Source organism: Myotis nattereri, assembly GCF_964212035.1.
Source record: "Myotis nattereri genome assembly, chromosome: 18".
NCBI lineage: Eukaryota > Metazoa > Chordata > Mammalia > Chiroptera > Vespertilionidae > Myotis > Myotis nattereri.
The window spans coordinates 847,281-969,176 of record NC_138093.1 but is presented as its reverse complement, the minus strand read 5'-3'; the positions used below and the strand labels follow the sequence as shown (position 1 = coordinate 969,176).

General features: G+C 58.7%; 4 protein-coding genes across 9 annotated transcripts in view; 2 read left to right on the top strand and 2 right to left on the bottom strand.

Moving 5' to 3' along the window:
* Positions 1-2,407: 2,407 nt before the first annotated feature.
* GMNN (geminin DNA replication inhibitor) lies at positions 2,408-11,083 on the top strand. 3 transcript variants are annotated; one of them, XM_081111948.1, is made up of 7 exons: positions 2,408-2,603; positions 4,151-4,208; positions 6,253-6,330; positions 7,408-7,555; positions 8,873-8,955; positions 9,707-9,817; positions 10,677-11,083. In XM_081111948.1, exons 2-7 carry the CDS (start codon positions 4,158-4,160, stop codon positions 10,785-10,787), a joined length of 582 nt encoding a protein of 193 aa, XP_080968074.1. In that variant the 5' UTR covers positions 2,408-2,603; positions 4,151-4,157; the 3' UTR covers positions 10,788-11,083. The 3 variants fall into 3 exon arrangements, with proteins under 3 accessions (XP_080968074.1, XP_080968076.1, XP_080968075.1); XM_081111950.1 differs by having other exon boundaries at positions 2,450-2,603; positions 6,258-6,330; XM_081111949.1 differs by lacking the exon at positions 2,408-2,603 and adding an exon at positions 2,617-3,530.
* Positions 11,084-12,430: 1,347 nt separating this feature from the next.
* On the bottom strand, positions 12,431-14,752 carry ARMH2 (armadillo like helical domain containing 2). Its single transcript, XM_081111947.1, has 2 exons — positions 14,225-14,752; positions 12,431-12,926 (listed from the first exon to the last, which is right to left on the bottom strand). Exons 1-2 carry the CDS (start codon positions 14,487-14,489, stop codon positions 12,502-12,504), a joined length of 690 nt encoding a protein of 229 aa, XP_080968073.1. The 5' UTR covers positions 14,490-14,752; the 3' UTR covers positions 12,431-12,501.
* A 1,431-nt stretch (positions 14,753-16,183) lies between these two features.
* On the bottom strand, positions 16,184-70,993 carry RIPOR2 (RHO family interacting cell polarization regulator 2). 4 transcript variants are annotated; one of them, XM_081111942.1, is made up of 23 exons: positions 70,765-70,993; positions 46,112-46,238; positions 44,053-44,208; positions 43,075-43,153; positions 42,442-42,465; positions 41,378-41,431; positions 37,845-37,994; positions 35,964-36,027; positions 33,552-33,595; positions 32,490-32,615; positions 32,116-32,264; positions 31,367-31,496; positions 30,595-30,744; positions 28,533-29,195; positions 26,195-26,373; positions 24,560-24,728; positions 23,760-23,895; positions 21,795-21,956; positions 20,877-21,035; positions 20,193-20,395; positions 19,316-19,399; positions 18,379-18,469; positions 16,184-16,731 (listed from the first exon to the last, which is right to left on the bottom strand). In XM_081111942.1, exons 1-23 carry the CDS (start codon positions 70,832-70,834, stop codon positions 16,631-16,633), a joined length of 3,270 nt encoding a protein of 1,089 aa, XP_080968068.1. In that variant the 5' UTR covers positions 70,835-70,993; the 3' UTR covers positions 16,184-16,630. The 4 variants fall into 4 exon arrangements, with proteins under 4 accessions (XP_080968068.1, XP_080968069.1, XP_080968071.1 ...); XM_081111943.1 differs by lacking the exon at positions 30,595-30,744; XM_081111945.1 differs by lacking the exons at positions 16,184-16,731; positions 18,379-18,469; positions 19,316-19,399; ... (5 more) ...; positions 26,195-26,373; positions 30,595-30,744 and adding an exon at positions 26,529-27,893.
* A 33,347-nt stretch (positions 70,994-104,340) lies between these two features.
* CARMIL1 (capping protein regulator and myosin 1 linker 1) overlaps positions 104,341-121,896 on the top strand; it is an 80,241-nt gene continuing 62,685 nt past the window's right edge. The window contains exons 1-2 of the mRNA XM_081111946.1: positions 104,341-104,639; positions 108,060-108,157. Coding sequence (XP_080968072.1) covers positions 104,600-104,639; positions 108,060-108,157 — 138 coding nt within the window. The 5' untranslated portion in view covers positions 104,341-104,599. The remainder of the gene's footprint in view (positions 104,640-108,059; positions 108,158-121,896) is intronic.

Below are 121,896 nucleotides of genomic sequence, written 5' to 3'. Positions count from 1 at the left end.
AATGTCAACTATGGATAAGAAAAAAGAAAAAGAAAGAATGTCAACTTTGTAGAATGAAGGTCAGCAAAAGATGGAGAGAGAGAGGCTCACAATGGCTCTTATAGTTTTAGGGGCTGTGAAAACAAACCCTATACAACCGAGAAAGCCTGACCTATTTACTCTCTGTCCCTCGACAGGAAGGCTCCCAGCGCTTGGTTTACAGAGCTGTTAACAGTGTGCCTCCCTCCCTCGCGGAAGTCACAACAGAGAAATGTCTGTGCGCGTGGCACAGGGGACCCGCAGCCCTCCGTCTGCACTGTCCCGACCGGGATCCCTCCTGGCTCTTCTGCTCAAGGGCATTCCTTCCCCCCAGCCCTGCTCTTGGCAAGCCCGGGCCTTCCGCCCAAGGCAGTCGCAAGCACAACACTTTCCAGGAAAATGCTTGTGGCTGTGCCATTTGCCAGACATCAGGCTGCTGCCCGAGGCCAGAGGCGAAAAGAACCAGGGAAAGGGGGCGGGGACGGGACCTCCTCCCAGGTGGGCCTCCTTACCGTGTCAGCACCTGCCCCGGCAGATGCTCTGTTCTGAGGACAGGTGCTGAGGCGAACCCAGGGAAGAAGAGCCCTCAAAACCTCAGGCCAGCCCTAGCCGGTTGGCTCAGTGGATAGAGCATCAGCCTGCAGACAGAAGGGTCCCAGGTTCGATTCCGATCAAGAGTACGCACCTCGGTTGCAGGCCCTGGTCTGGGCTCCTGCAGGAGGCAACCAATCGATGTGTTTCTCTCAAATCCATGTTTCTCTCTGTCTTTCCCTCTCTCTAAAAATCAATGGGAAAATACCTTCGGGTGTGGATGAAACAAAACACAACACACCTCAGGCGACTCGTCCACTCCTGCTCAATAGCCATGACGGGCTGGTGCCCCCACCTGGTTGGCGCAGGTACAGTCTGCATTCGGGTTCCACACATACCAGCTGACCATGTAGCAGAAGAGCTGGAGGGACCTGACCTAAACTGGTGAAAGGGTTGTCGCCGGCTCTGGGCCTTCACGATTTCCCCTAAACTAGGCATCATCTCCTTCCGGATGTTGAAATAAAAAAAGTCCAACACACCGACATGCATGAAGTCCCCACACCATTCCAAACGGACCACACGATGAGCAGGGACGGATGACGTCTGACCAAGTGGGCTCCATGACACCCCTGGAAAGTCGCCAGTGCTCCCCCAGCTCTGCGGGTTTTTAACTACAGTAACAGTTCCATTCTACCCTCCGCGTGCTCACCATTTTCACATTTTCTCTCCCAGCTTTTCAGTTCTGGAAACAAACATCATTATGAACTGTGCTTTATACGTTACCCAGCGCAGTGTACTTGAATGTAACTTTTAATATATATTTTTTAAATGATTTCAGAGAGGAAGGTTGGGAGAAAGAGAACCATCAATGATGAGAATCCTTGACCGGCTGCCTCCTGCGCGCCCCCTGCTGGGGATCCAGCCCGCAGCCGGGCCCGCGCCCTCCGGGTTCCTAGGTGGTGGCTCCCGAGCCGCCCGCAGGCCTCGCGGAACTTTGTGGACTGTGGACCTGCAGGCTCCCAGCCGGCCGGCCGTTCGGGGGCCTTTGAACCACGCGCTGACCGAAGACACGGGCAGTGAGTCAGCGGCCGCGGGTGTTTTAAAGCCGAGGGACACGTGCCTGTCCTTGTCACCATTCTCACTCCGAAAACCAAGTCTCCTGGTTTCCAGCCCGGGGGCCGAGTCCTTTACGCATTTAGACTTCATGTGCCACCGTCCCCTCAAACAGTCCGCGCCACCCGACTGTGCTTGGCACATTTCCAGCCGCCAGAGGTCCGGGGAGGGGGAGGGGGGAGGCGGCCGCGGGCGCCAGGGTCAGGGCGGGGCCGCGCGGAGGGAGCCCTTCCCTCGCTCTGAGGACCAGAGGCGTTGAGAGGCGGGACGCAGCTTCGGCGGCACCTGCAGCAGGCGGGCCCGGGCACCGCGCCCACAAAGACCACGATGTGAGGACTTGGGGGAGCAATAAGGAAAGCTGGCCGCGCGCGGGGCTGAGGTCTCGTCGCCCCGAGTTGCAGGGCAGCGGGAACCCACGTGGGACCCGAGCGCCTCCTGAACCCTAAGGGTCAAAATGCAAAAATCCCGAATGTGAAGGCTCTGCCCACATCAGGGAGCCGCGGGGCCAGGGCCGCACAGACCACGAGGAGGCGTGCGCTGCACGTGCAGCTCGCCATCCTCCGGTGCTGGCGGCAGTGGAAGCGGTTCTCCCCGCTGCGAGCGGGGTCGGAGGTCAGGACGCGGGACTACGCCGCGACCGTCGCGCAGGCGCAGGCGCAGGCAGGGGCGGGGCCAAAGGCGGGCGGCGATTGGCTGGGTTCGGGAAGCCACACCCCCTCGGGTAGGTCACGTGGCCGTCGGGGCGGAGTTGGCGAGCTTTTGGAGCAGCGCGCGTCAGCTGCGGGGCGGAGGTGGGGCCGGCGCGGCGAGGCGGGTTCTGGGCGGGGCGGCGCGGCCAGGACCGAACAGTTCCCTCCAACGAGTGAGCGGAGGTGGCAGGAGGTTTACGCGGGGGCTGCCGCCCGCCGGCATCGGTCCTCCCGTGACTCCGCAGGGTCGCGGTGAGTGAGTTTTGGAACGGGGGCGGGGCGGGGCAGTCGGTGAGCCGCCGGGCCGCCCCATTGGCTGGGCCGATTTTGGCGCGTTCCCTGTCCGCGCTCCCTATTGGCTGCCTGGCGCGCGCGGTTGGAGCGCTGCGCCCCCTGCTGGTCGGGGTGGGAAGGCGGGGTGGCCGGCGAGGCGCCTGATTCTGCCGGGCGCCTGGCTGGTGGGGAAGTGGGACGTCCGCCCCCCGGACCAGGGACTGGCGGTGTCCGGGCGAGGGGCGTGGGGGCCGCACCCCGGGCTCGAGGGGAAGGTCGCTGAATCCTGGCCCCTCGTTACGCCGCGGCACTGGCGCTGGTGACACCGGTTCCCCGGAGTGTCAGCCTGTCATTTGGAGCCAGGCCCGGGCTGGTGTCTTCCGTTGAAAAGAACTGGAGCGCGAGTGCGGGGCGCCGGGTGCAGACCGCGGTGCAGACCGCGCGCAGGTGCAGGGCTGACCTTCCCGGAGCGGTGGCTGTCAGCATTTGTAATGCGACGCGGACGAAAGCACATGGTACATCGCAGCCGTCCAGCTCCATCGCATTCCCGAAGCCGGACCGGCTCCCCACGGGCCATGCACTCGCGCGTTTTCGCGTATTTTCGTATTTTCAGTTCCGTTCCGATCACTTTTTTCCCTAAACGACGTTGGTGACTCCCTGGATGACTGCGGGGTCCCAGGGCGATGGATCGTACAGTCACAGTGGCGCCCCGGACGGAGTAGAGGCATGGCCGCAACTCGGCAGATGGTCCCCAGACACGTGCCTGGGGCCAAACATGGGTGTCAGTCCGGCCCAGTGGGCGCGTAGCCTCTGCACTTACCCGCGTCTCAGCTCCTGATGGTGCGGAAACATGTCCCACAATGTGAGGGCGTCGTCCCAGCGGATCGGATGTTAAGCCCCTCCCAGGTCACTGCCGAGTTTATCACAGCCCGTCCGCCTGGGAAAGGGCGAGGTTGGGGTGCTGTTCTCCAGCACTGAGGCGGGCACATCCCGGGATCTGCTGCGCCTTCCCTGTGGCCTTTCGCAGATCTTTCCCCCGCCCCTCAGCCAGGACACCCCCCACCCCTCAGCCAGGACACCCCCCGTCCCTCCGCCAGGACACCCCCCGCCCCTCAGCCAGGACACCCCCCTGTCCCTCAGCCAGGACACCCCCCCGTCCCTCAGCCAGGACACCCCCCCGTCCCTCAGCCAGGACACCCCCCATCCCACAGCCAGGACACCCCCCGTCCCTCAGCCAGGACACCCCCCGCCCCCCGTCCCTCAGCCAGGACACCCCCCTGCCCCAGCCAGGACACCGGCATGTTTTGTACATTTGTTTAGACTGTGCATTTATATTTTTCCTTTTTCTTTAATATTTTTCCTTTTGCAACAAGCTTTTTCTAACCAGAATTATTGGGTGTGTTTATATAAAGTACAGATGTCAAGGGTCACTGGCAGGGCTAAGACCCTCCCCCAGCCCCAGGGGAGGCGCAGGCCCCGCCCCGGCAGCCTCCCTCTGCTGTTGGTGACGGCTTGTCCTTCCCCAGGTGCACAATGAACCCCAATATGAAGCAGAAGCAGGAAGGCACCCATGGGCGCGTGCAGGTAAGTGACGGGATCGCTTTCGTCTGGGTGGGTGGAGAGCAAGTGCGTGGAAGTGTTTTGACATAATTCAGCCAAGTTTAACCCGGCTGTTGTTTCCATAAATCTTAAATTACTGAGTTTTTGGCCAGAGGAAAAGTAACAGTAGAGAACCATTAAAGAATTAATTATGGTTGAATATTAAATTTTCTGATCTTCCCGTTTAGTTAAGTCTTTAGTTTCTTTCAACAGTGCATTGTCATTTTCCGAGTATTGAGTTTTACACGCCTTTCGTTGTTTTTTCCCTAAATATTTTATTTTTAATGTTGTAGATGGAGTTGTTTCCTTAGGTAAATTTTCATGTACTCATTGTTCCCATAGAGAAATACTATTGATTTTTTGTGCCTTGATCTTGAATCCCACAACCTTGCTGAACTGGTTTAGTTCTTATAGTTTTCACTAGATTCCTTAGGATTTTTTGTAAACAGGATGCTTATTATTGCTGTTTCTACTATAGATTCCTTGGTAATTATATGCAAAATTTTGTATGTGTGCTCTTGTGGGTGTGTGTGTTTTTAGAGATTTACAGACCCCTGGCTGGTGTTGCTCAGTGGATAGAACATCGGCCTGTGGACTGAAGGGTCCTGGGTTGGATTCCAGTCAAGGCCACATGCTCAGGTTGTGGGCTGGATCCCCAGTAGGGAGCGTGCAGGAGGCAGCCGATCAATGATTCTCTGCCATCGTTGATGTTTCTGTCTCTCCCTCTCCCTTCCTCTCTGAAATCAATAAAAAAGATTTTTTTAAAGAGGTTCATAGAATCTCAAGTTGTTCTCTAAAAAGACTAAGACCCATAATATATAAGAACCTTTTTGGCTGTAATGAGCCTATCATTCCAATGCATAATCTGTATAAAGGAAACGATAAGATGCTATAGAGCTTACATTATAAAAGTTAAGTCTTGGGAATTACCTTTTTGTGTGACAGTAAATTGTGGCTTCTTTGGTCATTGTTAGTAGCAAGCACTTAAATAAACCCTCCTGTTATGCAGGTTCCGGAGTTGTGTTTGCTTCTCCTAGTATTTGAGACTGGACTAATCTAAATTATATCTGAAATGTTGGGGGGGTGTTTGTTCTCACCGTCGCTGGCATTGGTTCTTGAGTTCAATGGGGAGATAATCATCGGCAGGGAAACCTGACCGTGGGAAAGGTGAGCTCGCGCCTGGAGTGCGCCTGCGGGCGCCCGTTCTCACGCTGCTCCGGTGTCCTCTGCTGACCTTGTTTGAGTACCACCATTGTTTGCTGTCCCGTGGTGGCAGAATAACTAATGATTTTTTGCAAAAGTAGAGAGAGCTCTGGGATCAGGAAATGTACGGGAAGGTATGTACATATTACCAGGAAGGCCATATTTTCCCCAAACAACTGCTGGGCCTTTGCAGTAATTACAGTGCCCAGGCGCTGTCTCCTGATGGGCGGGCTCCAGGCAGACTGCTCCCGCAGGCAGGCAGGGGTCCTGTGCATGCCTGTGGCTGTGTGTGAGGATGTCCCTACACGCTGTTCCTTTGGTGAGCACGTGGGGATGTTCGGGACAGTCCTGATGCCAAGGAAGCCTGAGACAAATCCTATCGATTAGGGAGAGAAGTATTTTGCAGTGTGAACAATTACTCTTTTCCCCCCAATTTACCTGTTTTCTGGGTTTCTACCATAAATGTGTTAAGTTTGGGTGATACGATGCATTCTTAGAATTTCTTCAAACTTTATTATAACTTTAGGGAAATAAGTTTACTAGTTGGTTAAGCCGATGTCTTGTTCATACCTAGCATTGCAAAATTACCTAGCAGACCAAATTCAGGGTGGGGCCAACGTAGGTTTACAGCTGTTCATATAGAAAATAATACAATACTCAGTCATGATAACACAAGAACAAACTGGGGTTCGCGTACTCACAGCTGTGACCCTGTTTCTGCCCATCCCACGTGTGTTCCTGTGTTCCTTTTTGGTTAGTGTAGGAGGCTAAGGCAGTCACAGTCCCTGCAGCGCTCAGGACCCATAACGAATTCTCTTGACTCTAGAGCAGTCCTGTCCCGAGGAGGACCCTGAAGATGATCCAGCCGTCCACAGCCGGCCCCCTCGTGGGCAGAGAGAACGAGGTATGTGTTCCGGGGCCAGAACCTGTGCATGAAAACCATTTGCAAGGTTTCCTTGGTTAGAAATACCTAAGTCATTGAAATTGGGCAGGAGTTTAAGAATAACAATTGTGTACTCCCCACAGAAGTGGCTTTTGTTTTAAATGATCAATTGAGGAAGTTTGACGTTGGTATGAATAGGATGCTGGTATAATACTGGTAGAACTGAGATGATAGAACACGTCATCAGCTACAGGGGCAATGCCGCCTATTTTGAGAATAAAATGGTGGACCCTTCATTTACTTCTGTATGTAAATGATGAAATCATTGTTGAAAGTGTCTAGACTTTTGCAGGTAGAAAATACTACCTTTCTATGGAACTGAATTATTTAAACAATAAAAATAATTTCAGTTTAGCCTTAGATCCAGCTCTAATTCCAAACAGTTGCTGCAAATAAAATTCCCAAAACAGACCTTTACATTTTGGGGGAGTTTTAAACTGTATGATTTTTTAAAGAAGACCCAAAGATGCCAGAAAGACACAAACAGATGCGGCTCCATTTTTAACACATAAATAAGACCACTGAGCTTTCAAAAAATTTCTTAGCAAATTTCATATTCTTCAAAACTGTCTACATGTTTATGTTGTGGTTCCATGTCACCTTTGCCCTAATTTCTTCTTTCGCCAGTGGCTCTTCCTCCTCCCTGCTTTTCCCTCTTGTCTCCGGACCAGCGGCTCTCAGCCTTCTGGCCCTTTAAACACAGCTCCTCATGTGGTGGTGACCCCCAACCATAAAGTTATTTTCGTTGCTACTTCATCACTGTAATGTTGCTACTGTTATGAATCGTCATGTAAATATCTGATCTGCAGGATGGTCTTAGGTGACCCCTGTGAAAGGGCTGTTCGACCGCCAAAGGGGTCGCGACCCACAGGCGGAGAACCGCTGCTCTGGACTCGAGCGGTGCATGGCTTACCCTGTGATTCTTCCTTCTAAACACACACCTTCAGAAGCCGGGCCTGCGCTGGTTCCCAGGTGCACCCAGCTTTCTTGCTTCTTAGAGAAAAACAAATGAGATTGACGTGTGGATTTCCACGGCAGCTGGTTAAAGGCTCGTTCAAACCGAAACATCGCAGTGACCAGTCGGCATGTAAGACTTCCGGCTCTGGAGTCACTGCGGCCCCGGAGCACGGTGAGAGCAAGGAGCTCGGAGGAGTTACCCCGGAGGCACTAGACCTCATGGCTGCAGGTAGGAGGCAAGTGTGAGATGAGATAGCCTTTATCGCAGACACTGTCCTTGGCGTACAGGTCACTGTTACCTTCTCCTGTTAGGGACGCTGCCCGCGGCCTCTGGCTGGCCACATACTAGTTCACTGTGATGCGCGACACCCTAACGTTCCTTACGGTTACAAATGCCGGCACCAAACGTGGGCAAGTCTTACTGTTTTGTAAGATCCAGATATGGATGGAATATTAAAGGGAAGGGTAGTGGTTCACATGTCAGCTGGACATGGGATTGCCAAGACAGAAGTAGTCTTTTCGGGGAAAAAGTGTCTAGAGTCTGAGTTTGAAGAAAGGAGTGTGAATGTGCCGGGAGGGAGCCCGCAGGAGCCTGGCAGGAGTCAAGGGAGTGAGGACGGGAGCTGCCAGGCGGGAATAAATGCAAGTTTGTGTGTGTGTGTGTGTTTTAATATATTTTATTGATTTTTTCACAGAGAGGAAGGGAGAGGGATAGAGTTAGTAGAAACACTGATGAGAGAGAAACATCAATCAGCTGCCTCCTGCACACCCCTCATTGGGGATGTGCCCACAACCAAGGTACATGCCCTTGACCGGAATTGAACCTGGGACCTTTGAGTCCGCAGGCCGACGCTCTATCCACTGAGCCAAACCGGTCAGGGCTAAATGCAAGTTTTTAATGGAATGGCAGGCGTCACTGTAAGAGGAAGCTGGCAATCGTTTTTAAGCATCATGGAAGGTCATTGATGTTGTTATTGATGAAAAATTGGAGACTTAGAGAAGTTAATTGGCTTACTCAAGGTAATGGAGTCCGTTGGGCTCATTCTGAGTTGCCGGAGGACAGCAAGGAAAGGGATCGTAGGCTGTAGGGTTTTATCAGACAAATCGGGAAAGGGCGGCTGCAGAGAAGGACAGCAGCCCTCTCTCCAGTCCTGTTGTGGGTGAACTGTAGGGTTTGTGACACTCATGTCTGACTTGGCTGAGATTTGGCGGCAAAAACACTGCAGTCACATACAGAACCGACTGTGCCACATTGTAATGTCACCACAGAGATGACACATGCCAGTAGACGTCACCTGAGCACACAGCTCTCTACAGACCCTCAGTGGGATGTGTGAGAATCCCTAAAATGTCGGGGAAATAAAATAGAACAAAGTTGACTGGGTTTTCTAACTTCAGATTTAGGAAAGGGGTATTGCCAAGTGATATGGAGGTACTGAGTAAGACTGCAAATTGCTTTTTAAATAGAAAGGAGGATGCTGGGGATGTCACCGCAGCCAGAACAGGAGTGGCTTTCCGAGTTTCATGTAAAACATTGGTTTTTTAGAAAACCCGTCCTCTCAGTACTGGAAGGAAGTGGCGGAGCAGCGGCGGAAGGCTCTCTATGAAGCGCTGAAGGAGAACGAGAAGGTGAGCGCTGAGTAGAACTGGTGCCGTTGTGCATTTTAATATTCCCCTCACTGCTTAGCGCACTTGGCTGGAGCAGTGTAAACGGGCTTTCATTTGGGCCTAAGGAAAGTTTAATGAGGCGGCTGTTAGGATTATTTTACCCAAAGAAGCCTAAGTGGTGGGCGCCAGCGATGGCCCCTCTGCTGGGACTGTGCAGGTGTGTCAGTCACACCTGGGGGGGCTGTGCAGGTGTGTCATTCACACCTGGGGGGGCTGTGCAGGTGTGTCAGTCACACCTGGGGGGACTGTGCAGGTGTGTCAGTCACACCTGGGGGGGCTGTGCAGGTGTGTCATTCACACCTGGGGGGACTGTGCAGGTATGTCATTCACACCTGGGGGCACTGTGCAGGTGTGCCAGTCACACCTGGGGGGACTGTGCAGGTGTGTCATTCACACCTGGGGGGCTGTGCAGGTGTGTCATTCACACCTGGGGGGGACTGTGCAGGTGTGTCATTCACACCTGGGGGGACTGTGCAGGTGTGTCATTCACACCTGGGGGGACTGTGCAGGTGTGTCATTCACACCTGGGGGGGCTGTGCAGGTGTGTCAGTCACACCTGGGGGGACTGTGCAGGTCTGTCATTCACACCTGCAAGGACTGTGCAGGTGTGTCAGTCACACCTGGGAGGCCTGCGGGGTGTGCCAGTCACACCTGGGAGGCCTGCGGGGTGCGCGGCGGGAGGCGAGGAACCCTGAGCTGACCCACGCCACAGCTCCACAGAGAGATCGAGCAGAAGACGAGTGAGATCGCCCGCCTGCAGAGGGAGAACCAGGAGCTGGCGGAGGTGGCGGGGCACGTGCAGCACATGGCGGAGGTCCTGGAGGTGAGTGTCCCGCCGAGCCGAGCGCGAGGACCTGTGGGCTCTGGACTCGGACTCCGGGGTCCTAGCTCCCCACCCGGGATGTGAGGGTTGTGAGTAAGCAGCGAATTGGTGCTGTGGGGTCTTCGCTGTCCTCAGCGATAAAGCGGGGTCACTGGCCCTGCTCTGTAGGTTGTTATAAGAACGACTTACAATAGATGGACGCTGAGCGGTGTCTCCGCTGAGAAAGTAGGGAAAAGGCTTCTCTTTCACAGCCGACGCGTCTTAGACAGTTTACATTTAACGTTCGTGCCAGCGTGACCCTCCTGTGTTCGTAAAGCTGCTCCTTGTGCGCCGGGAAGGGTGGGGCTCATCTGACTTTAAAATTGGGAAGGAACGTGTTTGTAAGGATTGGCCTCGTGCCTGTTCCATTGCCAGGCTTAGCCGAAAACCCAAGCTTTACAACTTAATGTTGTTTACAAAAAGGCATCTTGCTGATGGGATGGAAGATTTCCAAGTGAAACCCTTTTTTGTACTGAATTGCTCGCATGTTCGGGCCCTGACAGACTTTAACGTTTGAGTTTCATGGCGATGCTGTCATGGCCGCCTTGGCTGCGGAGTGTGGTCCTCAGCGGGCTCCCCGCCTTAGAGGAGGGCTCGTCCATTGAAGAGTCAGTGCCTTCCAAGGGAGCGGGTCAGTCAGCCACGTGACGTGGCTGTGGGGTGATCCAGCGCGGGGGAGACTGACAGGCCCGGGTGTGAGTGGGTTCAGCGGAGACAGTCTGCAGCGACCTCGTTACCACACCAAGGGTCACATACCGCAGCCAGATCAGGGGCTTGGGTTTTAAAGTTTTTATAACAAACACGGCTCATTCTTTAAAAGCGGCTGAAAGGAGACGCTCTGGAGAGCTTCGAATCGCCGGACAGCGAGGGATCTGACTCTGAGGAGGAGGCGGGCGAGGATCCGGAGGCGGAGGCCGCGGCGTGGGCGTGAGTGCCAGGGCCGCCGCGTCTTCCTCCCCCGTGTGAGCTGTGCGCAGAGACTCAGAACAGACGTGCCCGTTACCGCCACGATGGTTCTTGGTGGCAGAGCAAATAGCTGTGATGCAGACGTCCTGTTTGAGCCCTGGGACCCTATCGTGTTAAAATACAAATACTGTATGTTTTAATCTATGGTGTTTTATGTAAATAACATTTTCTCAGATGTCAGACACAACTTGTGTACGTGATAAATAAACTTCGTTTCCGAGTGAGCATGTGTGTTTCTTGGAAAAACGAAGTCTAAGGAGTAAAATTTGTCTATTTCTCTGGTTTTATATCATTTTCTCTCTACCCCTCTGTTGTCTGGGAGGAAACGAGGAGAAAGTGAATTTGCCCCCCTTTAGAGGAAATGGCTGAGGTTTGACTCCCCAGCTGGTTGCCCCCCAGCTCAGGGTCGGACTGGATTTCCAGGCCCCTCGACCCCCGCTCCTCCTGGGGGTTTTGGTAAAGGCCCTGAGGAGGTGGTGTCAGGAGCTCCTCGTGTGTCTGTCCCGCCCATGGCGATGGTGACCAGGTGCACGCCCAGTGACGAGATGCAGGAATAGCTGAGGGTTCTGAAGCTATGCACGTTACATTAGATCCAGCACAGAGCACACGTACAGGCTTGGTCAGTGTGGCTCGGATTGAGCGTCAGCCTAGGAACCAGGAGGTCACAGTTGGATTCCGGGTCAGGGCACGTGCCCGGGTTGCAGGCTCGATCCCCAGTGTGGGGCGTGCAGGAGGCAGCTGATCAATGTTTCTCATGAATGTTTCCATCTCTATCTCCCTTCCTCTCTCTCTAAAAAATCAATAAAAACATAGGTGTTTTTTAAAAAGCATACACTATGGAAGGCATAAGAAGTCAGAGCCAGGTGAAATGAATGAGGAGCTTCCCATGAGTCTGTTCTGCAGGAAGACAAGGACACGGGGCACGGTGTGCGGGGTACACGGCCGTGGGACAACGTGTTCTGAGGCGCACGGCGTCTGTAAGGGGCAACGGAGCCATGTCGCTCATCGAAGGGTCACTCAGGCAAGGTCTTTGTCGCCTGGAAACTGGGTTGATCGAGAGAATTTGGAAGACTTTCCTTCAGATGATGAATCTAGTTTTCAGTTAGCTACCAAATGTCGCAACAGCGCCGTCTGATGTGCCAGAAGCTCATGTTCTGGCAGCCAGAGAACCACCTCAGCCCAGGGCACGGCGGCTGGAGGCCGGCACCGAAACAGAAGGGGTGGGGTGCCTGTGTCCAGCACCGTAGTGAGTTTGGCTTTGCTGGGCGCCTTGGCTTAGTATCTAACACCCCATGAATCCCACCAATGCCCCTGGCATCTTCCCAAAATTCCCATTTTATTACCTTCATCTGCAGGAGGTCATTTTAAAATATATTCTTACTGATTTCAGAGAGAGAGAAACATCAATGATGAGAGATTCATGGACCGGCTGCCTCCTGCACGCCCCGTACTGGGGATCGAGCCCGCAACCCGGGCCTGTGCCCTGACCAGGAATCGAACCCCAGGTCCCTTCAGTCCACAGGCTGGCGCTCTATCCACTGAGCCACACCTGCTAGGGCTCAATGGCAGTTTCCAACCACCTAAAAAAAGACACCAGGAGGGACGTGTGGGCTTTGATCGTTTATTTCTGTTCCAGGGCCCTCCGGCGGTACCGACGGCCGGGCCTGGAGGGAGAGGCGTCAGTGCCTGTGGAAACCGATGAGGAAGTAGAGCACCTCGGCGAAGTTCTCGGGCCAGCCCGCCCAGTCCTTCTGCGCCAGCGCCTGCAGTTGGTACTTGAACTTGTAGTGCTCCCTCAGCTCCTCCACGTAGGACACGTTGTTGCAGGTCATGACGGACAGGGTGTAGCACGCCCAGAACTTCACCAGGAGGCTGTTGTTGACGCCCGTCTTGCTGGACTCAGGGACCGTCTCAAAAATCGCCATGAGAATGGGGACGAGCTGCAGGAACTTGGCCCTCTTCTGGGTGATGGGGTTCAAGTAGCACCAGCAGGCCACGCTCTGGAGCAGCAGGATCCTCGCGTGGGGGGCTGCCTGGGCGTTCTGCAGCAAGTTCGCCACTTCTTTCATGTGCTCGGCCGCAAACTTCCCGGCCATGGGTCCTCCTGGAAGACAAGCACCTGGGTTCCAGGAGCACCCGGCGGGCCTGGTGGCCAGGGACGGGCGGGGCGGCTCAGCTGTGCCTATTCTTGTTGCCACCTACGGACGCTCGGGCCGGGGAACGTGTGTGTTCGAGAACTTGGGCTCTGGGAGGTCCCTGCCTGCCGAGGTCCCCGTCCTCAGGCACCCAGGAGGCCTGGGTTCTCGGGCATCTCCCTTGTGGTCTCCTTCCTGCTTCTCCGTCTTCAGTACTTGAAAAACCACCAGAGCGTTTGCCCCAGCTGGTTTGGCTCAGCAGAAAGAGCGTAGGCCTGGGGGCTGAAGGGTCCCGGGTTCGATTCCAGTCAAGGGCATGTACCTAGGTTGCAGGCTCGATCCCCAGCCCTGGTTGGAGCATGTGCGAAGGCAACCCATCGATGTTTCTGTGTCTCCTCTCTCCCTTCCACTCTCTCTAAAAGCCAATGGAGAAATGTCCTCAGATGAGGATTAAAAAAGAAAAAACACAAGAGCAGTAGAGCAGCAACGAGAACCCCAGAAGGCTGAGCTGCAAAGCCGGGGCTGGTGGTCGGAGAGGTTTCTCGCCCGCCGCTCTGCCCTTCCCTCCCGTTCCAACCCCCTCCCAGCCCAGCTCTTGCAGGCCTGGGTCCAGCGAGGCCATCCTGGCTCTGCCCCCTGACCCCACCTGGTCCCGCACCACCTGGTCCTCCTCCTGACCCCCAGCTCTTCCTCGTTCCAATCTCAAATGCCGAGAAGGGAGGAGCCTGTTAGAGGTGAGGCGTGAGGAGCAGCCTCATCACTGGCCGGATTCCAGCCTGGACTTCCCACCTGACTTGCATTTCTCTTACATCCTAAGAATGTTCTCGTCAATGTTCGTTTTAGCTGAGCCCGGCCGGCGTGGCTCAGTGGTTGAGCGGTGACCTATGAACCAGAAGGTCACAGTTCCATTCCCAGTCAGGGCACAGGCCTGGGTTGCAGGCTTGATCCCCAGAGTGGGGTGTGCAGGAGGCAGCCGATCAATGATTCTCTCTCATCATTGATGTTTCTCTCTCTCTCTCTTCCCTTCTGAAATCAATAAAAATACATTTTAAAAAAAGAATCCTTTGTACCAAATAAATAAATAAAAAAACCCAGATCCTTAAGGAGAAAAATAAACAGTAATGTCTTTGGTGGTACAAAGACAGAAAACTGATAACTTAGGCAAAGGAAGTGTTGCTGGGGTTTTAAGACGAGCCCTGTGAAGACCCTAACTTAGTGTAACCAGCAAACGGGGTGTGAAACGGACGTCAGCCCTGGAGGATCGTACCTGTGAAGGCCAGCAGTCCGATCCTGTAGGCGGCCTGAGCCCTCTCCTCGATGGCCAGGGATTTGTTCTTCAATGTCTGGCCAAGTGCCATGATTTTTTCTTTATGAAAAATAGTCTGGCTTTGGGGTATATATTCTCTCTCCTCCTCAACGAAGAAGCCCATAATATAGACATTCCAGAACCTCCGGAGGCACCGGCCCAGCCGCACAACATACTGATAAACCCGAGACTCGTACTGCTCAGAAGGAACATGGGCCGTGGCCATTGTGTGGACAGGCCAGGGGCTCCCGGTCCACTGCGCGCCACTGGCCACAATAGCTCAGAACTCTGGAACGCATCACCTAGCAACGGAGTCTCCTGGACCACACGGGCTGGGGAGCAGAGGGTGCTGCCTGGGGTTTGGGCTGAGAACACAAATGAAGGATGATGCTTCTTACCCTCCAGGAGCTCAGAGTCTTTTTTCTCCAAGTAGCTTCATAAAATGCCCGAGGAGTGCTGGCCGGCGTGGCTCCGTGGCTGCATGTTGGCCTGTGAACCACGAGTTCACAGTTGGATTCCTGGCTGGGGCACATGCCCAGGTTGCAGGCTTGATCCCCAGCGGGGGGCGTGCAGGAGGCAGCCAATCCATGATTCTCTCTCATCATTGATGTTTCTCTCTCACTCCCATTCCCTTCCTCTCTGAAATCAATAAACATATATTTAAAAGAAAATATCCAAGAAGCAAATATTTCTATCCCTCATTATGGATGAAGGAATGTCAAGATCAGAACAAATTCCAATGGGGAATGAGGTGTCGTGTGTATGTACCGACTCGCGAGGGCGTGTGAAAAAATACAGTGGACTCTGGGCCTGAGACCAGAGATTCAAAAATAGTTTTTATTTGAACGTCCAGGATGGGAACAGTGACGGATACAAATGCCACAAAACAACGCACCCCCTCAACCAAAACAAAATGCAGACGTGAATACAAAAGACCTGGAGTCCGTTGCTCATGCAATATTCAAAATTCTTTTAAAAAACACACACCACAACCAACAAAACACTTGGTCACATTTGGGATTTGAGTTTTCTATAAAAAAAAAAAAATCATCTCCACCATTTCACAGGGACTGCAGCTTATGCAGGCTATCCTAACTATAGACTGTACAAGGAACTTTTCAAAGGAAGGACATAGGCATATATATAATATTTATAAATATACAAATAGATATATATATACACACACACTGTAACTTCACAGTCCCGAGGACTCTTTGCCGGGAAACCCGGCAGACACAGTTTAAGTTGAACTAAGAGCTGCTGTGAAGGTCTGCTGACGTGTAGATATTTAAAATGACACCTCACTGGCATTTTATACACACACATCTGGAGTACAGTTCAAGCTACACTCACACCTATTAGATAACTTGGCATATCCCGCCCCGTATACGCCTAGGAGGAAGCCCCGTTGTGTACCAGGAGCTCCTGAGCGGGCGTGGACTTTAAGGACTGGGTTTGCTCCCCTGGTGGGAGCGGTGAGGGCTGCTGCTGTTCTATTTGGCCAAGGGGTCCCAGCAGGGGGCAGTCACCCCCCCGGGGGCAGCCTTCATCCTGACCTCCTGGGGTTGTCACGGAAACAAGGACCCCTTTTCAATGTCCCTCCAACTTGCGCGCGCTCGCGCCTCAGGGAGCGCCCAGCTTTTCTGAAGCCATGGCTTTGGGTTTGGATTGGTCTTAGCAGCCAAGTACCTCTATAGAAAAAGATCATAAAAAAATGGCTCTTGTTTGTTGAAAAATAAAAGCAGACGCAATGCGTGCCTTTATGTTTAAGGAGTAGGGGGGTGATCTCCCAAGGTCGTCTGCTCCTGGTCACCTCCCCATCTCCTCACCACCGTGGAAACACGCTTTCGGAACTCTCAGGAGGAGGAAGAGGGACAGGAGGCACAGTGACACGTGACGTGTAAAAACATTACGCTCTTACAGTGTGGCGTTCTACCGTCCCGCAGGCAAACTTTTATTGGGAGCAATTCTTTTTTGTGCTTTTCATTGAAGGTAAAATTAGGTGGCTGGTGGGGGTGGGGGGTGGGGACCCTCAACCCGAGAACACGACGGACGGAGAGAACTGCAAGCTGTACGACATTTACCCGAGTCTCACAGGACGGCCTCAAGCTCATAGAACTTCTGGAAAAGTACAGAGATGGCTGTTTTGAAATCCCATACGTGTCAGAGACGGGGGCTCTGTTGACTCAGCGCTGCCCGTGGTCGGCGATGTGACTGACCTACGCTGCACACAGCCCTCCCGCAGCGGGCACAGCTTGCGCTGGGCGCTGGACCGGGTCGAGTTCTGTCTACACCGCGGGAGGTTTCCGGCTACATCGCGGCGCCTCCGGGACCCCAGGGCCGTCTGTGACGACAGCTGTTGGGTCATTAAAAGGCCGTGGCCACCTCGGTCCCGTGACGGCCTCCGACGTGGGCGCAGTCCCGGGGGAACTTGTCCAGCTGCTCGTAGGCCAGCCGCCCATCTTCGCCTGGATGGGAACGCGAGAAACGGGTACCAGCGTCAGCTCAACGCTCCGCTGTCACCGTCAGGGAAGGAAAAGTCACCTCTCTTGTTAATGATGCCGTTTCTCTCTTTGGAGTCGAGGCCAGAGCCGGGCAGCGGGCAGGTGGGAGGCGAGAGGTCTGGGGCACGTGGTGTCCGTGAGTTCACTAAGCAGGTTTATCCCTGCCACGCCCGGGGACCTGCTGCGGCGGGGCGCGGCCTCCACCCGCGGGTCCTGGCCCCTGGAGCGTGCAACGTCCGCAAGGCTTTTAACTTTACACGTCTGTGCCGGCGCCTACACGGCCGTTCATAGAGTCACATTCAGGCTTCCAAACGCCAGCCAGAAGTGACCATGGAAACGTGGTGACGAGCCTACCGCCCGCCACGGGCTCAGGCTGTCAGCAGGAGCGCCCTGAACGGCCAACGCGTGTCAATTACTTGACTATTTTGTTCCATTTTTCCTCATTTAAAAACTTTACCAGCAAGTGGGAGAGTGAGGGCGAGAAGCTTCCGTCCATTTAACACAGAGACTGAGGACAGAGTCAGCTGTGCTCGACCTGGGCCCGGCCGGCGAGCTCCGTGGCTGAGCGTCGACCTCTGAACCAGGAGGTCAGGGTTCGATTCCCGGTCAGGGCACAGGCCTGGGTTACGGGCTCAGTCCCCAGTGAGGGGCGTGCAGGAGGCAGCAGCCCAGACCCCAGCTCCTGCCATGACGGTGTGACTTCCAGGTTCTTAATCCGAAATCCTGCCCAGACTGAGGAGGCATCCCGGAGGCTCCCAGCCCTCACCCTCCACATCCAGGGGGTCAGGACAGGAGCCGGAGAGACGTGGAGACGAGGAGTCCTCATGCTGGGTGTGTGTGTGTGTGTGTGTGTGTGCGCGCGTACATTATGTGTGTGAGAGTATATGTGTGTGTGTTGTGAGAGTGTGTGTGTGTGAATATTGTGAACGTGTGTGTGAGCATGTGTGAGCATGTGTGTGAGCCTATGTGTGAGCGTGTGTGTGAGCGCGTGTGTGAGCGTGTGTGTGAGCGCGTGTGTGAGCATGTGTGTGAGCGTGTGAGCGTGTGTGTGAGCGTGTGTGAGTGTGTGTGTGAGCGCGTGTGTGAGCATGTGTGTGAGCGTGTGTGAGCGCATGTGTGAGCATGTGTGTGTGAGCATGTGTGAGAGCGTGTGTGAGAGCGTGTGTGAGCGTGTGTGTGAGCATGTGTGTGAGCGTGTGTGTGAGCGCGTGTGTGAGCATGTGTGTGAGCGTGTGTGAGCGTGTGTGTGAGCATGTGTGTGTGAGCGTGTGTGTGTGAGCGTGTGTGAGTGAGCCTGTGTGAGCGTGTGTGAGCGTGTGTGAGCGTGTGTGTGAGCGTGTGAGCGTGTGTGAGCGTGTGAGCGTGTGTGAGCGTGTGTGAGCCTGTGTGTGAGCGTGTGTGTGAGCCTATGTGTGAGCATGTGTGAGCCTGTGTGTGAGCGTGTGTGTGTGAGCGTGTGTGTGAGCGTGTGTGTGTGAGCGTGTGTGTGAGCGTGTGTGTGAGCGTGTGCGTGAGCAGGCAGCCATGGGGGGACTCGCTACATGGTGCACAGGGACCCTCCCCGACAGCTCTGCGTAAGATTCAGAAGCACGCAGCCCCGTGCACACTCACCCAGAGACAGGAGGGTTTCGGAGGCCACGTTTCTGATCTCCTCCGCGTCCGACTGGCACAGGGTCACCAGCATCTTGATGCTCTCCGTGGCCTGCGGGGCAGGGCCATGCACAGCGTGAGCTGACATCTGTCCGGGGCCGGGCTGTCCTACCCGGGTCCCCCCAGCTGCATGTGGGGAGCTGGGTCCCGGCTCCTGGGCGCCACCCCACGGACGGGGTGAACTCTGGATGGAGCCAGGTCCCCAGCGGCAGGAGCCCTGAGGACTTCCCTGTATTTTATTGTGGTTTATTGTTTATATTATTAATAGACATTTGACTTGTCTTACGAGCACTGGGACCGCAGTGGAGGGCGGCTGGGCTGCCCTCTCGTCCTCCCCTCAGACTGACCAGTCTCGCTGTTTGTGACCACATCTTGGCGACTGGAAGGTGAGCCCGTTGGCGCTGGGGAGTCAGTGCTTTTCATCCCGTGTGGCTCCCAGGAGGCCGCCCCCACCCCGACCGGTGAAGGCCGAGCTGCCCCGGGAAAGCCGTCACGGGGCCGGGCTGGACCCACGGGCACCCTGAGGTGCAGTGCTGCGCACAGCGGACGGGGCCCTGCTGGTGTTTTGGACACAACGCACATTAGTGCGTCATCACAGCCTCTCTCTTTGGGGATCAGAGACACTTTTCCAGGACTGAGCCGGAAGGAACAGAGCAGGAGGGTCTGAAACATCACATTTTGTTATGTTGCAAGAAGAGAAAAAAGGACTCCAAGCAACAAACAGGGCAGAGGAGACCAGCAATGCCGCTAACCGGGCCTGCACACGCACACGCACACACGCACATGCACACGCGCACACACACACACGCACACACGGCTCAGTCCTGCACCACAGACACACACACATACACACAGCAGGAAGCTGTCCCTGCTCAGGGCTCAGTCCCGCGGGCCTCACCTGCAGGCTCTGAAGAGCCAGGCACGCCGCCTTCTGCAGCTGCAGGTCGCGGGCAGTCAGGGCCTCACAGTAGTAGAGCAGGGCCTGGCGGGAGGAGGGCAGTGAACACCTGGTTTTAGGGGTTCCTATCCATTACTGCCTGACACGGACTACAGCTAAACCATTCACTCTGCATTGCCTTCCAAGCCAGAAGCCCATAAAAACTCACGTTGCTAAAAAAGCCGTCTTTTTACATTTCCTATCCACTATGTGGATCCTGTATGCCGGGCCAGGCCAGCAGCTCTGGGAGGATGAAGCTGGAAGATGCACGGCCATGAGCCCAGCTTTCGGGGGACGTGGGGCCCCCCAGAGGCACTCAGGCTAGTTAGAAGGAACCGTGCTATTTCACAGGAAACCTACAGGGCGCTCACCAGAGGGTATGCTTATGCTCTGAGAGAGGAAGGGAGGGAGAGGGAGGAAGGGAGAGAGAGAGAGAAGCATCGATTGGTTGCCTCCTATACACACCCCAACTGGGAGTCAAACCCGAAACCTTTGGGTGTACAGGATAATGCTCCAACCAACTGAGCCACCATCCAAGATACAAATTCTTGCCTGACCTGGAGCTCAGTGGTTGAGCGCCGACCTATGAACCACGAGGTCAAAGTTCAATTCCTGGTCAGGGCACATGCCTGGGTTGTGGGGTGTACAGGAGAATGTATCCATGATTCTCTCTCATCATTGATGTTTCTCTCTCTCTCCCTCTCCCTTCCTCTCTGAAATCAGTAACAAATACTTTTAAAGACGATACACATTCGTCCTATAGAAGGAAACGGCACAACAGTCACAGCAGGTGACAGGAGGAAGCAGCGAGGGGCTCGGCCAGGGCCCCAGAGCCTACCTTCTCCCTGAAAGGCTGGTTCCCGGCGGCCGCCTCCAGGTACAGCCTCACGGCCTGGCTGACGCCGCGGTCGGCCCCGGTTAAGAGCAGAGCCAGGGTCCGGAGCACCTCCTGCTGGGCCGGGAGGCTGCTGGGGGCGAGGCCGCTGACCGCCTGGCGCAGCTTCTCGTCCCGCAGCGACTGCAGGCTCCGCACCATGGAGACTGGGGAGGAAACGCAGAGGAGGGCGCTCAGCGAGCAGGCGCCACCCAGCAGCAGAGCCACGTCTGGGCAGACCAGTGCGTGACAGAGGGGCTCCCGCTCTGCGAGGACAAGGCCCATCAGTGCTGTGACTCTGTCAAGGCCAATGAGGCGCTTGGGAGGAGAACGGCGTGGTCTCCAGCCCATAATAGCCACGAAATTAACTGTCGGATGAACTAAACCGGCAAATGAAAAAGTACACAGTAGTCTGGCCGGTGTGGCTCAGGGGTGAGTGTCGACCTAGGAACCAGGAGGTCACGGTTGGATTCCCGGTCAGGGCACAGGCCTGGGTTGCGGGCTCCATCCCGTGTGGCAGCCGATCCATGACTCTCATCATTGCAGTTTCTGTCTCTCTCTCCCTCTCCCTCCCTCTCTGAAAGCAATAATATAAAAAAGAAAGCCACTCCGTGTCCCTCCACCACCCATGCCCCGCGAGCCGCCCACCTTGCCCCGCCAGCTGGCGCACGTGGCCCTCCAGGCCGCCCACCCCGGGGCCGGAGAAGTAGCCGTGAAACTGGAAGACGGTGACCACCTCGGAGGCCAGGCTGGGGGGCAGCAGGGGCTCTGGCCGGTCCAGGATCTGGGCCACCAGCGTCCGAAACACTGTTGGGGAAGAGAAGACACAAGGCAGCCGTTAGGAGACGCATTCATTCATTCATTCATTCATTCATTCATTCACTCACTCGTTTTCTCACTGTGGAGCAGGACAGAGCGAAGCCCGCCAGTGGACTAACCCCAGGCACAGCGGGCGACCGGTGCCGTCTACACACCTGCCCAAGGGCCGTTTAGATCCAAGTGCTGGTCACAGCTGTGCCCCGTGAGGTCACCGTGAGCCCCTTCCCCGCCTACAAGTCAGCACAGCCTGCGCCCCAACTTTAAGCAGCTGACTCCTTTCACTCATCAAAAGAGCTGACATTCATGCAAAACGGAGCCTGCACCCGTAACTCATTCTTCTCAAAATCGCCTCCCAGCCCCCGAGGGTGCAGATAGATGACAGCGTCTGGGCTCTGATTCAGGGGCATTTGAGCTGCTGCGAACTCCATGTGCACGTCCCTCCTTTGTGAGCGTGTATTTCTCTTGACCTCTTCTGGAGCGGGGTGCTGGCTCCCAGGGGAGGGGTTTACTGAGTGTGGGTAGAACTGCCCACTTCCCAAGGGGTCGCCACACCCGCCGACATCGGGGCTGGGAGGTGCCACCCAGCGACATGGGAAGGCAGGGCTTCCCCAGGTCCCTGCGCTGCTCTGAGTCAGCACGTGCTCCGTCTGGTTTCTTAGGTCTCACTGAGGGGAGGCCTGGCATCCAGGGTGGCGGCGGGCGGAGAAGTGGGGACCCTGGGACAGACCGCCCCCCCACGGCGCCCACCTGGGTCTGCCAGGCCCGGGTAGTCTGCGTTGACGGCGCCAGCGAAGCTGGCCTCCAGCTGCTGGACCACCCGGTCGGCCGAGCTGTGGTACACGCCCGCTGGGCCGCAGCACTCGGTCCAGAAGGACAGCAGGGACGGCTGCTGGTGGAACTCGGGGATGGCTGGAAGGAAGGAAGGACGCCGTGAGGAGGAAGGAAGGACGCCGTGAGGAGGAAGGAAGGACGCCGTGAGGCCGGGCGAGGGACCCGGCGGGGAGGAGGAGGGGGGGCGGGGCAGGCTTGGCCACCACCCCCTTTTTAAAAAATTATTATTTTTTAAATTTATTGATTTCAGAGAGGAAGGGAGAGGGAGAGAGCGATGGAAACATCAGTGATGAGAGAGAACCATGGATCGGCTGCCTCCTGCACGCCGTCTACTGAGGATCGAGCCCGCACCCCGGGCCTGTGCCCTGACTGGAATCGAACCGTGACCTCCTGGTTCCTAGGTCCACGCTCACCACGGAGCCACGCCGGCCGGGCCCCCACCGGCCTGTTATTACTATTTCCTAAGGACGGCTCGTCGGCTGATGGCCACAGGACGCAGCCGTCCTGCTGAGGGCCCCTGCAGCCGGCAGGAAGCAGAGCCCTTTGCTTTCGGGGAGAGAAACCCAGTCCTCTCACCTCCCTCCCCTTCCCACCCCCCTCCCCCACTCTCTCTAAAAACCAATGGAAAAAATACATTCCGTGTGTGTGTGTGTGTGTGTGTGTGTGTGTGTGTGTGTGTACGTGAGGCCACGCACCTTCTAAGGCATCTTTCCTGGGTCAAGTTCCCCACCTAGAACTCTCTGACCCAGGGACCCTCACGAAGGCCTTGGGTTCTCCCTAAGGTTTGGCTCCCGGTAGGTTTGGGGGCATCTTGCATGTGACCCTGGGCCACAGCGGGGCTGTCTTAGCCAATTCAGTGTGAGGACAATCCGCATCTCACATCCCCACGGGGAGCCACGCCAGAGGTGACATGGTGCTGTCTGTACACCCGTGCCTGCACACCCGCGTCTGTCTGCACACCCGTGCCTGCACACCCGCGTCTGTCTGCACACCCGCGTCTGCCTGCACACCCGCGTCTGTCTGCACACCCGTGCCTGCACACCCGCGTCTGTCTGCACACCCGCGTCTGTCTGCACACCCGTGCCTGCACACCCGCGTCTGTCTGCACACCCCTGCCTGCACACCCGCGTCTGTCTGCACACCCCTGCCTGCACACCCGCGTCTGTCTGCATACCCGTGCCTGCACACCCGCGTCTGTCTGCACACCCGTGCCTGCACACCCGCGTCTGTCTGCACACCCGCGTCTGTCTGCACACCCGTGCCTGCACACCCGCGTCTGTCTGCACACCCCTGCCTGCACACCCACGTCTGTCTGCACACCTGTGCCTGCACACCCGCGTCTGTCTGCACACCCGCGTCTGTCTGCATACCCGCGTCTGTCTGCATACCCGTGTCTGCACACCCGCGTCTGTCTGCACACCCGCGTCTGTCTGCACACCCGCGTCTGTCTGCATACCCGTGCCTGCACACCCACGTCTGTCTGCACACCCGTGTCTGTCTGCACACCCGTGTCTGCACACCCGCGTCTGTCTGCACACCCGTGTCTGCACACCCGCGTCTGTCTGTACACCCGTGTCTGCACACCCGCGTCTGTCTGTACACCCGTGTCTGCACACCTGTGTCTGTCTGCACACCCATGTCTGCACACCCGTGTCTGTACACCCGTGTCTGCACCCTAGTGCCTGCCTATGAAGGAGGCCCCAGCAGAAGCCGGGTGCACTTCGACTCCGAAGCTGAAGGGGGCGCTAGTGAGACCCCAGAGCTGTGGGGCAGCCCCTGCTCTGAATGCTCTGCTGCTGCCTGTCCAGACACAGAGGAGGAGGGGTGGAGAGGGGGGAGGGGCCGAGGGGGGTCAGCGTGGACTCCCAGGCAGGGCCTCACCTTCCAGGACGGAACCGATGTTCCCTATGTGCTCGTCACTGAGGGCGGCGAGCTTCTCCATCACGCGGATTTGCTTGGAAAGCTTCTCCAGGAGGTTTCTCGCCACGAAGGGGGTTTTGCTGGAGAAGACAATTTGCTGAGGAGGAAACAAGAGCATTGTCTCAGGCGTGGGGCCCAGCGCCCCTCCAGACCGCGCTTCCTGCGCCCGCTGGGGACGTGGCCGACTCCGTGGCGCCCTGCCCCGGGCGATGATGCTCCGGGTTCAGTGCTGAAACCAGACAGGCTCCGTGGCTTTTCGCGTGCCCCCCGCCTACACACATTCTGGAACTCTCTCAGGGGGGGCGGTGAGGCCACTGGAAATCAGTGAGCCCTCTCCACGGGGAGGGCGCGTTCAGGCTGCCGTGGGTGTGTACGCCCCAAAAGACGCATTTTATAAGCGTGGTGGTTTTTCTCAGCCTGGATCTATTTCCTTGTTTTCAAGCTGAAATTAGCAGCATGGTGTCTAATAGTCGTAATTATAACCAAGCTATCTCGCCCGGCCGCGTGGCTCCGTGGCTGAGCATCGGCCTCTGAACCGGGAGGTCAGGGTTTGATTCCCCATCAGGGCACAGGCCCGGGTGGCGGGCTCCATTCCCAGTGTGGGGACTGTCTCTCATCGTTGATGTCTCTCTCTCTCTCTCTCCCTCTCCTTTCCTCTCTGAAATTAATAAAAATATATATATTTTTTAAAAAAGCAGCAGCAGCACTCCCTCTCTGGTCCACGAACCGCCCGGGCCTAACCGCGACGCCGTCGGCCGTACCTGCACGAGCTGGGTGCACTGCTGGAGGTGCCTGACGATGGCGATGTCCAGGCTCTCGCTCCCCGTGGTCAGCGGGAGGGGGCTGCCGGCCACGCTGGTGCCCACACCCGTGTCTTCCGTCAGCGCCTCGCTGAGGTGCGCCCTGGCCTCTGGGTGAACTGACCTGTAGCTGTTGAAGGAGGAAGGTAGCGACAGGGGAGCCATTTCTTTCCGTGTGGCAACCACAGGTCAACTCGACGTGGCTCCCCTCAGGTCCCCAAGAGCCCCTCCCACGGCCTGGAAAACCCGAGCTGCCTTTCTTCTTCTTCTTTTTTCAATCCTCACCCGGGGATATGTTTCCATTGAATTTTTAGGGAAAGTGGAAGAAAGAGGGAAAGACAGAGAGAGACACTGATGTGAGAGACACACATCGACTGGTTGCCTGCTGCACGGCCCCAACGAGGGCCCGGGAGGAGCCTGCAACCGAGGTTTGTGCCCTTGACCAGAATCGAACCCGGGACCCTTGGGTTCGCAGGTCGATGCTCTATCCACTGAGAAAACCGGCCAGGGCTCGAGCTACCTTGCAACACATCTCAAGTCAGCCTGTCACCAATGTGCCTGATGTAAAAGGTCGGGCAGAAAAACTGCTTCCCGGCTCTCTGCACAGAGAACCGTTCGCCCGCAGCCTCACCGAGTCTCAGAAACCTGCCCAGGCGACACTCGCGATGGGGGACCCGCCCAGGGTCCTGGATTAAACCGTGTTTGTACTTGCCATTTCCCAGGAGTCCTGCTCAGAACGAACCTGCCCAGCCAGTTTCCTGACCTCATCAGTCCCTACCTGAAGCAAAGGAGGCAGCAACTCTGCCAACAAGAGACCAGACCTCCACTCGGGACAAAAGCTAAGGGGCATTGGTCCCGCGGGAGGTACAGCCTCCTTCTGCCTCCCAGGCTTTGTTTATGCCCCATGGCCCGGCCGGCGGGGCTCAGTGGTTGAGCGTCGACCTATGAACCAGGAGGTCACGGTTCAATTCCAGGTCAGGGCACAGGCCCAGGTTGCAGGCTCGATCCCCAGTGTGGGGCGTGCAGGAGGCAGCCGATCCATGATTCTCTCTCATCATTGTTGTTTCCATCTCTATCTCCCTTTCCCTTCCTCTCTAAAAATCAATAAAAATATATTTAAACGCAAAACAAAAAGCCCAAGGCAGAGCTGCCCACAGTGACATGGTGATGGGCACTCCCATGGAAAAATAAGTCTGTCGCGTCTGTTTTATTCCAGAATGAACCTGGGTGCCGGGGGGGGGGGGTGGGGGGGGGCACAAGGACCAACAGAGACGACAACCAGCGTCCCAGGTTTGCACACCTGGGCAGCGACAGCCCAGCTCCCGGCTTCCCGGCTCAGGCTCTCCATCCCCCTGGTGTAAAAAGATGGGGCACCAGAGCTCACAGCTGTTGGGGTGCTGCTCTGGGCACTTTACCTCGAGGACAAAATACTCGGTTGGGCCCTGGGTGCCCGGCTGACGCCTGGCTGTGATGCTGCACCGAGGAGCTTACTCCAGAGAGACCCCCCCGGGGCTGCAGGGGGCGGAAGCGGGAGGGACGAAGGGACCGCCGGGCACAGCGCAGTGAGGTGGGAGCGTCCACGCCGGCGAGGCTCACCCATTCTTCTCCGTCTCCGTGTCCGAAAACACCGAGTCGGCACCGCCCACAGGGCCACCCTCGTCCACGTCCTCGTCCTCGTCGAAGTCGGAGGTGTTCAGGAAGTCGAAGCTCTCCAGGGCGCTCTCCACCGTCAGGCTCAGGCTGGAGGGCGTGCTGCGGCTTCCGGGCGGCTTACACTGCAAGGCAGGGGCACCGGCACATCAGCGTCCCCCACGACCCCGACGGGGGGACACGGTCAAGGTCCCTGCGGGGCGGACACAGCCAGCGTCCCCAAGGGGATGGGACCCAGCGCCCGCTCTGACCAATAGAACAGGTGACACTGTCTTTGTTTCAAGCTTTTGTTTTATTGTATTTTATTGGTATTAAAAACAAACGCATTTCACATATTCATATTAGAAAAAGAACAACCGTGAATCAAATGGCGCAGTCTCTGGGACTTGTTCCAAACTAATGCAGAGGGAAGCAAGCAGCTCGAAGACGAGACGAGGACATTGGCCAGGAGAGGAGCACGAGGAAGCTGGAGGGGGGTGGGGGGGGACCCATTATCTATTTGCTCTACTACTGTTGGAAATTTTTATAATAAAAAGTTCAAAAACATCCCAGTGTGGCTCAGTAGTTGAGCGCTGACCTATGAGCCAGGAGGTCATGGTTCAATTCCTGGTTAGGACACATGCCCAGGGTTGCGGGCTCGATCCCCATTGTGGGGCACGCAGGAGGCAGCCAATCAATGATTCTCTCTCATCATTGATGTTACTCTCTCTCTCTGAAATCAGTAAAAATATATTTTAACACATTAAGTGCCAAGCCTGTTTTGTCTTCCTTTCCGTTTAGCCCGCGATATCTGATTTCACCAATATGCTGGCGGCCGGAGACTGACGAGGTCCAAATGGAAAGTGTAGTGTCAGTCACCAGTGACTGACATGGTGCTTAACGTGTTAAAAGAAAGTTAAAAAACATCTATTACAACCTAAAATCTTGGGAATCAGAGTTGCCACGTCCCTCTGCCTGGAGCTCAACCCCAAGTAAAACATGACCCAGTGGAGGGAGAAGTAGGTTCAGTGAGGCACAGGAGCAGCCTCTAACTCCACAAGGCCTTGTCTTCCCAAGATGGGAGCTGCCAGCGAGGCCTCTGCTCTGAAGGATGAAGAGGACGGCCCCCAGAAACAGAGGGGGGCGTCCTGGGTAGGTGGCCTTAAAAGCTCATCTCCATTCACAGCACATCATTTTCCTTTGCATCGAGGAGACATGAATGGTGGGCACCATGAGAGGCCGCGCTGCTTCCTCCCACCTCTGCCTTGGAAGGACCTTGCTCCGTCACCTCCCTGACCTGGCCCGTGGCCCGGAGTCACGGGTGGCAGACCTGTGGCCCAGAGAATCCTATGGCACTGGACAGACTCGCAGACATCACATACAGAATAACGCCCATTGCTACAGGCATGGAGGTGGAGAGAGGTACTTCCCAATAGTCAAGGGTTCGCTGGGGTGGGTGGAACGGGGCAAGTCCTGCAAGGTGGCAGAACTAAGGTCCTCGTGCCGACTTCGGGACACAGGCGGGAAGGGCCTGGTGGGGGCTGTCTCTACGCCCAGGAGGCCACCCAGCACAGGTGCTCATGCATCAGAGCTGCTCAGTCGCCCTCGGGATCTCCGTCCGAGGGGCGGCATCACTTAGTCTCTCATCCTGAAGGTGCTATGCATCCTGGGAACGTGAAGGGGAAAGAGAGAGAGCCACGTCCCGCCGCTGCCGGAACGCCGGCCAGCGGGCGCAAAGCCCTCGCCCCAGCCCTCACCTCTGAGGCACAACCTCCTGGTTCTCCTTTCCTACGCCTGGCATCCACAGAGCGTGATCGTGTACAATACGGGTGTGTGTATTTATTTATTTTATTATTTTTTAATTACTTTTTAAAATCCTCACCTGAGGATATTTTTCCATTGATTTTTAGAGAGAGTGGAAGAGAGAGGGAAAGGCAGAGAGAAATGTCGATGTGAGAGAAGCACATCGATTGGTTGCCTCCTGCATAAGCCCTGACCAGGGCCTGGGCCATGGAGCCTGCAATCAAAGTACGTGCCCTTGACCAGAATCGAACCCAGGACCCTTCAGTCTGCAGGTCTATCCTCTGAGCCACACTGGCTAGGGCAGCATCACTGATGGTTCTATCTCTCTCTCCCTCTTCCTTCCTCTCTGAAATCAATAAAAATATATTTTAAAAAATAAAGAGCCATTGTGTACAGCTCTGTGATGGGACAGGATGGAAGATGAAGACACGCTGCTGTAGACAGAATGCCACTCAGCCCCCTCTCTCGCCCCCCGACCCGGGGTCCCCGCTCAGGCACTTACTTTGAGGACATTGTCCAAGTGCATGACCTCCTGGCTCAGCTGCTGGAACTCCTGGTACTGCTCTTTGTGGGGCTCCAGCGCGAGGAACAGCCCGTGGAACGCGTCCTCCAGGCTCCCGTCCAGGAAGGACTGGCCGCCGTCCACCTCGCCACTGACCACCGGCTCCTCGAACAGCAGCCTCTCCGTGGCGGCCGGCGCCTCGGCCGAGGTCAGCCTCTGCACCAGCTGCTTCGTGACGTTGCCCTCGAAGGCGTCCAGCTCCACCGGCTTCAGCTCTGAGGCCTCGTCCGACTCCCGCAGCAGCGCCTCCGCCACGGCCCTCTCCAGGAACAGGCGCCCGGCCGGGGGCCCTGGGGGCGCCCGGCAGGCCTCGGTTCTCGGGAGCCCCTCCACGTCCTCCTCTGGGGTCGGCGTGGGCCCCAGGCCGCCTCCCGAGGAGCCTCTGGAGGACACGGAGCCCGAGTCCTCGGCGCTCTGGCCCCGGTGCAGCTCGGCGGGGGTGATGGTGATTTCGGGGTGTGCCGGGCACGAGTTGGCGAGGGAGCCAGCCGGGCTGGCGGGGAGGGCGCAGTCCCCGTTGGGCAGGTCGTCGAAGCTGAGCGACAGCGGCCTCTTCTCTTCGGCAGCCTTGTCACTCTCGAAGGTGTCGTCCGGGAGGTTCGACTGCGGGAGAGAGGCATCTCGTTAGCATTTAAATTTCTCTTTGTGTTATTTTTAAATACAGGTGAGGTGTCTGGTGTGGCTGATTTCCAAATAAGCTGTAACCCAATTAAAATAAAAAGCCAGCCCAGCTGGTGTGGCTCAGCAGTTGAGCGTCAACCTGTGAACCAGGAGGTGATGGTTAGATTCCAGGTCGAGGCACAGGCCCGGGTTGTGGGCTCGATCCCGTGTGGGGCATGCAGGAGGCAGCCGGTCCAGGATTCGCTCTCATCAGTGATGTTTCTCTCTCTCTCTCTCCCTCTCCCTTCCTCTCTGAAATCCATAAAGTTACTTTTTAAAAAATAAAATAAGTAAAAACCCAGATCTCTCATCATAGTAGCATTTTGTTTGTTGGTTTTGTGTGTGTGCGTGTCCAGCTACAGCAAACAGGCCTTTAAAAACCTCCCTTTCCGGGTGGAAGTTCACGTTTTCCCGGGGAAAGGCTGGGTTCCCTCATCCCGGGACCTCACAGCTCCGCAGCCACACGTAGTGGTAACAGCACCAACTTAAAGCACGGGTGTGCCCCCGGCCTGGGAGTGAGACTGCACATTAACTGCTGTACGGAGAGGGACGCACGGGGAGATCCGGGACACGTGCGCGGGAGAACAGCCGGACTCCGATGAGCACAAACTAAACGCCTTTGTAACAAAAACAAACAAAACAAACAAACAAAAACCCTTTTTTAGGCATCTAGCTTGAAAGACATGCTATTTCATTGAAAAGATGCGATACTTTGTTCGGCTTTTATTTTATTTTTTAAATATATTTCTATTGATTTCAGAGAGGAAGGGAGAGGGAGACAGAAACACCAATGATGAGAGAATCACTGATCGGCCGCCTCCTGCACGCCCCCCACTGGGGATCGAGCCCGCAACCCCGGGCCTGTGCCCCGACCCGGAATCGAACCATGACCCCCTGGTTCATAGGTCGACGCTCACCCACTGAGCCCCGCGGGCCGGGCTCTGTTCTGCTTTAATTAAGTTGGTACAAACACTACAGTGAACGAAGAACCTTTTTAAAGGAAACAGCGCTAGTCACGTGGGTTTAAGCCCGAGTTCCTCCCCAGCCCAGCCTTTCCCCGGTGAACACGGAGCATAAGGACTCGGGTACTTGGCACCAAGTCTCCCCGGGCCTCCGTGTCACTGTGTCACTTTAAAGAGGGGAAGCTCGTTACCGTTACCGTGGGTGTCCTCACAGCAGCGGAGACAAACCACAGCACAGAAGCAGGGTCGTTAGACGAGAAAGACACAGGGCTCTCCCACCAACTGCATGCAGGACGAGTCCCCGCCAGGGAGCCGGACAGGACAAGCAGGACACAAGCAGAGCACGCAGCCCCCGCCCGCGGCCGCTGGGCCGCACTCACGTAGGACTCGAGCACGGCCTTGGGCCTCAGCCTGAGGGAGGGCAGGTCGCACACAGAGCGGCTACGGTGCAGCTTGGCCAGGAGCGTGTCCTGCAAGGCACTCAGGGCGGACAGCCGCCGGGGCTTGTCCGGGGAGGGCTGCAGCCAGCGCTTCCGGAGCGAGAGACGGGGACAGGGAGAGCAGGGACAGGTTAGGGTGAGCGTCTCGGCAAGCGTTTCAGGTTAGAACACACGCGGCTGCAAAATGCTGATCGTGCCCCAGCCGGTGTGGCTCAGTGGACAGAGCGTCGGCCTGCGGACCGAAGGGTCCCGGGTTCGATTCCCATCAAGGGCATGTACCTCGGTTGCAGGCTCCTCCCGGCCCCGGCCTTGGTCGGGGCGCTTGCAGGAGGCAACCAATCAAAGTGTCTGTCTGTCTCTCCCTCTCTCTCCCACTCTCCCTAAAAATCAATGGAAAAGTATCCTCGGGCGAGAACAGAACAACAAAAAAATGCTGCTGTTAGAGAAGGTTCTGGAGGAATCCGTGTTATTACCAAAGCAGCAGGGAGCGCGGGGGGGGGGGGGGGGGCAGGAAGGCAGCGGGCCCCGCCTGTGCGCGCAGCAGAGGCGGCTGGGGTGTCGCTGGGGGAGTAGGGGGTGAGTAGGGGTGAGCTAGGAACGACGAGAGGCCCCAATGCTGGGTCAGACCCTATCGCAGGGTGTCAGCGTTCGGGACACGAGGCCAGCACGGCCTCGGGCTCACGTCTCTAGCCCAGAATCACACTGAACTTACGAAGAAGGCGTGGTCTTTGAAGGTGGGCGTCTCGGGGGTGCCCTGGCTGTAAATGGACATCCTCCGCTGCAGGGCGGCCGCCTTGCTCCCGGTGCCGGCTGACGGGGTCACATCCTCCACGTCGAAGGGGCTGGAAAACAGCAGGTCCCGGAGGTGAGCTGTCAGGCACCTGCGTGACCGACGGCAGGCTCCGGAAGCACCTGGTTTCACTCAAGGACATTCTAACCAGCGGGAGGGGTGGGGCGGGGCCCAGTGGTTTGTCAGAAAATCAGCCAAGATGAGAGGAAGCTGAGTGTAAGAACCACTCGAGGGACCAGCAGTCATCATCACGCACACATACCACCTGCCTGTACATGTACCACCTGCCTGCACACCTCCAATCTACCCGCACACATATCACCAGCCTGCACACATACCACCGGCCTGCACACCTCCAATCTACCCGCACACATACCACCAGCCTGCACACATACCACCTGCCTGCACACCTCCAATCTACCTGCACACATACCACCTGCCTGCACACATACCACCAGCCTGCACACATACCACCAGCCTGCACACATACCACCTGCCTGCACACATACCACCGGCCTGCACACATACCACCGGCCTGCACACCTAGATATGCCTCTTTTTGGGCCCCGACCCAGTGTCTGGAGGGGCCCACGCGTGGCTTCCGGAAGGAGCCCCTGTGGCAAGCACAGCCCGTCCACCTGTGTCTGAGGAAGCCGAAAAGGGCCACTTACTACCACGCGATTTCCAGGTTCAGCTTGATGGTGCCAAGGTCGTTGATGTCAACGGCCAGCACCTGAGGCCGGGCTGCAAACAGCTCTTTGGTCTCGCAGGTCACGCTGCCCACCAGGAGGTGGGTGGCCAGCCCTTTGACCTCTGTGACCTAGGAAGAGAGCGAAAGGGAAGGCGTTGGAGGACAGCGGAGCAGACAGGCAGGACACTGCGGTCATTTCTTTCTGAACCACAGCTGACGTCGGAGCTGATGTTGCCATGGACTGGGCAGCAGGAGGAGCCTGGGGACTCAGCCGAGGCCCACCCAGCCGGGCCCACCCAGCCTGGCCCACCCAGCCTGGCCCCAGGAGACCACAGCCGGCCGGGAACACTGTACCTTGATGGAGATGAGTCCAGCGATCAGGGGCAGGAACACCGTTTCCTCTCCGTCCCAGCTCTGCCTGCCGTTGACTTCAATTTTGCCTTTCAGCTTCCACCGCTGTCGGCCGTACTTCATGAAAATCTGGGGAGACACCAATGGGCACGCGTCCTCACCTGCCTCCAGCCCTGAACACCACCCTCCTTCCCCACCGTCCTCCCTCCCAAACTGCCGGGCTCCGAGCGTGGAGCCGACGCTGAGTGGGGAGACCTCGGGAGGGGGGTTCTTGTCTGGAAGGCCCAGGGTGGGAGCTCTTTCTTTAGTAAAGATCGTCGCCCCTACCCGTCTACTCACAAGTCCTGCTTCTTTCCTAGGCCAGTCCTACTTCCATAGGACAGCCACGGACTGACTCCCAGTCCCAGCCCCGTACAGAGACAATGGGCATCTGCTCAAATCTACTCAGCGGTCAGAGCAAGAAATAAGATGTCCCTTGCCCAGACGGCGTGGCTCAGTGGTTGAGCATCGACCGAACCAGGAGGTCAGGGTTCGATTCCCGGTCAGGACACATGCCCGGTTGCAGGCTCGATCCCCAGTGTGGGGCGTGCAGGAGGCAGCTGATCAATGATTCTCTCTCTTCCTTTCCCTTCCTCTCTGAAATCAATAAAAACATTTAAAATAAGCTGCAGAACGGCCACTCTCCAGAGCGTCTCAACCATGAGGTCCTGCTTTGGCTCAACAAACTCCCATAAACTTTTCTGTGTGCACGTTCCTGTGTCGACAGGGTCTTAGGAGAAGGGAGGGGCGAAGGATCACGGTGTCCGCACGTCCCTCCCGAGAGCTCAGCAAAACAATAACAACGACGGTGACGGTAACAGTAATAACACAGCCATCGAGGCACCTGCTAAACTCTGAGTCCAGATAGAAGTTACACAAGGGCTTGTGTTCCTCTCCAAACGTTCCTGTTGGCTTCATCCCCCCCAATAACAAGTGTAAACATGAAACAGGGCATTTAAGGAGCGGAGCAGTGAAGACCGAGCCCTCTCCCTCAGGCCTCCATCACCGGCCACACACGGCACTTACTTCGTACTGGTCCCCGGGGCAGAGGCGCGCGAAGCCGGCCAGACCTGCAAAGGGCAAGCAGTCGGGACGTGAGGTGCAGAACGCATTTCCCGCTTCACGACCCCGCACACCGGCCCCTCGACACGCTCACGCGGAGGGTCGGACTTTTGGGAACTCGTGTAGTAATACTTGGGGCCTCTGTGGGGGGAGCCACTGGGGTGGCGTTTCTGTATGACTCTAAATGTTTTGGTACGGTGTCCTGGGCGGTAGCTCAGTGGTTAGAGCGCTGGCCCATGCACCGAAGGGGTCATGGGTTTGATTCCCGGTCAAGGACACACCCCTGGGTTGTAGGCTCCATCCCCAGTAGGGGGCGTGCAGGAGGCAGCCGAGCCATGGTTCTCTCTCATCATTGATGTTTCTTTCTTTCTTTCTTTTTTTTAAATATATTTTTATTGATTTCAGAGAGGAGGGGAGAGGGAGAGAGAGAGTTAGAAACATCAATGGTGAGAATCATTGATTGGCTGCTTCCTGCACACTCCCTACTGGGGATTGAGCCTGCAACCCGGGCATGTGTCCTTGACCGGGATCGAACCTGGGACCCTTCAGTCCGCAGGCCGATGCTCTATCCACTGAGCCAAATCAGCCAGGGCTCATCCTTGATGTTTCTATCTCTCCCTCTCCCTTCCTCTCTAAAATAAAGATAAATAAATAAATAAATAATCAAAAATCATGAGACTGGGCGCACCAATAGGCATCACCAAGGTTAAGGGAGGCCTAACAAAGCACCCGCCGTGGCCATGACCGGCCAATAGGTGGCAGCAGCCGCCAGCGTGCTAGGGCTGCCACCCTGACGTCTAGGGAGAACCAGGCGTCAAGAACACACTCCTGGTCCTTTCTGAGCCCCGCCCTGTGGGGTGGGCGCCGTCCTGGGCTGTGCACCTGCCAGACGGGTCTCCCGATCTCACTCAGAGGCGACACTGAGGAGCCTGCCTCCTCCCAGGCCGGGAGGGCACCCTTCCCACCCCCAGGCCTCCGGCGATCTGACGCCAGGCGGCTGGCCAGCGGTCACTACTGCACCAAGCAGACGGCACTGGCTCAGCCACCGTCTCCTCCAGGAGGTTGTGGGGACTCAAGGCCAAGGGCCCGCCACCCAGATGCACGCAGCCTCGTGCGCGGCCAACAGCAGTAAGCTGGTTTTTGGGGTTATTTTTCCATAGGTTTTTAGAGAGAGTGGACGGGAGAGAGGGAGAGACAGAGAGAAACATCAATGTGAGAGAAACACATCGACTGGCTGCCTCCTGCACGAACCCCGACCGGGCTGGGGACCTGCAACTGAGGTCCACGCCCCTGACCAGAATCGAACCCGGGACCCTGCAGTCCGCAGGCCAATGCTCTATCCACTGAGCCGAACTGGCTCTTCACCCATCGTCTCATCTGCTGTCCCCTCTTCCCCCTCCACAAGCCATCTGTGTTGGGGGGCAGGGGAAGTGTGCTGGGTGTGGCGGCGGAATGGCGGCCAGGCCTGCGTGTTGTGAAATAGCCCCGGTTGGCGTCGGTGGGTGTGGGGCAGCTCTTTTTCCCAGAATGAACAACAGATAAGCAGGTCGCTCATGGCAACGCTGGGGGTTTCCTGGCAGCGGGAGGGCTGCCTTATCGAGGGGGGGCCGTTTCCGTGGGGCGTCCCCAGGAAGCCTGGCCAGCTGCGCTTTGGGGTTTTGTGTGAGATGAGGGAAGTGAACCTCGATGAATCTACAATGAAAAAGGCGGAGCGGCCCCAGGCCTGAGGGACCCCCCGAAAGAAGCTAAGGAGAGAGACAGCGGGACAGGGACGGGGGTGCGGGTGTGGGGGCCACAGAGGGGTCTCCGTCCCCGACAGGCAGCCCACGGCGGCCGGGACGCTGCTGACAGGGTGGCCAGGTCCCCAGGGGAGGGAGGTCTGGCCCAGCACCCCCAGACCAGCAGCCCTGCAGCTGCAGACCGGGTGGGCGGGCCCCTTGGCTGCCACCCGCTCCCAGGTCCCCTCCTGGGAGCAACCGGGTGTCGTGCCCACTCGCTGCCTCAGGACGGCCCTGACGCCACAGGCTGTGGCCGGGTGTCCTGGGAACCAAGGCCCTGGGACTGTTTCTTTGTTGTTGTTGTTAATCCTCACCCGGGGATATTTTCCCATTGATGTTTAGGGAGAGAGGGAGGGAGAGGGAGAGACAGAGAGAAACACATCGATGGGTTGCCTCCTGCATGGCCCCGACCAGGGCCCAGGCCGGGGAGGAGCCTGCAGCCCAGGTACCTGCCCTTGACCAGAATTGAACCCGGGACCCTTTGGTCCACAGGCAGACGCTCTGTCCGCTGAGCCACACCGGCCAGGGCTAGGATTCGGTTTCAGTGAACAGGCGGGAGGGCTGAGCGGGGATACAGGAACGGCGTGGCCTCGAGTACCTTTCATCCGGATGCAGAACTCGCCCAGCAGGCTCTCCAGCTCCACCTCGATGGTGCACATGTTCTGTGAGGGGACAGGGGCGGGGACGGCGCTGGTCAGGGTTGGGCAGCTTCCGGTCAGCCCAGAGCCCCTGGCGCTCGCACGGCCGGACCCAGGGCACACGGACCCATCCCCTCTGAGCCATTGCCGCCCGGGAGGGTTCCTCACAGCAAGCTCTACCCAGGCCTGAGCAAGCCTCCGCGTCTGGGACGTTGCGAGCACAGGACAAGTTAGATTACATCCTAAACCAACGATCCCGAATGTGGGCGTGCTCTTTTATTTTCATAGATGTTTTTATGGATATTTTCCCATTGATTCTTAGAGAGAGTGGAAAGGAGGGTGAGAGACAGAGAAACATCGATGTGAGGAGACACACCGATGGGTTGCCTCCCGCATGTGCCCCAGCCAGGGCCGGGATCAAGCCTGTAACCCAGGTACATGCCCTTGACTGAAACGAACCCGGGACCCTTCAGTCCGTGGGCTGACGCTCTATCCACTGAGCCAAACCGGCCAGGGCTGGAATGCAGGGTACCCTATAAGAACCGGCCTGAATTCCACAAAAGGGCAATATCATCGGGGGATGGAGACAAAAGTGACCAAAGAGACAACCGGATGGAAGGTGCTCCATGGACCTGGGTTGTATCCTGACTTCAAAGACAAAGAAACTAAAACAAGACGCTATGGGGCCAGAAAGGGGGAATGTGGAAATACCGGGGTCTGAGGGGATTCTGCAGCACGACTTACCTTTCTTAGCTGGGCTCACGGTGTGTATGTGCTTATGCGGGGGACACGCATGTTACAGAGGTTACCATTAAGAAATCCGTGTGAGCCCGACCGGCGCGGCTCAGTGGTTGAGCATCGATCTATGAACCAGGAGGTCACGGTTCGATTCCCGGTCAGGGCACAGGCCCGGGTTGTGAGCTCGATCCCCAGTGAGGGGCGTGCAGGAGGCAGCCGATCCATGTTTCTCTCTCATCACTGATATTTTTCTCTCTCCCTTCCTCTCTGAAATCAATAAAAATATATTCAAAAACAAAAACAAAACCCACAAAGTAACCCTGCATGTCACCCAAGAGGTCCCTGCCGTCCAAGGCTGAGGCAGATGCCCCTCTGGGGATTGTCCCTCAGACGCTCCCGAGCTGATGACGTCACCAGGGAAATCTGACCTCTGAGCGAGGCCCCAGGGGACGGGGAGAAGCGCTGCCTTAATAATTCAGCCATTTCATCAGACGCACTGGTATCCGGTGACCCCGAGGGCACAGACCTCCCTGCATCATGTGCTCGGCCCAGGGGACAGGCAGAAACCAGGGCAGCGGGCCTCTTTGTCTCCTGCAGGGACAGGAGGGTCATTGCCAACCGCCAGCAACACGCAGGCAGGAGGGCTTGCCACAACCGACTGCGGGGTGACCTCCACCACGGCCTGCTCAGCTCTCGTGGTAACGCTCGGGGGGACTGCACACCGGAGACTTTGGAGGTGCGTGTAAATGGAAAAAAACAGGGCACGTAGTCCGGCCAGCGTGGCTCAGTGGTTGCGTGTCGACCTATAAACCAGGAGGTCATGGATCGATTCCCAGTCAGGGCACAGGCCCAGGTTGCGGGCTCGATCCCCAGTGCGGGGCGTGCAGGAGGCAGCCGGTCCGTGATGCTCTCTCATCACTGATGTCTCTCTCTCTCTCTGTTCCTCTCCTTCCCTCTCTGACACCAATAAAATATACATATTAAACAAAAAGCGAGAGAGACAAATAGTAAGCCTCCGGTGTGGAGAGCAGAGTGGGACGGGCGCAGGGCGCCGTGCGTGCTCTGGGCGGTCCCCGCAGGTGGCCGCGGGCCGGTGCACCCACCTCCGTGTACTCCTTGTGGCTCCGGTGCACCTCGGCCAGGCTCTCCCGGGCGGCCTTGCTGTTGGGGGACGAGGCGAAGGCCTGCTTCATCTTGCTGGCGCCGTCCTGGAGGCGTCTCTGGATGCAGTAGGCTTCGTAGAGCTCGTCCACCTGCCGGGACCAAGCGGGAAAGCCAGGGCGCTGAGTCCTGATGGTTCGGACACGCGGGTCCTGAGCTCACGGGGGCTCTGGGAGAAGGGCAGCTGTCGCTGCGGCCTTCGCTACGAGGGCCCCTTTCCACGTCAAAACCCATTGTCCTCCGAGCCGCTCTCCCAAGCGCAGAAGGTGAAAAGGAACGGCATGTGGGTGGCCCATGGGACACAGGTGTGGGCCCTGTACACACCGCAGGTGTGGGCCCTGTACACACGACAGGTGTGGGCCCTGTACACGCCACAGGTGTGGGCCCTGTACACGCCACAGTGTGGGCCCTGTACACGCCACAGGTGTAAACCCTGTACATGTGACAGGTGTGGACCCTGTACACGCCACAGTGTGGGCCCTGTACACGCCACAGGTGTGGACCCTGTACATGTGACAGGTGTGGGCCCTGTACACGCCACAGTGTGGGCCCTGTACACGCCACAGGTGTGGACCCTGTACATGTGACAGGTGTGGGCCCTGTACACGCCACAGGTGTGGGCCCTGTACACGCCACAGTGTGGGCCCTGTACACGCCACAGTGTGGGCCCTGTACACGCCACAGGTGTGGACCCTGTACATGTGACAGGTGTGGGCCCTGTACACGCCACAGTGTGGGCCCTGTACACGCCACAGGTGTGGACCCTGTACATGTGACAGGTGTGGGCCCTGTACACGCCACAGTGTGGGCCCTGCACACGCCACAGGTGTGGGCCCTGTACACGCCACAGTGTGGGCCCTGTACACGCCACAGTGTGGGCCCTGTACACGCCACAGGTGTGGACCCTGTACACGCCACAGTGTGGGCCCTGTACACGCCACAGGTGTGGACCCTGTACACGCCACAGTGTGGGCCCTGTACATGCCACAGGTGTGGACCCTGTACACGCCACAGTGTGGGCCCTGTACACGCCACAGGTGTGGGGCAATGAATGCTGGCGCCTCCTGTGCACACAGGAAGTAGGGGTGGTTATAAGCTTCCCTCCGAGGTGAAGACTTTGTTGTTTTTTAAAAAAATGTATATATATATTTTATTGATTTCAGAGAAGAAGGGAGAGGGAGAGAGAGAGAAACATCAATGATGAGAGAGAATCAAGGAGGGCTGCCTCCTGCACGCCCCTCACTGGGGATGGAGCCGCACCCGGGCCTGTGTCCTGGCCGGGAATGGAACCGTGACCTCCTGGTTCCTAGGTTGACGCTCAGCCCCTGAGCCCCTGAGCCCCGCGCCGGGCAAGGTGAAGACGTGTAGGTGCCATCGTCATTTTACTTTAAGAGAGCGTCACAGGTGACAGCGACACACCCAGGCTGAGCTTATTGTTAAAGGGCAACTCGAGGCTTCTTACTGCGAAGGGTGTTTGTGAATTCTTGGCTCCACAACCACCGGAGACGCTGCCCTCAGGCCGACAGCCACGGGAAGAGGAGCTGCCCCACTCGGGGAGCAGACCGTCTCTCGCTCTGGGGGCCGATGGGTCATGATTGGGGGGGCCTGGCCCTGGGGCGTGGTTCTGTGAGTTGGAGCATCGTCCTGTGCACCAAAAGTTTGTGGGTTCAATCCCCGGTCAGGGCACATGCCCAGGTTGTGGGTTCGATCCCCAGTTGGGGCGCCTACAGGAGGCAGCCAATCGATGTTTCTCTCTCACATCAATGTCTCTCCTTTTCTCTTTAGAGCAGCGGTTCTCAGCCTGTGGGTCACGACCCCTTTGGAGGTCGAACGACCCTTTCACGGGGGTCGCCTGAGACCATCGGAAAACATATATAATTACATATTGTTTTTGTGATTAATCACCATGCTTTCATTATGTTCAACGTGTAACAATGAAATTGGGGGTCACCACAGCACGAGGACCTGTGTTAAAGGGCCGCGGCGTTAGGAAGGTTGAGAACCACTGCTCTAGCGTCAATGAAAAACAGCCTCGGGTGGGGATTAAAACAAAAAGAAGGAGGGGACAAGGCCTGGGGGCGGCCTGTCTGCTGACGGCATCTCTGGGCTGGCGACTGGCACGGAGGGCGGTGGCCGCACTTTAAAACGGAGCGGAGACACCGGGTGAGCTGGGTGAATGCGGGAGCCCAGGCCCCGGCCTGCGGGTTCTGAGATGTGGGTTCACTGGGTCAGGGCTGGGCCGGAATCTGAACTTTCAAATAACTGGCCCGAGCGTTCTGACGCGGGACGTGCGCCATCAACATGCAGGAACACGCGCACGGCGCCGCCATCATCGCCAGCCGGGCGTGTCCCCCTGCGTCTCCGGAGACGCCCCTCGACCCTTGTCCCCACCGGGGTCTCTATGACCGTAACCCGCTTGCCCGGCCCCTGCGTTAGCCCGAGAGGCTCAGTCTGTCCCTTTGCATTTAGGGCAGTGGTTCTCTACCTTCTGGCCCTTTAAATACAATTATTTGGGCCTCATGTGGCCCAACCATACAATTATTCTCGTTGCTCCTTCATAACTGTCATGTTGCTACTGTGATGAATCGTCATGTAAACATCTGATATGCAGGATGGTCCGAGGCGACCCCTGTGAAAGGGCCGTTCCGCCGCCAAAGGGCTCGCGACCCGCAGGTTGAGAACCGCTGATTTAGAGGGAGGTTTGTTCTGTTTTCGTTCCGTGTCAGCCTCCGAGCCAGACGGAGTCACGCTCCAGGAGGAAGGTGGCTCTGCGTGCGTCTGTGAGCCAAGCGGTGCCTCAGCAAGTGAGCGGATTAGCTGCCTCACCCCGTGAGATGGGCCTGCTGGCAGCCTGCAGGGACCTGCCGCCCACAGCACTCCCGGCTCCCGAGACCGCGGGACCCACGGGACGGGCAGACGGAGAAACACCGCCTGCCTCGTCCGGAGCCGCCTTCTTGCTGTTTTTCAAACTAAACAGAGCAACCTGTCCGAGCTCGCCGGCCCACCAACACCCCATGGGCGTCACTGTTCTACGGAGCGGGCTTCGCAGAGGGGGAGCGTTCGGATCTGCCCGGTCGCGGGGTCATGAGTGGGAGCTGCAGGGGAGTGGCAGCCCCGTGTAAGCCCGTCACGGGGCTGTGAAAGGAAAGGATGCTGGGACCAGCCGGCCGCGGGGCTCAGGGGCTAAGCGTCAACCTCTGAAGCAGGAGGTCACGGTTCGATTCCCGGGCAGGGCACGTGCCCAGGCTGTGGGCTGATCCCCAGTGTGGGGCGTGCAGGAGGCAGCCCATCCATGATTCTCTCTCATCATGGATGTGTCTCTCTCTCCCTCTCCCTTCCTCTCTGAAATCAGTAATAACAACAACAACCACAACAGTAATAATAAAGAAATCCTCCCTGAACTACCGGCCAAGCTCAGGCCAAAGGTGGGCTGACCAGGAACCAACAACCAGGCAAAGGCAGGGGCGGCAGTTACCTTGCTGATGTGAAACTCCAGGCGCCGCATGTACCGCTCGATCGTTTTAATTTGCTGGAAGGAAAGGGGGACGCGTGAGCGAGGACAGTCATCACAGCGCAGACGGTCCGGGCCTGCGACCGGCCACCCCTCCCCTCTCGTCCTCGGGAGGCCCGTGCAATGCTCGCCGTCCTCCTCTCCTGTCTGCTAGCTTAGAGTCTCCAGCATGAATCTGCAGGGCATGTAAACGTCTACCCTGGATAAACACGCTGAGAAATGGGCTGCCCGGCCTCTGGACTCCGTGATTCGCGCCCGGGCGACCATCAATGGCCTCACTGGGTTTCTGTGGGGACGGCATCACCTTGGAACAGACCCGCGTCCCCCCAACAACGGGCACATTTTATCAGCTCGGAGAGGAACGCCCTTCGCTCCACACTCCGTGTCTTTGAACTTGAGGTGCGTCGTCGATCGCTACGCCTGCGCGTGTCAGACGGGGTCACGCGGGTCACGGGCCGCCTCTCGTCCGTTACAGATACTATTGCGCGTGCTGCCTCTCACCACCCCCTCAGATGTCCGCGAGCCGATCCCACCGGGATTCAGCGCCAAGGGCGCCGCACACAGGCATGGAGGGAGCAGCGTGTGGACTAGAACGACCCCCATTGAAAATGGGCTTCGAGGGGTCCTGTCACTGGGGGCAGAACACCGATTCTCAGTGAAAAGGAAACCGTGTCACAGCGCCACTGCGATCACGGCTCTTTCTGGCGGAGCAGAAGGTAACGGTGCATTTTCCGACCAGAGGCCTCTCTGATTTGGGGAGAGGTGGTGGCTGGTATTTGTACAGAAGGCGGGGCAGGGCCTCCCAACGCTTGGGAACCTCTTAAACTTCTCAGCACTGAGACGCCCACAGCCAGTGGCGTTTCCATGAAAGTATCACTGGGTCTGGAGAGCGTGGCACCTACTCATCAAACTCAGAGGTAAAGGCACGGGTTTTCTGGGCTTAGAAAAGTCGCCGCTCTCTAGGCTCCTGCTGTCCCTCAGAGGGGACCTCGGGTGTATGTCCCCCCCAGCGCAGAACGGTCACTTACCTTGTCCAGGTCATACAGCACACCCTGAAATGAAAAATGAAAATAATTAAAACGTACCTTCTGCAAGACTGCTACTGACATTAACAGGGGGATGGGTCTGCGTGCCTGCATTGTCAGGGAGACAATGACCAGCTGTAGGTTCTGTTGGCTTTTCTGACATTTGCTTTAAAAGAGGACAAATCTGGGTTATTTTAAAGACCAGCAAGAGTACTTTTCGTTTTTGTTAATCCTCACCCGAGGATACTTTTCCACTGATTGTTTTTAGAGAGAGCGGAAGGGAGGGGGCGCGACAGAGAGAGACACGTCCATTGATTGCCTCCCGCACGTATCCCGACCAGAGCCTGCAACCGAGGTTCACGCCCTTGACCAGAATCGAACCCGTGACCCTTCAGTCTGCAGGCTGACGCTCTAACCACTGAGCCAACTGGCCAGGGTGGGTCCGCTTTTCTGGAAGGTTCTTCTTTGTATCCACCTCCTTCCAGTAGGAGAAGACACTTAGCCAAAAACAAACAAACAAACAAACAGAAAACAACAACAAACAAACCAACCCAAAAAACAACAAACCTGCAAAAAACACACAAACTAAAACAAACAAACACCCCGCGAGTCAGCACCCGGGACGCGGGCACCCACCAGGCGGGAGTTCCTCCTCATGTCCTTCAGCTGCGCCGTCAGCTTGTCCAGCTCCGACTGGTGCACCTCCAGGTACTCGCTGCGAACACAAGAGGACGCGCCGCGGTGAACTCGCGGCCGCCGCTGCGGACAGGCCAGGGCTGCTGGCCTCCCTCCGCGGGGCAGGGCCAGGCTCGCTCTGCGGGCAGCGGGGGACGAGGGGCTGCAGCTCCCCAGTCGCTTGGCTTAGGTTCCAGCACTGCCTCCGGGACCGTCCAGGTGGTCCAAGGAGACCCCCACGAGGCTGAGCGCCGGCACAGGAAAACCAGGGGGAGGGGAGGCCACAGAGCTCTGTCTGGCTCCAGAGCACTGACTGGGGTGGGCGACGTTCCCACGCAGGCGGGCAGGTGTGTTCTGGGCCAACGAGGCCGAGAATGTAGCCGGGAAGGTTCCAGAACCGTCTTCAGCAAGCGCTGAAACAGGCCTGCCTGTGCACAGTGCTACACGGAAGCCAGTACTCCCCGGGGCCAGTTAAACACGTGGCTACTGCACCTTCCTCACTGTCACGGGCATCACCTCGAACCCAACAAATGTCCCACCTTTGGGATTAACCTAAGGCTTCCTCGATGATGGTGCAAGAATAAAATATGCCGGCCAGCGTGGCTCAGGGGTTGAGTGTTGACCTATGAACCAGGAGGTCAGGGTTCAATTCCCAGTCAGGGCACAAGCCTGGGTTGCGGGCTCCATCCCCAGTGTGGGGCGTGCAGGAGGCAGCTGATCCATGATTCTCTCTCATCATTGATGTTTCTCTCTCTCTCTCCCTCTCTCTTCCTCTCTGAAATCAGTAAAAATGTATTTTTTCAAAAAGAAGAATAAGATATCTACTACAGAAACGGACATTTTAAAATGATCTCGCAAGACTCGTTTTTCCTCTGGCCCCCACCCCCCAGCCTTTAGGAAGGAGAAAGGGCCGGCTCCCGGCGAGGCTGGCGCTCTTACTCGAGTCCGCCTTTCAGGGCCCGGTAGACCTCCTCCACCCTGGCGGGCTGCGGCTCCTTGGGGGGGCTGCTGTTCTTGTGCCCTAAGTTATGCATCTTCTTCAGTTTGGCCTGAGGCTTCTTGAGAGCGGAAGCATTTTCAATGAAGGAGTTACACCTGTGAAAGAAGAAAGGGCAGAAATTGTGGCTCCGGCGCCCAAAAGAATTCCACGGAGAAAACACCTCTCAGGCATCTCGGGTCTGTGTCTGTGTCTCGGGGGAAGGCACCGTCCTGGTGGAAGGACAACGCTGAGCCAGCACACACTGCGTTTCTCGGCAGATGTAACTGCTGAAATCTGGAAGCGTTGCTGGGCCGTGCTTTCCTCCAGTCAGGTGACAACACTCTGAGTGAAAATGTATCTTGTCACTGGGACCCCACAGGAAACCAAGGACACATGCTCCCAGGTGGACATAAGAAACAGGCAGAAGGACATACACCGACTTTAAAAAAAAACATGTGCATCAGCAACGTCAGGCATGAACGTCTACTAAATTAGACTAGGGTGTGAATGACTACCTTTGTGATCAAGAGCCATAAGCAGGACAAATGGCTAATGCTGTGTAGTGTTAGAGCTCAGCACACAGGGCTGGACTGATGGGTTTTTCTTAAGCTCTGTTTTCACGGAGTGCGTTAGGTTTGGGTTTAACATAAAGTCCAACGTCTCTGTGAGTGGCAGGGAGGCAGCCAGGATCCAGCAATTTCCACGTCTGGGTATTTCTCCAAAGGAAACAAAAACACTAACTCACAATGATTTACACACCCCGTGTTCCCTGCAGCCCACGATGTGGAAACAACACAAGCGTCCACAGGTGAATGAATGAATGAAGACAATGTGATGGGCATGTATACAACGGAATGTTATTCAACCATAAAACAGAGTGAAATCTTGCCCTTTGCAACAATATGGATGGACCTAGAGAGTATAATGCTGAGAGAAGTCAGACAGGAAAAGACAAATGCCGTATGATTTAACTTACATGTGTAATTTAAACACACACACACACACCACACACACACACACACGCATGCACACACCCCAAGCTGAGAGAGACAGAGAGCAGCTTGGTGGTCACCAGAGGTGGTGGTGGGTGGTGAGCTCAGTAGGCGAAGGGGGTCAAAAAGGTGAAAAAGGAAACAAAAGGGTAGCAAATTGAACTAGTGAGAAAGGACAACGTACGACGTTGCAGTGGATAAATTACAAGTCTTTTTTGTTTTGTACGAAAACATGCAAATATCCACCCGCAAACAGGCACACGGATGACCTAGGTATTCCCCAAGTAAATAAAAAAAAGGGAAGGAAACCTCATGAAAGGACATCAGCCCTCAGTGGGGATGACATAAAAACTGGAAGAGATTCTAGAAAATGCTCCGTAACGGCGAATGCCTGGGAAAAGGCGAGTCTGTTGTCGCTCGGAGAGGACAAACGGGTTCAAACATTGGAAGCTCTTGAGTGATATTTCTCAAAAGACCTAAGAACGGGTGGGGTGGGAGAAGGGAGAGCTATCCCCATACACTCGTAGCTTTTCCTGTATCTCACACCCCCTCTGCAGGAGAAATGCTGAGTGATAGAAAAGAAACGTCACAGCCCGCCGGCGGGGCTCAGGGGTTGAGCGTCCACCGACGAACCGGGAGGTCACAGTTCGACTCCCGGTCGGGGCACACGCCTGGGTTGCGGGTTTCATCCCCAGTAGGGGACATGCAGGAGGCAGCAGATCCATGATTTTCACCATTGATATTTCTCTCTCTCTCTCTCTCCCTTCCTCTCTGAAACCAATTAAAAATATTTTTTTAAAAATAAAAGAAACAACAGTGCTTCATTGGGGTGGCTGACATATTTTCCAAGGCAGAGATGAAAGTAAGACGTGTGTGCGTGTATGTGTGCATGTATGTTTGTGTGCGTGTGTGTGTGTGTGTGTGCTCGCATGCACGCTGACGAGGCTGCGTGCACACAGATGCTCTGCACAGCACCGAAGCTCAGCTCCTCCTCAGCCGCATCCCAGAGGGAACCCCGCGGACTTGCCTGGACCGCCGCTCCTGCAGGCCGCTGAACCCCGCGAACGACTGGCTCCGAATGATGCCATTGGGCCCTCCGGGCGAGAAGGACGGGGCTCCCACCAGCATGATCTCGGGGAGTCTGGCCGGCAGCCCTGAAAGGCGGGAGATGGCGGCTGTCAGGCAGGTTCAGACAGACAACCCTACGCGTGTCAGCAGCGAGGCCGGTGCCACGGGGTCAGGCGGTGAGTCAGGAGCCCTGGGGGCCGGGACCCCGCCTCCCCACTTCGCCCTGAGCCAGAGGGTGGCTCTCAGGTGCAGAGACACAAAGCCGGCCTCCCGGGACAGCAGCAAAAACAAACGCCGCGCAATCATCAGGCTAGGTCTCCGCAGGGAGATATATATTTTAAACAAGGTTCAACCACGCCTTCAAAATCAGCCTCCTTTACGGTTCCTTTCTCTCCACCACAGTAACTTCTTACTCTCCCCAAGAGAAAGCCGTAAGCTCTGTATTTTTTCACATCCGGTACATTTTTGGTTCTTATCCTTTTAATCCTTTTTTAAAAAAAATTGAGTTATGCTGGTTGAGCGTTGACCTATGAACCAGGAGGTCACGGTTGGATTCCCGGTTGGGGCGCAGGCCGGGGTTGCGGGCTCGATGCCCAGTGTGGGGCGTGCAGGAGGCAGCCGATCCATGACCCTCTCTCATCATGGATGTTTCCATCTCTCTCCCTGTCCCTTCCTCTCTGAAATCAATAAAATATGTGTATTTTTTTAAACTGAGTTATTCAGTCTGTCAGCTGTGTCAGCACAGGCAGGCAGTCCCATCACCCCGAACATTCCCATGCACCCCCTTGGAGGGACTCCTAGTCCCAGCCAACCACGGATGTTTTCTGACTCTTGTTTTTAAAGCTTATTTTTCAAAATAAATTTTAAATTACACACACACACACACACACAAAACCCACAAAAACTTCACGATGTTTAGCTCCATCCAACGGCAGCAAAAACCCAGGAGGCCACGCCCGTGCTCAGCCCCGTCCTGCCTCGCTTTCAAAACCCGAGGTCGCAGGGCCCAGCACCCGGGCCTTCAGAGAGGAGCGGGCTTACACACGGGCTCCCCTTCCTCCCGGGAGGGTCCTTGCTTTTTTACTACGTTTTTATTGATATTTAGAGCGAGAGGAGGGGGAGGGGGAGAGAGAAACATCCATGTGAGAGAGACATCGATTGGTTGCCTCCTGCACACGCCTTGACCAGGGCCAGGGAGCCTGCAACCGAGGTACATGCCCTTGACTGGAATCAAACCCAGAGCCCTTCAGACCGCGGGCCGACGCTCTACCCACTAAGCCACACCAGCTGTGGCTATGTTCTATTGTTGACAGTGTACAGATGCCCCCCCACTCTCCTTCTCTTTGCACCCTTCCACCCAGCCCCCGCCCTCCAGGCCTTCACCGCACTATTGTCTGTGTCCATGGGCTACGCGCATATGCATACAAGTTCCCTGGTCAATCCCTTCCTGTCCCTGCCCCCACCAGCTGGACTGGGGCCGACCGTACGAGATAAGGCAGTAGCCAGCGGGGAGCTGGCAGGTTGCTGGGTGACACGCAGGCAAAAATGTAAAGCTCCACAGCCAGCCCCGGCCAGTGTGGCTCAGTGGTTGAGCGGTATCCTGTGCACCCAGAGGTCACAAGTTCGATTCCCGGTCAGGGCACAGGCCCAGGTTGCGGGCTTGATCCCCAGTGGGGGGCGTGCAGGAGGCAGCTGATCCATGATTCTCTCACATTACTGATGTTTCTCTCTCTCTCCCTCTCCCTTCCTCTCTGACATCAACAAAAATATATTTTTTAAAAAAGGGGCTGGCGGAGTCCCTGGAGGCCTTGAGAAGAGATATGAGTGGCGTCCATTCACTGGGACGGCCCACGTAGGAGCTGCCAGGTGACTGACACCCGCCCTGGCATTCGGTGGGTTAAACAAACGCAGGGCAGAGTGCGGCCTTGGGATGACTGGAGGGGAGGGGCCTCAGGACCCAAAACTCACTTATGTCTCGCAAGGAGCCCAGCGTTTGAGTGACGCTGTCATGACTCATCTTAGAATGTGAAGTCGGAACACGCCTCGACCTCCCCGGGAACGACGTGCACACGGGAGCAGGACCAGCTGTTCCGGCTGCTCCGAGCCCCCTGCGCCTCCGCGGAGGTGGGTGCTGTGGGCAATAAGCCGACCTGCCCAGGGTCTGCATGCGTTTATGTGAAACCCCACCGAGCCCATGAGCATCAGAGGGGAAGCATTTCTTGGGAGCGTGGGCCTCACAGCTTCGCGGATGCTGCTGAGAGCAACCTGCGCCCACCACCACCCCCCTTGTCTGATGCCAGATTCAAAGCCAAGGCTCGGGTGTGGTGGGAACGGCCCGCCTGGCACTCCCGATCCCCCGGCGTTCCCGCCGGCAGCCGTCCTCCCGAGCGTGGCGATGGCCGCCTCTTTGCTAACGAACAGCGTCAGCTGGGCACCGACATCTTCGCTGGGAGCCACCAGGCTGACAGCCCAGATGTTTTTATGGTCGCCGTCGCCGTAAGAACTGAGCTCCGTCTTTGGAAATCCTGGAGGCATCGAGAGGGTCTGGGAGGGTGTGATGTACTTGTTCCCTTGCCCAGCACGTGTGCCTGACACCGAGTTCGCTGACGGGCACGGGAGGCAGTAGAACACGGAATTGGGACTTATCTATAAAGCCTCAGAGGGAGGAGAGGGCGTTATCTGAAAGCTATTCTGACACAGCCTCCGGATCGGATCGAATGAATACGTATTTCCTACGGTCGGTCCATCGATCCCTGGCCCCCCAAACAAGCAGGAAAATACAGCTCAGCCCGGCCTGTGTGGCTCAGTGGTTGAGCGTCGACCTCTGAACCAGGAGGTCAGGGTTTGATTCCCGGTCAGGGCACAGGCCTGGGTGGCGGGCTCGATCCCCAGTAGGGGGCGTGCAGGAGGCAGCTGATTAATGATTCTCATCATTGAGGTTTCTCTCTCTGAAATCAATAAAAAATATTTTAAAAAAGAAAATACAGCCCTAACTGGTTTGGTTCAGTGGACAGAGCATCGGCCTGCGGACTGAAGGGTCCCAGGTTCGATTCCGGTCAAGGGCATGTACCTTGGTTGCGGGCACATCCCCAGTAGGGGGTGTGCAGGAGGCAGCTGATGGATATTTCTAGCTCTCTATCCCTCTCCCTTCCTTTCTGTAAAAAAATCAATAAAATATTTTTTTTTTTAAAGAAAAGACAATGCAGCCAGCACACGGACCGATGGCGAGCGTGGGGCCGGCCCTCGCCGGGCTGGGAGGTGCCGGAGGCCTGGCCCCAGGGAGGTAACGGCAGGCTGTCCTTTCCAGCCCGAGTTACATTCGTCATTTCATCCCTGTTGTTATGACAACACTTGTTAAAGCAGCACTTGAAGCGCCCGGCATTCCGGCATCTCATTATTGCGCCGAGCACACACGGGCGGGTGGGAGGCGCGGGAGCTCAGGGCCGCGCTCAGGGGAGGCCCGGCCTCCTCGGCCCTGGCCCCAGACTTGCTTTTTCTTTTCTTTTCTTTTTAAATATATTTTTGTTGATTTCAGAAAGGACGGGAGAGGGAGAGAGAGAGAGAGAAAAAACACATCAATGACAAGAGAGAATCGTGGATCGGCTGCCTCCTGCATGTCCCCTAGTGGGGATGGAGCCCGCCACCCCGGCAGGTGCCCTTGACCGGAATTGAACCTGGGACCCTTCCGTCCGCAGGCCGACGGCACTCCACCCACTGAGCCACACTGGCCAGAGCGGAGCAGGCATTTTTAAGCGCTGGTTTTCTCTGGCAGGATCTGTGAGCTATTCAGTGAGCGCCTGCCGACGACCAGCTGCTCGGAATGCCTGCATGCGAGCAAATGGGACGCGCAGAATTCGGAATGTGAGCTGGGCCACGTCTTTCGAGCAGGACAGGACTCCCGGGAGCGGGCATTGCGATCCGAGGAGGGAGCGGATTTTTTCCGGCACCAAAAATATTTCCCCGCCCCCTCCACCCCGCGGGGCAGATGCGCTCCAGCTGCCCCACCCGGGGATTCAGGCGACGAGAGACAGGGCGGCAGCGTGGACAGGTGGCTGGACACAGCCAGTCACTGCGCCCCCACCTTCGGCCGCCCCCCGGGTGACGCCGTGCACAATCACTATTCGCGGCGAGAAAGGGCAGGGCCTGAACCCGCTACGCTCCTGCTGCCTCCCGAGTCAAAGCCAACGGTACGAGTGCGAGCATTTGCCGCCGTCCGCGAGAGCACGCTTCCGGTGGCCCCTGGATGGTCCCTGTCCCCCGAGACAACGTCACCCCTCCCAGCTCTAACGAATGGAGGCTCTCAAGTCACACAGTCTTAGAGATCGTCACAGCGTCTTTGTAAAAGGCAGAGAGCAGCCCGGCCCGTGTGCTCAGTGGTTAGGCGTGGGCCTGGGAACCAGGAGGTCAGGGTTCGGTTCCCAGTCGGGGCACAGGCCCGGGCTATGGGCTCCATCCCCAGTGGGGGGCGCACAGGGGCAGCTGATCTAGGATGTTCCTCTCTCACGGATGCTTCTATCGATCCGTCTCCCTTCCTCTCTCTCAAAAGATCAATAAAAACATTTTTTAAAAAATCACAATGGCTTCCCATGTGTCCGGAAGGCCTCGTCTCTGGACCCGCACAGGGAGTCACGTGGTTTAGGGAGAGGGGACAACGCGGGGACAGGGCTGTCCACCGGACGCAGGGCCGACGTGCAGGCCTGGCTGGGTGGGTCCGTTAGACCGTGAAGAAGCGAGACCAGCTCTTCCACGGAAACCACCCGCCCTCACCCTGCCTTCCAGCGCCCGGCCGCCGGCTGTCAGCTCACAGCGGGGAGACGGGAGCTGGGGTGCCGGTGGCCTCTCTGGCCTGGGCGGCTTTCTTCCCTCCGTGGGGACAGAGCCCCCCCCCCCCCCAAAAAAAGACATCTGGAAAATATCTTAATGTGAAGAAACCCACTTTGAGGATCTAAAAAACCCAAAAACCCAAACGCAACCCTTGAAAAAGAAACACCATGTGTCACCTCTGCCCTAATTGGGCCAAAGGCCACTCTGACCAAGTCCCAAGGGCGGGCTGAGAGGGGAGGTCAGAGAGCCCAGCAGGGAGCAGGCCTGACCTTCCCACGTCGTCCCGGGCAGGTTTCCACTCGCAAAGCGCAGGCGCAAGGAGCGCCGAGAGGAAGCTGCCAGCTCAGGCTCCGGGGACCGCGGCCTCCAACAGGCCTGAGGGGGGGACGGAGGGGTGGGGGGCAGACCTCACCCGCCTGCTCCCCAGGATGGCAAGGGGCCCCCTGCAGAGGCCACTCAGGGACACCCTGGGCGGAGGGCAGGTGGGGGGAGGACACCTCCGTGCCCGCCTCTCACAGCCTCACACCGTGACCTTGACAAGACAGCCGGCCTTTTCGCGTGTGTCCTAACTTGTGAAAGCGGGACGCCCGTGTCAGGCTGCCTCCACCACGGGCTGCTCTGTGGCTCATGGGGACGACGGGGACAATGGGGGTGCGCGCGGCTGAGCACTGCACAAACCCACGGAAACCGGGTGCCATCACGCAGACCAGGGCGGGGAAGTCCCGCCGAACCATTGGGTCGGGCCCTGAGGCATGAGGGGCGAGTTAATCAGACAGGCTCATCGGTAAGTGGGTCGTTTTGTTCGGCCCGAGAATGATGTTCTAAATATCCAGATGGGTGCTCGCCTTGGCAGCACAGACACTAAAATTGGAAGGATACAGAGAAGATTAGCGTGGCCCCTGCGCAAGGATGACACGCAAATTCGTGAAGCGTCCACATTTAAAAATAAATGAATAAATATCCAGATGGCCCTTGGCAGGAACAAGTTCCTCACCCCTGACTTATTTTTTAAAAAATATCTTTTTTTATTGATTTCAGACAGGAAGGGAGAGGGAGAGAGAGCAACATCAATGATGAGAGAGAATCATGGATCGGCTGCCTCCGGCACGCCCCCCCACTGGGGATGGAGCCCACAACCCGGACACGTGCCCTGACCAGGAATCGAACCCTGACCTCCTGGTTCCTAGGTCGATGCTCAACCCCTGAGCCAGGCCGGCCGGCTGTTCCCACCAGTGGCGGCCTCATCCCGGGGCGGTCGCTTGTCCCGCCAGCAGGCAGCTTCTTGCTCATTGATCGGATCGGGCAGCGGCCCCGTTGGCCGCCCAGTTTCACACGCGACTTTCCAAGTTGTTCTGGGAAATTGGAGCCGTCGTGTGTTTTCTCGGCCCTCCTGACCCAACCCTTCCGTGAGCCAGGCATGATATTCCTGTGTTGTCTGTGGTGGGGCCTGATGGTGTTCTCAGAGCTGCATCCCCACGTACCCCACGCCCCCCTTCCACTCCTTTGCCCACACGGCACGAAACCAGGTGAGACCCTGGTTCAGCGCGAACCCCTTCAAGGTGGCTGACCTGCGGCCAGTAACCGTACAGAGAAGTCGGGCCTTGCCATGCGGGGGCCCCGGGGTGGGCGGCCGTGTCCTGAAGTCCTTGCTCAGGGTCGTTCACCTGGAACCTTGGGGAGCAGCGGGGGGGCTGGTGTGAGTCACGCCCTGAGGAGGTGGGCGGGGGGGCAGCGGCGGCCAGGGCACTCCAGGCGTCCCCTGCAGCACAAAGTGGGGACCCAGAGGCTGCACCGGGAGCGACCTCCTGGGGTGTTAGGGGCAGAAACAGGATGTTGGGGACCAGCTACAACTGTAAGAAATATCCATCGAGCTCTGTTAGCGGTGACCGTGCTGTTCTGATGAAAGAAGGGGCTCCCTAACCTGGTGGGGAGCCCACCTGGGAATGCGGCTCCTCCTCCCCGTCGGGAGCTGCCTGTGACCCTGGAAAGATGAGCAACCTGTTGCACAAACCAGAGCCGCCGGCCCTTGGAAGGCCCCCAGCCCTTGCCTGCCCGCAGGCCTTTGCAAGTCTCCAGCCGTATTACCTGTGAACTGCCCGTCTGGCGCCCGTTTGGCGCCCTTTTGCCTACTTCCCCATGTAATCGCTGTCCTTTTACCCAGTATAAGCAGCTGGCTTATGGGGGGGGGGCGGGCAGGTCTTTGTGGGTGACCCGTTCATTGTCCGGTTACAGGAGAAGCATGGGCTCCAGGAGACTGTCCCCGAGAACTGGCTCCTCCCCGGGGGAGGAGACACACGTGCCCTTGGCGTCCATCTGTGCTGCTTTTGTGTTTGCAAGGGCCCTCCCCCTCCCGACAGCCTGCCTTCCCCACGTCCTCCTGTCCTCGGGACAAGGACAGAGGAGATGCCCGAGAAGGGCGCCTTTGTTCCTCAGCTGCTTCCTGACCAGGTGCTGGAGGAGGAAGAGGTCACCTCGGACCCAGAGGTGAGGTGGCATCAAACCCCAGCGACGAGCGGCACAGACCGGCAGGCGCTAGGAGACGGGCTTCTCCGTGCGCAGGTGTGTGTGGCAGGGCCCTCGCCAGCCCTGTCTCGCCACCGTCACCGTTACTAACAGCCCGATGTCATCGCGGGTCCCTGCAGACCTTGCTCACTGTCCCCACCTCGCCCCCCTTCAGCGTCAAACCGGAAGCTAGGCCACAGGCTGTGACCAGTCGATGCCCAGCCTGCTCTTTGCGGACACAGCGGAGGACAGCACAGGACCCCCTGTGCCCACAGGGGGCGCACGATCCTCCTGGTCTCCCGTGAGGAGAGCCCCCCTCTCCTTCCTTCTGCCCGCAGCCTCACACAGGCCCACGGGCGGAATGAAATCGTCGACCACCCACTCAGCCTCTTCCCTTCCTCTGACCTCCTCGAGCCCTCATTGCTGGGGTGACTGTCGTCAGTGCATCATCGAAACAGGAACACTTCTGCGTGAAATGGGTGCTATTAATAATTAGCAGCCTGGCCGGCGTGGCTCAGCGGTTGAGCATCAACCTATGAACCGGGAGGTCAGGGTTCGATGCCCGGTCAGGGCACAGGCCCGGGTTGCAGGCTCGATCCCCAGTGTGGGGCGTGCAGGAGGCGGCCGGTCCATGATTCTCTCTCATCATGGATGTTTCTCTCTCTCCCTTCCCCTCTCCCCTCCTCTCTGAAATCTATAAAAATGTATTCAAAAGTAACAGACAGAAGTGATGTCCACACTGGGCCCCGGGGCGCATGGTCTGTCTAGAGCCCGAGAAAACCGCGGATAAAAACATCTACTATTTCTAGGGCAGGCTTCCAACCACGGCGGGGTGAGAGTCTCTGATCCCAAAACCGTGGCCACTGGAGCAGAGCGGCAGGACACGGGCTGCTCTGACATGAATGCATTCGAGACGCGCGTGTCCAGGGCTTCGGCTCGGCCGGGCGTCTCGCGGGCCCGCGGCCGTGGTGAGGTTGTCATTTTCAGGGGAAATGCCTCGAGAAGCTGCTGTGAGGACGCGAGTTTGAACGGGGAGAGGAATGAAAAGGAACAGCCGCGACACCGTCCCCCTTCGGCACTTTCTCCCGATCACGGTGAGGGGCCCCCTCACGTGACAGCTGCGTGGGCCGCGCTCTCCTCTCCGCTCGCCTTGGGGGAACCGGTGATGAGTGCCGGCCTGTCTGTCCCTCCTCCCCCGGCCCCCGCCCCAGCCCCCAATTCCCTTGCCTCCTCTTCTGCCGTCAGCTGTATTCTTTTCCGGTTGAACGGCCACAAACACAAGCTGTCTATCTCCTCCCGCCCGAGGCGTTCGGCTCGGCAGATGGACAGAACCTTGGGGAGGGATCTGTCCTCGGCAGGGCCGCCTGGGCCAGGGCAGCCCCGGTGGAAAGTCAGGTCTGGCCCAGCCGGGGTGGCTCAGCGGTGGAGCCAGGAGGTTGGGGTTCGATTCCCGGTCAGGGCACAGGCCCGGGTTGTGGGCTCGATCCCGTGTGGGGTGTGCAGGAGGCAGCCGGTCCATGATTCTCTCTCATCATTGATGATTCTCTCTCCCCCTCTCCCTTCCTCTCTGAAATCAATAAAAGACATTTTTCTAAAAAAGCAAGGCAGGCCGGCCATTGCCCGGAGCACCATCGTGAACACGACAGCTCCCTTCCTCCACCACTTCCTGCGAGAGGAGCAGGAAACGGCTTTTAGACGTCTGGCTGCTTCTCAGAATGAAAACAAGACAGCTTTTACCCCCTCTCCCTCCCACACCCAGCGAATGCCCTCCCACACCCAGCGAATGCCCACACACACCCAGCGAATGCCCACACACACCCAGCGAATGCCCACACACACCCAGCGAATGCCCACAGTGACAGCACAATGGAACGCTGGCTTTTAAACTCTTCAACCGAAGGGGCTGCTGGCTGCCGGAGCCGAGCATTTAACACATGTTCAGCGTATGCGTCACCCTCCTCAGCTACCTTTGTCCCCGACACAACGGGGGAGCCAAGAATCGAGAATTAAACCGAAGCATAAGACAGGCGGCTCGGCTACATGGGGAACTGGGCATCGGCTAGTGTCTGGTGGGGGGAGGGGGGCATGTTCCCATGGAGTGACCTGAGATTTAGAGGAGGCCGCCTGGCCGTCATGGGGGGCAGGGTGGGGGTGGGGAGGAAGGTTCACGGCTCAAGAGAGGAATTTTGATGTGAGTTTAGATACCGAGATCGACGGACATAAAGGCTGCCTCCTTGCCCGCCCGGCGTGGCTCAGTGGTTGAGCGTCGACCTATGAACCAGGAGGTCTCGGTTCAGTCCCGGTCAGGGCACAGGCCGGGTTGCAGGCTCGATCCCTGGTGTGGGGCGTGCAGGAGGCAGCTGATGCATGACTCTCTCTCATCATTGATGTTTCTCTCTCTCTCCCTCTCCCTTCCTCTGTGGGGGGGTGGGGGTGGCGGGGGGGGGGGGGAGGCTGTCTCCCTCCCAGCCTCGTGGCTCTCCAGGCACCCTGGAAAGCGGTGGGTCTTTTCGGCTGGAAATCACTGTACTTCGCATCGGGCGGGAGGAAGGAGAGCATGTCTGCAGTTTGTGTCCAAGGACTCAGAAGTCTGTGCCAGACCCTCGTGTGTGCCCTCAGCCCCCCGCCCCCAACTTGCTGCTTCTTTGTTTTTATGCTGAAGATAAAATAAGCAAAGCAAAGCCTCACGCTGGAGCGTCCAGGGCGGGAGAAGCCACGGCAACTGGGGGCTTTTGAAAACGACAAACAGCGTGTTTTCCCTGAACAGCCTCGGGTGTTTAGGTTTTCAGATGTTGGGGAGCAGCAGACTTCCGGACAGACGGACACGCGGCCTTCCTGGGGGACAGCCATGACTTGGCAGGATCTGAGGGGAAGGGGCTGCCTGGGGAGGGGGCGGGGCTGGAGGAAGTGGGGGAGGGGGAGGCGTTTCCTGGGGCAGCTGTTTGGGGGGGGGACGACACACCCCTGCAACTTATTCCGGCAGCAGGGCCCCCAGTCCCGGCTGCTGACCAGCTAACCCCGGGAGCAGCCTCCTGCTGCCGGCCCATCGGGGTCCCGGCCGGCCGACATCCCCTGTCTGTGACAGCGGCCAGGCCCAGTGGGATGGAGACGCAATGGGGTGGGGGTGGGTGTTCTGGGGCGAACTCAGAGGCTGGTCCAAAAGGCTGGAGGGGGGCAGGCGGGGAGCTCAGTGAGGAGGTTACGGGGTGGGGGCAGGACGGGGGAGAGAGAGAGAGAGAGATGGAAAGAGAAAGGAAGAAATGATGGGGTGTCAGGTACCACAGGGGTGAATGCCACACCAGATGCCCAGCCCCACAGACAGCGCCAGTACAATTTCTCTGGGAATGGGGGCGACCATGGGCGGGTCCTAAACTTCAGCCTGTCTCCCGCCCCCCGCCCCCCCCCCCCCCATGAGGGCCAGGCGGCCTCCCCTAAAGCTGCATGGCTGGGAGCGGGAGCCGTTGCAGGGAGCAGGGAGCAGGGAGCAGGGAGCAGGGAGCAGGGAGCAGGGAGCAGGGAGCAAAGCCGGCCGCGCTTTCTGAGACCATCCTGTCACTCAGTCTCCCAGGCGCACAGGGATCTGCAGGGAGAGCCCAGCTGCCCATCTCCCCCTGCGCCCCACCCGTCACCGCTCATCAGCTGGTTCTCTCCGTTTTCCCCGCCCCCTCCTGCTCCCCGGGGAGCCCCCCTCCATCCAGGACCTGCAAGGCTGCTGCCCCCTCCGCACCTGATGGCTCCCGCTGGTCTAACACCAGGCAGCGCCCTCCCTTCTAAAAGGAGGCGCTCCCCTGCCGGCCGCGGCTCAGTGGTTGAGCGCCGACCTATGAGCCCGGAGGTCAGGGTTCGATTCCCGGTCAGGGCACAGGCCCGGGTTGCGGGCTCATCCCCAGTAGGGGGCGTGCAGGAGGCAGCCGACCCATGATCTCTCTCAGCATTGGTGTTTCTGTCTCTCTTTCCCTCCCCCTTCCTCTCTGACATAAATACAAATGTATAATAATAATAAAATGAGGCATGCTCCCTGCTCCCTGCCCCCCTCACCCCCAGGGACGGAGAGGGGGTGTGGTCTCGCAGTGACAGTTCCCCTGACCCCTCCCAGCCCTGGGAATTGGGGGTGCTCTCACCCAGGGTGCATCACCCCTCCCCCACCTTTCCAGACCCTGGTGGGCATCGGAGCGGCGCCTTCTCCTCGCCCCTCCTCCGAGGGGGCCCCCACCCCCACCCCCTCCGCCACTCGGGTCCAGACACGCGGGGGAGAGGCACCGAGAGCCCTCCACCCCCGACCTCCACCCGGAGCCGGGCGCCAGGGCGCCTGCACCCCCTGCCCAGGGCGCAGAGCTGGGGTCCTGGGCGTCTTCCACCCGGAGCTGCCCCGGGCTCCTCACCAACGTGTCGCCGGTGCCCCCACTCCCTGGGGCACCGCAGGTCTCCCCATTCCCCCCATTCCCCCGGCACCTCAGGACGGTCAGCGCACCCCTTCCTGGCAGCAGCGTCGTGTCCCTGAGAAGGGTCGGACCCCGAGCCCCGCGGCGGGTGCGGGAGCCCCGGACGCCCAGGTCCCCACGGCTGTGAGCAAGTCCGGGAGCCAGAGCCCGCGGGGGAGGGAGGCGCACGTACCTAGAGAGGGCGACCCCTCCGCATGACAGGGACCCGCTCCGGCGGCGGCAGGCGGCTCGGTCCCCCGCACAGCCCGCCCGGCTCGCAGACACGGCGCTTGTCCCGGGCGCGGGGACAGCGGTCCCTCCAGGGCGCCCGGCGCGGGCCGCGCGGTGCCGCTGCGCCCGGGGAAGGTGAGCGGCCGGCGGAGCGGAGCTGCCAGCGCGCGGGGCGGGAGCGCGCGGGGCGGGAGCGCGGGGAGTGGGAGGCGGGAGCGCGCGGGGCGGGAGCGCGGGGGGGGAGCGCGGAAAGGGGCGGGCGCGCGGGGGCGGAGCGTGGGGCGCGGGGCGCGCGGGGCGGGAGCCTGAGCGCGGGCAGCTGCGCCCCCGCGCGGGCGAGGCCTGGGGAGGTGAGCGCTGCCTCCAGCTCGGTGGGGCCGCTCCTGGCGCCCCGCTCGCTCCGAGGCGGCGAGGACCCCAGGGAGCGGAGGGAGACCCGGCCAGGACAGGCCCCCAGTGCAGGCGGCGGGGGCGGGGCCTGTGTGTGTGAGTGTGAGTGTGAGTGTGTGTAAATGTGTGTGCGGTGCGCGTGGGGGACAGCCCAGAGCACCCACCTTGCCAAGGCCAGCACCCCCCGGGCAGGACGGGTGTTGGGAATGTCCTACAGGTCTCCCCGGGAAGGAAGGGGCCAGATGGCAGGAGGCCATGGACATGAGTCGAGGTGCTTCATGGACAACACCCCCTTTCCTATTCCTGTCCCCATTTCACAGATAGGAAAACTGATGCTCTGAGAGGCCAGGGACCTCGCCCCTGATCACCACGGTGAAGCTGTTATTCAGAGTCAGGGGAGATTTAAAAATGCAAGGCCCTTTTGTTGTGAATTCTCACCCAAGGATATGTTTCCATTGATTTTAGAGCGAGTGGAAGAGAGAGGGAATCATCGATTGGTTGCCCCCTGCACAGGCCAGGCCCCGGGCCAGGGAGGAGCCTGCAACGGAGGTACGTGCCATTGACCTGAACCGAACCCGGGACCCTTCAGTCCACAGGCCGTCCGCCTATCCACTGAGCCACACCAGCGAGGGCTCCATGCTCTTCTTACCACAGTATGTTCCACCCTCACTCTGTCTCCCCAGCGGGTGTCTAGTTGAGGCTTGGGGTGAATGTGGGGGGCAGGGTGGTACATACTGAGCCAGAGGCCAGGGGACCGAGGGAGCCGGAGCGGCTGGTGGCTCCCGCCTTCAGGTCTCCTCACTGGCACCCTGGATTTGGGACAGAAGCTCAGAGGGAAGGAGGGGGTACAGTCACCTCGATGGCCCTCGACCTGCCCCCTCAGGGAGGGAGTGGAGCAGGCGGATACGGGCGGTGAAGGCCCAGCACAGGGCCGCTTCCCTCGTTGGACGGGAGGCTCCTGGCTGTGGGGTCTGCTGGTGACGGGGACCCCATAGTTCTAGCACTGCCCCTCCCCAGAGGTCAGGTGCACGCCTGCGGGAGGGGCCAGGCAGCACAGCTCCACACAACCAGCACACAACACAGTCTCTCCTGATCGTCTGGCCCAAACCCCAGAGAAGCGAAGTGGCGAACCCAAGGTCACAGAACCAAATGAAGGGTCCGCTCCAGCCTGGCCGGCTGGCTCAGGGGTTGAGCGCTGACCTATGAGCCAGGAGGTCACGGGCTCGATTCCCAGTTGGGCACAGGCCCGGGTTGCAGGTTCCAACCCCAGTGGGGAGCGTGCAGGAGGCAGCTGATCCATGATTCTCTCTCATCATTGATGTTTCTCTCCCTCTCCCTTCCTCTCTGAAACCAATAAATACATATTGGAAAAAAAAAAGAGTCGGCCCCAGGACCATCTTCGTTCAAATGTCTCCTCTCAATGGCCCTGTGTGTCCACAGAAGCCCCGGCTCCCGGCTCCTCTCGGTTAGATGCCTGCCCTTCCCTCCTGGTCCCTCCTGTTGCCGAAACAGGTGCCTGCTCTTCCCGCCTCACTGATCAGCTCTCAGAGGCTGAGGCTGAGGCCTTGGACCCTCGTCTGTCCGACCTGGGAAATGACGCCGGAAGCTTGCGGGGCGCTGGGGGGGACCTTAGAGACCCCGCTGGGGGAGGCTTCATGGGGCTCCGACGCGCGGAGGGGAACGGGCCTCCCACAGGCACAGTGCGCACAGGTGGCGCCTCCCCCGCTGCCCGTGTCAGTGGGGATTGAAAACACGTGAGAGCCATTCAGTCAACAAGCTATTCTTTCAACTCAGGCGGCAGGAGAGCCGAGGCACACCCGCGGAGCCGGGAGGCGAGGATGGCGCTGGACAAGAGGTGGGTGTCGTGGCAGAGGCCCGTGGGCGCTGCGGGGACTGTGATGGTTTCTGCAGCATGAACAGTGTTGGGGTGGGGAGCCGATGGGGCCCGCCCGCCGGTCACTGCTAGTGAACGCCACCCCCAATTCGTCCGAAGGGCGGCCGAGGGGCAGAGCTTCCTGTGGGTGTGGGGACTCGTCCTGGCCGTAGCCATCATGGCTCTGATGCTTAACTCCCGCGTGCACAGCAGCTCCACGCCCTGATGTGGAAACGCCTCCTCTACCCGGTGACCCTGCTCTGTGCGCCCCCGGCCCCCCAGAGGCGGGCCGTTCTGAGACGCCAGTCCTGTCCCCGTGGGCGCTTCCGCCGTCCACCTGCTCACATCCCCTCATTCTCCGATTGCCGCGCCGACCAGCCATCCTCCTCCCTTCATCCTTTTGGTTTTCTGATTTAGGACGTGGGTGACATCGCCCTGGAAGGAGTTAGACACCCAGGCCCCCGCCCCCCCCACCCCCCCCCCCCCTCAGGCAAGGCCAGCCCTGAGCTGTCAGTCCTGTTGGAGCCAAGCCTGGCTGCTGCAGGATCGGAGGTGAGAGCGGGAATCTGACCCTGCCCACCGCTGGCTCGGCCCCCAGGCCTCTTCAGGAGCAGGCACCTGCCCGCGGCCCCTGTCTGCTCACACACTCTCCTCATCAGCTAGAGAGAGGCTGTGACCGGACCGGGCACCATCACCCTCCGAAATCAGCCGAAGGCAGGGCGGCTGCGGGGTCACCACGCTGACAGTGAATACATTACTCCCCCTCCTCCCAAGTGTCATCTCCGGTCACATCCAAAATAGGTGTTAGGGCTGAGGCTGCCGGAGGCGAACGTTTCACAGCCACAGCGACGAAGGCAAGGGCTTTGGTTTAAGCAAATCTCGAAAGAGAACAGCCCCGTTCCAGATCTTTCCCTGAATCCTGCCGCATTTCCTTAGCGGCAGCAGGAAGAGGCGGAGACAGGCCTGGGCAGATGGCGGTGGCTCTCCCTGACCCTCCAGGGGCTCCTGGAGGAAGATAAGCCGACCACCTGCTGGGAGCCCCCAGGGGGGGGGGTACGGATGGGGGGGGGGGCGGCGTGCGAATCAGAATGGCGCTGTCCTCAAGGAGGGAGTCACGTTCAACAGCTGTGCCCCGCGTTTCAGATCCCAGTTCACAGACAGGCCGACCCTTCTCCTCGCACACTGGCCCTTTGTCAGCAAAGACTCACGTTCAACTCACACGCCTGGGGGGATGCAACTGTTGGGCTGTTTCAGGGTTTGCAGAGTGACTAGTGGGTGAATGTGTCCTTTCCATGGTTTTCGGGGACCCGAGAGACTCCCAGGAAGAGCCATCCCCCCCGCCACCCCTGGGATTAGAATGAAGGGAAGTGACTGAAAACGTCGTCGGGGGATTCGACTTAAAATGAGAGCAACGCGCCGGCTGCTACTTCTTGACTGTTGAGTGAACCTGTGACTGAGGGAGGCTGATGCGTCTCCTGGGGAAGGGAAAAGCGGAGGGAGTTTAGCAAAGGGATCGACACCCTGCCTGCCTTCTATGGGGAGGAGACACCAAAGGTTCTTCCGGCTGAGATCCCATGGCTGTACGTCCTGGGAGCAAGAGGGCGAGGCGTGCAAGCAGGTTAACTCGGAGGGCACAGCGTCGCGTGCGGGAGGCCGGGTGGGGATGGGGAGCCGTGGACATGCCTCCTCCGGGAAGCCCGCCGGGGTTACCCAGCCCCCCTTCACTGCCCCTTCCGTGTTTGCGAGCCGTTTGCACTGCATTCTTGAACTCCCGGCTCCACGGACAGCCTGTGTAGGTTGTACAGCCCAGTCCCCGTGAGCTGGAGTTAAAGCTGTGAATGGTTTTCACTTGGGTATATTCCACTTTCACGTCACCATTTCACCAGACACTTCCTGAATGCGACTGCTCTGGGCACTTGGCAGGGGACCTCCTGGATCACCCACTATTTATAGCCGCACTGCGAGCTTCACTGTCCCCAGCTGGCCTCCCGAGGCCCTGGCGCCCCACTCTGCCCCACCCCCACGCCCGCCCCTGCAGCAGGCCTGTGAGTCCCACCACTCGCTCTGGACTATCCCAGCCGACTCCTCACTGGCCTCTCTGCTTTTTATTTTTTATTTTTATTGATTTCAGAGAGGAAGGGAGAGGGAGAGAGAGAAATATCAATGATGAGAATCATTGATCAGCTGCCTCCTGCATGCCCCCACTGGGGATGGAGCCCGCAACCCGGGCCTGTGCCCTGACGGGAATCGAACCAGTGACCTCCTGGTTCCTGGGTCCTGGCTGGGCAGGACTCCCTCTCTTGCCTCTTATGCCTCCTCTTTATTTCCAAGGCAACAGTCAGAATGTTCTCTTTAAAAGCAAATCAAATCCTGTCACTTTGCTCCACACCCACCCGTGACGCCCACGGAGCAGAACCCAGATCCTTCCAGCCAGAACCTCTGGGCTCTCGGCTCCTCCCTCTCTGTGCGCTCACATCACACCGCAACCATGCCGGTTCCCTGGCCCTTTCTGGAACATTCTCCCCCGTGGCTCAGTGGTTGAGCATCAACTTAGGAACCAGGAGGTCAGGGTTCAATTCCCAGTTAGGGCACATGCCTGGGTTGCATGCAGGAGGCAGCAGATCAATGATTCGCTCTCATCATTGATGTTTCTATCTCTCCCTCTCTCTTCCTCTCCAAAAAAAAAAAATCACACACACACACATGCATGCCATGGAACTCAAAACAAATACCACTAGAGGGGACATTGCCAAGGTTTCATTTAAAATCTTAATTATTAATTACTGTCCTAAATGCTGTAACATATATAACATTCAAATTTCAGTGGGAGTTATCTTAAAATGAGAAACATTTAAACAAGTAGAGATGGGCAGGCAGTAACTGCGGAGTGTTTACTGTCGGTAAATATTGACCCAGGAAGTAGGGTTCTGTGTTGTTACAGATCCAGTTAAAGTTCGAATTCTTCACCCCCAGCATTCCCGACCAAGGCCGGGGGACTCTCCAGAAGAAAACTGCCGTAGCCGGAATTACCCTTTAACTCAGAGAATTCTCAGGGGAGACAGACGGTGGGAGCAGTGAGAAATGGGTGGGAAATCCCGTACTTTTTCTGTGCCAAGCGATGGGCTGTTCTGAGACCTGCCTGGGTCACACGGAGGAGATCAGGTGGCAGCCAGGCTTGTGAATTCATGGCCAGGCGCACCTCCGCGCTCTCAGGAGAGCGTTGCATGGAGCAGGCTCAGGAGCTTTGCTCTTGTCAGCCGCGTCTTTGTTAATCACAGGCTGGGAGTGGAAGAGGGGATTGTGCAGACACGGGAGGCTGGGACGCTGAGCACATCACCGTTAAGTAGTAACCGACACCTATATAGTCACCCCTTCATGGTTTCCACCATCTCATACATTCTCCCCTTTAACCTCATAGGGACTTGTCAGGGAGATGACCGTCACCACAGTCATCCTCTTCATCACATCACCGTCCTCTTCATCACCGTTATCATCATCACCATTATTATTATCACCATCATCACCATTATCATCACCATTATCACCATTATCATCACCATTATCATCACCACCATTATTATTATAATCACCACCATCACTATCATCTTCATCACCATCATCATCACCATCACTACCACCATCACTGCTATCATCCTCATCACCATTGTCACCATCACCATCATCATCGTCTCGATCACCACCATCACCATCCTCACCGTCACCACCACCATCACCATCATCACTGTTACCGTCACCCCATCCTCATGCGCGTTGTAACCATCACCTCCATGGGGCAGATGGAAAGTGAAGCTTCTGAAAGAACTACCAGCAAGTTGAACAAGGTCTTTTGAGTCCAAATATTTTGCTCTTTGCTATGCCCCCCCTCCTCCCCTCCCCGGTTTGGAAGTCTGAGTGATGAACACCCAAGATTTACAGTAAAGACGGTGGTGGCTCTCGGACTTCAAAGTACGTAGCCTAGCAGCCCAGCGGAAGCGGGCCTGGCCCTCCCTCGCTGGGAGCTGTCTGCAGAGCGAGCACCCCGTTTTCCCTCGGGCTGTGGAGTGCAGACCATTCCAAATAGCACCTTCTGGAAAAGCGTTATATTGAGATTTGAATTTCTAATTTATTCTTTCATTTTTAGAGACGCTAACGGGATTAGCCCCACCCCACAGGCATCCTTGGCGCCCTCCAGCGTGACACCAGCTACTGAAGGAGAACAGTTTCCGACGTCCAGGCCTGTGATTTATCTGAGAGGTAGGAGCGCCTCCCCCAAGCCATAGCTGCATATCAGACTCCCTGATGCACGGCTCTTCAAATTCCTTCTATAAATAGGAAGACACCCCCCCCCCCCAAAGTGCGTTCGGCTCTCCTCGCGCTCCGCGTCCTGAGTGGCGGTCTGCAGAGAACAAAACGTCCGTGCAGCTGCGCGTCCGGACGCAGTGTCTGACCCGAAAGTCACTTTCTCCTGCTTCCTGGCTCGTTACTGCTGACACTGAGTGGACAGTTTATGTTTTAAATATATTTTTATTGATTCCAGAGAGGAAGGGAGAGGGAGAGAGGAACATCAGTGATGAGAGGGAATCATGGGTCGGCCGCCTCCTGCACGCCCCCCACTGGGTATCGAGCCTGCAACCCGGGCCTGTGCCCTTGACCGAAATCGAACCCGGGACCCTTGATTCGCAGGCCCATGTTCTATCCACTGAGCCAAGCCAGCTAGGGCTCCATTGATTTTTAGAGAGAGTGGAAGGAAAGTGGGGTTGTGGGGGAGGAAGAGAGAGAGAAACACCTCGATTGGTTGCGTCCTGCACATGCCCCAACTGGGGCTGGGAATTGAGTCTGCAACCCTGGTCCATGCCCTGGACTGGAATCCAGCCTGGGACCCCTCAGTCCAAGGGCCGGTGCTCTACCCAGTGAGCCACACCAGCTAGGGCTCTGCTTTTCTTTTGGAACTTGCGACAGTCACTTCCGGCGGACTCAGCCAATAGCTTTTCCATCTTTAAATTCTCTTCTGAAATCAACTGGGTTGTAAAGATCTTTGCTGAACATCACAGCTGCTTGGCACACATCCACAGGCAGCATCTAGCCGCCCGACAACACGGGAGGAGGCGAGCCCCCGCCAGTGGCGGAGACACCATTCCTCGCTGGTGGGGATGGTGCCTCGAGAACGCCAAGTGGCTCCCGTCGGAGGAGGGGCAGAGCGCCGGCGCGTCCCCCGTTTTAGTCATAACAGCGACGTGTCTTCTTCCTTAAGAAGATGGTTTTGCCTCGTGCCGTGGGCAGGCACACGCTCCCACTTCCCATCCCGTGGACCATGCGCTCAGGGCCGCGTCCCGTCCCTAAAAAGACGGTGCTGGCTGCTCGTGGAGACCCGGATGAGCAGCGAAAAGGTTTTATTTGGGATGTGGGGGCCTGTTCGGCCCTGGCTGATCTCAACAGGTCACTGTGAGGTCACGGGTGGACGCGGCGCAGAGCCCGCGGAGCTGTGTGCCATGTGCTATTTTAGTTTGTGCGTCTGGAATGACACCGGCTCTTTGGCACCAGGCAGAGGAGGCCTAGACATCGGTGGAAGGGACTGCTTTGCAGGAATCCCAGCCTGAATCCCAGCCTGAGGCCCTGAGGCACCAATTACTGCAGGGGGAGGCGGGGGGGGGGGGAGCGCCGTGTCTGCTCCCAGACCCCACGACAAAGAGCGCAGAGGGACGACTGCCAACCGCAGCTTTTGTCCAGGAATGTGGGGCGGGCCGGTTCCCAGGCACCTTGGCAAACGTGAAAGAAAGAGCAAGCAGCATCCCGCCCCTCCTCCCGTCCGATACTTGGGTCCAGCCCAGCGACAGGCCTGGGAAGGGAACGACACAGCTAAGCAGCCGTCATCGGAGGAAATAAACGCAGCCTGTGGCGCGCGGCCTGCCCCGGAGGCTGTGCCTAACCAGCCTGAACTGTCAGGACGTGTGGGTTTTGTACGTGATCTTAATTTAACCTGCTCTTCCTTCCTTCTCTCTTTAAAAAAGTATGTTTTTATTGGTTTCCGAGAAGAAGGGAGAGGGAGAAACACCGATGATAAGAGCATCATTGACTGGCTGGCGCTGTTTACTGGATGCCACCTGCCCTCGCCAGGCTGAGAGGGGAGAAGGCGGCCCGGCCGGCGGCTCCGTGGTTGAGTGTCCACCTGTGAACCAGGAGGTCACGGTTTGATTCCCGGTCCAGGGCACGTGCCCAGGTTGCGGGCTGGATCCCCAGGAGGGGGCGTGCAGGAGGCAGCCAGGCTATTCCTGCGCTGCGCCTGACACTGCTTTTTCCTCTGATGGTGATGATCACCACCGTTGTTGGTACAGTTGTCCCTGCTGTCATTATCCGCCCGCTAGGACGACTGACATCCGCCAGGCGGCTGTCAGGACGGCACAGAGAGAAGCCAGATGACGGCCCTTGAACTGGATGAGTTGGAAACCACAGCGAGAAAGGCTCCCCTGACTCCACTCGACTGATTTCCCAGTTCCCTGGTGATCACAGCAAGTGCTTCCCCCAGAAAGAGCGGTCCACCCAGCCTGGCCGGCGCGGCTCAGCGGTTGAGTGTTGACCTAAGAACCGGCAGGTCATGGTGGGGTTCCCGGTCAAGGGCACCTGCCCGGGTTGGGGGCTCGATCCCCAGTGGGGGGCGTGCAGGAGGCAGCCGATGATTCTCAATCATCATTCAAGTTCCCTCTCCCTCTCCCTTCCTCTCTGAAATCAATAGAAACATATTAAAGTCTTAAAAAGGAACAGTCTACCTGATAGTAACCATCTTCTAACCTGCTCGATGGTGCTGCTGTTTAGAAAGCAAACCTGTGTGTGTGTGTGTGTGTGTGTGTGTGTGTGTGTGAGAGAGAGAGAGAGAGAGAGAGAGAGAGAGAGAGAGTAAACACTGGGCTTCTGGGGGCAGGTGCATCACAGCTTCTCTCTAACCACAGGCACCTCCTCCCACACCAAGAGCAGAGCCACACCCACGGCCTCTCCGTTCTGTGTCCCTGAACATGTTCTTTAACCGCAGAACACAGCAGGGGCACCGACAGGACCTTGGAGAGGCCGTTAAAAATAGGTATTTGTGAGCTCGACGCACTTGCCCCCTCCCCAGATCTTCACGTGGTTTGTACTTGGAAATGAATTTGTTTTCACTTTGAACCAAACGGACCTGCATTCTCCATCCGAGTCCCTTCAGGGGGGGAGTCCTTTAAGACTGTGTCCACTCCAAGGACAAGGGTTGCCTTGGCAACAGGCTCCTGGGTGTTTATCTTCCTTTGTGTGGAGGAAACTCTGTGCCCACAGCCTCTTATACTCCCAGGCGGCTCAGAGCCGCAGGCCTGTGGGAGCTCGCCTAGGCCCGTGGGAGCTCACCTAGACCAGCGGGAGCTCACCTAGGCCTGTGGGAGCTCACCTAGGCCGGCCCGAACTCACCTAGGCCTGTGGGAGCTCACCTAGGCCTGTGGGAGCTCACCTAGGCCTGTGGGAGCTCACCTAGACCTGTGGGAGCTCACCTAGACCTGTGGGAGCTCACCTAGGCCGGCGGAAGCTCACCTAGGCCTGCGGGAGCTCACCTAGGCCGGCGGGAGCTCACCTAGGCCGGCGGGAGCTCACCTAGGCCTGTGGGAGCTCACCTAGGCCGGCCCGAACTCACCTAGGCCGGCCCGAACTCACCTAGGCCGGCCCGAACTCACCTAGGCCCGTGGGAGCTCCTGGGAGGTGCAGTCCGATGTGGGGGGAGGACTCAGGAAGAGAAGGCGGAGTTAGCAACCCTGTGCTGTAGGTGAGGAATGAGGCCCCTGCCCGGCTGTGTGGCGCAGTGGATAGAGCGTCAGCCTGCGGACTGAAGGGTCCTGGGTTCGATTCCCAGTCAGGGCACGTGCCCGGGCTGCAGGCTCAGTCCCCTGTGTGGGGTGTGCAGGAGGCAGCCAATCCATGATTCTCATCATTGGTGTTTCTGTCTCTCTCCCTCCCTCTCCCTTCCTCTCTGGGGGGAGGACGGGTGGGAGGGCCCACGCCAGGCAGCAGCAGGTGCGGCGCTGGGACCCAGGCTCCTGACCCCCTCAGGGCTGCTGGCACCCCGGTCGCCTCTGAAAGCTGCCTCTAAACCCCAGTTCTGGAAACGAGTCCCGTCTGGAATAGGCTCGGTTACCCAGACGTAAGAGAAAACTCTGCCGAATCCCTTTCTATGTCACTCCCACCTGCTCTAGAAAGCCGTTGTGCATACATGATAGGAATTCGTATTTCTTCTATAAACTATTTTTTATTGATTTCATAGAGGAAGTGAGAGAGATAGAGATAGAGAGAGAGACATCCATGATGAGAGAGAATCATGGATCAGCTGCCTCCTGCACGCCCCCCAGTGGGGATGGAGCCCACAACCCGGGCCTGTGCCCCAACCAGGAGTGGAACTGTGACCTCCTGGTTCATAGGTCGACGCTCACCTCCTGAGCCGCGCCGGCCGGGCAGAATTCGCACTTTTTGAGTGTTTGCCATGAGCGAGGCAAAGCTCATTCCCTGACACCGGCTGGCCCGCACGCCTGTGAGGCTGTTTTCTGAGCGAGTAAACCGAGGCGCAGGGAGGGTGAGGAACCTGCTGGGAGGCACAGAGCCAAGGAGGTGGCCGCGCCCAGGCAGTGCCCCCGCGAGACCAGCCCTGCTCACCCCGCGGACAAGCTCCCACACCAGCGGCGAAGGCGCGACGGGCTCTGGGAACCGAAAGCACAGGCGCCGGGCGTGGGCTTTGCAGGGATTCTCCTGGTCCTTGGAGGTGAGCTCAGCGAGCGCATGGCCTGGGCAGCAGGAAGCGCGGGCACGGGAGGGAGCAGCAGGGCCCTGGGAGGGATCTGCTTGGAAAGGTCTCCACCCCCCAGTAGGGAACGGCTGTCCGGAGCCCATGGGGTACACTGAGGTTCGGCAAGTTAAATGCGAGGCTCAGGCCGCGTAGGTCCTGGGAGGCAGAAGGAGAAATTGGATCTGAATCTTGTCTGATGCCCATGAACGCTCAGGCGGGGGGGAGGGGGGGTTAGAGAGAGGGGGGGGGAGAGAGAGAGAGAGAGAGAGAGAGAGAGAGAGAGAGAGAGAGAGAAACACTCCAGGCTCCCAGGGCTCCTGGCTGCCATCTGACCTCTGTGGGGCTGGGTGGGGCGCACACAGCCCGCAGTGCGCGCGTCCGTCTGTAGGCGGCACCTGTTAGCGCTGTCGCTGGATGTAACCCCGAAACCCCTTTGGGGAAGGAAGTGCCCCACCTCGGCTTAGGTCCTGGCTGTGGGCCGTTTGGTTTTAAGCCCCGAAGGGGAAACACCTCCGAGGGGAACAACGGACCCGGAGGTCCGGCCGCAGGGAGACCGGTCGCCGGCGTCGGCAGCAGGAGAGCCGGCCACAGCCGGAGGCGGGGGTGTTCCTGACTCGCTGACCTCCGTGTGATCAGACCCACTCCGCGGATTCACGGATTTCTGAGGCCAGAACAGCACAACGGAAAGTCAGACGCCCAGCAAAGGCTGATCGTGGTGACACCCTGCACCACTCGGTGGCGAGAGGGTCTGAGACGCGTTCAGGGGCCTGGACTCCCTGCGGGGACTGCCCAGAGGGGAGGACCCCAGGTGCTGGTGCTCCTGACAGAAGCCGCGATAGAGTTTCTGAAAAAGCACTAGACGTGGTTCTCAGGAAAAGCACCCGTGTGTGAGGTCCCTGAGCCTGAGCCTGAGCCCAGACAGCGCCACAGAGCCCGGCCTGGGCCCGCTGCCAGGCAGCATTTACAGCCCCCGGCTGTGATGACCGGTTAGCGCTTAAAATCACCCCCAAGGGCCACACCCCGGCGGCCTGAGGGAGCAGGGACATAGGAAGGGAAGCCTGCGGTGCCGGCGGGCGGGTGGGTGGGTGGGTGGTGTTTCGGCTGCAGATCCCACCTGGGAGAGAGGGCGAGGCAGGGAGAGTTGGGGTCGGAGGAAGAGTGATGGAAAGATCAAAGGGGAGCTGCGGGCCTGCAGGTTAGAGTGGAGGGTTCCCCGGAGAACCCCCTGGTCCCCGTGTGCACCTGCCCCTGGCAGCCCTGCTGTGAGCTCCCACAGCGCAGAGGAGGAGGAGGGGAGAGTGAGTTCTATTTTCCGAGCTAAACTCAACACCGTGCAGTCATGACCCAAAGCAAAGTCCATGCGGGACCCTGCCCCTGCCCTGCCCCGACTCTGCCTCGCCTTCCTCGGGCGCCTGGACCCGATCGGTGCCGCCACACCACCCGCCGCCACGCCATCCACTGCCACGCCACCCGCTGCCACGCCACCCGCTGTCCGTCCAGATGCACCCAGGTCCCAGGCCCCTGCCCAGCCCGGGCAGGAGTTCCAGCCGGTCAGATGGCTCCTGCCGGAAAGACGCGCTTACCTTCCCCGAAAACGTCCTCCTCCTCCTCGTCGCCTAGGAACTGCCCCAGGTCCGGGTCCTGAGACTGCATCCTGGAGGGTGGTCGCGTCCAGTGGCAGAGCCAGCGGCGGTGGCAGCTGCAGCCCTGGCGCCCCAGCTGCTGTGCCCTGCGCGGCTTCCTTGCCGTTGCCTAAGCCCCGGGGAGGGCAGCTTCCGCCTCCGCCGGGAGGGAGGCAGCCTCAGCGTGTGCAGGGCCCCCTGGGAGCTCTCGGGAGCCTGCATCCCAGGCGGGGCCTTCCCAGCCCCCGAGAGGCGGGAACTTTCTGGAAGGGGGCTGCCCGGAGCCCGCTCCCTGTCGGAGCCACAGCTTTCACGTCGTCCTAGAGAGGAAGGTGGCCGGCACCGCGGGGGGTCGGGGCCCAGTGGGCGGTGATGAGCGAGGGGCTCCCGTGTCCCCTGTCCTGGCGGCAGGGACGGTTTATCTGCCGAAGCCGCCAGTGCCCAGAGGGACCGGCTTCCCCCGCACGAGGCGACTGGGGCCCTTTTCCTGTGCCCACGTCTTTCCAGACTGTGCCACGCTGACACCAGGCTTCGCACGCAGCCAGGCTGTTCCTGGGGCAGGGAGACCGGTGGCCGGCACATACATAACTGGTTTGGGTCAAGCAACGTCCATGCCACAGTCCTGGCCCAGTCTGATGCTGCAGACTCTCCGGCTAAAGGAGACGATGGGACCAACAGGCCGCTCCCCGCAGAGGAGCCGCCCCGAGCGTGGGGGGGAGTGTGGGGGGGAGCGTGGGCAGTGGCACCACCGTAGCCGACGCCCCAAGTGCCGAGTGCTGGGTGGCTGTTCAAGCCCAAATCTCCGAGGGGTCCTGCAGCTTCATCCGGGGGTTCCCAGGCCCTGTGTGGCGGGGACACCTCTCGGGGGGTCAGGAGCTCGGACAACGCGGATGGAGAGGCGGGTGGGAGCTCCGGACCAAGGGGCTCACGTCTGGAGCTTCGTAGTTGCTGTGATGAGTGGGCGTATTTTCATAGACGTCCTTTTAGAGCAGCTTTAGGCTCAGCCGCATGGAGAGATCCCCAGGTGCCGCCTGCCCCGCACAGGGGCCTCCCCACGCCAGCATCCCCGTCGGGGGCACGTGGGCGATCACCGCAGGGCCCCCGGCACGCCTTACCCGGGGCCGTCGCTCAGCGTAGGGTTTGCTCCCGGTGGTGTAGGTTCTGTGGGTTGACAGTCGTGTGATGTCCTGTAGCCACCATGATCGCATCAGGCGAAGTAGTTCTGTTGCCTGAAAGCCGGTGCTCGGCCGTGTGTCTCCCCCAAGCCCTGGCCACCGCCGGCCTCGGCACCGTCTCCCCGCTCCGCCTTTCCCGGGCGCCGTGGAGCTGGAGCCGGTCGGTGCCGCCTGCGGGAGGGCCTCCTGCGCTTGGTAACGGGCGTCTGAGTCTCCTCCGTGTCGTCTCGGCCCCGTCCCTCCTCGTGTCCCTGTCCGGATGGGCGCCGTGTATTGACCCATCCGCCCACGAAGGACATCTGGTGGCTTCCGGCAATTGTGAACGAAGCTGCTGCCAACACCCACGTGCCGGCTTCTGTGTGAACCTGAGAGTTCGGGTCCTTCGGGTCGGCACCGCGGAGCACGGTGGCTGGATCGTCGGGCGAGAGTGTGTGGTTTTGTAAGAACCTCGCCCTGTCCTCCTGCGTGGCTGCCCCCACACTGCGTGCGGGTTCCTGCTGCTCCCGTCCTCCCAGCGTGCGGCCGTCCGTGTCCTGGGTTTTGGGCGTTCGGAGAGGGGCGTGGTGGCAGCTCCGTGCATCGAGTGCGTTTGAAGAGCCTCTCGGTGTTGAGAGAACCCGGGACCTCTCCCTCCATGAAGGTCAGCGGGGACGCTACCGCATTCCTTTTTAAAATATATATTTATTGATTTCAGAGAGGGAGGGAGAGGGAGGGAGAGAGACATCAATGGTGAGAGAAATCATCGATCAGCTGCCTCCTGCAGGCCCCCCACTGGGGATCGAGCCCACAACCCGGGCCTGTGCCCTGACGGGGAATTGAACCCTGACCTCCTGGTTCCTAGGCCACGCTCAGCCACTGAGCCACGCTGGCCGAGCAAACACAGTATTGAAACCTTCTGTGATGGCCGAATTGTTGAACTCCCAGGCCTGTGTGGAAGTCCGAACCCCGGGACCTCGGAACGTGACCTCGTTTGGAAATGCGGCCACTGCTGATGTGACTGGTGGAGATGAGGTCGTCCTTGGACTGGGCGGGGGGCTCCTAACCCAGTGTGACTCGTCCTTAAGCGAAAGGGAGATGTGGATGCAGGGACAAGGCCAGGACAAGATGAAGGCCCACCAAGGACGGCCCACCACCAGCCAACACGGGGTGAGTCAGGGAACACGCCCCTTTCTCCACCCCAGAAGGAACCAGCCCGGCCCAGCCCTGCCCCGCCGGTGTGGCTCAGGGGTTGAGCATCGACCTAGGAACCAGGAGGTCAGGGTTCGATTCCCAGTCAGGGCACAGGCCCGGGTTGTGGGCTCGATCCCCTGTGGGGCGTGCAGGAGGCAGCCGATCCATGATTCTCTCTCCTCATGGATGTTTCTCGCCCCCTCTCCCTTCTTCTCTGAAGTCCATGAAAATGTACTTAAGATAAATAGATAAGTCAGAAGGAGCCAGGCCTGCGGACACCCTGGCCTCGGCCGCCGGCCTGCAGGCCTGAAGGAACGAATGTCTGTTACTCGCGCCTCCTGGTTTGGGTGCTTTGTTAGGCGATTCTCCAGACGCGGACACAGAAAGTGGTGAAGCCGGTGCCCCGGGGATGACAGCTCACGGTGGCTCACATTTCCTCCTCCCAGCACTTCACAGATGGCAATTTTTTTACAAATATATTTTTATTGGTTTCAGAGAGGAAGGGAGAGGGGAAGAGAGAGAGAAACACCAGTGATGAGAGAGAATCGTGGATCAGTTGCCTCCTGCACGCCCCCACTGGGGATCGAGCCCACAACCCGGGCCTGTGCCCTGACCGGGAATCGCACCCGGGACCCTTCAGTCCACAGGCTGACGCTCTATCCACTGAGCCATACCAGCTGGGTGGTAATTTTTTTTTTTAATAAACAGCAAACCATGCAGAAACGTTCACCGCGAATAAATAAGGAGCTGATTGCTGTCACCTGAGTGCTCACACCAGGAGGTGACACACTGTGTTGGTTTTCACTGTTCAGCACGACCCAGTCCCTGACGCAGCCCTTCCGTGCCCCCCGTGGCTGAGACGGGAGGCGTCCGTTACTGCTTCTCAGAAGGAGAAGAACGGAAATAATCGGGGGTAGGAAAGGCCCAGCGCAGAAAGGAGAGCCCAGCGGGAGAGAGGGATTGGAACCATGAGGGTGGTTGGAATCAAGAAGGAAACAGAAGCCCCACACCCCTCGCAGAGCCAGAAATAACCTCATCTTCGGGAACTGCCGGTGAAATACGCACACGCCGTGCCCCAGCGGCGGGGCCTGCGGGTCAGAATGTTTGATGGTGGCCCATCTCCACGTCGCAGAGAGGGGGTGCCACCCTGTGGGACAGCCCTCGTGCCCCCCGCCCCGGTTTAGGGGTCCCTCTTGGCTGTGGGAGCCACGCTCCCACAGGGTCGCTTACGGCAGGTGCTGGGCGGCCTGCAGGACAGAATAGTGTCTTCTTTAAAAAAACATTGTTTTTAATTGATTTCAGAGAGGAAGGGAGAGGGAGAGAGCAATAGAGACATCAGTGATGAGAGAGAATCATTGACCGGCTGCCTCCTGCGCGCCCCAAACGGGGGATCGAGCCCGCAACCCAGGCCTGTGCCCTGACCGGGAGTCGAACCGTGACCTCCTGGTTCACAGGTTGACGCTCAACCGCTGAGCCACGCCGGCCAGGCATGGTGACTCTATTGGCATAAGAGGGACTGGTTCCGAGATTTGACAGAAGGAAGTTTCCGTCCTGGCTTTGCGACTTCCCAGCGCTTGGACTGAAGTGTTTGAATCCGACTCAGAACCCGTGAAATGGAATCCTCACCGGGGGTCCCGCCCTCTGACCTCTCTGCTGCCGAATAAATTCCATCTTCACATTCGGGCGCCGTGGACACAGCTTTACGCGCATCCCTTCATGCCGGGTCACTGAGGTAAGACGGGGAGTTGGAGCACAGATACAGTCACGCTTCTGCATTCACGCCTTTGTATTTAGTTATGCAAGTGCCTTTGCCCATGATCTTGTCTGTTTTTATGGCCTCACGTTACTGCCCAGGGCCATCTCATTGCACCTGAAGGTCTCCCTGCGGCGTTTCTGATGAGGCCCGTCTGCACGGTGTTTCTCCTCTGACATTCCTGCCCAGCGGCCCATTTCCAATGTCTGTCCCCCATCGTGTGGGCCGAGCTGCAGGGGGGTCAGGACACCGAGGGTCTGTGTTGAGGGCCAGGCCCCCTCCCCTTCCCTCGCCCTCCTCCTCCTCCCGCCCGTTTTTCTCTGAGTTCCCTCCGGCCCAGGGGCCCTGACAGCAACCTGTGGGTTCCCGTTGCTGCACACGCCCGCCAGCCCCGCCCGCTCACCTCTTCAAAACAAGCCCTTCTCTTCCTAGAGCTATATTGGGCACGATAACAGGCTAAGGCCGCCCATCCTCTCTGAGACCACAGGCTCATAAACAAGGGCGTGGGCCCCCGTGGGCGGGGGGGGGGGGGTGGGGTGGGGTGTGGCTGCCGGGGGAGAAGCGAGGAGAAGGCACGGGGCCTCAGGTGGGAGGTGAGCCGAGAGCAGTGGCCCTGCCAACACCGGACCAAACCCTGAGCCTGAGCCTCACAAAACTACCCCAAGGTCGAAGGGTCTAAAGGTTGTTTCTAGCAGGTGTGGCTCAGTGGATAGAGCATCAGCCTGGGGACCGAAGGGTCCCAGGTTCGATTCCGATCAGGACACATGCCAGGGTTGTGGGCTCCATCCCCAGTGTGGGGCGTGCAGGAGGCAGCCGATCCATGATTCTCTCTCATCACTGATGTGTCTCTCTCTCCCTCTCCCTTCCTCTCTGAAATCAATAAAAAAAATACATTTTTTAAAAATATAAAAATATTTTTATTGATTTCAGAGAGGAAGAGAGAAGGAGAGATAAGAACATCAATGATGAGAGGATCATTGAGGGGCTGCCTCCTGCATGCCCCCCACTGGGAATCGAGCCCACAACCCAGGCCTGTGCCCTGATCTGAATCGAACCTGGGACCCTTCAGTCCATAGGCCTACGCTCTATCTACTGCGCCAAGTCGGCTAGGGCAAAAAAAATATTTTTAAAAAATGTCCACTTCCCTCCATCTAATCCGTGGGTTTCCACCTTCCAATGCGATGGACACCCGTGGGGTGACGGGCAGGGCCTCCCTATCCCCAGGACGAGAAGCTGGGCAGCCAGAGGCCAGGAGGCGGGGCTGCTGGGCTGGGGAAGGGGTGGCGGTGGAGGAATGTTAGGATGATGGGTGAATTCTGTTCTTAGGAAATTTCACCTAGTGTTTCAACCAAGGACAAAGGGGAGGCATTGGGTGTGGCGTGAGGGTGGGGTGAGGGAGTGGGGGAGGGGCAGGCCTACTCCCTCCCTAGCCCAGATGTGACCTCAGGCGAGACCTGCAGTGGCACCCAGCTGCCTGCCCCCCTCCCCTCCTGCTGGGGTGCGGGTGTTCTCTGGGCAATGATACAGGTGCCCTGGGCGCTGGTTTGGGGCAGGTGCTGTGCGGGGCGCCCAGTGGAGTTTCGTTAACCTGGTGCTTTTGAGTGAGAGCTTCATGCAAAGCAGTGGGTGGCCAGGGAGACAGACACGACCTGACGGTCATCATTCTGTCCCGGTGCTGCGTGGACCAGCGCAGCCTGCACAGGGAGGCCTGTCCCTAAAGCAAGGTCCCTCCCCCTCCCCTCCCCCCTCCCCCTCCCCCCTCCCAGCAGTCTGTCCTGCTCTCAGGAGAGCTTGGGCCCCACGTTAGCTCTGCACAGCCCTGGGATCCCCTGGTCTCCTGGTGATGCTGACGTGGATGCCAATAAGCCACGTTCTTCCTGGGACGGGGAGGCGTGCGTGTCGCTCCTGAGTCGTGTGAGGGAAGAAGGGGGTTCGGTGTGACGTCCCACTGTATGGAAGGGGACGGGCGGGCGAGGCGGGCTGACTTCGCAGACCTTTTCTTTCCCGTGCTGGCTCCAGGGTCTCCCAGAGCACAGCCCAGGCGTCGGACCTGAGGCTGCGGGCTCTGCGTGAAGCTGACCGGTTTTAGCTCTGAGCTGTGGCCCAGTGCTTGAGCATCCACCTAGGAACCAGGAGGTCAGGGTGGATTCCCGGTCAGGGCACAGGCCCGGGTTGCAGGCTTGACCCCCAGTGTGGGGCGTTCTCATCATTGATGTTTCTCTCTCTTTCTCTCTCCCTTCCTCTCTGAAATCAATGAAAATATTTTTTAAAAAACCCACAACAAACAAACAAACAAAAACGCATTGATTTTAGACTCACAGATCCCAGGGCAGCGGGAGGAACGGCCTTGCAGCCCGATGGGACCAGCGGCCCCCAGACCTTCGCTGAATGGATGAGGGGCGACTCCCAGCTTTTCTGGGGCGAGTCCCCTGGGTGCGGGGACGTCAGAAGGTGCCCACCCACGCGGAGCCCTGAGGGTGGCCTGAGCTCTGCTCCACCTGAGCTTCCTCCGCCGCCCCTCGGGGAAGAGCCGCCCGCCCTCACCGGCGGCCGATTCGGTTTCTAGGTTTGGAAGGACCGCGTTGCCCTCCAAGCACCGCAGCCCCCGGCCCGGGGAGCGAGGCGCACACGACGTTTCTCAGGGGAACACTCAGCCCGCCCAGGCCTGTGGCCGCTGAGCCGGTGTCTGTCCTTGTTGTTGTTGTTGTGAATCCTCACCCGAGGGTGTTTCTCCACTGATGTTTAGAGAGCAGAAGGGAGAGGGGGGGACAGAGAGAAACATCGATGTGAGAGAAACACGGTAATTGATTGCTTCCTGCACGTGCCCTGACCACGGCCCCAGCCGGGGAGGAGCCTGCAACCGAAGTACGTGCCCTTGACCAAAATCGAACCCGGGACCCTGTGGTCCGCAGGCCGATGCCCTATCCACTGAGCCACACCGGCCAGGGCCAGCAGGGGTCTTTCCACGATGGATCGCCAACGACCGGAGCAGAAGTCACCCAGCTCCTTTGACGCGGAGGAGGCCTCTGGGAAAGGAGCCCCCGGGAAGCTGGGCAGGAAGGGCCACACGGTGCCGTGCGGCGTGATGCTGCTTCTCCGCCGGCTGCCGGCTGCCGCCTGGCCCCTGGCTGCCGCTCCCGGCTCCGCCTCTCGTTCATGCACTAAAGTGAAAACCGTGTGAAGACGCTGAATAGAGACGAGAAACGCGGGGATAGGGACATGTCATGGCGGGAACATTAGGAAAGTTGGGTTAAAAGGAACGTTCAGATCTTGCTTCTTGCATTTACGGGAGGAGATCTGCACTGTCCCTACGCCACAGGCTGCCCGGCCTCAGCGGCACGTCTACTTCCCTTTTCTTGCTCCTGGCCGGGATGAGGTGGCGCTGGGAACGGAACTTGTGGTGGAGATAAGTCCCCGCAGCGGCCCGCCCTCACCTTCCACTGGGTCCAGAGATAACTCTGGTGAATGGTGAGCCCGCGGCATTGCCACACCCCTGCCCCCCCATGGCATTGCCACACCCCTGCCCCCCCATGGCATTGCCACACCCCTGCCTCCCACGGAATGAACGGATGCGAAGCTCACGCCGCTTTTGAAATGCGATGAAGCAACAGAGGATGCAGAAATAGGATGACCACACGTTCTGTACTCGGTTGTACTGTTTTGCACAACATGAGAGAACACAACATGTGAGACCTACAGAAGGAGGAATCAACAACTGAGGTGGTGGCTGGCAGGTGGCGAGGTGAAGGGCAGAGCAGTAAATGCTCCACCACCTGCCAGCATGTCCGCACGGCTGTTATTTCTGTCTTCAACCCTCTGTCACTCTCCCCTCTTCTATTATTCTTTCCATCCATCATACATGCATGCATCCATCCATCCATCCCATTGATCCATCCATCGTCCATCCATCCCATTGACCCATCCATCCATCCATCCATCCATCCATCCATCCATCCCATTGACCCATCCATCCATCCATCCATCCATCCATCCCATTGACCCATCCATCCATCCATCCATCCATCCATCCATCCATCCATCCCATTGACCCATCCATCCATCCATCCATCCCATTGACCCATCCATCCATCCATCCATCCATCCCATTGATCCATCCATCCATCCATCGTCCATCCATCCCATTGATCCATCCATCCCATTGACCCATCCATCCATCTATCATCCATCCTATTGTTCCATCCATCCATCCCACTGACCCATCCATCCATCCATCCCATTCATCCATCCATCATTCATCCATCCATCCCTTTGATCCATCCATCCATCCATCCATCCATCCACCCATCCCCCCATCCCATTCATCCATCCATCCATTCATCCACCCACCCACCCATCCATTCCCCATACATCCCATTGATCCATCCATCGTCCATCCATCCCTTTGATCCATCCATTCCCCATACATCCACCCTTCCTTCCATCCATCCATCCATCCACCCACTCAGCCAGCATTTATTGTGCACCCTGTCATGCAAGCAGCTGGGAATACACACCGTCAGTTGAATGCTCCGTACTCCCAAGCATTGCTGAGCCCAGAGCCTCTGAGAAGCTGCAGATAGTCCAATAGACACGGGATTTATTTAGAAAGACTCATCAGCTGCCAGATTCCGAAGTTCGTAGAGGAAGTGGAGCGCGTCCTCGTTTATCCTGAGGAGCCGCGGGCGCTAAGCCATGGAAGCGGGCATCCTTCCTCAGACCTTACCCTCCCACGTGTCACCACGAGCAGGACACCTGGGCATCTTCAACGTGCCGACAACATAATGTTTTGCAGAGATACGCATTTTTATTTATTTCATTTAAAAATATATTTTTATTGATTTCAGAGAGGAAGGGAGAGGTAGAAACATCAGTGCTGAGAAAGAATCATGGGTCGGCTGCTTCCTGCACTCCCCCTACTGGGGATTGAGCTCACCACCTGAGCATGTGCCCTGACTGGGAAATGGAACCCTGACCTCCTGGTTCTAGGCCGACCCCCACCCACTGAGCCACCCAGGCCCGGCAAAGGTACGCATTTGTGTGTGAGTGCATTTAGGAAATAGAGCTGTGTGCTTCTCTGAGGTGGCTTTTCTTTCGTTTCCTGCTGTTGAACTGCGGTGCCCTGTGGGTTGTGGATTAGGGAAGCAGGTGGCCCTCACACCTGTAGGGTGAAGGGTGAAAGAGGGTGGTGGGCACAGAACGCTCCAGAACTCTCCGCCTGTCGATGCCCACGGGCACCACCGGTGGGCACGGGCGGGATGCGGGCAGGGGTGTCACGGAGTTAGGGCGGCTCCACGCTCAGACTCCTGGGTCTGTTCCCCCAGCCAGGTCCCTGTCCCCACATGGCAGAGGCGCCCCCTGGCGCTGGAGCTGGGCTGGGGGGGGGGGGAGGCTGTAGGTGGGAGCAGAGAGGCAGCGTGAGCTGGTGGGAGCCAGTCCCCGGCCCTGAATGAGCACATTCACTCACTCTCCTCCCAGGGGGATCCTCTCCCCACCTCGGTCTGAGACACAGGCAAGGGCGGGTCTGGAATGCTCCGGATTCCTCTCCCTGGGCCTGCGCCCTGCTCTCCACAGGGGACAAAAGGGCGTAGCATTCGCTGAGAACCGCAGGCTACAAAGAACTTGATCCCTGGAGAAGGCTTTCCGGCTGCGTCCTGTGCCCGGGATCCCAGCTGCCTCCCAGACAAGTATTTCCCAGGCCCCTCCCCGCGGCCCCTGGGTTCTCCAGTGCAGAGGCAGCAGCGCACTGGCCCCCTCGGCTCAGGGGTCCTCCCGGTCCGTAGGCTCAGGGGCCCTCCCGGTCCGGTCCGTAGGCTCAGGGGCCCTCCCGGTCCATAGGCTCAGGGGCCCTCCCGGTCCGTAGGCTCAGGGGCCCTCCCGGTCCGTAGGCTCAGGGCCCCCCCCCCCGGTCCGTAGGCTCAGGGGCCCTCCCGGTCCGGTCCATAGGCTCAGGGGCCCTCCCGGTCCGGTCCGTAGGCTCAGGGGCCCTCCCGGTCCGGTCCATCGGCTCATGGGCCCTCCCGGTCCGTAGGCTCAGGGGCCCTCCCGGTCCGTAGGCTCAGGGGCCCTCCCGGTCCGGTCCATAGGCTCAGGGGCCCTCCCGGTCCATCGGCTCAGGGGCCCTCCCGGTCCGGTCCATAGGCTCAGGGGCCCTCCCGGTCCATCGGCTCAGGGGCCCTCCCGGTCCGGTCCATAGGCTCAGGGGCCCTCCCGGTCCGTAGGCTCAGGGGCCCTCCCGGTCCATAGGCTCAGGGGCCCTCCCGGTCCGTAGGCTCAGGGGCCCTCCCGGTCCATAGGCTCAGGGGCCCTCCCGGTCCATCGGCTCAGGGGCCCTCCCGGTCCGGTCCATAGGCTCAGGGGCCCTCCCGGTCCGTCGGCTCAGGGGCCCTCCCGGTCCATAGGCTCAGGGGCCCTCCCGGTCCGGTCCATAGGCTCAGGGGCCCTCCCGGTCCATCGGCTCAGGGGCCCTCCCGGTCCATCGGCTCAGGGGCCCTCCCGGTCCGGTCCATCGGCTCATGGGCCCTCCCGGTCCGGTCCGTAGGCTCAGGGGCCCTCCCGGTCCGGTCCATAGGCTCAGGGGCCCTCCCGGTCCGGTCCGTAGGCTCAGGGGCCCTCCCGGTCCGTCAGCTCAGGGGCCCTCCCGGTCCGTCAGCTCAGGGGCCCTCCCGGTCCATCGGCTCATGGGCCCTCCCGGTCCGTAGGCTCAGGGGCCCTCCCGGTCCATCGGCTCATGGGCCCTCCCGGTCCGTAGGCTCAGGGGCCCTCCCGGTCCATCGGCTCAGGGGCCCTCCCGGTCCGTAGGCTCAGGGGCCCTCCCGGTCCGGTCCATAGGCTCAGGGGCCCTCCCGGTCCGGTCCGTAGGCTCAGGGGCCCTCCCGGTCCGTCAGCTCAGGGGCCCTCCCGGTCCGTCAGCTCAGGGGCCCTCCCGGTCCGTAGGCTCAGGGGCCCTCCCGGTCCATCGGCTCATGGGCCCTCCCGGTCCGTAGGCTCAGGGGCCCTCCCGGTCCGTAGGCTCAGGGGCCCTCCCGGTCCATCGGCTCATGGGCCCTCCCGGTCCGGTCCATAGGCTCAGGGGCCCTCCCGGTCCGTAGGCTCATGGGCCCTCCCGGTCCGGTCCATAGGCTCAGGGGCCCTCCCGGTCCGTAGGCTCATGGGCCCTCCCGGTCCGGTCCATAGGCTCAGGGGCCCTCCCGGTCCGTAGCCGGTGCTCAGCCACGGGGCCCGCTGGCGCCTCATTGCCCTCAGCCCGAGGTCAGGGAGCGAGGAGGGGCCCCGTCCTGGTGTCGCTGAAACAGAGTTGGGTGGAACTGGCTCTGGGCGGCCCTGGGCCTCGGCCGTCGGGGTGTGATGGGAAGTGGCCCGAAGCCACAGTATTTGCCTGGGTGTCGCCCTCTCCGAGGTTAACGTGTCGGCAATTTCCAGCTCCTGACATCTTTCTTTCATAACGGAGGGCGGACACGTTCGCGGTGAACGTGTGTGACTCAGTGTAGGAAATGCAAACCAACGTCGCCCCTACGTGGCCCGTTCCCCAGGGCGGTGGGCGGTGGGCAGTGGCCGGCGGTGCTCAGGGGCCAGGCCGCGCCGGGTGCCCGGGGGCGCGGCCCAGCAGCTCACAGTCCATGTGCCCGGTGCCCGTGTGGACAGGACCGGCGCGGGAACGGGCCCGGTCCCCTGCCTGCCACTCAGGTTGCCTGGTTCCTGTGGCCCAGGGAGACTCACTCCCCAGGTGAGCGTACCGCATGCTCAGGCCACGGAATATGTATTTTACCAAAAAACAATCAAATAAAAGAACATTTTCCCTTTTTTTTGTTAATCCTCACCGGAGGATATTTTTCCATTGCTTTTTAGGGAGAGTGGAAAAGGGAGAGAAAAACAGAGAAACATGGATGTGAGAGCGACACATCGATTGGTTGCCTCCTGCATGCGCTCCGACCAGGCTCTGGGCCGGGGAGGACGAGGTACGTGCCCTTGGCCGGAATTGAACCTGGTCCGCAGGCCGAACTCTATCCATTGAGCAACACCAGCCAGGGCAGGAAGATCACGCCTTAGTGTCTCCATTTCTTAGACAGTAAAGAAGCTCATTGGGTCCCAGGGACTTCCTTACGTTGGGGGGGAGGGGACGCCCCAAGAATCCGAGTCGTTGGCTGATATCATGGTTTTTTACATGAAAATGGATGCTCTGTGTCAGTTTGTCAGACGGTCATATAAGGACCTAGTACATGGTAAATATCTTCACCCCAAATGAGTTAAAATGCTGTATTTTTGAAAATGGCTGATTACTCACAATGTTCTAGTCTAGGGGCCCTCAAACTTTTTAAACAGGGGGCCAGCTCACTGTCCCTCAGACTGTTAGAGGGCCAGACTATAGTTTAAAAAAGAACTAGTTGGCTGCTAAGCAACAGGCAGCAACGGCAAAAACACCCGGCGGGCCGGATAAATGTTTTCGGCGTTGCATGTGGCCCGCGGGCCGCAGTTTGAGGACCCCTGTTCTCGTCCATAAGGCGTGAATAATGTTATAATGATTCCTATCTTATGCAGAGCGCAGACTGATGGTTGCCAGAAGGGGCGGGGGTGGGTTTGGGAGGGTTGGGCGAAAAGGTGAAGGGATTAAGAAGTACAAATTGGGCCCAGACAGCGTGGCTCCGTGGCTGAGCATCGACCTATGAACCGGGAGGTCACGGTTTCATCCCCGGTCAGGGCACATGCCCTGTTTGTGGGCTCGATCCCCAGTAGGAGAGCGTGAAGGAGGCAGCTGATCCATGATTCTCTCTCATCGTTGATGTTTCTGTCTCTCTTGCCCTCCCTCTTCTCTGAAATCAGTAAATATATTTAAAAATTAATAAATAAAGCTTCAGTTATTGTTAGGATTTATATAAATGAATCCATGACTTAGCAGATAAAATCAGCTTTGTAGAAATAGAGGGAAGAGGGCTTGGCAGCTGCCCCTTCACCCGGTGCCCGGTGTCCTGTGCATGGAGAATGTTCTAGAATCTAGACTATAACAGGCTTCCTGGGAAGTCTCAAATCAGAGGCCACGGATGGGGAGGCTCCTGGACCCAAGGAAAGGGCTCACATCACCGGGGGTTAAATCGCCGGAGACACAGAGACGCCAAGGGACCCGGATGGTCCCGCCCGGGAGCTGGCAGCCGGGTGCCCGGGGCGGAGGGACCACACGATGCGCAGCTTGGGGTGTGCAGTTCACGGAACAGAGACCGACACCAACCTGCCCGCACGCCGCCTGGCCTGGCCCCGGTGCACACGCCCCATCACTTGGGGGCCAGTGTCCTCACGGTCAGAGTGTCAGCCTTGGGACAGAGGGTCCTGCCCCCATCGGTGACACCGATTCATCTGATGAGCCCACCACGGAGCTTCCGCCATCCACAAGGGCCTCAGCCAAGCCTGGTCCAGCTCAGTGTGTCCCTGGGCCAGATGACAAATCGATGATTACACCCAACTCCCTGCTCACCCGGGGGGTGTCCCTGGGCGCCTGCCTGCGTAGGGCTTCATTGACTCACATAATTTTTTTGTTGTTAATATATTTTTATCGATTTCAGAGAGGAAGGGAGAAGGAGAGAGAGAAACATCCATGATGAGAGAGAATTACGGATCGGCTGCCTCCTGCACACCCCACACTGGAGGTCGAGCCCGCAGCCTGGGCATGTGCCCTGACCGGGAATGGAACCGTGACCTCCTGGTTCATAGGTCGACGCTCAGCCACTGAGCCACGCCGGCGGGCTGATATTTCTTTGAGGAACAAACTGCGTTTGTCTGTTGACCTTAAAGTGTCGTCTCCCTTTCAAACCTCTCCCGCTGTCTGGCCCCCTCTGCCAGCCAGTGAGCCACGGTCACAGTTCATGAAAAGGTGCCCTGGACCCCTGTCCCAGGGCCCGGGAGTCCCCAGCGTGGAGGCAGCCGCCCAGCGGCCCTGAAAGGTTCTGACAGCACTTACAAGAGTGCCGGTTCCGGTTCCGGTTCTGAGAGTTCTCCCCGCAGGAGGGGCAGTGTTTGGAGCCGGGAGTTGGGTGGAGCTGCCGATGGAGCCCAGCTGTCCAGGAGCTGGCTGAGCAAGAGGGGCCTCACCCTCCCCTCGGGCTGCTTTGGGGGAAGCAAATGCATCGCCCCTGGCTTCAGCTGCAGGGGCTGCGGGAGGTCCGGGCTGGAAGCCGAGAGGGGCTGGGTGGTCCCGGGACAGAGGCTGGGAGCTCGGCTCCAGGTCCTGAGGGGCCTTGCTCAGCAGGGGCAGGGGGCTCCGTGCCAAGGCCTGGGCAGTCATTGGCCTCCCATCACCCAGGTTCCCGCTCGGCTTTGGCGTGGAGACAAGGACTTTTTTAATGTGCCCCATCGTCCCCACCCCGCCCCGCCCCGCCCCGTGGGTGTGGGGGTGTAGATGCTCCACTTCCTGGCCAGGGCCACCCAGGACTCCAGACCACCCGGGAGCACAGGGTCCCAGGGAGGAGAGGAGAGAGGACAGGTGCTCCTGGCTCCGCCCTCTGTGCGGGGAGCTGTGCAGGCCCCTCCCTGGAGGCTGCTCTGTGGGTCCCTGGAGCCTCGCTTTCTTCTCCCCTTGGTTCTGAGAGGCGAGACCTGCACACGCGCTCGCACAGGCGAGGTGCCCGCCAGGATAACGGACATAGCACCCACCTACCGAGAGCCGTCACCGCGTTCAGACCGCTTTTCTCTTAAAAAAAAAAAAAAATCAGCCCGGCCGGTGGGCTCAGGGGTTGAGCATCGGCCTGTGAACCAGGAGGTCAGGGTTCGATTCCCGGTCAGGGCACAGGCCCAGGTTGCGGGCTCCATCCCCAGTGTGGGGTGTGCAGGAGGCAGCCGATCCGTGATTCTCTCATCACTGATGTCTCTCTCCATCTCCCTGCCTCTCTAACATCAATAGGAATATATTTTAAAGAATAGTAGCTGCACGTTACAGCCTGGCACACCCTCCTATGCACCGGCTCCCTGTGGTCCTAGGGACAAGGGAGGGCAGGGCCCAGCCGGGGTGTGGAGGGGCCTCTGGGATCAGGCCCTGGGCTTGGGGGGTTGTCCCCCCGCTTTGCGCCCACCCACGAATGTGACAGCGGCCACAGGAACCCAACTCAGGCCTGATCCGAAAGGCAGAGGGAGCTGAGTCACAGAAGTCAGCAAACGCTTGGTTCCTGTCAAGGTCTTTCTCTGCGTTGATCCTGGGCCCCCGCTCGCGAGGGACACGTGGCTGCCCCCCAAGGACTGGAATGACCAATGGGACGGGGACGACCTCATCAGGGCATCCGACCTGCCGGGTCGTGTGGCCCCTGCCAAGCCCCAGCCTGTCCCTCCTCCAAACGCCCTCGCGGACCTCCTGAGCCTTCTGCGGGGCCCCGCCCACGAGGGGAAACTGTTTGACGGATCCTGACAAGCAGCTCAGCACCAGCACTTTGGTGCCAAGCGCTGCTGGGTCGCCATGGCAACAGACACACCGTGTACACAGCTTCTGCAAGGAGCTGGAGATCCCGAAACCTTCCCCTGGGGCGGGGGTGGGGTGGGGGTGGGGGCTCGGAGGGGCTCCAGCGACGTCCTGGTTGAATTGGGTGGGCAATCCAGGGGGTGCCCCTCCCTGCACCCGCAAACTTCAGGGCGATCCGGCCGGTCCCTTTCACCCAGGTCTGGTTTCTTTCCCACCCGCGGACGGATGCCAGACCCTGACCAGTGATGGGAGGAGGTGCCTCTCCGGCTGACTTCTCCCGGGAAATGCATTTCGCCAGTTTTCCACGGAGATTGGGGGGGGGAGAGGGGGGGCGGGGATCGTTCCCACCCCGGGCGGGGGGGGGGGGCGGGGAGCCGCCGGCGGAGGGAGCTGCTTCCTGGTTTGAAATGGAAACGCATTTCCACGAAGAAACGCTGCTAGCTCTTCCCTGCGGTCTTCCCGAGGCCAGGCCTGGGCCGCACGTGGGGCAGTGACGTCCACCCCGATGGGGACCACCCCGGCGGGCGATGGCGCGGCGTCCGGCAGGTGCCCCTCCCGCCCTCGGTCCCTGCAGGTCCCCTTCGGGGCAGGCGCCTTTACAGCGAGACTGAATGGCCGCGAGCCTCGCAGAGGGAGGAGGGAGGAGGAGAGAGTGCCGCGAGCGGCAGAGCGGCCCGGCGGGGGCACGGGCTCCCCGGGGGCGGTGGGGCGGCCCCGCAGCCACGGGCGCTCGCGGTCGAGGACTGTCCTGTGGAAGCGCTGCCCAGCGGCCGCCGTTAGCGGACAGTGCGGGGCCGCGGGTTCCGCTGTGCTGCTCGCGGTGAAAGCCCGGGGACCGCGCTCCGTCGGGGTTAGAAACGCCGCGAGGTGCTGCCACCTGCTGGCCACGACCCCAAGTGCTGAGCATTTCAAACGCTGTGACCCTGACTCCCAGGAGGCCTCCTGGTTGAGGCTTCACATTCAAGTAGCGAACGGACGCCCGGCCGGCCGGCGTGGCTCGGACCCTGAGCGTCACTCAGCCTGTGAACCGGGAGGTCAGGGTTCGATTCCCGGTCCAGGGCACACGTCCGCGTTGTGGGTGTGTGGGAGGCAGCCGGTCCATGATTCTCTCTCATCACTGATGTTCCTCTCTCTCCCTCCCTTCCTCTCTGAAGTCAGTAAATATATATATATATATGTGTGTGTTTCTAAGCAGCAAAGGGATATGAGCTCCCAGGAAATCAGAAGCTTAGCGCTCCACGGAAGCCAACTCCGTGATGTCCAGGATAATCCGCCACCAGAAAAGAGAGTGTGTGTGATCGTCGCTGGGTAACGTTGGATTTCCGTTATGTAATAAGGGTTTATTTTTTCTGTTATTATTTCTTCTTTTTTTAAAGAGAAAAGCAGGGGTTCTGCTACCTGGAACTCCCTCTGCCAGTTGTTTGACTGCGTCGCACTTCCCAGCGTCTCCGGGACAGACACTGCCGCTCGCGGGAATCCGTCCTGTGGAGGCCCCCCGTGCTGGGCTCGGCTGTTGCCTGACCTGTTCCTTGTCTTTCCCGGCAACTGGCCGTGAGAGTGGAGGAGGTCTCGTGGGGTCCGGGCCAGTTTTCCTGGTCGGACGGCGCTCACGGGGCCGCTGTCCGCTTCCTGGTCACCAGGTCGCGAGGCTCGGCGGCCGGGTGTCCCGTGGGAGCGGGTGACGACCACGGGCGGGCGCAGGGGTGTCAGCTGCACCTCGGGAGCTCCTCCCTGAGAGCTTGCACATCCACTGCCGGTCACCGTCCTTACTCGCTGTTTCATGAGGACGGCGCGATGGGGATTTTATACCTTCTGTAAATTCCGGCTACATTAAAAAAAAGGTTTTTTCTTGATTTTTAGAGAGAGAGGAAGTGGGGGGGGGGGGAGAAACATCAATGATGAGAGAGAATCATGGATCGGCTGCCTCCTGCACGCCCCATACTGGGGATGGAGCCTGCAACCGGGGCCTGTGCCCTGACCGGGAATCGAACCTGCAACCTTTCCGTGCACAGGACGATGCCCAACCAGCCGAGTCCCACTGGCAGGGTGTAAATCATATTTTTAAAATAAAGAAAAGAGCTCGATCGGCCGGGCTGAGCAGAGGTGTGTGTGGTTGGGGCGGCGGACATTTCTGCGTGCATCCCTGGCCCGTGCCCACGCTGTGGGGGCGTGGGGGGCGTGTGCCACAGGCCCATGTTCCTCCGCAGGCGGGCAGGTCCCCGGTTCTCCATGATCCGGAGGAAGGGCTGGCTCACACTGTGGGTTGGATTCAGGCTCACATATTTGTCGACGGTTTCCCTGCACTAAGACCCTCCTTCCCCACAACTTCATGGACCAGCTTAATGCCGCCGGGAAAAGGGGCTATTTCAGTCATTTTCTGCTTCCTGCCAGAGCCCGAGTTGCTGCTTATTTTTTAAAATATATTTTTATTGGTTTCAGAGAGGAAGGGAGAGGGAGAGATAGAAACATCCAGGATGAGAGAGTCATTGATCAGCTGCCTCCTGCACACCCCCTATTGGGGATGGAGCCCGCAACCCAGGCCTGTGCCCTGACCGGGAATGAACCATGACCTCCTGGTTCACAGGTTAACCACTGAGCCACCCGGCCGGGCCCAAGTTGTTACTTAGATGAACTTCTGGGCTCTGGGTCTGCCTATGAGCGAGCGAGCAACCCGTCTGACCACAGAGGCCTCGGGATCCGTCCGCGCTCCGGGCCCCACCCCTCCGCCGTCTCCACCCTTTTGCTTTCCTTGCCGCCGTGTTTCTCCTTCTTCCTCCCCTACTCGGCCCCCCTACCCCTCCCTGCTCACCCAACCCCTCCCCGCCCCCCCCCCACCCCCATCCTTTGTCCGTCCTTGGTCCTTGGCTGGAGCGGCTGACATATCTGTCCAGATCAGCGTGCGGACAAAGGAGCGCTTTCCCGCCCCACGGAGCCCCCTGAATTATTCAGAGCTTCTCTCGGGTTTCCATCCCCTTTCCCTGAGGGTGACGGTGGGAGCTGGGAGCTGGAACGCGCCTGCGGACCGTCCAGGCGGGAGGGCGGGTCCGGCTGCCCTCCTCGGTGATGAGAAAGCAGGGGATGCTGTGTGAAGGCGTAAGCCATCCTTATGCCGGTGTCCCCGCTCGGGTCCCCGACACGGAACGGTCACGTTCTCTGTGGTTGGTGGGGTGCTGATCAGCATGGAGGAGCCGGGAGAAACAGGCCCGGGGTGGCCGCCTGCCCTCTGGGCCGGGGCTGCGGGGACCATGGTAGCAGGTGGCTGGTCCGGGCCCGGCCCGTCTCGGACCCTGGATGGAAGCGCATGTCCTCAGAGGCTCCGTTCTTTGTCCTTATGCCTCTCGCTCACCCTCCCACCCCCCGCAAATCTCTAAAAATATATTATTTTATGGATTTCAGAGAGGAAGGGAGAGGGGGGGAGAGAGAAACATCAACGATGAGAGAGAACCATGGACCGGCTGCCTCCTGCACCCCCCCTATTGGGGATGGAGCCCACAACCCGGGCCTGAGCCCTGAGCGAATCGAACGTGACCTCCTGGTTCACAGGTTGGTGCTCAACCACTGAGCCACACTGGCCGGTGCTCCTGGCAAACCTCTACGCTTATGGCTTTAAAGGAGACGCGCACCCAGAGAGGGTTTCGCGGGTGTGGATGGAACGGAAAAGCCCGGCCCGGGACAGCGAGCGACTTTGGCCCAAGGAGTCCGACATCCGGGAGCAAGTCTGGAGAAGGCAGGACACAGCCCCCACAGCCGGCTGGGACAGGCAGCCCCGCGTGTGGGCTCCGGCCTGGGACGCCCGGGTCCGTGTTCCTGCAGCCGGAGCCCCATCCCGGAGAGAGGAGCCGGGAAACGCGAGTCGCCCAGGCCGCCGCCCACCCGGTAGCCGGACGCCGGGCGGAAAGCCGAGAGGCAGGCGCCGGCTGCGCTGTAAGCCGATGCCGCCCCACGGCAGGGCCATCTGCGGAGTGGCGGCCGCGTGGACGTGGCTGCTGGCCGGGCCCGCACACGCCCTCCCACGGGACCTCGGTCCCCCGCCCTCAGCCTCTCCAGACACAGGGGTTTTAGAAGAGACGCCAGAGCCTCCTGTGAACCAGAGGGGCCATGAGGGCACGTGGGGCCAGAGGACCGGCTGGCCTCACCTCGTTCCCGGTCAGTCCCGGTCGGCCACAGACAGAGCCCGCACCCCGCCCCCCCCCCCCCCCCGTACCCACCCCAGCAGGCCTGACCGCAGGCCCCGCTGTGGCGCTGACCCCGCCTACAGGGCACTCAGGCCCGCATGGGAGGGAGTCGGGACAGGCGGGCGGGCCTCCAGGAGAAGGAGGAGCGTGGTTGGTGGGTGAGGTCCCAGGGCCCTGGCCCAGCCCGTGCACCTGGGCCTCCGCTGCCTCCAGGTCCGCGAGTGTCTTGGAGGGAGAGGGTCGTTGACTCATCGTCCTCAGGGAGGGCTCAGCCAGCAGGCGCAGCGACGCTCGATTCTGAGCCAGAGCGACGCTGCCCTGTGGGAGACACCTCGGAGAGGGCACGGGAGCCCGGCCACCTGCCTCCGTGGCTGAGCGTGAACCAGGAGGTCCCGGGTTCGACTCCTGGTCAGGGCACAGGCCCGGGTTGCGGGCTCCATCCCCAGTGGGGGGCGTGCGGGAGGCAGCCGGTCCATGATTCTCTCTCCTCATTGATGTTTCTCTCTCTCTTCCTCTCTGAAATCATCAATAACATATATATATGTTGGTGTTTTTTTTTAAAGAAAGGGGTCAGGAAAAGCGACCAAGGACAGAGGTCAGCCGCTGCGAAGCGCGTCCGGGCGGCCACAGGCCGTGTTCACAGCGCGGGCCTGTCCCCTCCCGCCTCCGCCGTCTCTTCCCCGTCCCCCGGCCTCTGCTCTCCGCCCTCAGACACACGCACCGGCGGCCCCCGAGCTGGGACAGTCAACCCGCAGCCACGTCCCGGGTCCAGCTGATCTCTGAGGCCCACGCAGCCGGCGCTGCCCCCTCCGACTGTCCGCTCCGTGTGAGGCTTGGAGTAAACGCACAGCAACACGTATGATGAGGCGGAAAGCACATCCCAGCCCCCGGATGGCAGCCTTGTCACGGGAGTGAAATTTCTCTAAAGAACCAGGCCTTTCCCCTCCCCTGCCCCCGAGTCCTTGGTCAGAGGCCTCGCCCTAAATCTGTGCGACTCCCACGGACGCGGGTGAGGTGCCGCACTGGGCCTTGCTGCGGGCAGGCTCAGCGGGGGAGGCCGGTGGGTGGGCCAGCGAAGCCTGCGGGGAGGGCGCCCGGCTTCTCCCGTTATTCTCGGGAAGGGGTTTGGGGAGCAGTTCCTACTGTGCGGGGAGCGGGGAGATGGGGGTCCTTTGGAACCCCGGGGGCAGCAGGGCCTCCTGAGCGCTGGGCCGTGACCGTGGCTGCACCTGTGGGCCTCCCTCCTCGTTCACCTGCGTTCACCTGCCTCCGCGGGGCGTTTAACACGGAGGGAGGCGGCCGGCCGGTAGCAGCGGGAGTCACCCCGCAGACGGGCCCTAGGAGCGCAGCGCCGGCACCGTACCCTCCGTGCGTCGGGCAGGGCGCACGATGGGTCATCGTGACATTTAAAATGCAAGCCGTGCACTGCCAGGGTGGGGACCTGAGGGCTTTCACTCAGAAATCAGCATGTTTTCCCTCTTCTGGAAAAGCTGGGGAAGCCGGTAGTCGCTCACACCCATCCCGCTCGAGAACAAGGCCGTGGCACGGGCGGCGGCGCCCTCCGGTGGCGGGACAGGGCTGTCTCCTGCGCCACAGCCTCCCAGACCCAGGCCACAGGCAGCGGCCACGGATCGCCATGGTTTCCTGTTGCTCTTCTCAGGACAGAGGGCAGGAGCTGGTCCTCAGGCCTGGACACAGCCCCTCAGGCCCCTTCACGCACGTGCTCAGCCGCCTACCCCGCTCGCCCGTCGAATTTGCTGACACCTGAGAGCAACAAACCGGCCCTCCAGGCCCACACCCCGGCTCCCTGTGGGTGGCCCAGCCGGGCCTGGGGGTGGGGGGGCTTCCGTCTCAGGGTCCTTCCACCCTGAAACCTCCCCCGTCCCCCCAAGGGCGCCCTCGTGTGCTTCGGATACTTCACAAGACATAGGACAGGGCCCTTTAAAGGGAAGGAGACTGCCCTAGCTGGTGTGGCTCAGTGGATAGCGCGTTGGCCTGTGGACTGAAGGGTCCCAGGTTTGATCCTGGGATTGCAGGCTCCTCCCCGGCCCGGGCCCTGGTTGGGGCCACACAGGAGGCAACCAATCGATGTGTTTCTCTCACATCAGTATTTCTCTCTTTCCCTCTCTCTTCTACTCTTTCTGAAACAGTGGTTCTCAACCTCCTGGGCCTTTAAATACAGCTCCTCATGTTGTGGCCCAACCATAAAATTATTTTCGTTGCTACTTCATAACTGTCATGCTGCTACTGTTATGAATCGTCATGTAAATATCTGATATGCAGGATGGTCTTAGGCGACCCCTGTGAAAGGGTCGTTCGACTGCCAAAGGGGTCGCGACCCACAGGTTGAGAACCACTGTCCTGAAAGATCAATGGAAAAATATCCTCTCCCTTAATAAAAAATAAAAGTGAATTGAAAAGGGAAGGGGACCCACTGTCCCCAGAGCGCCACCGGTTCTAGCTGCCGCACCGATCCCCGTGGCTCAGACCTCACGTCCCCGGTCATAGCACACCCCCAGCTCACGGCCCCCTGCCTGTCCACACCGGTCATAGCACACCCCCAGCTCACGGCCCCCTGCCTGTCCACACCGGTCATAGCACACCCCCAGCTCACGGCCCCCTGCCTGTCCACACCGGTCATAGCACACCCCCAGCTCACGGCCCCCTGCCTGTCCACACCGGTCATAGCACACCCCCAGCTCACGGCCCCCTGCCTGTCCACACCGGTCATAGCACACCCCCAGCTCACGGCCCCCTGCCTGTCCACACCGGTCATAGCACACCCCCAGCTCACGGCCCCCTGCCTGTCCACACTGGTCATAGCACACCCCCAGCTCACGGCCCCCTGCCTGTCCACACTGGTCATAGCACACCCCCAGCTCACGGCCTCCTGCCTGTCCACACCGGTCATAGCACACCCCCAGCTCACGGCCCCCTGCCTGTCTACGGCGACCAGCTCCCACCTGCACAGGAGCCCCAGCCACTCCTCTCACAGAGTATTCGGTTCCCTCCGACCAGGGGCGGCGGGCGGGAGCCAGGGAGCGAGGGGAGTGAGAAGAGACCATTGTGGGGACACAGGAGGGCAGGGCCAGGGGCGGCGTGGGGGGGGCGTGGGGGCTGCTCGAGGCGGGCGGGCGGCGGCCACCCCGGGACACTCACGGTTGAGCTGCCTCCTCCGGATCCGGTCCCTCCATGGCCTGTTTCGGACCCAGTGTAGCCGTGAGGGTAGCACCATGGTCCCGGCGCCTACGGCCTTCTCATGGCAGGTGAGCAGCTGGCGGCCACACAGCCAGCGAGGCCGGACGGACACGAATTAAAAAGAAAACGAGACCCCCTCCTGCTTCATGTCCGAGGCACCGGCCTCTGCTCTCCTTCCCGGCTCCGGCCGGCCCAGGGCAGCTGCGGGCGGGCGGCTGGTGCCATGTTTTATGCATGAAGACGCCGGGTGGTAATTTATCCCGTGGCCGTCCCACGTCACAGGAGCCGCCGTGCGCAGGGCTGGGGGAGGGCAGGTGCGTCTGCGGGGGGCAGGCCTGAAAGGGGAGCCTCCCGGCTCCCAGGGAGGACGCCTGGCTGCCAGGCCCAGGGCGGGGAGCCCGGTGGCTCTCCTGCGGGTCCGGTGCCCAGGACGGGCGGGGCACGGGTGGCGACAGGCCAGGTCGGTGGGATGAAGGGATGGCTCCGTGGACCTTCCCTGCTCCAGTCACTGTCCGCAGAGGTGCTCACTTCAACCTTCTCGCCCTTCCTCCGCCCACACTCCCCCCCACCGTCCGTGCCTCACTGTCCCATCCGTCCAGGCACCTCCACGGAGTTCATTGGTTAGAGCTTTGCTTTGTTTGCTGGTCTGTTTTTGGTCTTGTTTTCCCACAAAGGAAGGGAGAGGGAGAGAGAAATAGAAACATCAATGATGAGAGAATCATCAATCCGCTGCCTCCTGCACGCTCTACCAGGAGGTCAGGGTTCGATTCCTGGTCAGGGCACAGGCCCGGGTTGCGGGCTCCATCCCCAGTGTGGGGCGTGCAGGAGGCAGCCGGTCCACGATTCTCCCTCATTATTGATGTATCTCTCTCTCCCGCCCCCTTCCTCTCTGAAATCAATAAAATATATTTAACAAATAAAACAAGGAGGGCAGGACTTTTCCTGAAAGAGGAAGGTCGGTCTGAAAGGGGACCGGACGTTGCCGCCCCTCCCCTGCGGGCGGGGAGAGCGGTTTAACTTTCAGGAGGACGGCCTCTGCCTGCCAAGTCCGGCTGCGGGTCTGAAGGCGGAGGCGGGACTCACGGTGGCGGTTCTAGGACAAGCCTCCGCCTCCGCTGCTTCTCGGGGCCGCCTCTCTCATTGCGGGGCGCCCCGCGGGGCGTGAGGGCCGGCACATGGGCTGAGGTCAGCGAGGATGCTCCGTGGACGGGCCACACGGGGCTGCCGTGTCCTCTGCCTCCGGCCCACGGCCCATGTCAGTGACCCGAGAGGCGACGGTCACAGGGGAGTGGGATCGGAGTGTGTCCCGTCCCCAGCCCAGGCCAGCAGGTCGCAGCCGCCCCGGCGTGACGGAGGACGGACATTCCAGCACCGACGCAGTCCGGGCTGGAAACGTCACGGTCCTCGGATGTGACCCTTCAGGAGCCAGAGCCCGTGTTCCTGCTGCGCGTGCAGGGCGTGCCGGACGGCCTGCGGCACAGGCTTCGTGGGCCTGGGGGTCAGGGCGGACGGCTGGGGCCAGCGATCCGGGGCCAGAAGCAGCAGTCAGAGATCTGCTGCCGTCCATCAGCTTCGGGTGCAGGCTTCGTGCTCAGCGGTCCCGGCTGCGCCCAAGACAGGCAAGCCCCGCCTGCATCCCAGCCCAAATCCCAGGGCTGCTTCTCATTGGCCCAACTTGGGTCATGTGGTCTCCAGGAACCAATCACTGTGACCCGGTTGATGAGGCTGACAGGCGTCAATGGTGGGAGTCAGAACAGGGAGGGGTGGGGGCCAGAGAGCACAAGTGGGGGGGGGGGGCAGGAGGGGGAATTGGAGTCCTAGCAGGTGTGGCTCAGTGGATAGGGCGTCAGCCTGTGAGCTGAAGGATCCCGGGTTCGATTTGGGTCAGGGCACAGGCCCGGGTTGCAGGCTCCATCCCAGTGTGGGGCATGCAGGAGGCAGCCGATCCATGATGCTCTCTCATCATTGATGTTTCTCTCTCTCCCTTCCTCTCTGAAATCACAAACATGTATTTAAAATTGTTTTCCAGCCTTGGCCAGCGGCTCAATGGTTAGAGCATGGCGCCCTCTCCTCCCCCAAGGAAGGTTGCAGGGGGCCACGTGCCTGGGCTGCAGGTTCCATCCCTTCCTCACATCAATGTTCCTCTCTCTCTTTCCCTCCCCCTCCCCTCTCCCCTCTCCCCTCTCCCCTCCCTCCCACTCTCTCTGAAAATCAATGGAAAGAAAATATCCCTGGGTCAAGTTCGGCCCCAAAACTAAGTTTTAACCTCCTGCTCTGCAGGTTCGGGGGTGCGCAGCGCTTCCCAGGAACCCCTGGGGCTGGGGGACGCCCCTCTCTGCTTAGATACCCGGGGCGCGTGGGGCGCTGGACGCACCTCCGGGAAAGAGGTGCAGGAAGGGCGGGGCCCAGGAGCGAGCGTGGGTGTGGTCTCCCGCGCCACCTGCCGACCACACGGGCGCATCGCAGTTCTCGCAGCCGCCCGTGCAGGGACCAGCTCAGGAGAACCGATCCCGGAAAATTAAACTCTTCAAGGCGCGTTCAAACGACCATTTTTCTGGCTTTTCCTGTTTCCAGAGCGGGACCCCGAGATGCGAGACGACAGCAAAGCCCAGCACCCCGGCACCCCTGACTGCAAACCGCCGCCCCATCGGCGGTTTCCCAGCGCCCCCTGCGCGGCTTTAAGGCAAGTGCCGGGCATTGGGCTTTGGGGACTGGGACTTGGCCGATCCTTGTCCGCAGCCTGAGGCTAAAGGCAGGTCCCCTAAGGCCAGGCTGCGCTCCCTTGTCCTGGTCTCGGTAGCCTGGCGTCACAGAGTGGCTGTACTCGGGGTGTCTGTTGAAGGTGGGGGTGCAGGACTGGGTGCTGCAGGGGGTGTGAGAGCAAGTTGTACAAAAGATGACGTCATAGCTTTGGGTTGAGGTCATGGAAATTATGGAGAGCGGCTACGGCGTTTGGACAGGTTCAAGCCTGGGGCTACTGAGAGGGCACGATCCTCTCCTGGCAAAGCCACGTGCCAGTCCCAGCACAATTACAGCCAAAGGCTATGGTTGTAAGCTTGACCTTAAAGGTCCGAACCTGTGGCGCCCCGTGGCTGAGCGATGTGGGCTGTGGGAGGTGCAGCAAGTAAACAAAGCTTGATCAGGTGCATGTAACTGAGTAGATTCGAAACCGCCAGAACCTTGTAAACATCTTGACACGCTGTGGAATCTGCTATAAAATAAAGACTCGGCTTGCAGGCCGTGGCGCTGTCTCTCCATCCGGGAGCAGCGTCCCACCCAGCCCCAGCTGTATTTTGTCTGTCTTTTCTAATCCTTCCCCGCCCCCTCTCAGGTTCACCCATGGCTGAGCGGCTCGCCGCAGGAAATGGCATGAGGTTGGAGAGAGGGCAAGTGCGCAGGTGTGTGGGGGGCACGCAGGTAGGAAAGAACCACCTGAGTGAGAAGTGAGGCCACGCAGGTGAGAGCAGAGAATTGCTGGATCTCAGAAGGAGGACAAAGGTAGGTCTGGGGGCTCGGGGGTTGAGCGTCCACCTAGGAACCAGGAGGTTGTGGTTTGACACCTGGTCAGGGCACACGCCCAAGTTGCAGCTCCATCCCCAGTGTGGGGCGTGCAGGAGGCAGCTGATCCATGATTGTCTCTCATCATGGATGTTTCTCTCTCTGTCTCTCTCTCCCTTTCTCTCTGAAATCAATATATATATAAATCCCTGGGCAAAGTAAAGAACAAATTGTCTCCCCGAAGTCTCGGAGCAGTGGGAGTGCTCACTGGATTCTAGGTCCCGGGCTTACGTTGGCTTTTGTGCTAATAAAGAAGTTACGGCCTCCCATCACTGGCAGAGCACACCACGGTACAATGTTTATTTTGGAATATCGGCTTCCTGTCTGGCTGGGAGTTGGAATTCAAAAATCTTCTAAAAATATTTCAGAACCGCAAAGTGCAGTACGGCTTGAATTAGGAACTCGTCAGGCTTTTCTTTTCTCGACTGTTTGCTCCGTTTTTTTAAAGAGCGAAAATGAAAAAAACAACAGCGACCTGCCACACAGAACACGCTGACCTCTTAGCCTCGAACGACCGTGCTGGGTGCTGCCGCCCAGAGCGGGGGCTGGACCGCCCTTCCAGCCCAGGAATCCCTCTTCTGTGTCCAGGGAGCTTGAACTCCGGGAACTTGCCACCACGGCTCCACCCAGCCCCTTCCTGGGCTCCACACGTTTTCTTCACGCTTCAGCGTTCCTTTTGTCCTCACAGACGGGCCTGCCAGCCCCCATGGCCCCGCCCCCGGCGATGTTTCCCCTGCGCAGTGACGGACTAAGCAGCAGAGGGCCACGTGCAGTGGTGCCTGTGCGGTCACAGGCGTGGGACGAGCTCAGAACAATGGCCACAGTGTTCAAGCCGTGGCTAAAGCCTGGTGGCACATGACTCTACCGGAGACACATTCTCCAACGCGTAAGCCTTCAGGTGCCGAAGGGCCCGCCCTCCTTCATTCAGAACCGTCCACGGGACAGGTGAACGCAGCCCCGTCACATGGTTACATTATCCAGGCTCTTCCTGTCACTAAACTAAAGCCACAGCGTTTCGTGGCGCTGGGACACGATCCTCGTTTTCCTTCTAGTGCTGTGGCTCCCACGCACTCTGAATGACGTGTATTCATTTGTTCGGTTACGCTCTCCTTTGTTGCTGGTGGTGTGTGCGTACGTGTGTGCGCGTGCGTGCGTGTGTGTGTGTGTGCGTGTGTGTGTGCGTGTGTGTGTGTGTTGAGCACTATATGGTCACCTGTTGGTTGACCTTCAGTTCCCGTTTAACCTTTGCCAAGAGCCCCCACTCTGCTTCCACTGGAGACCCGCTGCCACCCCGCCTGCCACTCTCCTGCTGCAGGAGCGGGACCACGGACATGCACTGGGCCGAAGAGGGCACTCCGCAGTGGCTGTGGGGCCCAGGTTGCAGCGGGCCTGTGTCTAAGCCAGCAGTGAATCTCAGGACTTTTTTTTTTTTTTTTAATGTTTTTATTGATTTCAGAGAGGAAGGGAGAGGGAGAGAGAGATAGAAGCATCAGTGATGAGAGAGAATCATGCATTGGCTGCCTCCTGGCACACCCCCCACTGGGGATCAAGCCCACCACCTGGGCCTGTGCCCGTGACCGGAATTGAACCCTGGCCTGGTTCATAGGTCGACGCTCAACCACGGAGCCACGCGGGCCGGGCACATCTCAGGACTTTTGCAGGCACTTCCGGAACACGGTTCTCCCTTCTTCGTAGTGTGGGTGGAGGGTCAGACCCGTCGCGGCTCCTTCCTGCCGTGTCGGATGTGAGCCTGGGAAGGAATCCACCAAAGAAGGGGAAACAAGGATGCCGAAGGGAAGTTTAACCCTGACTGAGCCGCACTCGCGCCACACGCAGGAGCAGGTCCCTTGGCTGGGGACGCGGCTGGAACTAAGCTTTACCTGTGACTGAAACGCCCTAGTTCATTCTTTTTTCTAATCCTTTTCCAAGGGCACGGTTTTTATTGGTGTTTAGAGCGGGCGGGAGGGAGAGGGAGAGAGAAACATCAATTGGCTGCCTCTCTTAGGAGCCCCGCCTGACCGGGGATCGGCCTGCAGGCTTTTGGGGTACCTGACGATGCTCCGGCCACCGCGCCACCCAGCCAGGCCCCCGACACTCATTTTTAAAAGCGGCTGTGGCCTTCCTCAGGAACCGCGTCCGCCCGAACCCGCTGGCACGGAGATTAAGGGGAAGGGTGGCGAGAGGAGCCCTCATCCCCACTGTGAAGTGGATTCCTGGGGACACCCTGATGCCTAAGTGCCAGGCGCTGTTGTAGACCCTCGGCGACAGATGGCGCTACTGTGCGTCAGAATCCTTCACTCAGTGCGACCCAAGCAGGAGCGGGTCAGCGCTGCTGGCCACCAGCAGAGGGCAGTAGGAACCTTTTTTTTTTTTTTTTTTTTTTTAAGCAGCGTATTGGATTTGGGGATAAATAGAAATACCACAACCTCTTGAACCCAGACCTCCTCTGTGGTGTTGCTGTGTGGCCTACCTAAATGACGGAGATAACAGAAGCACCGACATCACACGTCTTGAGAACTAAACGAGAAAAGACACTGAAAGCGCTCAGCGTGTTTGAAACCATTCTCATGCCGTTGGACGGAAAGCATCCACTTTAACTAGGCGTTAAACCAGGTGGCTCGAGGTAGTCCTTCTGCAGAGAGCAACAACAATAGTGACAACAGAGCAAAAGCCCTAAGTGACTGAAACGGTAACAGAGGATGCAACGCAAGCTCACAGTCATCATTGGAGAGAAAGCCAGGAAGTGGGCAGCGTTTAAAAGTACTTTCCCCCAGGTCACCTGTGGGGAATCCCGGTGGTCTGCTTATCCCTAGTCACGCTCACCCAGACTCGATGTGGCTTGTTTGTAGATTTCCTGTTCGTCAGAGGGGTTGTTGGCTGGCTAAGGGGGTTCCTAGCTAGACAGCCTGGGGTACCAGGGGCTCTCAGAAAGCGAGCCCATTGACTCTTGGAGAGAGGAGACAATTGTTTCAAGACTTCTGGACCCCCGGAGCCACTCGGTTAGAATGAGCCAGAATTCAGAATTCAAAAGCCTCTGAGTCCGCCTACCTCACGTCTAAAAACATTCGGGGAGCAAAGCTGGGGAATGGAGCGGGGTTCAGGGGCGGGTGGGAGGACCAGCATCCTTTTACATGCCTCTGAGAACGGCTTGACCATGCCCGGCCGGCGTGGCTCAGTGGTTGAGCGTTGACCTATGAACCAGGAGGTCACTGTTCAAATTCCCAGTCAGGGCACATGTCCGGGTTGTGGGCTCCATCCTGGCCCTGGTCATTTCTCTCTCTCTCCCTCTCTCTCTCTCTCTCTCTCTCTCTCTCTCTCTCTCTCTCTCCCCCTCCCTTCCACTCTCTCTCTAAAAAGAAATAAACACCCGTTAGATGTTTCTCGCTTAAAAAAGATGTTTTCTTTCGATCCCCATGCTCTTTGTTCCTCATCGGGTTGGTTTGTTCCGGTCCCTAGCTTTTTAGGATGGAGTTTTCTCACCTGTCAGTGTTTCTGAGGTGTCCATGTTTCCCAGCTGACCCATGGTTGGGGCTCATTCAGGGTGTGGCCTGGCTTTGTCACGGGCAAATCCCCGCAGGCCAATGGCCACAGGTGTTGTTCTAGGGACAGTCAGCGACTCGGAGGGCAGTTCTCCAATCCGGTGTCAGAAAGCAGCGACCTGCCTGTGTGCTGGGCTCTGGGAGAGGGGAGTGTGGGCTTTCTATGGCGAGAGATTTTCTCTCAGTCCCCTCTTCTCACTGCATGTGACTTCTCCCTCACACCCTCTGCCCTCCGGAGAGTAGGTCCTGGTTTGGTTCGATGTCGGGCCTCGGGCAGCTGTGCTGGGTGGGGAGTTGAGGGGCTGGCGCCATGGAGAAGGGGCTGCAGAGGGACTCCCTTCACGCCTTCCCCTGTGCCTCCTGTCTCTGTTCTCCTGGCGTTTTGCGCGTCTGCATTCAGAGACCCTTTGTGTCTAGTTCCCGAGCTTTGTGGTGGGTTCTGCTACAGACATCAGCTCGCTGTTTTCTTGCTTTCTCCCCTCTGGCTCAGACGTCGTCTTTCCCTGGTCTGTTAAGTCAGTTACCATTCCTCCACGGGCTCTCCTAGTTTCCCATATGTGGGCTTTAAAAATATATTTTCTTATTAACTTCAGAGAAGAAGGGAGAGGGAGAGAGGGATAGAAACATCAATGATGAGACAGAATCACTGATCCGCTGCCTCCTGCACGCCCCCTACTGGGATCAAGCCCGCAACCCGGGCAGGTGCCCTGATGGGAATCGAACCCGTGACCTCTTGGTTCATAGGTCGATGCTCAACCACTGAGCCACGCCAGCTGGGCCCATGTGTTAACTTTTCTTGTGTGCTACTGTCTCCTATCTTCCTCCTTGTGCGTGAATTCATGTTTAATATGAAGTAACGCTATTTTAGGGCAGGTTTGGATTTACAGAGAAACGGAGCAGAAGGACAGTTTCCATGTACAGTCACGCACCATTTCGCGACAGGGACACGTTCTCAGACAACGTGTCATTAGGTGGTTTTGTCGTGTGGGAACCTCATGGAGGCAGTCACACAGGCTTAGGTGGTCTAGCCCGCTGCACACCAAGGCCGTGTCCTCTGGCCCCGTGGTCGGCAAACTGCGGCTCGCGAGCCACATGCGGCTCTTTGGCCCCTTGAGTGTGGCTCTTCCTAAGCCTTAGGAGGACCCTAATTAAGTTAATAACAATGTACCTACCTATATAGTTTAAGTTTTAAAAATTTGGCTCTCAAAGGAAATTTCAATCGTTGTACTGTTGATACTTGGCTCTGTTGACTAATGAGTTTGCCGACCACTGTTCTAGCCTGTTACTCCTGAGCTATTGCTCCTGGGCTGTTGCTCCCGGGTTATTGCTCCTGGCCTATTGCTCCTGGGTTATTGCTCCTGGCCTGTTGTCCTGGCTACAAGCCTGTGCAGCATGTTACTATTCAAAACAGCATGAGATTAAATCAAGCAATAGAGAGTAACATGGCTGCTGTTTACAGCAAACTTTAGAAAGAATACATCAAATGTCATGATCAAATTGCAGTACAGGAAATACCTAAACCAGTGACACGTCACGTATTACCAAGTCCTGTACACGGTCGGGTCTGAACACTTTACCTGGTGGGCAGCGCAGTGGGCTGGTTTACACCGTCACCACAAACCCTTGAGTAACGTGTTGGCGCCATCGGGACAGTGACAGTGTCACTAGGTGATGGGAATTTTTAGCTCCATTGTGTTAATATAAAAACCATTGAAACCTGTAAACAATTTTTGTGAGTTTATTTGAGCCAAACTGTCGACATATGCCGGAAAGCAGAACCTCAAGGAACTGAGATAATGCTCCGGAGAATGGCGGGTTACATCTGTATTTACACATTGAAATCAGAGGAGGGACGTAGGTGGGTTACATGGAATCCATTGGTGACAGATTAAGGAGGAGGGAGAAAGCAAAGCAGGAAACCCCTGGGATTGGATAAGAAGTAAAATGATGGACACATGCTTAGGTGGGTGCAGGATCAATTAACATGATAATGAAGGAATTTGTGGCATCTGTCCTGGCGCCCAGCACATTTGGCTGTGCCCCAGGGTCTCCAGAAAAAAAGGGAAGGTACAAGTTACCCAGACATTTCAAGGGTATGTTATCACAGATGCAAAAAGACAGACAGGCTCAGTTAAGGTAAAGGTTGATCTTGTCAGTGAAGATACTGGCCTAGGATGTAACTGCCCACCATCACTGCTTTTAAAGTTTAATTTCAGACCATCCTTTGTGGCGACTTTAGGTCTCTGAGTCTGCAAGACGGCCATGCAGGCCTCCCCTGAGCTGGTCAGGTCAGCATGTGGCCCCTTTCGCCCACAATTGTAATCTTAGGGACCACAGCCCTGTGTGTGGTCTGCCATTGACCAAAAGGCTGTTATGGCTGCATATAGATATGAACGTGTGCCCAGGAACCAGAACCGAGAGCCCCTGGCTCATTTTCCAAAATAACTTTCTCCGTCTATGTTACATTTGTTGCGAATGTGTTTACCATTTTAGAAGTTCAGGTGCGGCCCTAGCTGGTTTGGCTCAGTGGATAGAGTGCGGCCTGCAGACTGAAGGGTCTGGGGTTCGATTCCCCGTCAGGGCACAGGCCCGGGTTGCGGGCTCCATCCCCAGTAGGGGGCGTGCAGCAGGCGGCCATGGACAGTTCTCTCTCATTGATCTTATCCTCTCTGAAATCATTAAAACTGTTTTAAAAACAAACACAAAAACCGCAAGCCGCCAGGAGATAAGGCAGCCGGGAAGGCGCCCCCAGTTGTGAGCGGCCCAACTGCTGGTGGAACCAGGAACCTCGGAGAGAGGATGGGCCCCCACCCGCGGTGTGATTCCGGCCTCTGTGAGTGACGCTCGCTGCCCGCGTGGTCTGGGGTGACCCGAGGTCCCGCGAGGGACGGGCCCTGTCTCCTGCGCCTGCGATCGCGCGTGGCAGCCGTCGCCATGTGGTTGGTGTCTCGCTCCTGCTCGCCAGACAGGAAATTAACCAGGCGGGTGGGATGGCACGACCCAGGGCGCAGGGAGGCTGAACCGGGAGGGCGCGGAGCCCCAGACAGGCCGGGTTTCGTGCGGGCGCGTCTGCGGGACCCGCGGGCCTCCCAGCGCCTGGAGCTCGGCCGTCCCGCCCGCAGCCAGCAGAGGGCTCCCGGGCCCGCGCGCGCCCTCGCCAGACGCCAGGCTTCGGGGTTGGGGAGCGAGGCTGGGACCCGGGGCCGAGACGCCACCTCCGAGGTTCCGGCTGGGTCCGCCCGGGTGCGCCCCCCACGGGGAACCGGCGCCGGGGCGCCCCGGTCCCCGGGACGGCGCAGGGCCGCTCTGGCGAAGTGGGAGGAGACCCGAGAGGAGAGAAGAGGGGAGGAGAGGGGAGGAGGAGGAAAGGAGGAGAGAAGGAGAAGGAGGAGGAGACGCAGGAGGAGGAGGGAAGGCGGGCCGCGCTGCCCCCGCCCAGCGGAGCCGCGGGAGCGCCGGGAGCCCCAGCCCCGCCGCTCTCCCCGCCCTCCCACGCCTTCCGCCCGCACCTTGGGCCGTAGGTGCGCGATCGGCCGCAGCCGCCTGGCCACAGCGGGCGCCGCGGGCTCCGCGTCCATCAGTCCCTCCGTCGCCGCGGGAGCTGCTAGGAGGCGTCATGTAGCCGCAGCCGCGAGCCCCCGCGGATCGGCAATTATTTATTTATATTTATTTTTGGGGGGTGTCGGGGGCGCGGCCACACCGTCTCCCCGGCCCGCCTCCCGTCTGCGCGCCGCACCCGCCTCTCCAAGCCGAGGGGTCGGGCAAGGGCGGCGGCGGATCCCCGCGCAGGAGCCATGGCCGAGGAAGGCGCCGAGGTACCCCGCGAGCTGACAGGTAAGGGGCCCCCCGCCTCCGATCCTCGCCGCTGCGCGCTGCGCACTGCGGCCGAGTGCGGCGCCCGGGGCCGGGGATCCCCGAGAAGTTCGCTCGCGTCGGGCCGCCCAAGAACCGAGTCCAGAGAGGCCGGCGGGGGGCGATCCGGCGCCCGGCACCGCCTCCGGCCACCGCTAGGGGGTGCAGGCCGGCGGAGGGCGGGGGCCGCCCGGGTCTCGGGAGTTGCGGCGGCGAGGGGACCCCTCACAGCGCCCGCCCGCGGCCCCACTCGGGATGTGCGGGGCAGCCCAGCGGGGGGCGCGGGCGAGCGAGCGCGCTGGAGGGGTCGCCGGCAGGGTCCCCCCCACCGCCCCTCAAAGTCCCAGCCGGGAGGTGCCCGCCAACCTGCGGATCCGGGGAAGGGGCGCCGGGCTGGGGTCGGGACTCCGCCGGGAAGGCGTGGCCTCGGCGCGGCGCCGGGAGCGAAGGGGTCACCAGCTGACGCGGACGCGGCCGGAAACCAGGGCTGAGGGCACAGCCGGGTTCTGACAATAATTAACCCACCTGGGCTCCCGCCCCGTCTCCGGAGCCTGCGGCACCTGGTGCCAGCGACCCCGCGACGGAGCGCCCGGGGTTACGTTTGGGGAGCGGTGGGGGCTCCATGTTATGCCTTGGGGTCAACTTAAGTTTTGTGGGGGCTGGAGACGGCAGCGCTAGAATGCGGTGGGGACGGCTCTGAAAACCAGGGGTTCCGTGTGTGTGTGTGTGTGTGTGTGTGTGTGTGATGCATCGAGTGTGTGATGTATTGTGAGTGTGATGTAGTGTGTGCACGTGTGTGTGATGTATCGAGTGTGATGTGCGTGTGATGTTGTAGTGTGTGTGCATGTGTGTGTGATGTATTGAGTGTGTGTGGTGCGTGTACGCGCCTGTGTGATGTTGCATTGTGGGTGCATGTGTAATGTTGTATCCAGTGTGTGCGTGTGTGTGTGTGCGCGTGTGCATGCGCGCGCTCTGAGCCCCAGGGACCTGAACCTCTTGGGGTCCCATCCTTGGCGCCCCAGGCCTGCAGCGGGGTGTGGAGCCACGCAGCCCGCAGGGGTGTCCTTCTGGCTCCCTGCAGAGGAGGGATTCGCCCCCCTCCTCCCCACCTCCCTTAGCCCAGCACTTTGGGGAGTTTGCGCTGGCAGGTGAGCCTGGCCGGAAGGGCTGTCGCCAGGTGGGTGTGGGCTCTGCTTGTGCACGGATTTCGGGTCTGGAGTTGCTCGCTCCGCCTCGCTCCCGCCTCCTCCTTCTGTCCGGCTGCGGCGTCAGCTCCGCTGATAGGCATCAGCTCCCCGGGCTCCGTGGAGCGAGCGGTCTGTCCGGTTCTGGAGGCCCTGGAGCCGGCACCTTCCCCACACCCCGCCCCCAAGAGGAAGCGCGGGCCCCCAGCTGTCGGTGGAGGTCCCGGTCCCGGGAAGAGGGGACCAGGGCCGCTAAGGGGGGGCGACTTCTCAATCAGCTGCGGAGCCTGCAGTGAGTGTGTCACTCGGACCCCAGAGAGGAGGCGATGAGGACCTGGGGGGATCGGATGAATCCAGGATAAACCCTGGTTGTGTCACCCGCTGCGTTCAGCCTCATCTGGACGGACGTGGGGTTTTGTGTGTATCCAGTTGCTTGTCTCACTCCTTTGCACCAGGACACATGCTTCGGGGCCGTGCCCTCCGTGGTCTCTGGGCCATGAAGTGGCCATTAGGCTGGGGGAGGGCAACACCTGCGCTGGGGTTTCCCTAACTCCAGGCGCTCACAGAGTCCCTCTGGGATCATTCAGGATGGCAGCAGGCAGCCCTGGCCAGGTGCTCAGTGGGCGAGAGCATCGCCCTGCTGTGCCAAGGGTGCAAGTCTGATATCCGGTCAGGCACATACATGAAACAACCCATGAATGTATAATAAGAGTAACAACAATCAGTTTCTCTCTCTACAAAAGCAATCAATACATTTAAAAAAGGAAAAGAGAAAGAAAGCAAACTCGTGAAAACCTCAATATAAGGGATTTTAAAATATGCTGTGAACCTTTCTGATTATGAAAGTAACACAGGGTATTGATTTTTAAATTAAGTGCAGAAAAGAATGAGAAGGCCCGGCCGGTGTGGCTCAGTGGTTGAGTTCGACCTATGAACCAGGAGGTCACCGTTCGATTCCTGGTCAGGGCACAGGCCCTGGTTGCGGGCTCCATCCCCAGTGGGGGGCGTGCAGAAGGCAGCCGATCGATCCATGATTCTCTCTCATCACTGATGTTTCTATCTCCCTTCCTCTCTGAAATCAATAAAAATACATTAAAAAAAAAAAAAGAATGAGAGGAACATGTCACACCCATTGCCACTCAGAAAGCTAACACTTCTGGTAGATAGCTGTCTCTCTCCCGGTGCTTATAGTCCCAAGTCTGCTTCGGCAGGAGCGGAGGAGCGCAGGGAGAGAATGACCTAACAGTGCCGGGTGCCAGGATGGCGGTGGTGGCATCGCCAGGTGTGCAGACCGGAGGCTGAGAGCAGGTGACATTGAGTGGCAGCTGCAAGGTTTGGGCTCATCCCCAAAGGAGTGCCACGCCCAGACCGGGGTGAAGGGCCTAAGGAAGGGCCACTCTGCTCAGGGAGGGGCGGGCCTGAGAGGTCGGAGGTCAGGGACTTGGTCTTGGTGAGAGGTTCTGAGGCCTGGACGAGGGTCAAGGCCAGGGGTCAGGAGGTGTTGAGGGGGGAGTTTGGGGAGAGGGTGACTGGCTGCCTGTCTGAGAGAGACTCGGAGGCCGGGTCCAGAGGAGGAGGAGGAGGAAGGCGCTGTCTCGCGTGGCCCTGTCCAGAGCGGGTGCTCATGGGGGTCCCAGGGAGACCTTCCTGCCCCCGTCCACATGGTCAGGCCTCCCTTTCTCTCTCTAGCCTCCAGGTCTGTTGCCTTTTTTTTTTTTTTAAGTCCTCACTCGGGTATATATTTCCATTGATTTTTAGAGAGAGTGGGAGGGAGAGGGAGAGACAGAGAGAAACGTTGATGTGAGAGAGACACGTCCATTGGTTGCCTCCTGCATGAGTCCTGACCAGAGTCCGGGGATACTTGCAACCAGTGGTTCTCACCCTTGGCTGCACGTTAGAATCACCTGGGAACCTTTTTAAAATCCTGATTTCTGAGGCCCAGAAATCAAGAACCACTGCTTGCAACCAAGGCACGTGCCTTTGACCCCAGGACCCCAGAATTGATCCCGGGACCCTTCAGCCCGCAGGCCGACGCTCTGTCCACTGAGCCACACCAGCCAGGGCATGAAATCAATAAAAATATATAAAAAAACCAAGCAAATACCTTACAAAAGGGAAACAACAACAAAACACCCCAAAATCCTCCTCCAAATGCTCCCCTGCCCCCAGCTCTGTTTTTGTTGCTAAAAGGTGGTGACGAATCTGTCCCTTCTTGCAGAGAGCATCAAGGACGTCCTTGGCAGGAAGGTCAGGATCGGCCTCAAGAAGAAGGTCAAGTTGGAAGGGAAAGGGGACAAGCTTGAAAACAAGGTGCTGGTAAGTGCTGGCCGTCCTTCGGGAAAGCCTTTAGCAGCGGAAGCGAGTACCCCCCCTCCTCCTCCTGCTCCCGTCTGACCGCCTCGTTGCCCCCTCCCGACCGCCTCGTTGCCATGCAGCCCTGGTCCTGTTTCATGTTTGGCTCACAAGTTCCCAGGACTGTGCTGGCCTAGATTCCCTGGAGTGTTTGTGCGCGGAAAGTTCAAGTGGAAGGATTCCAGACGGTGGAGTTCTCGCAGCCTTGCTCCTCGGGTGGAGTTGTGGGCGTCGCCATGTTTAGGCCCCTGAGCCTGCTCTCCTGTTCGTCAGTGTTTGATGTTCGGTGGGCCTCCGGGATCATCGCTGTGGTGGCTGATGTGTGATCTGATTGGTGAGGATGTAGGGAGATGTTTCAACAAAAAAAATGGCCTTGGGTCGGCTTCGTGATTGAATGAACTTTTCTCAAAGGCTGTGCCCGCATCTGTCTCATGGGTGAGGAGTGAGAACGTGGAGAGGAAGTTGGTCCTTTGTCGTTGTTTTCTGGTGTCTTGGCGGGAGGGGCCTGCTGGAGGCAGTGTCTGGGGGCTGAGATGGACCTTGGGGTTCTGTGCACGTTGCTGGGGGCTGAGGGGGGGGACTCGCTGGGCACAGCTGGTCGGGCAGCTGTCCGAGGCGCAGTGGCCCCTCGGAGCGGGGAGGAGCGTTCGGTGGTACCTCAGTGGCTGAGATGGGGGTGAACCCAGATCGCAGCTGCCGCGAACGCCCTGTGTGTGTTGTTGGTGGGAGAATGTTCTGTGTATCTTGTCGGGAATTCCCACTCACACCTGGGGGAGCAGCGCGGCTGAGCCCCGTGAGCTCTCTTCAGCCTCCGCCTTTCCAGCCGGTTTGCCGGTTTTCGCCAACGCTGTTGTGTCTGCTTCTCCACGGGGGGTTGGTGTTTATCTTCTGGAGGATTTTAAAACGAATTCCAAGTGTATGTCATTGAAAAAGGATACGTATATTTAAAGTATATGTTTATTGATTTTAGGGAAGAAGGGAGAGGGAGAGAGAGGGAGAAACATCCCCGGGCATGTGCCCTGACAAGGAATCGAACCGTGACCTCCTGGTTCATAGGTGGGCGCTCAACCACCGAGCCACCGGCCGGGCTGGTAGCATCGGTCCCGAGAGTCTTTAAGGGACCCTCTGGCTTCCCTGTGGACGCAGGGGCTTCTCTGCGATGGATGAGCTCCCTCGGGGCTCTGGGCTCCGGGCTCCGGGCTCCAGGCTCCGGGCTCCGGGCTCCGGGCTCCGGGCTCCAGGCTCCGGGCTCCGGGCTCCGGCCAGAGGAACTGAGGTGGGAAAACCCGAGTGACTGTTGGAACACAGTGGGTTCACGTGGACCACATGGCTAGGGCCACCCCAGCAGAAATGAGCCGTTATTCTGTTCTATTCGACTTTAATAAAAAGTTAAAGTTTCCTTAAAGCGTGTTTATTATTTCTGTCTTGATTTTGAGAGAGAGAGGCAGGGGGAGAGAGAAACCTCGATTGTGGTTCCACTTACTGATGCTCTCATTGGTCACTTCTTGGATGTGCCCTGACCGGGGATCAAACCCACCACCTTGGGGTCTCGGCCGACGCTCCAGCCGCTGAGCTCGGCCAGGGCCTCCTGGGCATGTGTTTTACTTTATGCTGTCCGACCTCAGGGCTGCGGGCCTTCGGGAGGGCTGTGCAGAAAGAGGAGATTGTGTTGCCCCGTTTTTGGTTTGACATGTTTGAAGTTGATCCTCATACAAACTTCCCGGTCAGCGTTTCTCACGACTGTCTGACGGGGTAGGTGCTGCTACTCTGAGTGGACGCTGCTCACGGCCCGAAGAATAAACCTAAGTCCCGAGTGCAATTTGCAAAGTGAAACTTTCAAAGACAAATGTACATGGTCACTGCTCTAGCCGGCGTGGCTCAGTGGGTAGAGTGTCGGCCTGTGGACTGAAGGGCCCGGGTTTGATTCTGGTCAGGGCACAGGCCCGGGTTGTGGGCTCGATCCCCAGTGTAGGGTGTGCAGGAGGCAGCCGATCAATGATTCTCTCTCATCATTGATGCTTCTCTCTCTTTCTCCCTCTCCTTTCCTCTCTGAAATCAATAAAAATATATTTTTTTAAAAGAAAAAAATTTAAATGGTCACTGTAGTGAAGTTAGCACCATTTAAAATAGTTATGATTAGTTCTCCATGTCAAGCTTTTGCGGGGGGCGGGGGAGGGAATGGGGCCCCTCTTGACCTTGGCTGGCTCCGGTGAAGCTGTAAGGAAACTGCACCAGCGCTGGGATGTGAGGGTTGGGCTCCCAGAGTCCCCGCCCAGCGTGTCCCGGCCGCGCTGCCCTGGCAGGAAGCGATATAGAAATAGCCCAGGTCCCACAGCTTCAAGTCTGAGCACGACGGTCTACGAATTAGCCGCCTTTAAGTTGTGGATTTTGGAGTCTCTGAATTTTGAGAAAGCCAGTTACTCAGTTGCTTAAATGGAGACATTGGGGACCGCCTAAAATGGGCATTTCTGACTTTCTGTTGGCCCTTCGGTCACGAATGAGTTGTCCTGGTACTTTCCAGGTATCTTTCCCGAGCCTGTGTCTGTCCCTCTCCCCGCCCCCTCCCTCCCGCAGGGTGGTCCTCGCACAGCCAGGCGGGTGTGACATTGTTACTTGCTTCCTGTTCTCCCACTGGGAGATTTTATACCTTTTCCAGCTTATCTTTTGTTCAGGGTTTATCTTCTCCTTCCTTCTCCTCAGGGCCATCGGCCATCGAAGCTAATATTTATTGAACATTGACCGATGGTGAGGCTGTGGGCGGATCCCTTAATTATGCATTTCCTTGTTCCATCCCAGCAGCCCTCTGGGCTCCGCACTGCGTACTTCTCCACTGGAACGACTGGAGAGCCGAGGGACCTTGCTTCTGGTCACCCAGCTAGTTCACTAGTTAAGGACTAGTTAATAACAGAATCGGCTGTGCCTCACGCAGAGCCTGCCTGCTTCGCCAGCCATGTGCTCAGAGTAGAAAGAATGTGGCCGGTCCTTCCGCGGTGGCAGATTTTCAGCCATGATCGGGGAGTCTTGGCTCTTAGATGGGTCGGCGCTCCTGCTTATTTGATTTGATTTGATCTCCTTGATTCAGGTGTTAACTTGTTCCGGACTCTGAGCACCGACTGTGTGGCGGACACCTCGTGTGTGCAAAGTGCACGTAGATTCTGCCTTCGTGGGACTCAGAGCTCAGTCTAGTCCAGGGGTGGGCACACTTTTTGACTCGAGGGCCACAATGGGTTCTTAAACGGAGGGCCGGAACAAAAGCATGGATGGAGTGTTTGTGTGAACTAATAGAAATTCAAAGTAAACATCATTACATAAAAGGGTACGGTCTTTTTTTTCAATAGTTTTATTCATTTCAAACCGGCCGGATCCGGCCCAGGGGTCGTAGTTTGCCCACGGCTGGCTAGTCACTAGACTCTAGTGCAGCGGTTCTCAACCTGTGGGTCCCGACCCCTCTGGCGGTGGAACGACCCTTTCACAGGTGTCGCCTAAGACCATCCTGCATATCAGATATTTACATGACGATTCATCACAGTAGCAACATGACAGTTATGAAGTAGCAACGAAGATAATGTTATGGTTGGGTCACAACATGAGGAGCTGTATTTAAAGGGCCAGAAGGTTGAGAACCAGTGCTCTAGTAGAAGGCACACACGCCAACAGGCAGCACTGGGACAAGTGCTCCGAACTCGGGGACCGCTGCACATCGTAGGGGCCCTAACTCAAGCCGGAGGGTCGGAGGCGACTCCCAGAAAAGGGGATGGAAGGCCACACGGATGGATGGGTCAGTCGGCCAAGGGTAGACACATGTCCAGGACAAAGGGAACGCATGGGCCTGGAGGCTGGGGAAGCTCCGAGAGTTAGGGGCCTGGGCGGAGGGCTCCCGCTTCTCCTGGCGGCTGAAATGCAGGTGAAAGTTGGGACAGGTTAGACAGGTCTCTTCTCCACACCTGTGTCTAATGACATCCACGGGCACGTCACCCTCCCTTCTCCGGGGAGGAAGTGGGCCCAGTGGTAAAGGACTTGGAGCCAGACCTGCTCTCCCTGAGCCCAGCCGCTTGCAACGATGTTGACCCTCAGTCCGGCTCTCTCTAGAAACAGCCTTGTGTCTGTGTCCATTCGTAAGCCCTGGCTTTGGAGATTAACTGGGACACAGTTAATTCTGCTGAGCGCAGTGCTGAGCGCAAGATAAACTCCGGGCAGGGAAAGCCCAGAGAACCGGGGTCTCTGCCTCGGTTCCGTTTTCTCGCCTCCACGGAGGGGGGGCGCCCATTCTCCCCGAGGCCAGGAAGGCCTCGTAGCAGCCTGGACGTCCCGAACAGACCCAGAATCCCCGCGCTGTGCTTTTGGCAAAGAAACCAGGTTCCCAGGGCCCCGGGATCAACTGCGCTTGTCCATCTGGGTGTTCAGGACAAACCGGTGGCTGCTGCGTGGCGCTCCCAGCCGTGAACACGCGTGTGCCCTGTAGGTTTCCAGGGATGAGGGAGAGGGTGCCGTCTTCCCCAGACGATGCTGGTTTGTCCAGAGCCCGTGGCGGTGGGTGGGGCAGTCCGGCCCGAGGGCGTGGCTCCCCCCTGAGGATGCCGACCGGAGCGGCCCTCGGCCCGTGTTTCTGAGACACGTATTCCCTTCTGCCGTCAGCTACGTGGACCTTCACCCACTTTGGCAGGACCCGGACTTTTAGACGCGCCTTTTAATGGATGCATTCTTTTAAGATGGAACTTTCTAGTTTTCTGTAGTTGTGGGTTACATGCGGCTGTAAGACCGAACCAGAGGGAGCCTTTGCCCCCTTGTCCCGTATCCGCTACCTTGGGCAGCTGCAACAGAATGTCACAGCCCGGGCGCGGACGCCGTCCCCCTGGGCAGCGCCGTCCCTGTCCACGCGCCCCTGACCATGCGCCCCTGTCCACGCGCCCCTGTCCACGCGCCCCTCCCCACCACGCGCCCCTGTCCACGCGCCCCTCACCATGCGCCCCTCCCCACGCGCCCCTGTCCACGTGCCCCTGACCATGCGCCCCTCACCATGCACCCCTCCCCACCACGTGCCCCTGTCCACACGCCCCTGTCCACGCGCCCCTGACCATGCGCCCCTCACCATGCACCCCTCCCCACCACGTGCCCCTGTCCACGTGCCCCTGTCCACGCGCCCCTGTCCCCGCGCCCCTGTCCACGCGCCCCTGACCACGCGCCCCTGTCCACGCGCCCCTCACCATGCGCCCCTCCCCACGCGCCCCTGTCCACGCGCCCCTGACCATGCGCCCCTCACCATGCACCCCTCCCCACCACGTGCCCCTGTCCACACGCCCCTGTCCACGCGCCCCTGACCATGCGCCCCTCACCATGCACCCCTCCCCACCACGTGCCCCTGTCCACGCGCCCCTGTCCACGTGCCCCTGTCCACGCGCCCCTCACCATGCGCCCCGGTGCCTTTCACAGCCCCACGCACGCACCCATCACTCCTCAGCCCCATCGCCACTCATCTGTTCTCCATTTCTATAATTATTAAAAAATATGTATTTCTATTGATTTCAAGGGAGGAAGGGAAAGGGAGAGAGAGAGATCATCAATGATGAGCGAGCATCATGGACCGGCTGCCCCCTGCACATCCCACACTGGGGATGGAGCCTGAAACCTGTGCCTGTGCCCTGACCGGGAATCGAACCGTGACCTTCTGGTTCCTAGGTCGACGCCCACCCACTGAGCCACCCGGCCGGGCTCATCCTTGATGTTTCTATTTCTCTTTCCCCCTCCCTTCCTCTCTGAAATCAACATTTTTAAAAAATCAAATAAATACATAACTCTCCACGGAGCTCATGAAGCAGTGACAGTCTCAGAGTCTACGTGTATTTCGCAAGTTTATTGTTGAAGTCAAAGTGGCATGAACCCCGTCAGCGATTCCCGGGGCCACTGGATGAGCGGCGTGAGGCCTGGACCTGGTCGGGGCTGCGCGGGATGGAGGCGCTCCGGCCTGGCGGGTGGGCGGGCGGGCGGGCGGGCGGGTGAGAGGTGGCTCCTCCGCCACCGCAGGGCGCCCTCCCTCCGCAGCGGCAGCCGCTTTCGTCTCACCGAGGTGGGCTCGCTCCCTGCTGACTCCCGGGCGCCCCCGGCGCCCCCCAGCGGGTCACCCTCGGGCGTGCGTTGGACCCCGGCAGTGAGGGGCGCTGCTGGAGCGGGTGACCTTCACGCCGGCACCTGCGGGTTGCGTGGCCCCCAGGAGGCTGCTGGGGAGCCGTGGTCGCGCCCCCCCTGCCCCCTGCGGCGCCCGGCCCGGCGGGGGGTAACTTGAACGGGGCGCCCTGTGGCACCACAGGAGTCTGGCTTTTCGGGATCGCTTTCGACCCGGCGCGCAGGTAACTTTCAGAGCCCGGGTGAGGTTACAGGCTGAGAAAACCGGGCTCAGGAAGCAGGACAAGCCGAACCGATCTTCGGGGCGCCTTGCTGCCAGGGGCCTGGCGAAGTCCAGGGAAGTTCAAAATCCGCCCATCCAGTGCCCCAGAATGTACCCCCTCAGGACCCGGGTCTGCTCCCACCGGTGCTGGTGGCGGCGAGGCGGCCTGGGCTGCAGCTCGGCCTCCGGCCACCGGCCAGGCCCCGTGAACCTGTCACCCGAGCCCATGACGCCCGCCTCTCTCCTCTCCAACTGCCCCAGTTTCTGCGCCAGGATGGGCGGGTCGGATGACCTTGGGCGAAGCCGTTGAGCCTGTACCAGCCCTGGCGGTGCTTTTCCTTGTTCTTGAAAAGGTCCTGTCCCCAGCCTCTGGGATTTCGTCCCCCTGGGACGTGGGTGCGGGTGGGGGGTTGAGGGCCTTGAGGAGCCCCGAGATCTCATCAGAACATGGAACGAACAGGGAGGAACTTTGTTTTTGAAGTTACAAAGCAGTTAAACAGTTTCGCAGGAAACAACACAAAGGCCGCATTAAGGTTACTGTAGTGCCTTTATGCTCCCCTTCATTGGAAACACTGTTAATAGTTACTGTGAAAGTCGATTGAAAAGGGGGCCTATTGTCTAAATCTTGGTTCACGTTCCCCAACTCTTTTTGAAAAGGAGGGGAATGAGTGATACTTGGGGGGGGGGGGAGTGAGTGTGTGAATGAAACTGTTCACTTTCATAATTTTATTATCCAGTGTCACCCAGTACATTCAATAAAAAAGAAGAAGAAGAAAAAAGAAAATTTAAAACCTAGAGAAAAACACACAGGCTCGCGTTAGGGGATGCATTCTCCACCTGGCTGCTATGCGGGGAGTCCGCGCGGAGAATGGCCGCACCTCATCACCTTCACTGTCCGTTCCACAACCTCCTTAGCAGAACGGCTTGTTCCCGCTGTGGTAAGCCGGGCTCCTGGCCCCCGGCTCCCAGGCACGCTTTGGTCTTGCAGGTTAGGAGAAGGCCGGGGTGGCGCCCCCTGCTGCCCAGGTGCCCCCCTGGTCCTGTCACAGCTCCTGCCTGTCACCAGGCCTCGGCTGACTCAGCCTGACTCAGCGGTTCCGGGGCCCTGGCAGGCGTGAGGCTGTGTGAGGCCATCCTGGTCTTTGTCCTGGTGGCACTTTCTAAGCCGGGGTCCGCGGGGAGCAGGTTTGCAAACGTCAGGCTGCGGTGCTCTCCTTGGACACCGGGTAGCGAAGAGGACCCCTCGGGAGTCAGCAGGAGCAGCGAGTCCTGTCTTAGGAGAGAGCTGAGTGTCCGCAGTAAAGAGAGGGGCCGCGTCCCAGGCAGCTCACCTGTGCAGCTGCCAGAACTCTCTTTGTCCAGGACCTTCCTTCTGTTCCTGCTCCCCATCCCGCCTCCTCAGCCTTCCCCCCGGGGCGTGTCCAGGTGCAGGGCTGGGGCTGTGCTCCCAGGAGCCCCTGGTCCAGGCCAGTGCCCCGGGCTCCTGGGCTCCTGGCCGGCAGGGGCGGTTGGTTCCTCTGGGGCTGTGTTAGGTTCTGGGAGCAAATCCTACGTCACAGCTGGGTGGTGCCTGCGCCCTGGGGCTCTGGCGTCCGGCGGGGAGGCTGACAAGTAGAGAAGGACGCAGACGAGTTCCCAAACTCCTCTAACAGGAAGCGGAGGAGTGAACACACGCAGGCCCCACAGAGGGGAGGACCAGGGCCGTTATCTGATCAGGGCACTGACCTGTCAATCATCAGCCCCCCCCCCCCCCACACACACACACCTGGGAGAGGAGACACACCCGCAGGAAACAGTGGCTGCACCTGAATGCCTGGGGGGGAGGGGAGGCGGAGAGACCCTGAGGGTTTCCAGTTTGAAAAACCTCGGCGATTTGGGGGACACTCTCCTCCCCGCCCACTCTGCTTTCTAGCACCTGGTTTTATTTTAATTTTTTGAAAATATTTTTCATTCTTGACTTCAGAGAGGAGGGGAGAGGGAGAGAGAAGCATCAATGGCCAGAGAGGATCACGGATCGCTGCCTCCTGCACCAGCCCCCGAGTTTATTGCAGGGCCTGAGCCACCTGTGGAACCACCCACCCGGCCTGTTTTCCTCGTGGCCCACGGTGTCGCTCGGACGTCCGTGGTGTGTGGGCCAGGGCCGTGTCTCTCTTGGGGACACACGCAGCTAACATTGTCCCCGTCCAGAGAAGTCGTGCACTTTAACTGGAGGAGGCATTTGTCCAGGTGAAGGGTGAGGACCCTTTCCTGAGGCCTGTGTCCACTCCTCCCGCCTCCTTTGGGGCGTGGCCGGCGCACCTGCACAGCCCAGGTGGGGAGTGGAGCGGCCTGGCCTTGGCTCCTCGCGGGTCAGACCGCTTGTCTCGGCGTCTGTACCCCACCCCCCAGGCCAGGGGGCTGACTTCCACGCTGCAGGCGTCCTTTCTCTTATTCCACCGGAATTTTTCTTTTTCTCCTGGGAACATAGCCAGGAGGATTGCAACACATAAGCTTAAAAAAAAAAAAAAAAAAAAAAGGAAACTTCATGAATGCAGGAATGTAAACGGAGCCGCACCCAGAATGAATGGACTTTAATTCCCAACACATTCTTTTCTGGAATGTGTGAGAAGCCTAACTGCGGAGACGGGCTTGCTTGGGAGGTGACTCTTCGGATGCGGAACCCTTCTTGGAGTTTATACCTTTTCTCGGGGCGGGGGTCACGCAGCCTTCCGATGGGGATGGTTTTGGGAATTCCCATCCCCCCAGACCACGTGGTCACCCCCTACACCCCCAGCACTGACTGAAGCCGGTGTTTGAACCCCTGCCAGGCTGCCTGAGGTTTGCGTTTTTTTCAGGAAGCAGCTGGCAGCCCAGCCCTGCCCACCTCCCCGTGCCAGGGCCCGGAACTTCCTCCTGGGGCCGCGCGCCAAGGCCCCGGGAGGGTGAGTGGGCGGGGGAAGGAGAGACCTTTGTGGCCCTTTCTGAGCTGCGAAGGGCTCTTTGGAAAGTTCTCCTTGGATTCGGCTGGTTTCCCGTAGCGATGGCCCTTGTGATCGGCTGGGAGCAGCGGCCTCCCCGCCCCGCCCCGCCCAGCCCCGCCCCGCCCCCAGCGCCCCGGCCCCGCCCCCAACGTCCCGGCCCCGCCCCAACGTCCCGGCCCCGCCCCCAGCGCCCCGGCCCCGCCCCCAACGTCCCGGCCCCGCCCCCAGCGCCCTGGCCCCGCCCCCAGCGCTCCGGCCCCGCCCCGCCCCGCCCGCGTGGACTCCGCAGACGCCCGCGGGCCGGGCCTGCCGCCCACGTTTCAGTCTGCAGATCATTTGCCTGCTTGGCTTGGTGAACACAGGGGTCTCCCGAGGGTGGGGACGATGCTTTGCCAAATGGGCGACCTGAGTGTTTGTGCGGCGGGAGGGCGGGGCCCTTTCCTCCCCACCCTTCCTGCCCGCAGCCTGGCCTGGGCACAGGATCGCCCACTGGCCTGGTCCCCGGGAGCGGGGAGTGGCTGGTTTCCCTGGTCAAGTTGCTTCCCTAATCGCTTTATTTATTATTTATTTTAAATATGTTTTTTCATTAAATTAATTTCAGAGAGAGGAAGGAAGAGGAAGAGAGAGTTAGAAACATCAGTGATGAGAGGGAATCATGGATCCACTGCCTCCTGCAGCCCCACATGGGGATGGAGCCGGCAACCCCGGCCTGTGCCCTGACCGGGATGGTTCCTGGGTCGATGCTGAGCCACTGGGCCACACTGGCGCGAGGGCCCCAGCTCCCTGGTTAGCAGTCAGCTCGCGTGTTCACAGGGCTGCGTTTCTAAGGTGGTTAGAGCTTTGCCTGGAAGAACAGTTGTTTCTTTAAAAGGTGACTCTGTAGAAACCAGAAGTGGGACATTTAAGAAAAAATAGCCGCGTGTCCAGGGCTCAGTTTCCTGGAGGCCGGCCAGGCCTCGCCCGTCAACGATGCCTTTCACTTCACGGGCCGGGCTACAGGAGAAAGCAAAGGATGTGAAACACGGCAGGGATTTTGCCCAAGGAGCCCCGATGGGGCGGGAGGGGGAGAGAGAGGGAGACCGGCCAGTGAGCTGTGGAAGTCACGGGTCTGTTCTTTTTCTGGTTCCAGTGAGTCAGACATTCGAATTCGGGAAAACTACACTGGGTCAAAGGGCATGAGACTCCCAGAGGAACCTCCAGTGTTGGGCCTTTTTCTGCCTGAGTTTGAAAGCCAGCTTGCTTTTTTTTCTTTTTAAATATGTTTTTATTGATTTTTTTTTTAGAGAGAGAGGAAGGGAGAACGATAGGAGATAGAAACATCAATGAGAGAGAACATCATCAATCAGCTGCCTCCTGCCCGCCCCCTGCTGGGGAGCGAGCCCATATCCCCGTTGATGCTCCGCCACTGAGCCACACCAGCTGGGTCAGCTTTGTTTTTCTAATGGGCACACACACAATTATAGTCATCTAGGTTCGCTTCCCCTCCCTGGCGCCCGGCCAGCGTGGCTCAGTGGTGGAGCATCAACCTAGGAACCAGGATGTCAGGGACCGCTTCCCGGTCTGGGCACATGCCCGGGTTGCAGGCTCGATCCCCAGTGGGGGGAGTGCAGGAGGGAGCTGGCCTATGATTCTCCCTCATCATTGATGTTTCTCTCTCTCCCTCTTTCTTCTTCTCTGAAATCAGTAGAAATACATTTAAAAAATATTTGTGGAATGAGCAGGAGCAGCCCTTTCTCAGGGATCAGTCAGACTCCCTTTCGGGAGCTGGGGTGCAGGTTTCATGAGCTTGGTGCTCACTTGTCCGAATTGTTGCTGTGTCGCTGGGGCCCAGTTCCCGGGGCTGCGCCGTGAGAGGGGTCCCCACCATCATGTGCGGGAGAATGACTGGGAACGTGACTGTTTGTCACGCGTGAGGCCAGCGTGTCTGTTCTGTGAAAGAGCTGACGGGCTGTCAGAGACAGGAGCTGTTGAGTCTGGAGGCATCTGTGAAACTGTCGGCTGGCCTGCAGGCTGCTAGTTAATGATCTTAAAAAAGAGACTGGAAAAGACAGCTGGCCCCAGGCTTCAGGGTCCTGTTTGTGTGGAAATGAGTTGTGCTCAGCCGCATTTTTTTTTCTCTCTATCGCAGCTTTCAGATGGTGTTGTTTTGACTTATTTGGAAGATAATTTACTTCTTAAAAGAGACTGATTTCACCATCTGGGTGGTTGGATGGATTATAGTCGCTAGCGATGTGGAGGCATCTCCTTCTCCTGTTGCAGGATTCCCTACTTACTTATTCATTTGTCCCTCCACCTATACGACAGAAATATACCGTCTTTAAAAAAAAAATTATATATATATATATTGATTTTAGAGAGGAAGGGAGAGGGAGAGGGAGAAACATCAATGATGAGAGAGAACCATGGATCGGCTGCCTCCTGCACACCCCACATTGGGGATGGAGCCTGCAACCCGGGCATGTGCCCTGACCTGGAATCGAACCCTGACCTCCTGGTTCATAGGTCAGTGCTCAGCCATGGAGCCCTGCCCACCGCCGGGCAAGTGTGCATGTTTAATTTATTTACCTTTTCTCTTCTCGAAAGCGACGAGGACTTGTTTCTGTTCTGTAGAAGTTGTGTCTCCCCGAGTGCAGATGTTACACCCTCCTGGCTCCTCCCCTCTCAGGTCCACTAGGAACCCGGCATCGTTATCGCTTTCTCTCCCAGAGTTGTCTCCGGTCCCGTGCGCTTTGGGCCCTTTCTCGGAGCCTCCGCTTGCCTTCCTCTGCCCCCTGGTCCTTGGGGAAATGGTGGTTGAGTTAATTAAGCTGAAAAGGGCGAGAACACTTTCTGGGATGTTGAGCTAAGGACCAACCTCGGTCGGTCAGCGGGGACATGTCAGTCCAGCTGTTCTTGACTGCGGGGTGGCGTGTCGTGGGCCCCACAGTCGGTGCCAGGCTCAGGAAGGTCAAGTGTGTTTCCAGCCACAAAAGGTCCTTTAGTCACGGAGATGAGTCCAGGAGAACCAGTGGGCCATTTAAACGACAATGGGTTGCTTAGACCCCAGGCAGATGTCCCGGCTGGAGGCCGGCAGCCTGTGCAGCGCCCCTAAGTGCAGGGAATCCCTCCCTCCCTCCAGTTCGTCCTGCAGGACTCAGGGCCTCGTGTTTCTGTAGGAACCCTTCTCACGGCAGCGTCTCCCATCGGCCTGTGAGCAGTTCAGTGTAACTTTAAAAAATATATATATATATTGTTACTGATTTCCGAGAGGAAGGGAGAGGGAGAGAGAGACACACATTGAGACACACATCAATGATGAGAGAATATCATGGACCGGCTGCCTCCTGCACACCCCCGCCAGGGGGATCAAGCCTGTGCCCTGACCGGGAATTGATCCCTGACCTCCTGGTTCCTAGGTCGGCGCTCAACCACTGAGCCACCGCAGCCGGGCCAACTCAGTGTAACTTGGTGGTAAGGAGTGTGGGCTGTGGTCCCAGGCTGTGTGGCTTCAAGCCGTGCCCTATCAGCTCCATGCTGTGTGATGGTGGACAAGTGAAGTGACTTAGTCTCTCTGAGCTTCAGCTCTCTTCTGTAAAGTGGGATTAATTATATTGTTAATCTCCTGGGGTTGTTGTTAGGATAAAAAGAGTTAGTGCCTGTAAGCCACTCATGAAAGCACCACTTAAGTGTTATTAATTACTAGAGGCCCGGTGCACGAATTCGTGCACGGGTGGGGTGTCTTGGCCTGGCTGGCGATCAGGGCCCATTGGGACTGTGGGAGGTTGGCCAGTGGAGGGAGGGACCTCGAGAAGTTGGCCTGCTGCCACTGGAGGTTGGCTGTGGGAGCGCACTGACCGCCAGGGGGCAGCTCCTGCATTGAGCATCTGCCCCCTGCTGATCAGTGTGCGCCATAGCGACCGGTCTACCGGTCGTTCTGTCGCTTAGGCCTTTATAGATTATTGTTTTAATCTATTATTATTAGCTTCTTAAATTTTAAGATTTTTTTCAATTTTTTATTGGTTTTTGAAAGAGGGAGAGAGGGGGGGAGTGAGAGAGAATCATTGATGTGAGGGAAACATCGATTGGCTACCTCCTGCACGCCCCCCACCAGGGATCAAGTCCGGGAATTGAACCGCAGCCTTTCGGTGCACGGGATGGCACCCAACCATGGGAGCCACGTGGGCCAGGCATCACGGCGTTATCGTGGTTAACCATCACTAAGGGCGGAGGACTGTCCTTGCTTCTTGTTCTGCCCTCAGGCCCCTCTGTGATGCCAGGTCGTGGCTCTCAGGCGGTGTAGCTCCCTGTGTGAGGGAGGGAGTCGGTACACAATCCACGAACAGAGCGCTGGTGTGAGTGTCCGGCCAGGTGTGCCCTGTGTT

Coding starts and splice junctions, on each gene's coding strand:
- ARMH2 (XM_081111947.1), bottom strand. CDS start 14,489: ATGGCCACGGCCCATGTTCCTTCTGAGCAGTACGAGTCTCGGGTTTAT. Junction 12,927..14,224: donor CGGACTGCTGGCCTTCACAG/GTACGATCCTCC, acceptor CTTGTCTTCCAG/GAGGACCCATGGCCGGGAAG.
- GMNN (XM_081111948.1), top strand. CDS start 4,158: ATGAACCCCAATATGAAGCAGAAGCAGGAAGGCACCCATGGGCGCGTG. Junction 7,556..8,872: donor ACTAGACCTCATGGCTGCAG/GTAGGAGGCAAG, acceptor TTGGTTTTTTAG/AAAACCCGTCCTCTCAGTAC. Junction 9,818..10,676: donor ACATGGCGGAGGTCCTGGAG/GTGAGTGTCCCG, acceptor ATTCTTTAAAAG/CGGCTGAAAGGAGACGCTCT.
- RIPOR2 (XM_081111942.1), bottom strand. CDS start 70,834: ATGCAGTCTCAGGACCCGGACCTGGGGCAGTTCCTAGGCGACGAGGAG. Junction 36,028..37,844: donor GCCACAAGGAGTACACGGAG/GTGGGTGCACCG, acceptor GTCCCCTCACAG/AACATGTGCACCATCGAGGT. Junction 33,596..35,963: donor GTTCTGCATCCGGATGAAAG/GTACTCGAGGCC, acceptor TGCCCTTTGCAG/GTCTGGCCGGCTTCGCGCGC.